This window comes from Phascolarctos cinereus, unplaced genomic scaffold (assembly GCF_003287225.1).
Source record: "Phascolarctos cinereus isolate Bilbo 61053 unplaced genomic scaffold, phaCin_HiC Scaffold_2;HRSCAF=192, whole genome shotgun sequence".
NCBI lineage: Eukaryota > Metazoa > Chordata > Mammalia > Diprotodontia > Phascolarctidae > Phascolarctos > Phascolarctos cinereus.
The window spans coordinates 147,430,218-147,572,228 of NW_027555625.1; the positions used below are offsets into that span (position 1 = coordinate 147,430,218).

Below are 142,011 nucleotides of genomic sequence, written 5' to 3' on the forward strand. Positions count from 1 at the left end.
CAAAAAAGTACTTAATAAACATCTATTAGGTGCCTATTATGTGGCAGGTAATGTATTCAGTGTATGTCATATGCTTGTGATATATGAAGGCTGGTTGAAACAATAGGGAAAATGAAATTTGGAGAAGAGGGGATGGGTATTGGGAGGAAAGACATGATAGTTGTCTTCAAGAATTTGGAGGTCTATTACATGAAAGAGTAATTAGATTTTAGTCTCAGAGAACGATTAGCTGAATAATTACCTGAAGAGGCAAAGAGGTGGCTGTAGGCTTGATTTAAGGGCTGGGGGTGGGTCAGGAAAGCTTTTGTTGTTCAGTCATTTCAGGTATGTCCAATCTTTGTTGACCCCATTTGAGGTTTTCTTTTTTTTTTTTTTGGCGAGGCAATTGAGGTTAAGTGACTTGTCCAGAGTCACACAGCTAGTGAGTGTTATGTGTCTAAGGCCGGATTTGAACTCAGGTCCTCCTGACCCCAGGGCCAGTACTCTATCCACTGTGCCACCTAGCTGCCCCATGTGCCACCTAGCTGCCCCCATTTGAGGTTTTCTTGGCAGAGATACTGGAGTAGTTTGCTATTTCCTTTTCCAACTCATTTTACAGATGAGGAAACTGAGGCAAATAGAGTTAAGTAATTTGTTCAGGGTCACACAACTAGCAAGTGTCTGAGGCCAGATTTTGAAGTCAGGAAGATGAAGAGCTTACAAATGGAAAAACTTTCTAACAATTAGAACTTTCTCAAAGCAGAATGGATTCCTTTGGGAGGAGTTTCTCCCTGGTTTATCAATTATGTTGCTGAAGGGATTGTAGTTCAGGTTTGGGCTGGGCTCCGACCTTTGTCCCTTCTAACTCTGAGATTCTGTGTGCATAGAGTTCATATACAATATCATGAGAGAGTAGAAAAAAAGCATGAGATTTTGAAGTCAGAAATCCTGGATTCTAGCTGTGGTTCTGACATATGCTAGGTGCCTAAATTTAGGTCAGTCCCTTTACCTTTGTAAGACTCAGTTTCCTGATTTGTAAAATGGAGATATTATTTGCTCTACCTATCTTGTGTGTTGTTTTAAAGAAAGTGCTTTATAGTATTAATAATAATAAAGATAGTGATGATGATAAGGATGGGAGCTGCTCTGCCATTACCTAGATGTGTGACATTTCTCTCTCTCTAAGTATGTTTCCTCATCTCTAAATAAAGTCATTGTACTTTTTCTATTCTGTGAGACAGGCGGTGATAGAAAAAGACCTGGGTTTGAATCTAGCCCCAGGCACTTCATAGCTGTGTCAACATGGGTAAGTAATTTAAACTCTTAGATGCTCAGTTTCCACTTCTGAAAACTTGGAGAGAATAATTTTGTATGACCTCTCCCACAGGGTTGTTGTGGGGAAAGCACTTTGTAAACCCTAAAGAACTTATATAAAAGTGAATTATTATGATTATAAATACTGTCATGGGTAGGGGAATGGGGTGGGCAGCTAGGTGGTGCAGTGGATAGAGCACTGGGTCTGGAGTCAGGAAGATCCGAGTTCAAATCCAGCCTCAGACACTTACTAAGTATGTGACCCTGAGCAAGTCACTTAACCCCTATTTCCCTCAGTTCCTCATCTGTAAAATGGGGACACACCATAGGAAGAAATGGCCAGCCACTGTGATGGGGTGTGGCCCAAGCTGACGTCTTGGCCCCTTGCCCCAAAGGGAATCTGATTCCTATTTGTCTACAGGCCCCAGCCCCTTATCTCCCTTTGAAAGCCCTAGCCCCACCTTTTAAATTTCATTATCTATTCCCATTGTCTATTCAATCTCTCAGACCTTCCAATCAGAATTCTCACCCACACCCTTTTCCCAGACCCTCCCCCTGGTCACCCAAAGTCACTTTAGTATATAAGATCTACCCTGGCCCTCATTTGGGGCTGAGAATCTCACACCCAAAAGGCTGAGACTTTCTCATGCCCACTCGTCAAAACTTTCTCTGGCTGAAGAAGATTTGAGTTGAATTCTTTTGGACAGGGTCCAGTACTTCGATCTTGGGGTTCCCAGCACCCCAAAACCTCTATACCTCTTCAACTCCAGTATCTCTGCCAAGAAAACCCTTGGGATCACAAAGAGTCAGACGCTACTGAAATGACAGAACAGAGACAAAAACTGCCACAGAATCAGAGAGCTGGAAAGAAACTCAGAGGTCATGGCATCCTTTCTCTTGCCTGAAGAGGGGTTGGTTTTCATTGCTGGCGAAAAGGAGAAAAGAGCTACACGCTGAAATCAAAACATGCCACTGAGGATTGATTCCTTTTTGCTGGAGAATCAGGATCAAAGACGGAAGATTCTTGGGAGCACCTGCAGGGTAGGGTTCTAGGTGATTGGCTATGGAGTTTTTAAATTCAATTCAAGAAACATCAAGCACCGACTGTATGACAGCTATGGTGCTAAGCTAAGCAAAAAGAGGCAGGAGATAGTCCCTGCCCTCAAAAAGCTTACAATCTAGTGGGGGACATAACATACAAACAAATACAGTATATAGAAAGCAAGCTATAACAGGAGAAACAGGAAGTAATTAATAGTAGCAGTACGGTGTTAACAAAATTGCACTGCCTTTGAAATCAAACAATCCCAGGTCTAGTTGGATTCTGTCACTTATTAGCAATGGAACCTTGGACAAGTCACTGAATTTCTCTGGGCCTCAGTTTCCTCATCTGTAAAATGACAAGTTTGGACCATTGTAATACCCTCTGATTGTTCTTTCCATCTCCATTTTCTATTTCCTTCAATTCATCCTGCACGCCACTTCCAGATTATTCTTTTTGATACCATTTCACTGATTAAAAAAGCTTTTATGATTTCTCATTACCTATTGAACAATGTTTAAATGCCTTAGGTTGGTGTTTAAGGTCCCCTAATATTGGGCTGTTTTCTACTTTTTGAGCCTCTTCACAATACTCAAATACAACTGATGGTCTATCCACACAGGAATACTTGCTATCCCATGAATGTACCCTTCTCTCTTTCCTCTTTCCTCCCCATCTCCCCACAACTATCCCTTGTGCCTGGATACCTTCATCCTCCCCTGCCCATCTCCATCTGTCACTGTATGATTTATCTTTCAAGACCCAGTGTAAATGCCACTGCTTTGTCAAATCCCTCCTCCCCACCCCCAGTGTCCTCAGCTGGAAGAAATCTCTCCTTCATCTGATACTTTTGGGGATTTGGGGAAAGAAGACTTCCAGAACTATGGCTTCATTGGTAGTGAGAAAATTTCCCCTACTAATACAGATCTGAAATTGTTCTGCAATTTATAGCCTTAGAGACTTGCCTAGAGGGTAATGGGCAGGTAAATGAGTTGTCTAGGGCGACATAGCCAGTCCGTTTAAGAGGTGGACCATGATCTCACATCTCTCTTGTTTCAAGTCTGCTTCTTTATCTATTAGCCCATACTATCTCTCCTCTTAACTTTCTACAGATGGCATATGGCATAGATTGTCTGTGACCACATCCAGGTATTCCATTTTAAATTATAAACCACTTAAGGGCATTGCCTTGTGACTCTTGTATATAGCATAATGCCTTGTATGTAGCAGGCATTTAATAAATATTTGTTGACTCAAAAAGAACAGTCATTGAAAGGCCCCTTCTGTTTTAAAAATTCTGTGATTCTAAAGAAGGCAATACCTCAAGTAGAGACAAAATGAGCATAACGAGAACAGAAGTGAGTTGAGTCTTAACTCTATAGAAGATGAAACGTGATGTGATATAGTAAAAGGCAGCTAAACTTGGAATCAAGAAAACTAGGTTAGAATCATTCTGGTGTGGTGACAAAAGAATGTTGGATATGGGGTCAGAGGACCTAGGTTCAAATCCTGGCTCTAAAATACTACTCATGAGACCTTGGGGCACCTAGGTGGTAAAATAGATAGTGTGATGGGCTTGAAATCAGGAAGATTTGAGTTCAAATCTAACTTCACACACATCACAATAAATGATAACCCTGGGTGAGTCACTTAATCTCTGCCTGCCTCAGTTTCCTCAACTATAAAATGGGGATAATGATAGTCCTATCTCCAAGGGTTGTTGTAAGAATCAAATGTAAAATACTTTGCATAGTGCCTGGCACACAGTAGGTGCTTAATAAATGCTTGTTCCCTTCCTTCCCCATTCCCTGACAACTTATCCAGGTCTACAAAGTGTAGGAGTTAGATTAGGTAACTTCTAAGGTCCCTTCCAACTTTAAATGGATGGTCTCATATTATGCACTTACTGTGTGAGTTTAGCTAAGTCACTTCAGTTCTCTGAGTCTGTTTCCTCATCTTAGAGCAAAAAGGTATAAAATGGAGATAATAACATTTATCCAACCTCCCTAACAGGATTATTGTGGGGCAAGGATTTTGTAAACCTTAATCATTATGTAAGTGTGAATTATTAGTATCAACATTTTTAACAGAAATGTGCATTACTGGATTCGGGTCATTGTCCACTTCTTGCATTTTCTACAGCATTAAAAATTTTTTTTTCATTGGTGCCTTTTGTTTTCATATCATGGTCACTTCCGGACATCCTGCCCTTCCCTCCCTTCAAAAAAGTTGATCCTTTCCTGGTAATAATGAAAAAACAATTAAACAAAAAACATCTGACAATGCAAATAGCTTTTTGCCTCTCCATAACATTTTTTAAATGTTATATTTTAAATGTTTAAAATGTAAGAAACATTGCATGTTGGAATGAATTGACAGATGCTTACTACCCATGGTAGAGAAAGAGGAATCTCTTTACTGAATAAACAGAAACTGTGGAACATCTGGATTTCCTAATCCCTCACCTGTTCAGAGCACAGTAATGGACTAGCCCCGGACAACAATTACCAGTTGCAATGACTGACTCCCTGGCATGTAAGTATTGTAGCCTGAAGAACTGAGCTGCCTACAAACCCATGCCAATGTCACTCAACCATGTTTTTGTTTTGCTTTGGCTCACCCAAAGGGCACATGTAGCATTTTGTTTACTTGAAGCTGACCCTCAGGTCATAGGGAATCATAGCATATTAGAAGCACAGAACCACAAAGGGCACTGCCTTGTGACTCTTGCATCTAGCATAATGCCTTGTTTTCTACTTAGATTTAGGTCAAAGCTTTAATCAGGAAGATAGCGAACAGACCTTTCCTTGGATCACACCACTTTGGAAGTGGCAAAAACTTGCAGGCCTTCTAACTGAGCTGTAAAAATGGCAGGACATAAAAAGACAGAAGTTCAGGCCAGACATCCACCCCTAGATTGAGCAGGGCCCAAGATTAGTCCAAAGTCAAGAAATAGGCTACAAGAATGAGTAAACACACAAAAAGAACCTGATTATAAAAAGCTCCCATTGTAACATGGAAGTTCAAGATACAAATAAAAGACAATGACTTGAAAACATCTACAAGCAAAGACTCAAAGAAAAATGAGGATTAATCACAAGCTCAAAAAGAATTCCTAAAGGAGCTAAAGAAAAAGGTTTTAAGAAGAGCAAAAAAGAAAATTTCAAAATCCAAATAAGAACAGTAGAGGGGAAAAAATGGGCAAAGAAATCACAAAAATAAATTGAACTTTCTTTAAAATGATAAATAGCATCTATATCTAAAACCAATAGCAAGCATTATCTATAATGGGGATAACCTAGAAGCTTAAAACTGAGAACTTAAATGAAATCGGTGAATGTTTATAAAAATATAAAATGCTCAGATTAACAGGAAAAGAAATAAATTTAAAGAGACCCAATCTCAGAAAAAGAAACTAAACAAGCCATAAATGAGCTTCCAAAGGTGAGAAGGGGAAACCATAACCAGATGCTTTTACAAGTAAATTCTATCAAACATTTAAAGAACAATTAATTATAATATTACATAAACTATTTGCAAAAAATAGTAAGGAGAATGCCATGGATACAACATAGCTAGATTTTACCAATGCATGTGATGTAGTCTTTATTCTATCCTTGTGGAATAATCAGATTCAAGAATAGTGAATTCCAGTGAATTCCAGTGAATCTCCAGAGAATCTCCAGATGGTTTTGTGCTTGGTTGTATGCTATTCAATTTTTAAAAAAATCATTAACATGGATAAAGTAAAAAATGGCATGTTTAATAAATTTATAGGTGACATAAGCCCATGAAGAATAGCTAATCAATGACAGACAGGACCTTAAGGTATCTTGACATGCTAGAATGATGGCTTGAAACTAATAAGAGGAAATGTATTACAAATAAATGTAACATCTTATACTTGGATTTTAAAAAATTGGCTGTACAAGATGAAGGAGATGTGACTAGTCAACAATTCATGCAAAAAAGATCTGTAGTTTTTAGTAGCCTGCAAGTTCAATATAAATCCATAGTGTCATATTGCAGAAAAGTTAATGCAATCTTAGGTGATATTAGAAGAATCATGTTCCCTAGTAAGGTTGGTTATCATCCTGCTCTCCTTTCCCTCAATTAGATCACATCTGGATTATTGGAATCAGATGTGGACACCATATTTTAGGAAGGACATTGACAAACTGGGTAGGAGGATGGAGAAAGACTGGAGACCATTCCACTCGAGGATCTTTTGATGGAACTAGGGATGATTAGCATAGCAAAGAGAAGACTCAGGAGCTGGGGCACGGGGAGGGACATAGCAGCTGTCTCCAAGTATTTAAAAGTCTGTCATGTGACAATGTCATATGAAATGTTCTGCTTGGCTGCAGAGAACAGAACTGGGAGCAATGGGGGAAGTTACAGAGGATGTAGGTTTCAGATCCACGGAAGGACAACCTCTGAATTCAATTTAACTTAATTCAGCGAAACTATTGAGCCTACTTACGTGTTGGTCGCTATTTTGAAAAACAAAGTAAAGGACCATCTCCTCTTGAGGAGCTCACTAGCAGCATATCAGGTATAAACAGGTAAGCAAATACAAGATAATGTTAGGAGAGGGCTCTAACCATTGGTGGGATCATGGAAGAACTCGCACTGCGCTGAGTCTTGAAGGAAGATGAGGACTCTTAGATGGGGAGACAAGGAGGGGCTATATTCCAGATAAGGGGCACAGTTTATCTGGAACGCAGAGTGAGTGAATGGGATTGAGAAATAAGGCTGAAAGGGTAGGTTGGGGCCAAAGGGGAGAAAGCCTCGAATACCAGCCTAAGTAGCTTGTGTTGCATTCTAGAAGCAATATGGAGCCACTGCAAATTTTTGAGCAGGGGAGTGTGATGGTCAGACTGATGCCTTAGGAAGATTGTTTTGGTAGACCATGGTTATCAGACTATGGTTAGAACCACTTCAGGTGAAAGACAGGTTCTCATAATACCTGAGAGTGGAGGGTGGAGAGGATATAAGAGCATTACAGGCTTAAAGAACCACATTAACAAAGATTTGGTGGTGGGAAAGTACAAGACATCCATGAGAGATGACGAATAGTTAAGTTTGTTCAAAGTGGAGAACACAGAGTGCGAGGACTATGAAATAAGGTCAAATGATATTTGATAAATTTGATCCTATGAAGTATTTGTCAAATGAAACGATGCCTTATTTGGCAGACAAACAGGAAGTCATTGAAAGGTATTAAACAGAAAAGTGGTACAACAAGACCTAGGGATAAAGCTCAGTCTGGTGACCCCACGAAGGATGGATAAACAACAACAATGACAAAAAGAGGCAGTAAGATCAGGAATGCCATAGATATAGCGAACCTGTATTTCATTAAAGCCTCTGACAAAGTCTCTTGTGTTCTTCCTGGGGGCAATGCTAATACTCAGTTGGATTAGGGACTGGACGAATGACCACACTCAAAGACCATATCCAATGGGTCAAGAGTTCTTTAATGGAATGCCTAGGATCTGTCCTTCGTCTTGTGTGGTTCAACATTTTTGTCAATGACTTGGATGAAGGCACAGAAGGCATGCTTGTAAAATTTGCAGGTGACATGGAGCAGGGAAAGATAACATGTTGATTGACAGAGCTGGGAACCAAAAAGACCCTGACAACGTAGAATGATGGGGATGAAACTAATAAGGTGAAGTTTAATAGGAATACATAGGTTAAAAAAAATCCGTTTTGTAAGTCAAGGCTAGGGCAGATGTTGTTAGACAACAATTCCAATAAAAAATATCTGGGTGTCTTTGTGGACTGCAAACTTGACATCAAGTGAATGTGGCAGGCGAAAAGGGAGTGATATTCTAGGTTGCACTGAGAAACAAATTGTCCAGAATGAGGGAAGTGACAGCTCTTTGTGTGGTGCCTTGTCGGACCGTATCTGGAGAATTGTGTCCAGTTTTCGTCACCACGCTTTAAGGAGATAAACACGCTGGAGCATTCCAGAAGAAGGTAACCAGGATGGCAAAAGGACTAGTGACTAGGTCACATGAGGATTAGTTGAATCAACTGGGGATGTTTAGGTTGGAGAACATGATAACTGTCTTCAACTACTGAATGGGTTGTCAGGTAAAAGAAATTGGGGTATTTCCCAATTTTACAAATAAGGCAGCTGAGGCCTAAAAAGGTTAATACCCAAGATCTCTAAGGTCATGTAGCCCATAAGTGGTGAAAGGATACTGAGTAGAATCCAGAAAAGTTCTGCCTTTCCCATTTTTCCAGTTATTTCATACCATATCTGTCTTTTACACAGGTCAAAAATATAGGTAGCTAGGTGGTGCATTAGATTCACTGTTGGACCTGGAGTCAGGAATATCTAAGTTCAAATCTAACCTGAGATTCTTACTAATAATGTGACCCTGGACAAGCCACTATGCCTCAGTTTTCTCAACAGTAAAATGGTGATAATAATAATAGCATCTACTTCCTAGAGCTGTGTGAGGCTCAAAAGAGATAATATTTATAAAATACTCAGTAAATCTTAAAGCTCTATATGAATGCTAATATTATTATTATTATTAGTGCTGCTTCTCCCCAGAGGGCAGATCTAGGAGCTATGGGTGAAAACTGCAAAGAGGCAGATTTTAGCTCCATAGTTGGAAAAATCTTCATAATAATCAGAGCTGCCCCAAAATGGAATGAACTCCCTTGGGGTAAGGATAGGGGATAAAGAGAGAAGCATTTGTGAGCGCCTACTGTATGCCATGCATTTTGCTTAACAGTTTACTGATATTACCTCATTTGATCCTCACAACAACCTGGGAAGTAGGTACTATTATTATCCCTATTTTACAGAAGAGGCAAACCAAGGTTAAGTGGCTTACCCAGGGCTACATATGTAGTAAGTGTCTGAAGCTGAATTTGTGTTGTGCACACCTAGTTTACTTGGCTATAGAGCCTACCTAGGGCCTAGGATTTCCCAATCACCTGATGAATCAAGACCAGCTTGATTTTCTATCTCGAATGTGCATTGATGAGGCGGGAGGCAGGATGGAAGCAACTCCGTTTAATTTTTGCAAAGCATTCACTTAAGTAGTAAAGTAACAGGAACTTCTTATCAAGTTACAATGATGTAGAGCTCATGCTGTGCTAAGGACAGTGTATGCACGTCCTGTACACTTATCTGACTCCAATCCCAGAATAGACTGCTAATGACCATACAATAACTAGGGGAGTTAAAGATTGTTACAGACCCATACAATGGAGACGTAGCATATGAAGCTCAGTCCCAAAGTCCTTTATCTGATTAGCTATGCACCTGAGCAAACACTGTCCAAAACACAGCATGGCCAGCAAAATCAAACATAATGGCAATAAGGAAGACAATAGAGATATAAACCAATGTCCAAGGTCATTAAAAGGATTACGGATTTTATCTATCCAGTCAAGTATATGTTGGGCAGTTTTATCTGGCATCAAATCCTTATCAGCCGCCCTTGCAATATCTTTAGCAATTTCATATAAGTCATCAATATCCACTGCAATAGTAGAATTTCCAAACAGCCCATTTAGATGCCTACGTATTCTTTGCCAATCCCATTGGGATTTATTGTATTTAACATTGGTAAGGCAAATGAATTCATACCTATAATCACATTTCAAATGTGTTCTATATTCTAAAATATCCAATTCATCACCTATTTCAATAATGGTTTCCTTCATTCCCTCAAGTATATGGTAAAATTCATCATCTATCCTCTTTTGTGTTTGAAAACCTTTAGATACATTGCGAGCTAATTGATTCATAAAATCAGCTTGAACCATTTCATTTCTTGCGATAGATATAGATTGAGATAAAGATACAGAAGCAGTTATGATAGCTATAAGTGAAACAATTCCTAATGCTACACATGAAATACATCTCTTTTTCCTAGCAACTGCTAATTGATTACTTTGGTCTATTATTCCAAAAATATGATCAGAACATGACTCATACCAATCTTTGCTTTTCACAGGCACCAAGGCAAACTTTTGTTGTGTAATAACAAAAATAATTTGGTCTCTAATCTTGGTTCCTATACATTCAGACACCTGCAATTAATACAAGTGACATTATATTCCCCTGAATCCACGGCCTTATATTAACATTCTGTGCTCTTCCCCACATAAATGCATGATTACCAGTCAAACAAGCTCATTGTCATATTATCATGGAAGGTCCCTTGCAAATTCGTGATGTTTATGGGCCTAAGGCTGCCCACGCCTTCCACAACTGATTTTCAACCCCTCTGTCATGAAGGGAAACCCACTGAGGAAATGGAAACCGCCAAAAGCCCAAGTATGATTGTTTTTCTCCCTAGTATAATTGTGCCAGGATTGTAACGTAAAATTCTTTTGTAACACAACACAATGACGTTCTGAAGTATGACAAGATAACCAAGGAGGATACCCTAAGCTCTTGCTAATCGGTGTCACATGATAGCATGGCTTTGAATTACTTGGACGTCTGATAGGTATGTCATTAACACACTGTGACCCCCAAGATGCCGTGTAAGTAACCTTATAAAATTGAAAAAAGACAACAGTATAAGGAGGGGGTGCGTGTTATTAAACACATACCCATCAAAACGGGTGGTGACATTAAATAATTGTAAACACGTGGAGTTTTGGTGTCATTGCCTTTTGTAACACAAATAGGCGGCACCAAAGCCACACCAGTAAAGTTCATTTTTACAGTGTGTTGAGACCGGTTCTTAGGTGATATGAAATGAAATTCCTTGCTAAAACCTGTGGAGGCATTTCCTTGCAGAATGACCTCAGGTATTGTCTCTCCCCATGTAACTAGTCTGGGCCATGGTGGTTTTGTCACGAAGGCCCATCGTGTTGTATTTCCTGTCTCTGCTGCTACTGTATTCTGTATCCCTGCTGATGATAATGACAAGAGGCACAGCTTGGTTAAAAGTTCTTGTAGTGCCCTCTTCTTATTCTTTCGGCTCCTTCAATTTCCTGGCCGGCCTGTGTTTTCTCTTCTGCTTGCCTTGTCCCTTCTGAATGGATAATGGACATCCTTTGTTCTGACCCAAAGCTCTCCATCACCTGTGGAAATAAGAACAAACCCTTGTCCCCAGGTTAGCACTTGCCCTGGGCCCTGCCAGACACCATCAACGTCTCTCCACATGACTTTCATATTATGTTTAGGAGAAAGGAATCTGTTTGATTTAGTGGTGTCACTAGTACTGTTGTCATTTCCTGCCAGATATTTCATTGCAGGAGAGAGGTTACAACTATCGAATTTTAAATAATTTATAGTGTAGAGTGCAGTGTTCAATTGATGCCAAGGGGATCCCTTAGCTCCCCCCTTTTTGTTTTTGGAGCACCATTTTCAAGGTACGATTGGCACGTTCAACTATGGCCTGACCACGAGGATTATAGGGAAGGCCAGTAGTGTGACTAATAGAGAACTCAGTACAAAACTTTTTAAAACCTTGCGAAATATATGCAGGACCATTATCAGTCTTTAAGCATTGGGGTGGGCCAGCGAAGGAAAAACAATGAAGCAAATGATTAACAACATTGAACAGCCTCACCGCTTGAGCAGTAGCAAAAATAAAGCCTGAATAAGTATCAATAGAAACATGAACATATTTTTGTCTTCCAAAAGGAGAATAATGAGTAACATCCATTTGCCATAAGGTGTTAGGTGTAAGTCCCTTGGGGTTATGGACATCAACATGGAAAGGGGGTTGAAAAGGCACACAAGTAGCACAGTGCTTAACAATTTCATGTGCTTGTGATTTTGTTATGCCATATAAAGTTCTTAAAGACCTAGCAGATAAATGTAATTTATTATGACTATTCCTTGCTATTTCCACATTCATTGTTAAAGACCTATCAACAATATCATTACCTTCAAAAATTGGTCCTGGGGCAAGAGTGTGGGAACGAACATGCAAAACATAAAATTTTTCTGTCCTATTCTGTATCATAAGTTGTATATCATTAAGCAGTTGACATATATTGTTACCAGTATTTTTTATTACAGTAGTCTCTAGATGTTTTAGAATTTTAGAATTTTAGAATTCATTGGCTCCTCATATTTTTGAAATGCACAATAGACAGCATATAATTCATTCTGTTGTGTAGATATAAAGGGTGTTTCAATCACATGTAACTCCTTTCTTTTAGGGCACCAGATAGAGGACTTATTCATCTTTGTGGCATAGTAAAGACATTAATCCCTGTACGGGTTCACCTGCTGTAAGTGTGGGTTGTATCCAAGGCCAATTCTCAAAGATTGTGTGATATTTAAGGGGTTTTCCATACACAATTTTCAAATTGATATTCACTTGCCAGTTAGGCATTGTTTGTATTGCCATTTCAATTATTTGTTGAGAAAATGGAAGGTGTATGACTTCCGGATGTGTGCCACATAATGTTAAACACCTGTTGTCAATTTTATGTATTAAGTCCCCTATCAAGGCCATATAATTACTTAAAGTATTTTTTGACTGAGATAGTAAATATACCCATTCTAAAAGCCTTTGTTTCTGATGTATCACTGCTGTTGGAGAATTTGGGGTGTTAAATATAGAAGCCTCCACACTTTCATGCCTATCAATCCTGTTTGTGTGTGCTCCAACTACTTGTTCCTGAATATACAACAATGTGTGTTTCACCTCAGGGGTCAGTATTGGGTGAATCTAATTGAGGATCACCTCTAAGGCAATCATAAAGGTATCAATTCATAATTTGGAATGCCTATCTGTGACCGAAGCCACTGTATATCTCCTATAAGTTTCTGAAAATCATTAAGTGTTTTCAACTTTTGTAGGTCTATTTTTGGAGGATGTAGAACTATTTTTTCTTGAAGTATCTGGTGACCTAAATATTGATATGGAGGATGTTTTTGAATTTTTTCTGGGGCTATTTGAAGCCCATGACTTTGCAACAAATTTTGTATTTTTAACAAGATTTCTTCCAACACTTCAGGATTGGGATGAGCACATAAAATGTCATCCATGTAATGTATCATTTTTAGCTTTTTGTAATGGAATAGTAAAAAAGCAATCTTTTAAATCAATAACTATCAAAGGCTAGGAAGTCATAAAGCATCGTTAATTTTCCTGACTTCTTTGCAATAATAAAAACAGGTGAATTTTAAGGAACCCAAACAAGTTCATTAGATTTCATTTTGTATTTTGTCAGTTTTATGGATAGAAAAAGCACAAACAGTGGGCGGGAGAAAATAACAGTAAATGTAAAATATTGCGCCCACAAATTAAGGGGAAATGAATTGAGTTTTAGCTATCTGTTATCCTAGTAGTTTAACTTCATCTTAAAATAATTGATTAGTGGTGATTTATTAGGCAAGCTAAAAGTAATTAATATCCGTAAAAGTCATGTGAAACTTATTAAAAATTATCAAGGAATCTTGATTAATTTGTAACATTTTGGTGGTATACCTGCAGACTGCAGAACAATACACCCAAAGTAAGCAAAGGGTGACACCCTCTGTACCCTTTCAGGGTAATTATAAATCTATGAGACTGAAAGGCTTGTTGACTGAAAAGCTTGTTAAAACTTGGGCATTAATAAGGAAAGTTTGGTAGTAGTAGGACGACTGCAAAGTTTATCATCCGTACAATAAATTATTTTTGTCTGGGAATATTTCTGACTAACAAGTTTAATAGTGTGATGAACAAAATTTGGCACATGGTAAGAAACATTCCTCCTTAAAGGATCATAATAGGGAAAATGGGAAATACAACCATACCCAAATTCAACCTCAAAACAAAGTTAATTATAGTTCTAAGAGTCTTTTACCTCAAGCAGTAAGTTTCACTGATTATGGCTTAAAGCCAGATACAGTTAATTATTTTCATAGAAGTGCAATAATCAATAAAGATTTACTAGGACTCACATATATAAGAAATTTTACTTAACATCCTTTCTTTCCCACATTTAAACTTGTCTTGGTGAAAAAGCCAATTATTAGAAATCATTTATATAAAGTTGCAATTTCTCAGTAAGCTAAATGAATTGTTTAGGAACTCAATAACATAAACAAATTCTTCTCTCAGAGCAGACGACCTTGACACAGTTGGTAGGAGCTTTTGGCAAGCTTACAAAGTTAAGGGAATTGCCTTGTGTCCCTCCTTTTCACTCAGAAGTAATTAAGAATTCTAGGTCTTAGCTTTAAAACAGTAACTTCAAATAACTTAGTTAACAATTTTGGTAATTTTCATGAGTGATAGTTAAATTATTTTAGCTCTAAGCTGTTCTTTTAATCATAGGTAAAGATAGAAATACCTGATTTTCTAAATGATAGTTATAAAACATCATAGAACAAGATTAACTGGACTTGATAAAATAATTTAGCTGGATTTACACAGTTATCTCACTGCCTTTCAGTTTCTTTTAGTTCACATTTTAATAACATTAAATTATTAAAAATTGCTTGATATAACACATAAAAGTGTACCAATTTGTAATGAGACTAGATTTTTAAAACTTGAAACATGCATATTGCTAATGTGAATGAACTAAATTATCTTTAGATTGTGTTCCAATACTTAAAAACTTTTCTTTTTGATTTGAAGAGGAAAACTCCTCCTTATCTCTCCTTTTTCTCCCCCACCCCAACCTGGCCAGGGTTGGAATTCAAGAGAAAGGAAGAGAATATTTTTCAACATAATCTTTCAATCTTACACCCAAAGCTTTGGCCAGAGCTTTAGAATGCAAAAAAGAAAGAGAATTTTTTCTCCAAAAGTTTCCAAATCTTTTACTCTCAAATCATCTATTCCTGCTATTCATGCAAACAGATTATATTATTCTTTCTATCCATACTTTTCTTATTCCTGTATGCTTAAACTTTCTTGCCTTTTATCAAATTATGTAACCTAAATAATGAAGTACTTTTTCTCCCATTCTCTCCCCCATCCACCGCTCCGGGAAATGCGGCTGGTATTAGGGAGGGGAAGGGAGAAAGTCACTAACAGCATTTCAGAATCCAGTTGCAGCCCTTGGCTGCCTGGCAGTAAAAGATTAAACAGATCACAGACATTAATCACAGACCATCATTCACACAGACACAGACAAACATAGAACAAAATGACAGGGAGAATCCAAAAGCGAGAAACTTGTCAGAAATTCCCTACACAAATGAAATAATACTATTTTTATTTTATTTTATCTTTTCTTTTCATGGTATTCTAAAACCAGGCAAAATCTTTCTTAAGGTTTTGGTTTTTATAAAAGGAAACTTTTCACTTTGTAATGCTCCACAATGTCCACAATATAGTGCTGTGACTATACGTTTCTTTTCTACTTCCCCTTGGGGATTTTTGAAATTCCTCATGGCACATGGTGGGAGCTTCCTTTGTTCTCACAGCTCCTACAAGCCCATTTTTATAAGATTATAGATAGTGAAAGTACCCAGAGGAACTGATTTTGGGCCTTTGGTGTTATAAAATTCTGTCGATTGTTCTCCCACTATTTTCCATTGTTTTAAATCTAAGTTCCCTTCTCTGGGGTGCCATGGAGATTTTATATCAATAATATCTAGAAACTCTCTTATTTTCTTAGGAGTTACCGAGCACCCCTGTTCCCTAATCACTTTATATATTACTCTAACATTCTGTTCCTTATCTGAGAGTTTACCTAGATTTTGCCTCATGATAAGACTTTATCTTACCTCTCCATAGTCTTCTGCCACAGGATACGATTCGGAGACCTCTCACAAGGAGGCTGCCTGGCTCCAACAGACCTTGGTGTCTTGATGTGGGTGTCGCGTCTTCTTGGTCCAGACGTTTCCCGACTGTTTCATGCAGCTGTCTTACTCTCGTATCTTCTTCACGGCAGCAGTGCAGCCCCACGTTGGGCGCCAGTTTGTTGTGCACAACTAGTTTACTTGGCTATAGAGCCTACCTAGGGCCTAGGATTTCCCAATCACCTGATGAATAAAGACCAGCTTGATTTTCTGTCTCGAATGCGCATTGATGAGGCGGGAGGCAGGATGGAAGCAACTCCGTTTAATTTTTGCAAAACATTCACTTAAGTAGTAAAGTAACAGGAACTTATCAAGTTACAATGACTTAGCGCTCATGCTGTGCTAAGGACAGTGTATGCACGTCCTGTACACTTATCTGACTCCAATCCCAGAATAGACTGCTAATGACCATACAATAACTAGGGGAGTTAAAGATTATTACAGATCCATACGATGGAGCACCAAACCAGGCGACCTTTGCTCAAAGATCAGCACCAGAGAGGGGCCTTCACCCATCAGTGAGACCTCTTGAACAGCCTGTGGCCCTCTACATCCTACAGATCTCCAACAAATTTGAACTCAGGTCTTCCTGACTCTAGGTGTAGCACTCTATCCACTTTACCGTCTAGCTGCCATACATAGATATGTAGCCCTCAGAAATGAGTCTCTGTGTTCCTTGGGAACTTCTAATAGCAGAGTTATATAATTATATAAAGTTAGAACTAGAAGAGATTGTAGAAATAATTTGGGCCAACCAATTCATTTTAGAGAGGAGAAAACTGGGGCCCAGAGAAATTTTCTAATTTCAGGCCCAGCACTCAACTGACTGTGCCCCTTACCTGCCCCTGGGATAAAATGGGTTCCCTCTCAATGGAAGTCTCTAAGCAGGGACTATTGTTTGTCCTTCATTCTTGAAGAGGACCATGACATCCGGGAAGTGATGCCAAGACGTCCAAGTGAATTAGATTTAAGTGAGGCAGGGCTATGCAAAGTCACCAGCTTCACTCTCTCCTCTGGAACCATCTGGGTCCAGTGGCAAGATATGACTAGAGATGGCCCTGGAAGCAGTGGGAGACCTTGGCCTTTTTACACTAAAGTCCTTCTGGTTCTCATTTTGATTGAGGTAACACCCATGTATTGATTAAGGTTAGGTAAGAAATGAGCCAAGGAATGGCTCTTTTACCCAATGAAAAAAAATCAGTATGGGAGGGGAAGGCTTCTGACCAAAACAGAAACAATTATTATTTATATTCACTCTGAGCCTGGGGGAGGGGATTGGGGGGGGAAGGAGAGGGCAAACAATGACTATTAAGTAAGGCTTGAGCTGGGACCTATTGTTGGCCAATCAATGAGAGCTAGAGTGAATTGGGTTTAAAGAGTGTTCTTTAAGAAAGAAATCTAGCCCATAAACCCCAAGATATCTTGCTAGGTTTCAGCCATCAAAATTTATATTCCTTTGGGCAGAGCACCCACAGGTAAGGGTATGATACCCTATGTGGAGAGAGGGAGAGGAAGGAGGGAAGGGAAGACAGAAGAGAGAAGGGAGAAGGAACCAGAGAAGGGAAGGAGGAGACAGCTGCGTTGCCCAAGTGGAACTGACTGGCTTGGTCTCCAGTGGAAAGCTTGAACTACTCACAGCTTGCTGTTGGTCCTGCATTCTTGAAGAGGATCATGACATCAGAAAGGTGATGCCATGACATGCAAGTGAATTGCATTTAAGTGAAGGAGGGCTGTGCAAGTCACCAGCCTCACTTTCTCCTTGAGCCATCTGGGTCCATCGCCAGACATAGATCAGGATGCCTGGAGATGGCCCCCAAGCAAGGACTAAATGACCACTTGTCATTAGGGACATTTGTCATGTGTATCCAGGCAGCCTTTGTTTGATTCATTGATATAACTCTTGCTGTGGCTCATCTATCCCCCTACCCATGGTTTAGATACCTTCCATAATTACAAAGTTGATAAATCTCCCACTTTCCTATCAAATTCTGATCTCAGGAATGGTAAACTCATTCACAGGGATTGGATAGAGACTGGGCCAGAGGGCCAGGGGCAGCTGAGGCTGAGGTCAAGGCCAAGGGAGAGCCTCCAGGATCTGAAAACTCATTCTCCAGGAAGCTCATTCATACTGAGGTATAAGGGACTGGTAAGGATTAATGGGGGCCTCTCCCAAAGGGAGTGGAATTTTAACATTAAGAAGTGATTGAATGATGGAATTATAGCCACCGTTCAGGGGATTGGGGTGCTAGCTTGGTCTTTCTGTAGTGATTCTGAGATTACCAGATTAAATTGCCTTCTTTACCTGCCTGTGCATGAGACTGACCCTGGTCATGCCATGGAGGTCGTGATGGAGAATCACTGAAGCACTTGGACCGTATTTCTAGCTGCCTCAATGAGTCTCTTATCACTACTTCTCTTGCTGTCACGCTTGGTTTAGAGCATTCAGAACCCACTCTCCTTCTCTTATATGGACCTATCCTGGGCTATACCAGAGTGTGAATTCTTCTACTAGACCAGAGGTGGGAAACCCGTGGCCTTAAGGCTACATGTGGCCTTCTAAATCCTTAAGTGTGACCTTTTGACTGAATCCAAATTTTACAGAACAAATCCTTTTTAATAAAAGGAAGTAGTCCTAGTCTAGTAACTGGATGTGAGCTCCTCAAGGACAGGGAAAGTATCGGCTTCATTTTTGGATCTATAGCAGAACCTCTCTGAAGAACTTTGGAATCTATTGGAAGACATCGGAGACGCTGGCACAGGACTGCCCAACATGGCGTGCCTGCATCAAAGAAGGTGAGGTGCTCTATGAATGAAGCAGAATTGCAGGGGCTCGAAAGAAACATGAGGACGTGCAAATTAGAGACATTTCCACTCCAAATGTTCATAGGGACTGTTTGTGCCCAACCTGTGGTAGGCCTGATCAGCCATGGTAGAACACACTATACCTCAACCCCAACAATAGTGATGTCATTTTGATCTTCTTGAGAATGAAGGACAACTAACCAAGGTTTAATGACTGACTAAATGAAAACGTGTCCCAACTGCTACTCCTGTAAAAGGGAATGAATTATGGCCTAAATGACTACATGATGAGTCTGTCATGAGTTCTGATTATATATACATAATGGGGACAGTAAGAGTATACCTTTGCAAAGGAGATTTCAAGTACATGCTTATATGAAATAGTGTAATTGCTAGCAAGCTTGTCCCACATTCAGAGAGACCTGGGTTTAAATTCCATCTCTGAAAGATTCTGGTTGCATGAGCTTGGCCAAGTCACCTTTGTTTGGCATTCAAAGCTCTTCATCACTTAGCTATTTACCACTTTCCCAGTTTTCTTACATGTTCGTCCCAGCAATGCTGGCCTACACAACACCTCATTTCCCAACCCCACGCCTTTGTACTGGCTCTTCCCCACACCTGAAACACTTTACATCCTTTCCTCAGTTTCCCTGACTTCCTTTAAGACTTGGCTCAAATCTTACCTTTTGCAAGAGACTTTTCCTGGTTCCCCCAGCTGCTAATACCTTCCCCTCTCTTTCCCTTCCACTTACCCTTTATGCATTTTAGGTGTGCCTCCTTATGTGTTTTTCTACTCTATTAGAATGTAAGCTTCTTGAGGGCAAGGACCATGTTTTTGCCTTTGTTTATATTCTTAGTCTTAGCATAATGCATATTTAACTGACAATCTTTTAGTACCCCAAGCCACTCTATAATAATAATAAACTAGAATAGAATAATAAAAAGAACACTAATAATCATAAGCATTTATAGCACTTAAAGGTTTAACCTTAGAGCACTAGAAGATTTTCTTTCAAATGTTAACTTATACATAGGTTATCTCTTTTGGTGGCACAGCAGGTACCAATCTGCATTGGTTGAAGGAATTTCTTCACTGGGAGTTCCCCATGCCAATGAAATCACAGGACCAGTCCAAAATGTACACAAATACTGGTATACTTTGTGATGCTTTTGCTAGCCTCTTAAACCTTTAAATAGCACATACCATGTGAACACTTTTGCTTACCTCTTGTGTTCCTGAATTTTATGAGAAGCCTATTGAGTTATGCATATATCATAAGATAATTGGCCAACTTCAAGAATACTCAAGCAAAGGTTCCCATATTGTGTGCAGGGTATGATGTTTGTAAAGACAGCCACCATCTGGACCAGCCCCTCTTCTTGCCCTTTGAACCAGTTTCCATGCTGAAAGACTCCACTATGCCTGTTTCTTTTGTTTTGGGCAGTTATTTTTGGTATGTAGAGATTTCCAAAGAAGCAGCAAATAGGCCAATGATGTTCAAAGCAACAGGCTTTTATTTGATATATTTTGGTTTTGTTTTTTTTTAAGGCAATTGGGGTTAAGTGACTTGCCCAGGGTCACACAGCTAGCACATGTCAAGTTTTTGGTCTGAGGCCAGATCTGAACTCAGGTCCTCCTGACTTTGGGGCTGGTGCTCTATCCACTGCACCCTCTAGTTGCCCTAAGCTTTTTTTTTTTTTCTTAGGCAACTGGGGTTAAGTGACTTGAGGGGTTACATAGCTAGTAACTGTCTCAATCCAGATTTGAACTCAGGTCCTCCTGACTCCAAGGCTAATGCTCTATCTACCGCACCACCTAGCTGCCCCTATTTGATATGTTTTAACTCAGGCAAATGAAAGGTACTTAATTTGAGGCATATCCTAGGGAAGGGAGGAAGGTGAGATGGCCAGAGGCAACCACTGCTTCTCTTAATTAAGGACTGACCACTGATGTAGCACGGATCCTTGTGTCCTGAATTAAAGTAAACCATGGGCACCTAAGCATGTGTATGCTGCTTTATTCTGTGCTGAAAGGAACACAGCATTTTTTTTTACTGTAGTGTAGACTTTGGAATAGAAGTGACTGATCACCCCATCATCTAGGCAAGAGTTTTCTGTTCACTAAGGTGTAATACCCAACACCCTGCCTCCTTGGTGAGGCATCACTGTGCATGTGATTTTTATCCCAAGAAAGGGCCTATTTAGGAACATGCGTAGGACAAAGTACCCCTGCCTTCTTGATGGAATTTACGCTTATGTTACTTTTAACATACACTCAAAATATTTTGGTCTTATAAAATTGTGGCAAGGTTCTGGAAGCCCACTCATTCCCTTGGGAATGTGCAGTAATGAGCCATCTAAGAGACTAAGGTGGAATCCAAGGAAGTGGTTAAGACCACTTATTATAGGTGACACTTATCTAGTATACGTCTGATTACCCTTATCGAACTGGAAGCACCTGTGGGCAGGAGCTTGGAATTATCTTTGAATTCACAGGTCTTAGTAGATGAGTTGCATTGAGTAGGCACTTAGTTAATAAGCATTTATTAAGTACTACTGTGTTCCAGGGACTTCCTAAGCACTGAATATACATAAGTGCTGTTGAAGGGGTTTCTTGAATCATAGATCTAGGGTCAAAAAGGCCCTCTTATTGTTCAGTCCTTTCTGAGTCTTTGTAATGCCTTTTGGAGTTTTCTTGGCAAAGACACTGGAATGGTTTGCCACTTCCTTCTCCAGGTCATTTTACAGATGAGGAAACTGAGGCGAATAGGGTTAAGTGACTTGCCCAGGGTCACACAGTGTCTGAGGCCAGATTTGAACTCCGGGAGATGAGTCTTCCTGATTCCAGGCCCAGCACTCTATCCACTGCACCATCCCTGAAAAGGGTAAAGGAACCATCAAGAGGCCAAGAAGGTTCAGAATCAGCTGCAGAGTAGAGATGTAGCCTGGGCTACTGTCAGTGGGGCAATCTGGAGCCTACATCCAGATTCAGGTTAGGAGAAGACCCAAGGACAGGTACTGCAAGGGATCATGGGGGTCCATCGGTGCTGGAGATCTGACTTGACTGCTAGTAATGTAGCATATGGAAGGACGTGGGCTTTTCCTGGAGAATCTCTCTGAGCCACATTATTTTTATTCAGAAGAAAAGTCATGAGGAAGTATGATAAAGTAGATAGTTTGGCTTCAGAAAACCTGGGTTTGCGTACAGTATCCACCATTTAATAGCTGTGTGACTTGGGGCGTATCACTTGTTATCTTGGACCCTCAGTTCCCTCATCTGTAAAATGAGGGGGTTGGACATGGAGATCTTTAAGTTTCTTTCAGGTTCCAACATTTGAAATCACCAGAAATGCAGGATGTCAGGAGCATTGCAGCATCACAAGTAGAACTCTCACGAGCAACCAGGGCTTTGTCCAAGGCTTCGTTTAGGAAGACAAGCTGTCTCCCCACCTCCCAACACAGACTCTCAAGGACAGCTCTAGGCAGGCTCATGGAAATCAAGGTGAGGCTTCCTGTGTTCTTTGTCTCCTGTGGGCAAGGGCTTGTCTAACCAGGGTAATTCTTTCTAGGAGTCCTCCATTTGTCTATTAGGCCTTTCCTTTTCCAGGTGTCTCCCATTCATTCAGACCCATTGCTAGGTAACTGGGAAGCTAATGTAAGCCACCTCTCTGTGTAACATGATATATTGGATGGAAGACTGTATTTAGAATCAGAGAACCTGTGTTCGAATCTTGCCTCTGCAACTTATTGCGTATGTGACCTCAAACAAATCACTCCACCTCAGTTTCTTAATCTGTAAAATAAAAGGGTTCTTTTAGATGTTCTATGAGGTCCTCTCCAGACCTAAATCTATAATTCTATGGTCCCTTAAGGCCTTAACCTAAAGAAATAACTTCTTTTGAGAAGTTTGGACTCCGTGGCTGGGGGCGTATGGTATATTTTTGGTCAGAAGAAATTTCAAAAGCATCAAGTCATACTGAGAGTTGTTCCTTTATGTGTAGGGTAGCAATCAGCATGGGAACTAGGAAGAGAAAAGGTCTGCAACTACTTAGGGTATAGCATGAGTGTTTGTGACATCCAGGGAGGGTTAATTTTTAACATTATTTTGAAAAAATGCACATATTTTTAATGCCATAAAATTCTACCCTGCCTAGCATGAGCCCAGACATTAAGCACCTTCTCTGTCTTACCTTTGCCAAGTACTGGGCCTGTGACCATCATTAAGATCAATTAGATAACAGTGGAACAAACTTAACTCCTGACCACTATTAATAGATGCCATGGGAGGACAGCAGGGTGGCTGCCACCTGACTTCCTGGTGCACAGTTTATAGGGTTACAGATTTCTAGCTGGAAGAAACCTCAGATTGTCTTGTCTAATCCCATCATTTCTGAGGAGGAACCTCAGCCTCAGGGAATGAAGTGATTTATGCCAGTTCACCCAAGTAGGAAGCATCAGAGATAAAATTTGAACCCAGATCCTTGGACTAGTGCTTTTTCCACCGTTCCAATATAGCTACAATAAAATTCCATATACATGCTGGTGTTGAAAGGGAAGTCACAAAACACTCCTCTAAGAAATAAAAATACTCTGCTTTATATGAAAGATGGGATAGTGGATAGTATGCTAGGTTTGGTGTGGGGAAGACCTGGGTTCCCATCCCCTCTCAGACCCTTACTATCCTTTGAACTGGAACTAATCAATTAATCAACTGATCTCAGAGCCTCAGTTTCCTCAGCTGTAAAGTGGGAATAACACCTGGCATACCTGCCTCACAAGGCAGTAGCAAGGCTCCAATGAGATGGTATAAAGGACCACACATATTTAAAAATATTATATAAAATTGGTCATTGTCATACATGTCACTGGCAGGGTAGGAAGCAAAACAAGCAGCCTATGTGTTGAGAACCCTGGGCTCCAATAATGGCTCTTTCCCTTATGGAGACCATGGGACAATGGACAAATCCCTTCATCTCTCCCAAGCACTATTTTCTCAAGTGTCAAATGGGTACAGTAATTCCCACCAGGGTTATTATGAGGATCCATGGAGAGGTGGGTGAAAGGGCTTTGGGAACTGTGAAGAGCTGTAAGAACATGAAAGACTAGTAGCACATTTGGGAGTGTGGGTGTCGGGGATAGGACCCAGAAGCCGCTTGGCCAGCTGTATGTGGCAGGCTTCCAATGTGCTTATGAATTTCTGAACAATCTCTTTTCTCTTTTCCATAAAACACCTTATAGCAACATGAAAGGCATATCTGTCACATGGGAAGCAGAACCTTGAAGTCTGAGTCCTTTTATGCTCTGAATGATCCAAGCAAGTTGTTGAAAATAGTTTATTGTTGTCACTGATATTTGAAAATCTACTGAACAAAATACATGGCCCACTCTCTAAAGACAGTATTTGAGTGGATTTTTTTTTACAAGCAATCAAAATAGCCCATCTGGAATAAATTTGTCCTGGTTTAAAGAATACTTTAGTAGGATAGCAAAATTCATTTTGCCTTGTAGTAAAGGAGCTGTCGGGTAGACTCTGCAACCATGTAAGATGACTGCCAACAGTTGACGGGCCTTCAGTGGCCACTCCACAAGTATCTGTTGGTTGACTGATGGGTAGTGGTGGCATTTTGAAAATCACAGAGGAAGTAGAGGAGTGACATTGGCAAATAAAAACAAAATACTTGAAAAGCTCTTACTGGACAAAGGCTAACATCATTCTATGGAGATGCTCAGCTGGAACACCATAAAAAATTACTCAGAATCCTACTCCTCTGAGAGGCACAGGATGATGCCAATATACAGATCTGCTATCTGAACTTTCCTGGGTCGAGGGAGGCACCATTCAATTATAACCAAGGGATTTCATGTAAACCATGGTTGGGAATCTTGGTTGAGGCTGGAGAATTTTATAATAAAATTGGTTTGGAAAATATTTCCTACAGAAAAGAAACTAAAGAATGTAGAGGCTGTATCCCCGGTATATACGTCTTGTGTAGCCACCCAATATCTATGTTGTTTCATGGCTCATCTCCCCTTTCATGGCTGATCCATCATCTTCTGCTGTTGGCTCCAGAAAGAATCTGTTGGGAGGACTCGATCCCTAGCACATGCAAGATCTCCTAAGGATCTAAAACCATGGGGTGGGATAGTGAGTGAGTGAGATCAAAAGTGGCCATGGGGAAATGTCTGTCATAGTTCTCGGGACCCAGCAAAGGGGTCTGAGGAGCCTCATTTTGTCATCTACTTTCTCCCAGAGTTCAGTCCTTCACAAACAGGAAATCATGATGAGAAAAAGCAGTCAATACTTGGAAGTAAACACAGCAAGCCCCTGACTTCTTATATGCAGTTAGTTATGCGAGACAGTAAAGACAAACACCAACAAGAAACAGATAGGTTTCCACCCCAACCCTCCACTTTGTACAAGAGAACAGAGATCCATTTGAGCATCCCTGACTTTTAAAAAGCTACCCCGGGAGGATGGCCAATCAGTTAACACCTTCTGGATTTTTGGGTAAACTTCCACAGGACTTTAGGATGCCTTCCATCTGAATAAAGAAAATACTGCATGGATCACGTATATCAGAGTGGCAACATACGCAAATACCTGTAATCAAAATAAATAAGCAATGATGAGCACATGGTATTAAATGACAAAACAGGAGTCATTCTTTGCTTCACTCTGTGTTTAATAATGTTCAAGCCTATTAACAGCTAACATTATAGATCACAGACCAAATCGCACAGAGGTACAAGCACAGGGGATGCTCAGTGCCCCTAAGGACAGGTCTCCTCCACCATGCATTATAAGCCTCTTCCTCCCAAGAAAGACAAAAGACAATTGTGTCACTGGCCCTGACTTCAGCCAGTATGGGTGTGTGTGTGTGTGTGTGTGTGTGTGTGTGTGTGTGTGTGTCACACACACCTGGTATAAGTAAAGATACAAGTAGAGTTGGAAGGGACCTCAGATCTTATTTAGTACAATCTCCTCACTTTATAGAGGAAGAAACTGAGGTCCAGAAAAGGAAAAGGGACTGGCCTGAGGTCACATAGTCGCTAAGTGGCAGAGAAGGCATTAGAACTCAGGTCTTTTGGCTCCTTAGTCCGGGGCTCTCTGCTCCAAACCATTATACCCATGGATTTATTTCAAAGTGTTGGTATTTTTATAAACTCAACATCTCTCAATAAATACAATCTAAATATGGAATGGATAGAATGGTACAGCAGACAAAGTGCCAGGTCTGGAGTCAGAAAGACTCATCTTCTTGAGTTCAAATCTGGCTTCAGATACTTACTAGCTGTGTGACCCTGGGCAAATCACTTAATCTTGTTTGCCTTAGTTTCCTCATCTGTAAAATGAGCCAGAGAAGGAAATGGCAAACCATTCCAGTATCTTTGCCAAGAAAACCCCAAATGGGATCACAAAGAGCCAAGCATGACTGAAAAAGGACTGAATGATTGAAAAATTATGGAGTAAATAATTAAAACTTGAAAATTCAACTATATCACAGTAAAAGATGTAGAGATTTTAACTGCACTCAATTTTAATTGCATTTTAACTATTTAATTTCATTGGCCCCCTGTCCTCTTCTGAATTTGTCTGGGTACTTGTCAAGTTTCATTGCTGCTGCTGGGGTTTTTCTCCTTCAATGACTGTAATTAATACACACATGGGTTGTGCTGTCATTTCTGTTTAATTATATTTGCATTTGGGCCTCTTCTCCCTCTTTTTATCCCCTCTCAGAACTTTGTAGGGTATCTCTCAGTTTCTCATCGAGGCAAGGAATGAGGAGGGATTCCTTTAGGTCTTGCTTGGATTGGACCTAAGCCTATACGAAAGGTTCTATCTTCAGAGCTTGCTTTTGGGAAGAATCACTCCCCAGTCTTTGTGTAATGGCCATTACCACCAGCTGGAAAACAAGGGACAATTGTATATTCAGTTGGTCGCCCATGACATAGTAGATGTGGGGCCACCTTCTGTACTGGGCCTTCCTGTATCTCCCTGCTCTGTTAGTACCTTCCACTCCTGTTCTATAAACCTAGTATGTACATAATGACTAGCATAATCAGTAATATTTTATTTGCATAGTGCTTTTTTTTCTTCTAAATTACATATGTAAAGTGCTCTAAGGTTTGCAAAGGCTTTAGACTTACACAGTTTGTTTGCCTGTTTTGGACTCCGTGAGGGCAGCAAATATTTTTGCATTTCTTTGCCTCCCCAGGGCTTGGCACAGGGACTGGTACAAAGTAAGTGCTTAATAAATGCTTGTGGGCTAACAGAAGACAAAGGATCCAGCCTTTAACCTCTCTAGCTTTTTTCTGAGGATTTTTTTCTTGCATTCAGCTCAAATGGCCCAAAGGTCCAGAGACTTCAGGAGGAGAAAAGGCTGCTAAGAGCTTGAGAAACTGCCTACCTTTTCCATAACACAGATACACTCTCTGTCTTCAGTAGCTATCACTATCCAGAGGAAGAGGAGAGGCTGTGACTTCTTCCCTTTGGCCACATCTTCCTTTAGGGCTACTTTGGGCAGCTGCCTCTCAGGCATTATTTGAAGGGTAGCTGAAGGCCTGCCTACCTAGAACCCCAAAGTTCTCCCCTCCTCCACCTCTGCCACACATACACTCCAACATGCCCTGTTGAGGTGCATCCTGGAGACCATATACGTTTTTAAAGCGTTAAAACGTGATGCTCCCTGAAGAGAATGACCTGTTAGTGGGATGGCACATTATCAGGAACTTCCAGGTTCTAGTCTCAGTGTGACCTTGACATTGACTTCTCTGGATCTCAGTTTTCTGAACCGTTTGGTCCAGATGATCTATCTGGTCTCTTCCAGCTCTTTTGATGATCATCTGAAATTTTTTTTTTTTTAAGATTCCTAAGGAACACAGAGATACTCTTTTATGAGGGGCACACATCCACGAAAGCCAGCTAGGTGCTGCAGTTAATAGAACACTGGGACTTGAATTCAGGAAGACTTGAGTCTGGCTTCAAGATACTTTAGCTGTAGGACCAGTCATGCAACCTCTGACTTCCTCAATTTTCTCAACTGTGAAGTGGGGATAATAACAGTACCTGCCTTCCAGGTAGGTAGTTGTGAGCTCAAATGAGATAGTATCTGTAAAGTGCTTGGCACACAGTATGCCTTAGTACATGCTTCTTTCACCTTAACGCCCTTCTTCTCATTAGATTTAGCCCATTATTATGAAATAGAGAATAGACAGGAAGAATACGAAGGACAGGCAAATTTTGTTGGGCAAAATGGAAGTGAGGAAAAGTCGACAGTATGGAGTACTTCATGGACACTTATCAGGTCCAAGGAGGGAAGGGGGGGAACAGGTAGGAATAAGAGAGAGGCAAACTGCCCAGTTCACAATTTACCTGGGTGGGACGGCCCACCTTCTCCCACCATCCCTCTCCTGTTTTTTGGCCTCACCAGCTTTATTCTCAGGCACTCGTTTGGAAGCTTACCTGCTTTCTAAATGGAATTTCAAAAACTGGTTTAGTGACTTAAGGACACAGGGGTCAGAAAATTCTAGCCCAGGCAAGTTATTTTTTCCCTCTATGTCCTTTAGTGACTCTCAGACACACCTACAAACCATAATCCGTGCCCTGTCTCTGCCTTTCCCCCCCTCCAGGGATGGAATCACGGCTGTAAAAGTATTCTGGTTTTCACTGAGGGAAAACAATAAGTAATCCAAGTTAGCCAATAACAGTCGTTCAAAATAACTCATCCAGGAACCTTTAAGTGTTCTCCATGAAACCAGTGGGTTTGGGAGAAAACAAATAAGACTTCAGAACAGCTACTCTATCAAAATACGTTTACTAACTTCCTAAATGAGGGGTGGAGACATACGGAGTAGGAAGAGAAATGGGTCCTGTGAATGCTGTAAAAGTCTTCCTGGTGACATTAGAAAAGCTAGCCAGGGTTTCTGTTAATTATAGCTCTATCATTAGAAACCTAGATTTGAATCCTGACTTTACCTGGCTGCCCTTGAACAAATCATTTTCTTTCTGAATTTCAGCTTCTTCATTAAAAAATGTGGGTGTTAATTTGGGTGACTGATTGATAGAGATTCCTTAGTGAACTGAAGGTTCAACATAAATCAATAGGGTAATGTGGCAGCTGGAAAAACCTGCATTAAGAGCAGAGCACCCGGGCCTATGAAAGGCAGAGGCCTATTATATGCTTTGCCCTGGTCAGATTCCATCTGGAATATTGTTTTCAGTTTTGAATACTGTATTTTAGCAGATACATTGATGGGCTGAAGAAAGCTCAGGATAATGAAGGGTCTTGAGTCCATGTCAGATGAGGATAGGCTGAAGGAATGGGTAGCTTGGAGAAGAAAAGACTTAGGTGAATAGGAAAGCAAAGATCAAATATTTGAAGGCTGTTGTATGGAAGGGGCCCCGATTAGACATGTTTTGCTTGTTCTCAGAGGGTGCAATAGGAGCAGCGAATGGGTGGAAATTGTAGGATAGGCTAGTTTGCTTGATATGAGGGAAAACTTCCTAATAATGAGTGCCATCAGAATGTAGAACGGGCTGTCTCAGGAGGCAGTGGGGTTCCTTTCACTCCTTGATTCAGGGGTTCTTCATCTGAGGGGCCTGTGAATTTTGGAAGGGAAAACAACTACATCTTTATTTTCACTAACCTTTGGTTTCCTTTGTACCTCTATGTATCTTATGCATTTATGAGGAGTCCATAGGCTTCAAACTGTTACAGGGGTCCATGACACAAAAAAGATTAAGGCAGAAGAACTCAAACCCAGGATTCTGATTCCAAGTGAAAAATGGTATCCTTATCCCACTCTGCTGTCATATATCCTTGTCTCATTAATTTGGCCTGGGGTACAAAGTCAGGAGTTTGGGGGTTCTACTGCCAGGTTATTTTTTAGATTAGGCCAAGTCACATGGAAGTCAGGTTTGTCAGCCAAAAGAATGGGCCCAGAAAGGCCTACTGGAAAGAACGTTGGATTTTGAATGAGAGCAGCTGAGTTTGAATTTTGGCTCTGGTATTTACTACTACTTGGGCTAACCATTTAATCTCAGGTAGGCCTAAATTGCACCATTTTAAACACAGAGTTAGACAGGGAGTGGGGAACCTGAGACCTTAAGGCCAAGTATGGCCTTCTAGGTCCTAAAGTGCGGCCTTTTGACTGTCAAAAAAAAAAAAAAGAAAGAAAAAGAAATGACTGGCATTAAAACAAAGACGCCGTCAAAAGGCCAAACTTAAAAACCTAGAAGACTACACTTGGCCTTAAGGCCGCAGGTCCCCACCCCTGAGTTAGACCAAGTGATCTCTAAGATCCATTCCAGATCTAGATCCCATGGAGCCATTCACCATCTAGTCGTGCTAGTTCTACCAAATCACTGAAGAGAACTTGGTGCTTTCTATCTATAATAATAGCCAACATTTACATAGAGTTTTAAGATTTATAAAACACTTTCCAAATATTATCTCTTTTAATCCTCACAATAATCTTGGGAGATAGGTGCTATTAGTATCACTATTTTGTAGTTGAGGAAACTGAGGCAGATAGCAGCCAAGTGACTTGAACAGGATCACACAATTAGTAAGTATCTGAGGCAGAATCTGAACCCAGGTTTCTCTTTCTCCAGGTCCAGAGATCTCTAGCCCTTACACCACTCAGCTGTCTATATATTTGAAGCGTCTGGGTAGAAGGCAGAGATGTGGTTGGAATAACAGAAAAGGCAGAACACTTGAGCTCTACTCACACCTTTCACGATTTGCTGACTGTATGGCCTTGGGTACCTTGGGTATTAATCTTCTGGGCCTCATTTGTAAAGATGGGGTATTGTTTTACCTGTCCAAAGGCAGGGACTGGATGAGATTATCTCAAATCTCTCAGTTGCTTTTTAGTCATGTTCGACTCTTTGTGACCCCATTTGGGGTTTTCTTAGCAGAAATACTGGAGTGGTTTGCCATTTCCTTCTCCAGCTCATTTGACAGGTGAGGAAACTGAGATAAACACGGTTAAGTGACTTGCCCAGGGTCACACGGTTAGTGTCTGAGGCCAAATTTGAACCCAGATCTTCCGATTCTCTATGTACTCTATGCACTGTATCACCTAGACACCCCATTCGAATGCCTAGCTTTCTTCAAGGTACAGCTCAAATGCTACCCTCTACACATAAGGCTTCTCTTGAATCCATTAGATGCTAGCCCAGAGGTTCCCAAACTTATTTGGCTCATTTGACAGATGAGGAAACTGAGGCAAACAGGATGAAGTGACTTGCCCAGGGTCACACAGGCCAGTCAGTATCTGAGGTTGGATTTGAACTCAGATGTGTTGCTGTGGAAAGGGCAAGAGACCTGGATTTTTATTCTGCTTTTGATGCTTATTCACTGCGTGAGTGGCTCATATCTCTTGCAGCTACAGTTTCTTCATCTGTAAAATGAGACAATACTTGCTATTCTTACCTCACAGTGTTGTCATGAAGACAGTGACTTCTGAATGATAAAATGCTACCTCCCTCTTCTAATTAGAGAGATTGGGCATGAGGGGTACTGAATGTTGCAAGTGGGTTGGTTTTTGCTTAACTGGTTTTTCTTTGCTACAATATAGGGTTCAATAAGAGGGGGATTATATATCAAGAAATGACTGGCATAAAAACAAAGAGGCATCAATAAAAACAAAAACAAAACCAAAAAAAAATCCGGCCCTAAATTGTAAAGTGTTGTATACACTCGGGCAATTATTATTATTCCAATCCTAAAATCTATGATTCTAGAGGATTTTTGCAGATAATCCATCTCCCAGTGCCAACAGTACACAGAGGCCTTTCTATATATAATGCATGGTAATTTTTTCTGCAGATAGATGTCCTGAACTCTAATCTATTTGCCTCACATACTTTGAGGGATGGAGGGCAGGGTGGGGTTGGGCTACTTGTGATTTTATTGATGTATGAATGAAAAATCATTATCAAGCTCTATGTACATAGATCTCCCAGCAAGTAGCTTCCCTTTCCCAATGCAGATTGGTAACGCCTGCAATTTATAGCTTTTGTGAGTTGACTGGCTTCCTGAATGGTTAAGACTTTTTGAAATGATTGTGTTACAATGATAACAATATTTCACGCTCATAGATTAGTCAACAAAGCATTGTTTTCTCTCTTTTAAGACCCATAAACACAGGGGGTGGGGAAGGTTGGGAAGATATTATTTCCGCCATTTAACAGATGAGGCTGAGGGTCATTATTCTTCTCTATATTTCCTTTTTTTGGGGGGGGTCATAATTTGCTAGGAAAGTTTACACCAGAGATAAGACTTGAACCCACATCTTTCTGACTCTAATCCAATTTACTATACCATTATTACATTACCATACCATGCCTTATTACATACACAGTAATAGCTCAATAACCTGTTGTCAAGTGGGGGCCATGGACTTTCTTAGGGTCTCGTCAAAAGACCCAGTTCCCAGAGAAGTCATTGCCTGGACATTTTAGTCCCTCACTGTGACACTCGTCTTTTTCTATCTAGTTGTTATGAAGGCAATGGAGGGAAGATATGCAGCACAGACCAGGGCTCCAGTATCATTTGTCTTTAATATCTTGACCTTTTCTAAAAGGTCTCCTACTCCAAAAAAAACAGTGAATTTAAAATCAGAGGACTCAAGGTCACATACCTGATGGATCCGAGGTAAGATCTGAACGTAGGCCTCCAGGACACCACACTTAGCACTCTCTCTACTATGCAACACCATCCCTTCTCTTTTCCTACCTTCCTAGTATTGTTGTATACCTAACCTCCTTCCCACGTTCTAAGTTCCAGTCAAATTAGCCTACTTGCTGTTCCCTATATACTGCATTTCACCTCCAGTCTTGTGCTTTTACTTCAGCTGTCCTCCATCTGTGGACTGCATTCTGGCCATCAATACCACCTTGTAGAATCTCTAGCTTCCTCCAGACTCTGTTCAGGTGCCATATTCATTGGGCTTTTCTCGCTCCCCCAGTTGCTAGGATCCTCTACCACCATAAAATTAAATTACTTTGTATTTACTTCCTATGTTCTTGTTTCCCCTAGTAGAATGTAAACTCCTTGAGGGTAGAGTTTTTTATTTTTTTGCGGTGGGGCTGTGTCATTGTATCACCTGGAGCCTAGCATCTTGAACATATTAGGCACTAAAGAAATGCTTGTTGCATGAATGAACTTACCACTGCAGAGATGTTTTCTTGGTAATATCTAAAGGTTTCATTATTTCCGTTAAGTTTTCTCTTTAACTCAATTGTGGCATAGGCTTCGAGGACAGAAGCACTCAGGTAAAATAGAGCAGCAGTTGAGTGATAGGACACATCCTGGAAGGTCGCAGAAAGGAACCAGTCAGTGGGAGGAAGCAAAAAGCACAAAGACCTCATAAAGCAGAGGTTCCCATACTTATTTGGCCACCTTTAAAAAAAAAGTTACTCAGTGCTCTCCTGGAAATCTACTTTCTTTAACCCTTTAACGGTTTTTAAAAATTTGCATAACTTAAAAAAACCCATAAAATATGTATTTTAAAAAATCATGCATCTTAAATTTAACATTTTATTGTAAATTTGTGGGTTTTTCCCTGCATGGAAATTTTGATGATAAATATTGTGTCATGGAAGCATATAGTATCATGCTGTAAATAAGTCATTACATGCACATATTCCTGCCAATGCACGTTGGACTTCCCGATGATGTGTTTGACATGCTTGCCTGCCAACACTTGCTTGTTAAGATCTGTCAGCGGACTTGACCATTACTTGGTTGTAACTTGCATTTTGTGTGTTTATTTGGAAAATATTGTAATCACTATGACTTTAACTCTGTTACACAACAGATGAAACATGTACAAGTGATTTTTCAAAATTTTATCTTCTCTTTTTTCCTTATGTCTCCATTACCCCATTATTTTTATTCAATGCCCCCCAGTTGTACCCGAGGCTGCTACCATGTCCCTCCCCTCCAGGGGGAGCTATCACCCACTTTGGGAACCACTGAAAGCAGCCAAGCCATTCAAAAGAAATTACTTCCATCAAACCTTCAAGGACCTGTGACTTCACTGGCAGGTTACCTCTTTGGAGAGTAATTGCAACTCTTCTAGGCCTTCATAGACTATATTTGTGAATACTGTTGTTGATGACCCAAGTCCACAGTTGGTTTGTTTTTGACAAAGATATTGGAGTGGTTTGCCATTTCCCTCTCCAGTGTGTCCCCATTTTACAGTTGAGAAACTGAGGCAAATAGGGGTTAAATGACTTTCTCAGGGTCACACAACTAGTAGGTGTCTGAGACTGGATTTAAACTCAGATCTTCCTGATTCCTGCTCTATCCACTGTGCCCACCTAGCATACCCTAGCTGAAAGAAAGCCCAATCACATGGGAGCCAGCCTTCTAGTGATGAGTCACCCCCCCCCCCGCCAAACCTCACTCAAAATTCCTCAGTGGGGCAGGAAACAGATTAAAATATAATTGGGAAATATTTAACAAAGTAAATAAAAATGCAATATAACATAGATGAGTATGATATCCATAGGTTCCCAAAGCAGGAGGTACTGCCCCCAAGGTGGGCGCTGAAATGATCCAGGATGGGGTAGTAGTTTGAAATGAAGTAAATTAAAAAAACAAAAAACATTAAAGGGCTAAAGAAAGTAGATTTTTCCAGGGGGCACTGAGCAATTTTTTTAAAAAATGAGGCAGTAAGCCAGATAAGTTAGGGAACCTCTGCATCTAGACGAAGAGTTTTTTGTTTTAATCTGGAAGCTCATGAAATAAGTTTTTTAATATTTTGATAACAAAATAAACAAATCACATTGAAATACAGTTATCTTGTGTATTTTATTTTATTCATTTAAAACAGTATTCTGAGACAGGATCCCATAGGCTTTACCAGACTGCCAGAGGGGGACCACAGAACCAGAAAGGTTAAGAAGAAACCCTGTATCTAGGTCAAGAACTTGGCCTCGGTTTGAAAGGCAGTTAAGTGTGGCTTTCTCTACTGTTGGGAAGAGATAAAATCAAGCCAAATGATACTGGAGTATCTCCCTTTTCCCATCATTTCCCATTGGCCAAATACAGACAACCCTAGAAGACAGAGCTGCCCCTAGAAACTTCTCAGCCTCCCCTCAGGAACCTTCCTCAACCACCGTAAACCCTTGGAGGCAGAGAACCTTTAATGGCATATGCAGTAATGCGACATTCACAGGATCACAATCTCTGTCTGCAAGGGACCTCAGAGACCATTGAGTCCAACTTCCTTATTTTAAAAAATAGACTTTTTATTAATATCTTTTTTTATATAACACATTTATTTCTTCCATATTCTCTCCTCTCTATGAGGAGAGCTATAAGAGTTATGCCTTATACCAAATAATTTTTTTTAAAGAGAAAATGTTTCAGCAAACAATCAACACATCAAAAAAAAAAAACCCAAGCCTGACATTATAAGCAAAGTTCCACACTCTCTTGACCTCCACCTCTGCAAAGGAACAGAGCCTCTTGTCTTTTCTTGGGGCCAAGCATGGCCTTTTCAATTTTGGAACATTCGTCTTCAGCTTTTTTTTGGTGATTCTTTCCATTTATATTGTTGTAGTCATCTCGTACTTTGTTTTTATTTTGCATCAGTTCAGGTAAATCTTTCTAAGTGGGTCTATCCTTATATTTATTGTTTCTTATAGCACAGTAATATTGGTAATAATAATTAATAATAATAGTAATACAGTTCATGCACCACAATTTATTTAGCTATTTTCCACTGATGAGCATTTACTTTGTCTAGGAAGTTTTCTTTTGGTCAAAGACCTCCTTGGGGTCTGTGCCTAGCAGTGGAATCTCTGGTCACTCTCTAGTCACTCCCTTTGCATAATTCCAAATTGCTTATCAGAATGATTACCAATTCATAGCTCCACCAACAATGTATTAGTATGCCTGTCTCTACACAACCCTTCCAATATCAGCTCATTTTTGGTCATCTTTGCAGATTGGCTGGGTGTGAGGTCATCCTCCTCATTTTAAAGAAAGAGTCCCAGAGAAGTTAAGTCACTTGCTCAAGGTCACACAGGTAATAAGTGGCAGAGTCAAGATTAGAACTTGGGTCCTATGACTACCCTGGTGCATTTCTACTGAAGTGTGCTTGCCAGGGTACAAGGTAGAGGCTGTCATCTGCAGCACAGAGAATCTTGTAAGACAAGCATTGGCTTAGTGCCTGGGGTTCAAGATAGCAGGATTAGACACAATGGAAACAACAATACTGTATGCTCATTGCTTTACAGTAGTGGATTCCCCCCCCCCTTTTTAGGCAATTGGGGTTAAGTGACTTGCCCAGGGTCACACAGCTAGTAAGTATCAAATGTTTGGTCTGAGGCCACATTTGAACTCAGGTCCTCCTGACTTTAGGGCAGGTGCTCTATCTACTGAGCCACCTAGTTGCCCCTTTCCCCCTCTCTTTTGAGACTCATGATCACCCAGTGAGGGTAGGGAAGATAATATTATCCCCATCTAAAAGATGAGAAAACTGAGGCTGAGAGGCAATATTCTTTTCCTTATTTTGCTTTAAATTAATCATAATTTGTGTAGTTAGGAAAGCCCTCTAAAAGTATTATCTTAGTTATATGTGGCAGAATCAAAAAGAGGCAAAGTAAGTTAGAAGGAGTCTAAAGAGGTAAATATTAACAGGGCCAGATAGAATCTCTATGGTTTAATGATTCAGAACAACTACATGTGATGTTTCTCCACCCAAGGTTCCCTTGTGATGTTTCATGTTGGTGTTTCTCTGGGTTTTTTGGTGGCTGGCCCAGTGGTACACAAACTGTGATGAGTTCTCACTCAACTGGAAGTGTTTTGAGCATCAGTAATATACTGACAGATCATATATTGACCCATCATGTGAGAACTTACTGAACCAAATTTGGAGGAAATTTTCAGTCACAGCCATGTCTCAAAGACAACGTATGAAGCTGCAAAAAGATTGTCTTCTCAGATAGATGTAAGCACCTTGAGAGCAGGAACTGTCTAACCTTTGTTAGCCTAGTACATAGTAGGCATTTAATAAATACTTCTTGATCGATTTGTGGTATAGGGTAGTAGAAAAGAACACAGGACTTAAAGTCAGATGACTTGGCCTTGAACACTGGCTCTGCTGTTGACATCCTACATAACCATGACCAAGTCACTTCACTTCTCTGGACTGTAAAATAAGGGAATCCAACTCCAAGATCTGGGACTTTTAACCTTTTTGGTGTCACAGTCTCTTTAACAGTCTTGTGAGACCTATGGAACACTTTTCTGAATCATGCTTTTTAAATGCATAAAATAAAATGCATAGGATTACAAAAAGAAACCCACCATATTGAAATATAGTTATAAAAATATTTGCAAACAAATTCGTCATCCTAGATTATGAACCCCTGGACCACATTATCTTCAAGGTCCCTTCCAATGCTCCTATGCTCTAGTATTGGGAGTACTCAGCCTAACAGAGCCATAGATCCTTGAGAAATTTAAGCAGTGGTAGAGTCAGTCAACCAAGTACCCCAGGAAGGCAAGCTTCCCTAAAAGACGATGTCCACTGGCAGCCTCCCTCCAGCAACAATATGAACGTATGTGCAAGTAGAAAAGGAATTTGACTCACCAAGGATATCCAGGAAGCATCTCCACCGTGAGCTCCAATAAAGTAAAGGAAGAACAAGATGGTTGTGGCCACGAAGCAGAACACTGACACAAACATGACCCAGCCCTGAGATTGTGGGTCTGGTACTTTGGAAGAGGCCACGAGGATCCAGACCAACCCTCCAAATATCTGCAAGGGAAACCAGAAGGGGAGAACGGGTCACATTGTAGGCTGTGAAATGGGCAGAAACATTTGAAGGATCTAAGAACTTTGAAAGGAGGTAAAGAAAAGATGGAAATTCTCACTTAAAATGCTGTATCCTGCCCCCCTCCCAATTTCCCCGTGATATAAATTGCTTGTCTTATCTTTGTTCCCTTATTCTCTGCTGTTCTCTGCTTATTTGAACTCCCCTGTCCCCTCTTGCCCAGAGACCAACCCTGTGATTGCATCAGTATAGAGAACTCCTGTGAGGAAACTCTTTCTAGCAGAACATATTGGCACTTACTCTGAGTCTTTTGAGTCCCTGCCCTCAGGAAGGTTGCTGGAATGCCCTTTCCTTCTAACTCTGCCTGTCTAGTTCTCACCCATCTCCCAGGGCTCAGTTCAAATGCTATCTCCTTGCTCTGCTCTCATTGCCCAGCTGGAAGTGAGCATAACACTTTGTACCTCTCTTTCTGGATGACTGTCATCTCTGTTAGCTGTCACTTCCAGCATTCACTCTATTCCTCCCTTTGTCTCTCCTGATAGAATGTAAGCTCCTTGAGGGAAAGGATCATTTTACATTGGAATCAACTGTGTGACCTGGGAGACCCTGGCACAGGACTGCCCAACATGGCAGGTCTGTATCAAAGAAGGTGCTGTGCTCTATGAGCAAAGCAGAAATTGCAGTAGCTCAAAAGAAATGTGAGCTGCACAAATTTAGAGACATCTCCACTCCAAATGCTGATGTGGACTATTTGTACCTTACCTGTGGTACAGCCTTTTCAGCTCATGTTGGTCTGATCAACCACAGTGGGATACACTGCCCCCTGACTCCAACACAGTGATGTCATTTTGTGGGATACACTGCCCCCTGACTCCAACACAGTGATGTCATTTTGGTTCTCTCCAAGCACGAAGGATGACAACCGATGCACACATGCACGCAGAGCTCTTACGTGTCAGAAGTGAGACTTGAATCCTGGTATTCCTGGCTTTGAGGCCAGCTCTCTATCCTCTGTGCAAAACTGCTTTTGCGTGGCTCATGGTAAATATAAATACTTCCAGACTGATTGCTTCATCCAGGCCCCTGATAAAAATATTGAAGAGCACAGGACCAAGGACAGATCCCCTGAAGAGAGCTTCTCTGTCATCGATCCATTGTGAATTACTACTTTTGGGGTCTGATCATTGAGCCTGTTTTAAATCCACCTAACTGTGTTTTTCTATAAGTCTGTGAGGCAAATGGTTTTATTTTTTCATTTGAGAGTATAAAATTTAAAAAAAAAGAGCTACTAGCCAAGAATTAGGAATTTGGTGCAACAAAGTCTACACAAAGGAGATTTCAGTACTAGAGTTGTGTTTTGCCCATAGTAGGCACTTAATAGACAGTTGTTGAATTGAATAGATTATGTGAAACACAGAAAAAAACTAATTCCATCTATTTTGGCATGCTGTGTAATGGAGAAAATTCTTTTGGGGACTGGTGAGAAACTCTAAATTTATATTCCTTTTAGACCAGCAGGCAACTATGGTCAGGGAAGAAATATTAGTTGGATTGAATACCTGCCTGGTTTTTGTATACACACACACACACACACACACATATATACACACACATATACACACACATATATACATATATACACATACATATATATATGTACATATTTTACTTTTTAAAAAGTAGACTTCAGATTGCATTGGTATAAGAAATTTCTAGTGAGGAAATTCTTTTCTCTGCAATTCATCATTTTAGAGAGTTGTCTTAGGGGCACTGGGAGATTAAATGATTTGCCCAGGTTTATACAGCAGTATGTATCAGAGGTGGAACTTCGAGTCTGGTCTTCCAGACACATGGGGTTGCTATGCTAACTTGCTTCTCATTAAGGCACTGCATTTTCAAATGGCATTCTGACTATCGTTGTTGATGTGATTGTTCCATTCTGTCTTTAAGAATAGCCCAACCACTTCTAGCTCAATTCACCACAGCTGATGTGACAAGGTAGCAGTTGCATCCTGCTTGCAAACAGGTCCCTTCTAAAGCAAACATCACTTAGAACAAGAACTCTATGAGAAAAGACCCAAGACAGCATGATTCTAATAGTCCACACAATGAACAATTGAAGTCCCTTGGGTGTAACCACTAGAACTTTACTTAATGAACAAAGCATTCATTTAGGATTAGGTTCCCACCCACCTTTGTGCATCTCACGGCTCATTTAGGTGTGGTGATTTTAGGGTAGAATTATAGGTTCTAGTATTTAAAATTGAAAAGGATCTGGGATATCATAGACCACAAACACATAATTTCACAGGCAGGAAAACTGAGGTCAGCAAAGTTGAGTGACTTTCTCAAGGTCCCACACCTAGAAAGTGATAGAGCCAGCATTTAAACTCAGGTCCCCTGATGCCAAACCCAATGTCCTGTCCCCTATATCAGGCTATCTAGTAAAATCAAGTCAACAAGTATCTGTCAATATCCTCAGATACTTATTAGCTATGACGCTGGGCAAGTCACTTAACCCTGTTTGCCTCAGTTTCCTCATCTGCAAAATGAGTTGGAGAAGGAAATGACAAACCACTCTAATATCCTTTGCCAGGAAAACTCCAAATGGGGTCATGAAGAGTTGGACATGACTGAAACAACTATGGGCCAGGTACTGTGTTAAGTGCTGAGGATAAAGGAGAGACTATTATAAACCATGAATTGCCCACCATGAAGTACTGCTTGTTCTACTGATCTTTGTGTGACTGCCTTTATTCTGTTGCTTTTTGATCCTTTTTGGACCTGCTGTGTGGCTTCAAATTCTTTCCAACTGTCCTTTCTTTTTCTTCTTCTTCTTTTTTTTTTTTGGCGAGGCAATTGGAGTTAAGTGACTTGCCCAGGGTCACACAGCTATTAAGTGTCAAATGTCTGAGGAGGGATTTGAACCCAGGTCCTCCTGACTCCAGGGTTGGTGCTCTATCCATGTGCCACCTAGCTGCCCCTACAATTGTTCTTTGATGTCCACCCACTCTATAGCTCATGAAAAGTGAGAGGTCATCCATGAACTTGACTCCGATTCTAATTTAATTTATTTCCTAGAACTCCTGTTCACCTTCTACTTCCATGGGTTTATTTTCCTGTCACTTAGCATGGTGCTTTGTGCACAGTAAGTACTTCATTCATCCATTCATGGGTTAAGAAATTTGAACTATTTGAAATTACATTGACAGCTACTTGAAGGAAAAGAATGTGTTATTTGAATGAATCAACCTTAATATCTTCTACTCAGAGTTGATATCACTGGGATATTTCCTCTTTTTTAAAGTTATACAGAAATTTTTACATTACACATATGATAATATGTGTGACCATGTGATATTGTATGGCTGCAGCTCATTGATTCTTCTCTAGAATTAAAGCTGCAGGTCACCCCAGGGTGAAAGAGGAGCTATAAAATGGGGGTGAGTAGCAGTAGCACATGTCCAGTAAAAAGTTGTAAAGAAAGACTGCGTGGTATTTTGATTAAAGAACTGGCATGGTAGACAAGAAGACCTGGGTTCAAGACCAGCTGTTGATCCTCATCAAGTTATTTAACCCCTCAACATCCTAGTCAAATCTTTAAATAGCAGAGAAAGCACATTGGGAGAGGGAGGTTCCTTAAGCAAGAGTTCTCTGTAGCAATATCACAGGTCTAGTTAAAAAAAAAAGAATTGTACAAAAGCATAAAGGATATTATCAGGGAAATGTACGACTGGAAAAAGATAGAGTGCTCATGACATACAAGATATGCACAATGGGCAAGAACACAGCACACAGCAAAACAAGATATATACAATGGCCCACCCACATCTGTGTAATATTAAAGAAGTTCTAGAGGAAGGTCCCTAAGTATGGTGAATGGACCTCCAAGTGGAGGATTTCTGGGAGAACCCAGACAAGACACTCACAGAATGGGCAGACAGGGATGGGCGATAATTTGTATTGTTGGAGAGAGTATCTACATCAGTGAGATCAATCAACCAGGCATTTATTAAGCTCCCTCTAGGAACCAGAGGCAGCTAGGTGGCACAGAGGATAGAGCAGCAGGCCTGGAGTCAGGAAGATGAATCTTCCCAAGTTCAGATCTGGCCTCAGACACTTACTAGTTGAATGATCCTGGGCAAGTTACTTAACCATATTTGCCTCCATTTCTTCATCTGTAAAATGAACTGGGGAAGAAAATGGCAAACCACTCCAGTATCTCTGCCAAGAAAACCCCAAATGGGGTCAGGAAGAGTCGGACACGACTGAAAAATGACTGAACAACAATAGGAACCATGCACTATGCTATGCTCTAGGAACAGAAAGACATAAATAAGCCAGTCAGTGTCATCAAGGGGCTTATATTCTACCATGTAGAATGTAGAAACTATATGGAGACATGGTCACAGATAGGTAAATACAAGACCTATACAAACTAGATACACAGTAATAGGGGGCACTAATGGGCAAAATTAGGAAAGGCCTCTTAAAGGAAGTGACCTTTGAGCTAAACCTTTAAGGGAGCCAGCACTTCCAAGAGGTAAGGATAAAGAGGGAGAATATTCCAGGCGTGCAAAGCTGTGATGACTGGATGAGTGACAGTGTCTTTGACAGAAACAAGAAAATGAAAGGAATGATGAGTTTAAGGGGAAAGAGAATGTGTTCTGTTTTGCACATGTTGAATTTGAGATGCCTATGGAATACCCAAGTGGAAATGTTAGGTATGCAGATGAAGAGACAGGATGAGAGAGAGAGACAGAGGCAGACAGACAGAGAGACAGAGAAGGAAAGAGAGAGACAAAGGGGGAAGGAGAGGGGGAAGGAGAGGGGAAGGAGAGGGGAAGGAGGGGGAAGGAGAGGGGGAAGGAGAGGGGGAAGGAGAGGGGGAAGGAGAGGGGGAAGAGAGAGGGGGGAGAGAGAGGGGGAGAGAGAGGGGGAGAGAGAGGGGGAGAGAGAGGGGGAGAGAGAGGGAGAGAGGGGGGGAGAGAGAGGGGAGAGAGAGGGGAGAGAGAGGGGGAGAGAGGGGGGAGAGAGAGGGGGAGAGAGAGGGGGAGAGAGAGGGGAGAGAGAGGGGAGAGAGAGGGGGAGAGAGAGGGGAGAGAGAGGGGAGAGAGAGGGGGAGAGAGAGGGGGAGGAGAGGGGGAGAGGGAGAGAGAGAGGGGGAGAGAGAGAGGGGGAGAGAGAGAGGGGGAGAGAGGGGGGAGAGAGAGGGGGAGAGAGAGGGGGAGAGAGAGAGGGAGAGAGAGAGGGAGAGAGAGAGGGAGAGAGAGAGGAGAGAGAGAGGGAGAGAGAGAGGGAGAGAGAGAGGGAGAGAGAGAGGGAGAGAACGAGGAAGAGGGTGCTGCATGTTTAGATTTTGGAATTACCCACATAGAGATGATAGTCTAATCCATGGGGACCAGTAAGAACAATGAGATAGCATATATAGAGAAGGCAAGAGAGTCTATATGACAGAGAACTGGGGCCCACTGATGAGTCATCAAAGGAGAGAGAGATGTATCAATAAGACAGGAAGGATGATGATAGATTTAGATCTGGAAGGGACACTGGAAGCCATTAAGTTCAACCAGGAGAGAACAGTATCACATTGAGGTGAAAGTATCCAGAAGGGGAGGGTGGTCAATAGTATTAAGTGTTGCAGAGGTCTAGAAGGACAAACACTTGGAACTGATGAAATCACCAAAAGAGTATAAAGAAGGAAGAGGAGGAAAGATTCCTTGGACACATAGATCATAGATACATTAAAGTACAGCCATGAGAGGATTCTAGGAAGATGGTGGAATAGATCAGAAAATTCCAACGTCTTCAGATTTCCTCCACAAACAAGACAAGGAAGTACCTCAGGGCAAATGGACAAGAATTGGGGCAGAACAGTGGTCCTCCTGGGACAGCCAGAGGAGAATGGAAGAAGAATCCTAGGACTGAGGTTTGGTACCAGTGAAGTATAAAACACCTCCAGGCTAGTTCTGCTGAAACAGCAAGTGGTGAGCCCTGGGGCTAGCTGACTTGGGAGTTGGCCTTGGCTCCAGCCACAAGAATTTTCACATCTTTGACAGTGTGGACAGTTGGGCATCTGAGCAAGGGAAGATTGAGGTAACTTCTGCTTATGGGGACACTGGGCAGGAAGGAGTCAGCACCTGCCAGGTGGGTGCAGAAGCAGTGGGTTGAGGATGCCCCTGGCTGTGAACATTTACAGGAGGGTGGAGTTCTTGGTTTTGGTTCCAGGCCAGAGAGGAGAATTAAAGGAGGACCTGAGACCAGTGGCACCATCACCCATACCCCAGGACTAAAGGTGATTATAATAATAAGCTGCTACAAAAAAAAATGAACACATTAAGGAGAAAGTACCCAACTACAGAAAGTTATTAGAATAGAGAAGATGGGGGTTCATCTTCAGAGAAGCATAATGAAGAGAAAAAAAAAGCCTCTCCTACTCCAAAGAGTAATGTCAAATCATCACCTTCCCAAAGAGAATTCATAGAAGAACTTAAAAAAGACTTTAAAAATCAAATGACAGAAATTGAGGAAAAATTTTAAAAAAGAACAACCCAAGAGAAACAAGATTATGAAAAGAAAATTAATCAACTAGAAAAGGAGATCCATAATCTTAAGGAAGAAAATGACTCCTTGAAAATTAGAATTAGGCAAGGGTAAGCCAAAGAAGTTACAAAAGACCAAGAAATAATAAAACAAAATATAAAGAATGAAAAAATAGAAGAGAATATGAAACACATAAGAAAAACAATTGATTTGGAGAACAGGTCAAGAAGAGAAAACATAAGAATAAGCAGACTACCTGACAGCTACAATCAAAAAAAGAATTTTGATAGAATACTACAACAATATAAATTTATTTATTTTTAGTTTTCAATATTTACTTTCACAAGTGAAAGAGATAGGGAAACCTACAGCTAAACTCTAAAGCCCTCAGTTCAAGGAGAAAATATTACAAGAAAAACAAACAAACAAACAAAAAACAATTCAAATATGGCAGAGCCACAGTTAGAATCACACAAGACCTAGCAGCAGCTACATTAAAAGACCACAGGTCTTGGAACACTATATATTGAAGAACAAAAGAACTAGGGTTGCAGCTGAAAATATCATACCCAGCAAAGTCAAGCATTATCCTGAATGAAAAAAAAATAGACATTCAATGAATTGCCAGACTTTCAGGATTTTATTGCAAAAAGACCTGAACTTAATAGAAAATTTTACATACAAGATCCAAGAGAAACATTAGGTAAACATCAAAGACTAATTACAAGGGACTGAATAAGGACAGACTGCTTAGTTGTTGTACAAGGAAATGTAAGCTGTATCTCTAAGATTATAATTAGTAATTGGGTAGTTCAAAAGAAAGACTGGGGTAGAGCCGAGTAAAATGGGATTCTAAAAAGTAATACCATATAGGAAAAGGTAAAAAGAGTAATTTATCTTAAACAAATGAGTGCAAAGGAAGAACTGACACAGAGGAATTAGATGGAGGGAGGTCTGGTAGTTGTGGAACTCTACTCTCATTGAGAATGGGTTAAAGAGGGAACAAACAATACATATATATCTAGAAGGACATAAAAGTCTTCTAAATTCAGGAAGAAATAAAAGGCTAAGGGGATTGAGGGAGAGGGATTTTTTTTTTTAAGGCAATTGGGGTTAAGTCACTTGCCCAGGGTCACATAGCTAGTTAAGTGTCAAGTGTTTGGTCTGAGGCCAGATTGGAACTCAGGTCCTCCTGACTCCAGGGCTGGTGCTCTACCCACTGCAAAGGAGTGGGATTTTTAAAGGGAACCCTACTCACATCAATCTAGGTTAAAGAGAGAACAATACATATATTTAGAAAGGAATAAGTCTTCTAAATTTATAAAGAAATAAGAGGGTGATGGAATAGGATGGGGACGGTATAGAAGGCTGTCTAGATTAATGAGAATGAGATAAAGAGGGACCAACATATGTCTTCTAAATTCAGGTAGAAATGAGAGAACAAGGGGGAAGGGTGGAGGGGAAGAGGATAAGGGAGGGATCTTTGGAGGGGGGTACGTTAAGTAATAGGAGGGGAAGGTAGTGGGTAGAAGTAAAGTAGAGGAGTCAGGAGGGATAGGAAATAAGAGAAACACACAAACATAAAATAAAGATCAAGAGCAGAATTTATTGGGGGAAAAAAGCAGGGGTGGTAATCATGATCTCAGATAAAGGTAAAGCTAAAATAGATTTAATCAAAAGAGAAAAATAAGGAAACTACAACACTACATGTCAGCCATATTAATCAATATTGTTTTAGACTATTTAAAATAACTAGACAGTATATGGCTAAAATATTGCTGTGGTGTTGGAAATTATGAGTTGGTGGATTTAGAAAAATATGGAAAGATTTGGACTAGGAAGGAAGATGTTATCCACCCTCAGAGAAACAGTCTTACATAGTTATATGAACATATATGTGTATATATGTATAGGATTATAGATATCTAGGTATACGTATATTTGTATGTAAGCATATATGTCTATATGTATACATAGACAGGTTTGTGTGTATATGTGAATATATATAGGTGTATGTGTTTATATGCATGAACGTATGCATATATATATACACACATACATTCATATATACATATCTGTGTATACACACACAAATATATAAACATAAATGTATCCACGCTTCATTGTAGCCTTCATGGGGGAGGAGTAGGAGGAAGGAGGGAAAAAAAGAACAAAGTAAAAAGTGCACAGCAGAGAACAAAATAAAACCTACAAGGAAGCAGAGAAAAGATGGACAGCTCTGAATACTATGTGTAGTATTTATTAATAGGCTTTCTTGAAAGTGAAATTTATGGCTTTATATTTTTAATCTGCTCCTCATTATATTCTGAATCCTTTGTCCACCTGGCAATGTTTTTTCTTTTCTTTTCTTATTTTGTATTTAAGTTTGTTTTTTTCCCCTTATTTTGTATTTATGCTTAAAATTTTTAAAAAGTACAAAAAAGTACAGCCACAAAGTTAAGGCTGTGTAGCTTGGATACAGTCCCCTTGGGGATCCCCTAGTTGGAAGTAAAGTTAGATACAACAAAAATGACAAAAATAACCTTTGTGCTTTCAGATTTCTTTGCAATTTATCAGAATGCTTTCATATACATTATCGCATTTGTACGTGAAACACAACAGCTCAGGACTGATACTAAGAATACAGCAACGGGGCGTTTGCTGGTAAGCCTATGCCAGCAATGGAATTAGAATTCAGTTGGCCAACTTTTGGCCAGCTTCTCTGGGAGGGGACATTACAACGTCTACAAATGCTTGGATCACCAAGAAAGCACTCACTAGTGTTTTGGAAGCCATTACTAATAAGGCATTCTCAATTGAACTGGAGAACAGTATCTACAAATGCACGATCAACAAAATCCTATAAACTATAATCAGATTTTCTGCTTTCCAGACACAATAGGTTTCTAGTCAAGAAATGAAAATAGGCATGCATGTGTGTGTGTGTGTGTGTGTGTGTGTGTGTGTGTTCAGATGGGTGGTGTGCCCCGAGCAGGAAGAAGTTAGAAGAAAAATTCTCAATATATGTGTACTGGAGTGTGTATATATTTGTGTAGTTATTTGTTTGAATTAGCATCCATTTAATTCATAAGAGTTTAGCAACTGCACTTAAGAATGACTTATTTCATAAGCAGAGGTAAATTTCAGTCTAATTTTTCCTGGTAGAGATGAAGTCATTTATTATTTTTTCCCTATAGTAACAATTATAGATCAAGGCGTAAGATTTTATTGTAAGCTAATAAACAACTACCCTCCACAACAGAGCTACAAATAATGGGAATTGCTATTTGTTCTACCCTGTTCCAGGACCCAGCTACCTTAAATCTACTTACGTAGGTTTTAAATATATTTGTATCAGATTGATTTACACATGAGAAAGCTATTTTCCCCTCCCTTCTGATCTCTGCAAAATGTCCTTCTACTGAAAGGATGACATATGATATTTCTGCCAAGATATAGACAAGTTTCATCACTAATGCTGATAGCAGAGAGGAAGAATTAGAAGATTCATGAATTGTGCTTCCATTGACAATTCCAAAGTAATCATATAAACTTCTGAAAACTCCTTACCTGTCAAAAGTCTTCCATTTCAGGCCTTAGCCAGTGCCAGCTGCTGCCTCTTAATAAGCCAACTCTGTAGGAGTGTGGCTGCCTTGAAAAGCAGGATGCCCACAGGATGTTCAAAGAATCTCATCTGCAAGCTACTCAGGAAACCCTTTCCCAGCCTGTTGAATGGATTCTTGCTTTTTCTCCGAACAACATACTGCATTTCTCGGCTCTGGGCATTTTCAGTGGTTGTTTTCCATGCCCGGAATCCTCTCCCTCCTTGTCTCTGCCTCCTGGCTTTCCTGGCTTCCTTCAAGTCCCAGCTAAAAGCCCATTTTCTACAGAAAGCCTTTCCCAAAAACTCAATTCTAATGCCTTCCCTCTGTTGATTGTCCCCTATTTATCTTGTATGTAACTTGTTTGTAACTTGTTAGCACATGCTTGTTTGCACATCATCTCCCCCATTAGACTGTGAACTTGAGATTATAGACTGTCTTTTAACTTTTTTTCATCCTCATCAATTGGTACAGTGTCTGGCATACAGTAGGCACTTAATAAATGCTTATCGACTGAGTGATTAGGATTCTACCTGGACAATTGGCAAATGCTTCTTATCTATTTTCATCTTGACACTTTCCCCAGCAAACAATTAAGACCTAGAACTGGGGAATGATTGAATCCTCAAAAAGGCCATACCTAAGAAAGAATAGGCCCAAATATTTGAGCTGGATCAAACCAGTCATTGGCCTGGAGAAGAAAATGAACTACAATACTAATTCACATTTCTAAAGTGCTTTAAAGTTCGTCAAACAAACATTTCTTATAGTTGCCCCATGTGATAGGCATTGAAAGTACAGTTATCCCCAATTTGCAGATGAGAAAACAAAGGCCCAGACAGGTTAGGTTAATTACTCATAATCACATAGCTAGTAAGTGTCTGAGCTCAGGTATCCTTAAACTTAAGCATCTGGACTATAAATCCAATGCTCATTCCCATTACTCTATGATACCTTTTAGTAGGTAGCTGGGTGGCTCAGTAGATAGAACACTGGGCCTATAAGTCAAAAAGACCTGAGTTCAAATCCAGCCTCAGATACTTACTAATTGGCCAGCCCTGGATAAATCACTTAACCTTGTTTGCCTCAGTTTTCTCAACTGTCAAATGGGAATAATAATAGTGTCTACCTCCCAGAGTTGTGTCAAATGAGATATTTTTTTAAAGTGCTCAGCCCAATGTCTGAACACACAGTAGACACTTAATAAATGCTTATTCTCTCTCACGTCTCCCTCTTTTACCACCAAAAAATCCAACAATGAATTTGCTCATTGTTTTTCCCCACTGGAAACACTTGTGATACTGGCCTTAACAAACATACCTCTCTGAATGATAGAATTTTAAAGCACACAATATCAGCCTATCAAAATGTTGTGCCAATCAAATTCTTAGCCCTCTCAGGAAGGGACAGAGGAAACACTAATTGACAAGTTTATGTGTTATTCATTTCATACTTGAATATCCAGTCCACTACAATGGTTTGACTGGTGACTAAAACATTCAAGGCATCAGAGATACAAAGGTAAACAAACAAAAACCCCCATAGCCTGCCCTCAAGGAACTTACATTCTACTAAGGGATAAACATGGAAACCAATCAATATGACCATTATGATTTGAGATGGGAAAGAGCGCTAGGGACTAGGAAGAATCAGAAAATGCTTCCCATAAGAAGCGGCACCTGAGCAGAGCTTTGAACGAAGCAGGTGTTTTAAGACGGGAAGCTAGGTGGCACAGTAGATAGAGTGCCAGGCCTGGACTCAGGAAGACTCATCTTCTTGAGTTCAAATCCAGTCTCAGACATTTACCAGCTGTGGAGAAGGAAATGGCAAACCACTCCAGGATCTCTGCGAAGAAAACTTCCCAAATTGGGGTCATAAAGAGTCAGACACTGAAAAACAGTTTTAAGAGGAGGCAGAAAGGAGGTAATGCTCCCCAGGCATGGGGGACAGTCTGTACGATGGCAGAGTGTCAAAAGATGGAAGTTGGAGTTTGAGGAACAGTGAGCAGTCTGCCTTGACTAGAACATAGGGTACATGAAAGGGAGAAATCTGTAGTAAGTCTAGAGAGGCAAGTTGGAACCAAGTTGTGCAGACTTTAAATGCCAAGCTGAGGTGTGTTTGCCTTTTATGCCTAGAGGCAACAAGGAATCACTGAAGATTGTTGAACAGAAGAGTGACACGTGGAATGTCAGCGTTCTGTTTCCCCAGAGTACTCCTCCTATGCAGAGTGCCTAAAGTGGCCATTAAAAAAATATGATCCTTCCACTCACTGCTGTCAAGTAATTAGAAGAAAAAAGATTTGCAGAAGAGCATTTGATTTGGAGTCAGAAGACCCAGTTCAGGGCTCAGGTCTGCTGCTACCCAAAGTCAATAAGGTCTGGGAAAATTATAGGATTCAACTTTACTTTTATTTTTATTTTTTTAAGCAATTGGGGTTAAGTGACTTGCCCAGGGTCACACAGCTAATAAGTGTTAAGTGTTTGGTCTGAGGCTGGATTTGAACTCAGTCCCTCCTGACTTCAGGGCCAGTGCTCTATTGGTTGCACTACCTAGCTGTCCCTGGATTCAACTTTAAACTCAAGTTTCCTTACTTACAAAAATTATCGTCCCTGTCATATGTATTTTACTGGGTTGTCCTGAGGATCAAAAATGATCATGAAGGCAATGTGGTAGAATGGATAGAGTGCTGGATTTGTATTCAAGAAGACCTAGATTCAAATCTCCCTCTGACACTTACTAGCTATGGGCAAATAACTTTTAATGCCTCTGAACCTCAACTTCCTCATCTGTAACATGGACACAAGAATACTCATAATACCTAATTCAGACTTATTATGAGTTTTAAATGAGATAACAGTGACTACCCTACCTCAAGTCCTCATCATTCTTCCTAATCTGTGTTCCTGCTTTTAGTCTCTCCCATTTCCAATCTTTCCTTCACATAGTTACTCAAATACTCTTAATGCCCACATTTGATCATATCACTTCCCTACTCAAAACCCTTCTGTGGCTCACTATTGTCCGTAGCATAAACTATAAACTCTTTAGCCCTCCCTATTTTTAAGTATTTAAGGCGCTCTCTAATCTGGCTCTCATCTACCTTTTCAGCCGTATTTCATATACTATTTCATGCACTTTATGCCCCAGACAAATTGTACTATGAGCGGTTTCCAAATGCATCACGCCATTCATTTCCCATACATTCAGACAGCCCCATATACTCCTGCCCTCTCTCCTTTTCAGAATTCTTCTCTTCCTTCAAGGCTTAGCAAAGATGCCATATCATTTTGTTGAATCCTTCCCTGATCCATAGGATCATAGACCTTTGACTTAGAGGTTATGTGGTCCGATCCCCTCATTTTATAGATGAGGAGAGACTCAAGGAGGTCTTGTGCCTTGCCCATTATCTTTTTTCTCCTCTTCTGAACTTCCCTATTACTGGTGAGGCTCCCACCAACTATCCTTGTTTGCAATCTCGGTGCCATCTTGAACTTTTTCCTCATCCCATACATCCACCCTTGTTTCTACTTCTACAACCTCATGTCCTTTCCTCTTACTTGCTATCCACCACCCTAGTCCAGGTCCTCATCACCTCTTGCATGGACTATGGCAGTAGCCTCTTGCTTGGCCTCCCTATTTCAAGTATCTCCAAAATCCAATGCATTCTTCAAAGTGATTTTCTTAAAGTCTAGGTCTGATCATATCACTCCCCTGTTCAAAAAACTCCAGTGGCTCCCTATTGCCTCCAGGACCAATGTTCTCATGACCTATCCCCTTGTTTAGTTACCAGTCTTGTTTCCTTTCTTCCCTAATGTGATCCAGTCACATCAGCTGCCTGCTTACTTGTGATCCTGCACATACACCACTCTAACTCTGGTGTTTGGTCCTTTGCACTAGCTCCACGTCTGTAATGATCTCCCTTCTCATCTCTGCTTCTTGGAATCCCTGGTTTCCATCAGCTGGTCGCTGGTCTTTGTGCTCGAAGGGACCAAGATGACATCACCACGTCAGGGTCAAGGTACAACGTGTCTGACTGCGGCTGATCAGATCAATACAAGCTCAGAAGGCTCTGCCGCAGGTCAGCCACAAACAGTCCACGCGAACATTTGGAGTGGAGATGTGTCTAAATTCGCACATCTCATGTTTCTTTTGAGCTCGGCAATTCTGCTTTGCTCACAGAACAAGCACCTTCTTTGATGCAGGCACGGCAAGCTGGGGGTCCTTTGCCAGTGTCCCCCATGCCTCATAAGTGATTCAAAAGTTCTTTAGAGAGACCTTGAAAGTGTCCTTGTATCATTTCTTCTGACCTCTGTGTGAGCACTTGCCTTGTATGAGTTCTCCATAAAATAGTCTTTTAGGCAAACGTACATTTGGCATTTGAACAACATGGCCAAGACTCAATTGAAGTGCTCTCTTCTACATGAAGTCTTTCCTGGTCTTTCTACTTGCTAATGCCTTTTCTTCCCGAAGTATCTTATGTTCGTTTTGTTTATATGATATGTAATCTTTTATATGTGTGCGTGACCTCCCATTAGAACAAAAATGCCATTTGGTTGGGCACCATTTAAAAATGGTCCATACACAGTCACCACATAGTTCACGCCCTCATTATTTCTTTTCTGGACTATAGCCTCCTAATGTGTGGGAATTAACTCAGTGTGAACTGCTGGGACCAAAAGCTTGTTTTAGGGGTGAAGGGAAGGACACCACCCCACTCATATATGTAATGTGAACTGAGAGATAGGACAAATATCTAGCTTACCACGGAGAGATAAGTCACTGGTTTACCCATATGAAGTCAACTTTATCCCAGATCTCAGGATAACCCTAGCCAAATATTTGTTAAAAACAGGGAGGCAGAGAAGATAAGGTTGATTCAGAAGGCTCATTCCTTTCATTCTACACCTAAATGGCACTGGGCAATGGAGAAAAGGCTGGACTTAGAGCCAAAGAAGCACAGAATCTCAGAGATGAAAAGGACCTCAGTCATCATTAAGTCCAATCCGTACGTGAAAGGAATTTCCACTATAGCAGTTGACAAGTGGAGAAGGAAACGGCATACCACTCCAGTATCTTTGCCAAGAAAACTCCATGGACAACACTGGCATGCTCTGGTCCACGAGGTCATGAAGAGTTGGACATGCCTGAACAATAACAGCATTCTTATTATTTGGGCACTGGTTGGACTGCATGGCCTCTGAGGCCCCTTCCAACTCCAAGTTGTTTGTGATTCAATAGCCCAGGTCTTCTCCTGATGCCACCTTTCTTTAGCTACTCCCAGAATCTCTCCCATGATGGGAAGAGAGAACAAGTTTTCTCAGACAAGCAGAAAACACCAAAGTATATCTTTTGACATAAGGAAGCATTTAAATATTTTGTATTGGAAGTGTTTACCTGTTGGACCATGGGCATCCTATAGAACAATGGCAAATAAAACATGAAATCTCAACAAACTGAACCATTAAGCAGAGTCAAAGCTACCTTTCTGAAACATGATAGAATCTCTAGTACAAGGGGCTATCCTCTAATCTAGTCCCCTGTTTTTCCATTAAAGAAATTATACCCAGAGAGAGGAAGTGACGGGAAGGGAAGGGCCAGGCAACTTGATAGGGCTGAAGTCAGGAAGGTCTGAGTTCAAATCTGGCTATAAAATCAAGGTAATGACAGCACCTACCTCACAGGACTGATGTAAGGATCAAGTGAGCTAATACTTGTAAAGTGCTTAGTACATAATAAGTGCCATATAAATACTTACAGATGCTTAGAATCGAATTCTCCTGGATCCTAGCTTTTCTGCTGTGCTGTATTGCTTCTCTGGTAAGTGATTAATAATCACGTCACCAAAATTTTGACTTAATAGGGCACTTTGATTCTGACAATCTCCAGGCATTTAGACATCTATGATCATTTTATTATCCTCACATGTCTGGAAACAGGCAACCAGGGGCATTACTGGCCCAGATTATCGAGGAGGCACGTTGGGCATTCATTAACTTGTTCAATGAGTAATGGCTTAATGAAGTACAGGCTGAACAATATTTTAAAGTTCTAATGTTCCTCCAAACTACTTAAGATCCTATGAAGCTGATAGGTCACAATTCTTGAAGCAACTCCCTATTCTACTGGGTCTCCTCCTGAGTCACTGTAATGTACTCTCAATCATTATAGTTAAAGCTGGAATCTTTTATGTTCAGTCGTCTTTTCAGTCATATCTGACTCTCTGTGACCCCATTTGGGGTTTTCTTGGCAAAGATACTGGAGTAATTTGCCATTTCCTTCTCCAGCTCATTTGACAGATGAGGAAACTGAGGCAAACCCAGGGTCATACAGCTAGTAAGTTTCTGAAGCTAGACTTAAACTAAGGAAGATGAGTCTTCCCGATTCCAGGCCCAGCACTTTATCCCTTATGCCACAGAGCTGGCCCAGCTGGGAATCTAGAGTCCTCTAACCTAATCCCCACCTCTTTTTTTTTTATACACAAGAAAAATGAGGTCCAAAGAGTTTGCCCAACATCACACAGATAGTAAAGGACAGAGCTGGGATTGGAACCCAGGTTCTTTGGCTCTAAATCCAGACTTCTTTCCACTGCTCTACATTGACTTTCTTCCTGTACCACCCTGAGCCCCACAGGCATAGCTTCAGAAGAAGTCAAATGAAAGCCCATGTGTACAGATGCTCAGGACACAGTTTTGCCCAAGGACAGCCCTGTTCAGAATCAGAACCTGGGCCACTAACCATTAGCCATCCGTTCTTCCCACCAGCTTCCCACACTGTTGATTCTAGCTGTGGCCACACCACTAAGCGTGTGCCTTTAGGAATCATTTCACCAGTTTGGGCCTCAGTTTTCTCATCTGTTAAGAGAGGGCTTTGCAAGGAGGTTAAAGACAAAAAGAAAATATGATAGGGAGCTAGGTGGCACAGTGGATTAGAATACTAGGCATGGGGTCAGGAAGACTTCCTGAATTCAAATCTAGCCTCAGACACTTACTAGCTGTAGGACTCTGGACAAGTCATTTAACCCTGCTTGCCTCAGTTTCCTCATCTGTAAAATGAGCTGGAGAAGGGAATGGCAAACTATTCCAGTTTCTGCCAAGGAAGCCCCAAATGGGGTCACCAAGAGTCAGACATGAGTGAAAATAAGTGAACAACAACAAATATGCAAATATTCATACCAACAATACTTTTTTTGTGGTAACAAAAAGCTAACAACAGAGTAGCTAGCAACTGACTGAAAAACACAAAACAAATTGTGGCATGTAGATGCTATAGAATAGTACACCAAAGGCAATGATGAATAAGAACTCCCAGAAGCATGGGAAGACTCAGGTCAAGCACCATCTTCCACATGAAGCACCTTCCCCTGAGTTAGTGAATTCCCTCCCCCAACCACCTTGTATTCATTTTGCATATATGATAACCACATGTGTGTACACACACACATTCATATATATATGTAAATACACACATTCACACCCATATAGCTGCCTTTTACATGAAGCCTTTCTGAGAGTCCCCTGCCCCCCCATGCACTTCCCCAAACTGTTTTGTATACATGATAACCATGTAATGTATGTATATACACATATGCAAGCACGCACACAAATACAGTCTCTCTCTCCCAGTTAGAATGTAAGCTCCTTGAGGGCATGGGCTGTTTCACTTTTGGCTCTTTATCTCCAATGATTAGCATAGTGCCTGGCACATAATAAATGCTTAATGATTGAACAGATACAGTGTAAAATAAGAACAGTCAGGGGATAATTTACATCTTGACTAAAATAATGTAAATTAAAATACCATTTCACTAAAAGGCAGTCAGACTGTGATTAATGGTAATGATTAATTTCTGTTGCAGGGAAAAGATGGTGGTGAAACATACTTCCTTCTTCCTGAGAGACAGGTTGGTAGACCATGGATGCAGAGTGTTTTGGACACCGTCAGATACATTTGATTCTATTGATGGAAGTAGCTAGGTGGTTTAATGGACAGAGTGCTGGGTTTGGAGTCAGGAAGACCTGAATTCAAATCGGGCCTCACACACTTACTAGTTGTGTGACCCTGGGCAAGTCACTTAACCCCTATTTGCCTCAGTTCCTCATCTGTAAAATGAGGACACATTAGAGAAGGAAATGGCAAACTGCTCTAGTATCTTTGCCAAGAAAACCCCAAGGACGATATAGTCCTTGGGGTCATAAAGAGTTGGGGCATTACTGAACAACAGTAAAAAGATTCCGTTGAGTTTTCCTTTGTCACAAGGGAAAATTCAGTGGGAAGGGTTAAAAATTAATAAAATAAAAATAAACTGAAGTTACTGTACTAAAGTTCCTTCTAGTTCTAACACACTAAGATCTAATGACCATAATGAAAAAAAAAAGTTCTGCTATGATGACAAAGAACACTTCCACTAAATTCCCGAATTACTTGTTTTTGGTGTGGTACGGAGGTGAGCCAAGGTCAGTTATTTTGAAAGTTAGTCTTCAGTATTTAAACTCTGGCAGGTCCCTCAAAATTGGAAAGGTTCAATTACTAACCCCAAGACAGACTGTGATAGACCTTTTGCCCAAAGACTAGATCTGCCAAGTTAGTGTCTAGGGAATGAACTTTTGATTTTGGCCACAGAAAATCATGAAACTATCTATGAAGGAAGGCATGGAATGGTGGTAACGTGCACAGGTAAACTGAGAACTCCCCCTGCCCCCACCTCTCCTCCATGAAATTATGATTGTTTGGAAAAAGTTCTTAAGTGGTGCTGTTGTCGAAAGCAAATGCTGTCAGGGCTTTGGCATCAGAAATAGCAACAACAAAGAGCAAGAAAGTTTAGAAAAACCTGTTTGCCTAGGCTAGGGCGGGGAAGAAGGGGAGAACAGGAAAATAGGAAAAATGCTTTCCTTTTAAAAATCCGATTTTTTAAAATTCTCACACTCTTGATATATAGGTGCTTTTTATAGTCAAATGCATGTTCTTCTACAATTACCCAGTTAAGTAAGGGTTTTTTTTTTTAAATTTAAAAAAACATTCTTTTGCTGAGTTAATTGTGTACTATGGCCAATGGTTGTCTCTGCCTTTAATGGGTGCATTCTGGTTTAGCTTCAGGTGCCGATTTGTGTGTGGGGAAAGAGAAGGCTTCTATGACTCAATTCCCTCCATTACTTTTCACACGGCTTTTATATCTTCATTGTTTTTGCTGGTCTGGGTAACAGAGTTTCATAACAGATGGGCTTGGGTCATAATTTGCATAACTGATGACCCCAAACGGCGACACTGAAGCTGGAAAAAGCAGTCAGGAGCTCTGGAGTCAGAGTTCCCAGAGACTTTAAGGGTCTAGTTGTTACATTTGACTAACTGCAGGAAAAGTAGCATTTTAATGGGTTTTTTGCTCAGCTCTATACTTGATTCAGGTTGTGTTTATGCAAGCACAATTCAGATGTGTCAAATAATTTTAACTGAAATATCCAGATAACTGACGACAGTAGAGCCTTGGAATGCGGAAAGATTAAATCACATCATCACCATACTTTATAGATATGTCCTTTATAGAAGGAGCTTTGCACTCTTTTCTTCCATCATGGCTTACTTTTTAATCATAGCTGGCATTTATAGAGTACTTTAAGGTTTGCAAAACACTTTGTGACTGCATTTTGGAATTTTCTCAGCAAAGATACTTGAGTAGTTTGCTATTTCCTTCTCTAACTCATCTTACAAATGAAGAACTGAGGCAAACAGGGTTAAGTGACTTGCCCAGGGTCACACAGCTAGTAAGTGTCTGAAGCTGGATTTGAACTCATCAAGATGACTCTTCCTGATTCTAAGCATAGTGTTCTATCCACTGTGCCACCTAGTTACCCATAGGTGCTATTATTATCCCCTTTTTATAGAGGAGGAAAGAGTCAAAAGAAGAGGTTAAGTGACTGGCCCAAGGTCATACAGTTAAGATTCTGACTTAACTAGAATTAAGGTCTTCCTGACTCCAAATCCAGGACCCTGTCCACTGGCTTTTAGAATATAGCACGTACTGGCCTCAGACCAAACACTTGACACTTACTAGCTATGTGACCCTGGGCAAGTCACTTAACCCCAACTGCCCAAAAGAATAAATAAATAGAATATAGCACACACTGAAGTTAAGATTGATGATCAGAAAGAGAAAAACTGGTTAAGTAGGCTAAGGCAGAAAAAGATTGGTTGAATAGACTTAGGAGTCTAAGCAGAGATTCAAGCAGAGATTGTTGTGCTAGTAGGCACTGTTATTAATAATAACTATGGTATTAACCCCCTCAAAACGGAGTAGAAGGGGACACAGAAAAATTTTTTTAAAAAGTTTAAAAAAATTAAATTATAAATAGTCTAGAATGTGAGGTTTTGTTTTGAATTTTTTCATTTTTACTTACATTGTTGATGTTTGTTGAGATTTTTAAAATCATTTTTAATGATAAATTTAGGATTATGGGGCCTTAGAGCTAGAAGTAGAAGGGATCTCAGAAGCCATGTAGCCCAGCCCCTTCATTTTACAGATATTAACAATAGCTAGCACGTCTATTGGGCACTAAGGTGTGCCAGGCTCTTCATGCTGTCTCATCTGCTCCTCACGACAACCCTGGGAGGTAGATACAGTCTCCATTTTACACATGAGGAAACTGAAGCTCAGAGACATTAAACGACTGGCCTGTGGTCACAGAGCTGGTAAGCATCTGAGGTGCAATTTGAATTCAGGTCTTCCTGACTTTAAGTTCAGTGCTGTGTCCACTATACCACCCAAGGAGATTGAGGTTAAGCGGCTTGTTCAGAGTCATCCTTTAATTACACTAATTTACAACAAACAAAAATCATACTTACAAACAAAACCAAACATGAGGCATTAATTACAATAAATAAGAAGAGCGAGATGGCAGGTGGGGATGGTCATAGGGCCATTTTATAGAAGGAAAGATTTGGACTGGTTCTGAATGATGGATGAGATTAAGACAGGCCAAAAGAAAAGGGAGGTGGATGGAAAGGTGGGAGCAGAGATTCAGAGGCAGAAGAAAACAGGAGTATGTGTGCTTGAGTAGTGAGCAGCCAGGTTTCTGTAGTCACCGTGGCTGAAAAAATTCATCACCTAGTGCTTAGCCTCTGATGATGCTGAGCCTTTGTGGCCTCAACTCAGCTGGCCCTTGGACTTCCCTGCTTGGGGGGGTGTGCCAGAGATCTTGCCCTTCTGGCATAGTCTTTGAGGGTCCAGGGTCACCTCTACATCATACACCTTAGAGGAGGTGCCCAGAGGAGGGATCCCAGTGTTTATATGTTATAGTCTAGGAGACTGAAAACACAGAATATCATCCTTAGCTCAGCTAGTCATTTTTTTTTTTACAGCTTTCCTTTCACATGCTAATTTAGTCCTATGCTGTCCCTGAAGTGGTAAGCCTTGTCCCCCTTTGATGGGAGAAATAATGACTCATACTCTACTACCAGAAGAATTCCTGAATGGTATCTCAGAATGGGTTTCCTCCCAGAAACAACACTGAGGAGTCATTAGATTTTACAGTATGGGAGTTACAGTCTTCTGTTGACTAGCGTAGGAACCCAAGCCCTTGTAACATGACGATACTGTTTCTATGGAGAAAAGCATTCCGAACAACTGACTTGCAAGTGAACACTTCGGAATGCCGACTGAGAGACAGACTCTTACCCTATTAAATTAACCTTGTGGTGAATGAATTAAGATACTTTAGGTTCTGTAAAAGGGGAATGATTTACCTTAGGGGGCTGTGAGGATCAAATGAGATAATATAGATGAAAGTGCAATGTAAATTTCAGCTATTATTATTATTTTTCTCATTACTGAAACAGATGTTGCTAGAGGGTACAACACCAGCTGTTCATAGTCCTTAGCACATGTGAGTACATTGCACACACAAACACACAGCAACATGAAACAAAGAAAAAGCAGAAAGCAGAAAGATGGTGGCCTTGGCTAAATTTTATATAGGAATAAATGGCTGCATTATTAGCATAGAAAATGACTCCACTTTTTTGGGGAAGGCAGGGGTCATGACTTGTTTAAAGTACCTTTGGCTAACTGTCCAGGTGGAAATTTAAAGTACTTTTATTATCAAAGTGGCTGATCACCATACTCTTGGGAAAAGTCCTGCTCCTGAGACTTTACGGAGAACCAATATATTCTTCCTCCCCTTGCTTTTTCTTTGGAACACAAGCTTTCTGGAACATTCTGAAGTTATCTGGCAAAGTTGGAACTAGGGCAGGTAAATAGAGCCATGCCCCAGGGTGTTGACATCCAAACATGTCACTCCTCTACCCCACTCAGTCACTGTCCCTGCATCTTGCCCTGTTCCTCCTGCCATGGGGGCACTTTCTCTCCAATTTTGGTAGGGATAGAGGAAAAGCCAAGCTTTCAAGCGGGCTTAGTTTGCCCTGTTCTCCTTTTTTTTTTTTTAAAGCTAGGCAGTGGGATTAAGTGACTTGCCCAGGGTCACACAGTTAGTAAGTGTTCAGGTCCTCCTGAATCCAGGGCCAGTGCTCCATCCACTGTGCCACCTAGCTGCCCTGCCCTGTTCTCCTTAGCACAACTCTACCAATGATCAAAGTTTCTGTCTCTGAACTGTCACCTTCCCCTTCTCCCAACTCCTCCTGTCCTGAGTGAAATAATTTCTATTCATAGCTTTGAGAGTTGTTATTTGTAGACTCAGAAATAAAGGTGTTACCACATCAGAATCTTGGGAGCAGAAAACAGTAAAACATACATTTACCCATGTTTCCAACTCCCAAATCAGGTCACACAGTCTTACAAAGCATAGCTCTTCTTTACAATCCCATTAGAAGCACATGGTATTAGGATTGCTCTGAAGCTTTGGCAGGTATGGTTAACAAATCAATATTTTATTATCACTTCCAAAGGTCAGGAATATATACTTGAACTGGAGGTCCAGTCTAGTCCAGAATGGCCTTAGATCATCTGGGCTAGCACCAGGTCTTCCTTGTTCCAAGCAACTCTCCCCAGACTGTCCCTCAGCATCTCAGGAAGGAGGAAAGGAAGAATGCCAAGAAGACTCCACCACCACTCTTTTTCAACCTCCACTTCTTTGGATGCTTAGCTTCCTTCATTCCTTCACTAATCTTTCTAAATGGTGACGCCTTCTCCCTCCCCAAATGACTCTGCACCTTCTTATCTGCATTACATATTAGATCCCCCTATCCCCCATCTAAGTTCTTTGGGGACAAGCATTGTTCTGTTCTATCTTTGTATCTCTAGTGGTCTGCCAATAATAAGCCCTTGATAGGAATTTATTGAGAGGGACCTAGAATTTTAAAATCATGCCTAGCATGATTAAATGTTAATATTAAGTGTTAATAAATGCTTATTGAATGAAGGATGTTCAAAGTGACTGAAGAGCTGAATTGGAAGACTGGATTGACTCCTAATTGAACCCTACACGAGCCTCCTTGCACTGGAGTTCAGAAACCAAAGGCATTAATCATCCCTCAGGCACCTCTGAATACAAGATGATTTGGGGCCCCACCAAGACAAAGCCCCAAAGTCTTCTAAGTGTGGCCCACCTTCCTAGGATCTAGGAAGAATTAACTCTGGTTGGAGTAGGGGGAGGGAGTTGGGGAAGACTGTCTTCCTGCATTCCAGCATACTAGGACCTTCAGGCACAATAAGCTCTTAGATATGTTCAGCCTGAGTGACCCAGGATTGTATCTGGGTGAGTAACACAGACAGTCTCTGTAACTAGTCTGATTTAGGGAATAGCAGTTATCTTTACTGTTCCCTGTCGTTTTACTTTTTTGGAAAGCCTTTCTAGCAAGCTCCTTGACAGGGTCATGGGGGCTTCATTTGGAATGGCCAGCATAACTCTACCAAGCACAAAAATTCAGCCCATGGAGGAGTAAAGATGAGAGACAGCATATGTACACGTGTCAGAGGAAAGAGAATTTAAATGGTAATTTCGACATCAGATGTTCAGATCACATCAGATTTTTGGGAGAAGAGGAGGTGTGCTGCTTCCCAGTTGCCTGTCCCCAAGAACTGCTAAAAGTCACCATCATGTGATTCATTCAATAAGATTTCTGATTTGTACAAGAAACTTGCTGGTTCAAATACAAAGCTTCTTAAAGTGAAAAAAAAATCCAGCAACGTCTTAAAAGACAAGGATGCTGCTTGTGAAACCAAGCTTCTGCCTCTAGTTTTGCTATGGACTAGCTGTGTGGCCTCAGTTTCTTTATCTTTACAATTTTACAATTAGGGGATGGCCTAAATGACCTCTAAGTCCTTCCAGTTCTAACATTCTATGATCTGTCTTTGTCGCAGGATCTCGTTTCCAATGGAAAGTTTCCCTGACAAAGAAATGTGGACATATTCTAAATTCAGCTTGGAGTTACAGTAGTTGATTTAGTGACTTATGCACAAAGATCATCCAGTAGCATATAACCTACACTGGAGATAAATGGTTATTATGATGGCATTTGAAAGCAAAGAACTCCCAGACATAGTCAGATTCTCCTTCTCCCTTTACTCTTCCCAACTCTAGACTGTCATTAGCATAAATATGAACACACACCATATAAACAAACAAATCCTTTGCACTTGCATTCCATTTTTAATGTTTTAGAGCACTCTGAGATCTAATGCCTTAGTCTTAATTTTTTTTCCATAAACAAAAATCTTTCCTTTGTACCTTCTCCTCTACATTGAGAAAGACAGAAAAACTAATTCCTATTACATGCAGGGAAAAAAAACCAAGCAAAATCAAATTTCTGTGTTGGCCATATCCAAATTTTATATATGTCCATCTGTACTTTGAGTCATCCACTTGCTGACAATAGGTGGGCAGCATCATGAGTTGTCTGGAATTGTGGCTTGTCATCGCATTGATCAGAATTCTTCTGTCTTTTGTAGCTGTTTGTCTTTACAATATTGCTGTCTTTGTATAAATTGTTCTCCTGGTTCTGCCCAATTCACTCTGCATCATTTCGTACAAGTCTCCCCAGACTTCCCTGAAATCATTCCCTTCATCACTTCTTATAACACAATAGATTTCTATCACATTCATATGCCATAATTTATTCAGCCACTTCCTAGCTTATTTGGTCTTCACAATAACTTACAGAGCTTGGCAAGTCAGCTGTGATCATCATTCACATTTTGCAGATGGGGGAACCTAAGGCATATCACATTTAAGTGACTGCTCAAGATTACATATCTGGCCGATTGCTGAGTAGGGATAAGATCCCAAGCTACTTGACTTTCAATTCAATTTATAGCCACAGGACATGGCTATATATATCTATAGCCAAGTCCCCCTTTTTAAAATTGGGAAACTGAGGCACAGAGAGGTGAAATGAGTAGACCAAAACTGCACAAACACTAAGAATTTGAACACATCATGCTAAATGGTCTGCTCTTTCTACTCTACCTCTCACCAATAAAGCAAAACAATATGGTGGTCAGGTGCCCCACCCCATCCAGCCAGCCCACAAAAGCTTTTCAAGTTCAGGAAATACAACAACACTGACTTTGGAATTCTCGAGAGGCCCTGGGTTCAGATTCTGCCTCTGATTTTTTATCATCTATGACCTTGAGCAAATTATTTAACCTGTAAAATGAGGAAGTTGGACTAGGCAGCCTCCAGCTCCAGATCTATTAGCATACTAATCATTTCATCTCTGCATTTAGAGTTCAAGGAACTAGGTTTCAGTCTCAGCTTTACTATTTAGAATTACAGAATTGGAGAGCTGAAAGGAAGGACCTCTAAAGTCCAATCTCTAATCCAATCTACCTAAATCATGAATCATATTTACAATACCCTGCATTCCTTGAGTGCTTACCCAGTCTCAGCTGAAAGGCCTACTGTGACAGGCAATTTGTTACTCACTCAGGGGCAGCCCTTTTCGTTTGGGACATTTCTAACTGTTAGGTATTTGGTCCTGATGATGGCTAGGCAAAGAGGAATTGGGGATTTTTGTTGAAAGGAATACCCACATTAACGAGGTCACAGACTTCACTACAGCACAGGAATATTGATTTCAAAGTCTGCCTCCTCGTAACTTCTACCTATTACTACCAATTCTCACTTCTTGGTCCAAGAAAAACAAATCTAATCCCTCTTCTTACAGGATAGCTGTTCAGGAGCGATGTTCCTCCTAAGCCTTCACTACTCCAGGTTCTACATCCTGTCCATTACTCATACTTTTCCAGTCTTCTTGTGTACTTTACCTGATCAGGGCAGCTAGGAGGCTCAGCAGATAGAGCACTGAACCTGGAATTAGGAAGACCTGGGTACAAATCTGGCCTTAGACACCTACTAGCTGTTTGACCCTGGGCAAGTCACTTAACTCTGTTTGCCTTAGTTTCCTCATCAGTCAAATAAGCTGGAGAAGAAAATGGCAAGCCACTCCAGTATCTTTGCCAAGAAAACCCCAAATGAGATCACAAAGAGTCAGGCAGGACTGAAAAACAACTGAACAACAACAAAGATGTGAGTGAAAAAGTCCTCCAGCTAACATACAAGCACACAATGGGGAAAATGCATCTTATGGGGTATAGAACAACTTTATTTCACCCCACTGAAAATGGATAAATTTCAAAGTACTTATAGGAGCTCATAAAGAAAACCCACAAAGGACTCACAATAGTCAGGAAGAAACCAATATGATTCTCTTACTCTGGTGAGGACCCCATCTTTTCACAAAGTCCTATGTGGTCATCTGGGAATGTCAGCCAGTCAGTCAAGTATTTATTAAGCCCCTGTGGTATGCCAGGCACTGTGCTAAGTTCTGGGGATACAAAAAGAGGTGAAAGATAGTTCTTTCCCTCAAGGAGCACGCAATCCAATGGGGCAGGAAATCAAGCAAACATAGGTGCAAACAAGCTATATATGTACAGGATAAATGGGAAATAATTAAAAGAGAGAAAGACCTTTTTAATTAAAAGAGAACAGTTTCAGTCACTAAAACTTAATAAGGAGATACCTTTTGTCCTCTGAATAAAGTACCTGTGGGCATATCTACCTTTCGTAGGGAAATTATTTCAAAAGTCCCAAACTATGGCTCACCCTTTAAACCCACTGAAATGATCAAGAAACTTTTGTCATCAACTCCTTTATGTCTAGTAAATGATTCAGCCCATTGTTTGAATCTGTCAAGACTAAATCCTGAGGATACTGGCTTTTTGATTCAATATATTAACTATCCCTCCCAGCTTTATATTATATATAGATTTGATAAGCATACCAATTTTGCCTTCATTCAAATCATTGATAAAAATGTTAAACAGAACAAGGTCAAAAACAGAGTCCCATGGCACACCACTATATACCTCTACTAGGTTGGTATTGATCCATTAATCACTACTATTTGGGCACTGTCATTTTCAGGAACTTCTGAACCCATATAGTTACATCCAGTCCAAACCTACCCATCTTATCCCCAAGGATACTGTGAGACACAGTCTAATTCTTTACTGAAACACAGATATATGTCATTCACTTGCTTTACCAGTCTGGTAGTCTCATTAAAAGAAAAATGAGGTTAGTCTGGTGAGACTTGTTTTTAATACAACTAAGCTGGATTGTAGTGATCACTGCTTCCCTTTCTAATTGCTCACAAAACATCCCTTTAATAATGTATTATGTACTCTATGTCAACCTTACCAGCCTATAGCTTGAATTATATACTGTCTCCTCCTTTTCTTTCTTTTTTTTTTGTAAAATGGAGACAATGGTTGTTTACCTCCAGGCTAGCAACAATACTCACATTGTCCATGATTTCTCAAAGATTACAGAAAACAGTTCAGTCATAATTTCTTTCAGCACCCTTGGCTGATATTCATATAGACCACAAGACTCAAATTCATTGAAGTCAGTTAAGTGCTTTCTGAACAGCCCTTCACTTACTCTTATTTGAAATTGCTTATTAGCTCTGTGATCTTAGAGATTGCATTTCACTTCTCTTGATCTCATTTTCTTTTCTTTTTTTAAAAATTTTTAAAAAAAGCTTATTGTTCAGCTCTACTGGTTTCCTGTGGAGACCACAGTTATCAACATGTGCCCTGCCCTTCCTCAAACCCAAGCCCACTGTAACGGCAAGTACATTGGAACTACTCTCTGGTCCTGTTGATATCATTTCTGAGGAGAAATGAGAAGCATGCTGGATTTGCCCCTTTACCTTTCAGGACCTCGGTTTCCTCATCTATAAAAATAGGTGGTTGGTTCAGGTGACCCCTAGAATCCCTTTTAGCTCTAAAATTCTATTAATTTCAAACCTAAACCCTGTTTGCCTCAGTTTCCTCATCGGTAAAATGCAGAATGTTTCTAAGGGAACATTAATTCATGCAACAAATATTTACTGAGATTGTACAGCACGTAGATAACCGTGCTAGGCTCTTGAGATATAAAATTTGGATAAAACAGCATTCCTGTTATCATGGAACTTAGTGTCTTCTAGGGAGATAAGACACAGAAATAATTTTAATACATATTATTATACGCTCAGTGGACTAATCAGAGTTGCAAAACAAAGTGCTGCCTGAGGTCTGGGGGAAGGATTCAAGGAGGCTACCCCTTCTGAGCTGGGCTTTAAAGGATGGGTATGAATTCAAGAGGTAACTATGGAGAAGGAAGACAGTCCAGGCCTAGGCAGCAGCAAAGGCGCCAAGATGGTGTGTGGGAGAGAAGGGGAAAAAGGGCATCAATGCCCTTCCTCCAGCCCCACTGGTGAGATAGGGACCGGCACGGGCGCCCACTTAAATGCTTGCTGACTTATTGACTCCCTCTGCCCTTTCCTCCTCTGTCCACACCTACCAGGAAGTGGGACACTGTAGTCTTCCAGCTCTATGCCTCTAGACAGACCTGAGACACAGAGGTAGGAGGCAAGACATGGGGGAACAAGGGCTCTGGGGCCTGATACAGAGCATTTGGGGCACTCTCCCATCTGGCAGGCTCTCAGGTCCCCCCATATCAGTCCACCTGCTCCCCTTCCCAAGGCCACCACCTATTGCTTCTGGTCAGAATTCCTCTTCTTTCTCCACTCATTTTGGAACAGAATTGAATATATCTTGGCACTCAGCTCATAAGATTTTTAAAGAATTTTTTTAAATGCTTATAAACAAAGATGAAATAGTCAAGGAGTATTTTTTAAAAGGCTTCACCTTATGTCAAACCTCTTCTTTCCCCTTAGGCCTTTTGTAGAAGGACTGAAATGAGATTGAGTTACATCTCAAAGAAAAGGAGGTTATCCAGGGCCAGGACTTAGGGGCTGGACACTGGCTGAGCAGAGGCTAAAAAGCAAAGGGCCTCCAGGTAGGGGTGAGGAGACTGGCTGCAGGCTGGGCACACTGCCGGCAAGATGGTGCTGAAAGGGTGGGGAAGTCAAGCAAAAGAAAGTGCCAGAGTTTGTTCTTCCCTCTGGCCTTCTCTTCATCTTCAACATAGATCCCTGAGCTTCCTCGACCAGCTCTGGGGGCAGTGGCGGGGGGAAGAAGCCAAACTTGGGGGGTGGCTGGGAATCCCCTTTCCAGGTAGGAGTCAGCAGAAGGGGACTCCCATGACTAGCAGTTTTATCTCTCTCCCTTGGGAGGGAGGTGTTCATCGCAGAGTGTGGCCTGGGGAAAGAGTTCACTGGGGCAAGAGCCATGTGGTAGTTCATTTTTAAGACTGCTTTTTATTGCTAACTAGGTCCTAAAGCTATTAAAGGGTAGAAAGTATTGTTGGAACACCCTAAATTCTGAAGCCTCAGGGCAAGGCCCCATTAGTCTTGACTTAACTATCGACTTCTTTGCTCCCATGCCCATTTTGTATAAGTTGGAGACTAACAGAATTCTACTTTCCAAGCAAAGGAGAATCTCTGCCCACACACAGCCCTAGAGTCTGCCTAGCTACACTATTCTTTCTCCTTAACTACATTCCTATCAAGATCATTTCATAATAGGACCCACTGGACAACAGAAGTAAGAACACTGGACCAAGAGTCAGGAGACCTGGTCCTCAGTTTCCTGACCTGTAAAACGTGGATAACAATACTTGTTCTACCAATCTCAAGAGACTGCTGTGTCCTGTGATGAAGCCCTTTGGACAAATACAAAAGCCCTAGACAAACCTGTTGGGCATCCAAGTTGTTAGCTGCTAGGGCAACTAGATGGCTCAATGGATAGAGCTCTGGGCTTGGAGTCAAGAAGACCAGAGTCCAAATCTAGCCTCAATAAACATTTATTAAGCACCTACTATGTGCTGGGCACTGTGCTAAGCACTGGGGATACAAAAAGAAGCAAAAGACAGTCCCTGCTTACAATGTAATGAGGGAGACTATGTAAACAAATCTATACAAAGTAAGCTATATACTGGATAAACAGCAAAGAATTAACAGATACTAGCTGTGTGACCTTGGGTAAGTCACTTAACTTTTATTTGTTTCAGTTTACTCAATTGTAAAATGGGAATTATAATAGCACCTACCTCACAGGGCTTTGGTGAGGATCCAACGAGGTAACATTTACAAAGCACTTATCACAGTGCTTGGCACATAGTGGATGCTTTAGTAGTGCTGACTATTATTATTAACTATTATTATGAATTTATCTGCATAGGCAAAATAAGCAATTATCTAAGTGGTCAGTGTGATTGGAGGAACTCGAGCCTCTTGGGGAGTCTTCAGCCTCCTAGCAGCTAGGTGGCTCAGTGCATACAGCACTGTGCCTGGAGTCAGGAACACCTGAGTTCAAATCCGACCTCAGCTGTGGGACCCTGGCCAAGTCACTTAATCTCCATTTGCCTAAATCTACTGCCGAAAGAAATGGCAAACCACTCCAGCATCTTTGCCAAGAAAACCCCAGGGATAGTATTGGCTAGCTATGATCCATGAGGTAAAAAAAGTCAGATAACAACAATTCAATTTCTGATCTGAAAGTGGGACTGCCATATGATTAAGCAAACAATAATGAGTCCAAAACCACAGGAGATCCTTTTCTTCTCCCCATTTCTACACTGCTGTTAATGACACCACTCTTTTCCCACTTGCTTTTGAGTCATATTGCCTTTCTAATTCTGTCTCTATGATGTTTCTGTCTCCCAGTCTCTCCTTTCCATTTCTACAGCTACCGCCTCTGTTTAGTGTTCAGACCCTTATTTACCTATCTTTAGTTTTCTTAGTCCAAATCATATCGAACATGCTGCTCATATTGATCTTCCTAAAACAAAACTTGGATTTTATCAGTCTCATTTAAAAAAAAAAGTTTCTTGTTTACCTATGGATTAAGTCCTCACACGTCAGCCTGGCATTCAAGGCCTTGCATGGTCCAGCCCCAACCAATTTTTTCCGTCCTTATCTCCTTCTACACATACTCCACCTTCTAGTTAAATTGGACTATTCACCACCCATCCCTGAACACACCCTGTGGCTCCCAGTCTTCCGGTCTTTGTTCATGCTATTCTGCTTTGCTTGGAATGTTCTTCCCACCCTGACATCTCTATCAGTAGAAATCCTGCCCATCCTTTGAGACCCAGATCAAAGGCTACTTCCTTCCTGAAGCTTTCCACAATCTCCCTCTTTCACTGGAAGTGACCACTCTTGCCTTTGGACCCCCAGAGCACTTTACATGGCTCTTATTGCCTTAACTAGTCATTGTACAAGTGGCACAAAATGTGTTCTCATTTCAGTTTGTGTGGGGTGGTAGAGACCCCCAAACATCTCCACTCTCCTTCCTCTAACCACTGTCAGAATGCAAAGTCTTTTAAAGGCAAGAACTGTGTCTTAGACTTGTTCGGAACACTTGAATTGCCTGGCACAGTACTTACATCCAGTTAAGTACTCTTCAAATTTTTATTGAATTGAACAAGGTTACATGATACCTAATTAGGAAAATTCTAAGGAGTCCCTAGAGACAGTTATTTTAAAAATCCCTAAAATATCCTGAAAGCCACTTTCAGCACCACATTTCAGGTTTTGATCTGGATAACAGGAAGTTACTTATTAAGTAGTCAGTAAGCATTTATTAAGCCCCTGCTGTGTACCAGCCCCAACTAGTACCTATTAGGTATGTTAGGTACTGGATATACAAACACAAAAGAGAGACGGTTAATCCCTGAAGGAGTTCATATTCTACTATATCTCCTCAACATGGTACCGGACTATCTCCCCCACTCCCTACCCCTTTCTAATTAGTTCCCCACACGAAAACTTTACAGAATCTGAGCACATGGCTTAGAATTTAAAAGAACAACTGTGTTTGATTTGGGGTTGCCTAAGAGTAACAGAAAAGCAAATGAACAATTCTTGGCAGTTGATAACACAAGCACACAGCAAAATCCAACAGGTGGTGGCTGGTGTCCAAGTGTTGAAACTGGGTGATCATTAGTTATTTTCTAACATGTATCTAAAAGAAAATTCCGTAAGAATTTCCACTGAGTTTTTCAACTAGTATAGTCTTTATGAACTTCCTTTGAACAAGGTCACTGAGGACATGATGAGCCTGGAAATGGAGGAGAAGTCTAGAGATTTGCCCAAGGTCACACAACTTTCACTAAACTATGGTGGGAGGAGAATCTTAAGCCTCCAACTATTCAAGCACCAACCTTGGAGTGAGACTGCACTATTATTATGCAAACAGCTGCCTCTATTGTAACCTTTTCAAATCACAGCTACCCAAATCTACAGAGATAGGTACATATCAACAAGCCCCACGGTTTCTGAATCAGGGATTAAAAACAAACCAAACCAAAACAAAAAGCAACAGACCCAAATCCTCATAGCATGTTTAATTCTGCCCTAAAAATCACTCAGCTTCTTTGGCTTGCTGTTCCTCCCACAAGATTCTGGGAATTTTCACTGACTGTCCCCTAAGCCTAGAATGCTCTTCTTTCTCATCTCCTACCCCTGGTCTCCCAAGCTTAGTTCAGGTTCCAACTAAAATTTCACCTTCTATAAGAAGCCTTTTCCAATTCTGCTTTCATTCTCATGCCTTCCCTCTGAGACTCCCCTCAATATATCTTCCCCTGTATATATTTTGTTTGTACACAGTTGGTTACTTCTCATTAGCTTGTGAGCTCCTGGAGAGCAGGGACTTGGTTTACTTTTTACTTTTTATTTTTATTTCCTTTTCCTTTCTTTGTATCCTCAGCACTTAGCACAGTGCCTGGAATATGGTAGGTACTTAGTAATTTTTGCTAAAGGACTGATTAAAAAAAACTTTAAAAAACCCCCTCAGTATTCCGAGGTACCCCCCTCCCCTCCAGGAATCAGAATAGCTGGAAGAGGCATTAGAGGTCATCTACTCCACCCCCCTTCATAAGTTAATGCCATAATAAACCAAATCAAATGTTTATTTCCAAGTTTCACAATTGACAGTGATTCAAATTACATTTCTCTCCTCAAGGAACCTTACAAAAGTTTAAAAAAATTCCTAAAAAGTTTAGGAATCAGGACAAGGATCAAGAGATGTATGCAGTGTTACAAAACAAATAATTGGAGGTTCAACTGAAAATATAACAATGTTTCCATTTGGTCATTATAAGTTCAAAAACAAACCTTAAAAAATTCAAACTAGTCACACTCAGAATCTTTTAGGTAATGTGATTCATTTAACACCATATTAACAAGGTTTTTTTTTTTAAACTGCATTTGGATCTTAGGTAGTACTCTAAAACAATATTTTGTGATATCCCCAAATTGTTTATGTTATAGCATTTAACAAAGTCTAAGAAAGAAAAAAAATTGATCAGCTGCCTGTAATTACAGATGAGGAATTGAGGCACAGAGAGGCCATAGGATCATTAGAAGCAGTGACTTGCCTAAAGTCATGCCAGTAGTAAGTGGCAGAGGCAAAATTTGAATCCAAATCCTTTAACTCTAAATCCAGACCTCCTTACACTATACTCTGAATAAATATAGTTTTAAGGCAGTTTTGCTTTTAAAGGCAAAAAGGACCTTGGGACCAATACATGAACTTGCTAAGCAGATAAATCTCTAGTTTTAAGAATGACAGCTTTATAGGAGTCTTTTGATTCTACCTATACTATCAATTTGGCCAATTTGAGTTGCTGGAGGAAATGTTTGAAATCTCCAAACACTAGAATGCCTACAGCCCTAAATGACTTTGAGGAGGCTCTAACAGGTTTGTGAAGGAGCTCACGGGCTGGAAGACTCTTACCAGCTTGTGCAAGACTCGACCAGGCGACCGGGAAATTAAATCCTAGCTCTCACAGCTTACTAGCTCTATATAGCTACAGCAAATCACTTCAATTTTCTGAGCCTTCGCTTCTGCATCAGTAAAAGGAGGACAATACTTGAACTGGGTGCCTCACGGGGTTGCTGAGAGGAAAGTGCCTGGGAAATGGGAAAGTGCTTAAAACAAAGCCGGTATTAGCACGATTCTTGTGCCTCCTCACTTGTCTACGGAGTAGGGAGAGTCCTGACACTCACAGAAGGGCTAGCAGCAGCATCACAGCCTGTCAAGTCTGCAGGTGTTATTTCTTTCCTCATCCCCCTACCCCATGGCCAGGAAAGAACAGGTATTTTTAAAGGCCAACTCACAAATTCAAAAATGAAAAGCAGGTCCGGGAAGGAAGCAAAAACAGAGAAGCCGCTGGGCAGGGAGCCGCCTCCCGAAGTTGCTGCAGGGGCCATCCTCACTTCTTTCAAGGTTGTAACTGCAGCTGCACCTGGTGTTGCTTATTCTGGGGCACAAAGAAGGTCCTTTCTCTGCCCGGCTCCACCCGTTCTCTCCGCTTCTCCTGAAGAATTCCGAACTGGCCCAATGGCCAAGGGCGCCCAGGATTAAGAGGGGGGGAAGGAAGGAGAAGGAGGAGACTGGTGCCTCCAGTGGGAGGTGTGGCCCATCAATCAATCAATAACGCAACAGGTGTCTCCTCCCTGAAGGTGTAGAGTAGACGAAGACCCAAAAAGACTCTGCCAAATCCTCATGTGGGGGCGCTGGGCTCAAGTGACGGGGCCAGCGGAGACCCCCGGGGATGCTGAGATGTCTGTCCTCTAGCAGTGAGCCCCCGGCCCAGCCCCAGAGGGGCGCACCCCCGACTTTGCGGCTGGTCTCTGTGCCTTCCCACCTCAACCCCCTCTGTCTAGTCTCTAGGGAAGGGGGACCGGCTCTCTCAGGGGTCAGAGTGTTTCCAGTGTTGGATTTTGAAGGTTTGGGTTGAATTGTGCTCCCTTGAGACGTGTGCGTGGGTGTGGCAGAGAGGTGCAGGGATGAGAAGGGGAATAACATTCACTGGATTTTAGGAACTGGAGTTAGAAAAGAGTGACGGAACCTGTGATTTCATCGGTTTAGGGAACTCCTATCTAACATCTCCTCGGCAATTTACAGAGTTAGAGTTGCCTGGGGGCACCGAGAAGGTATGACTTGACCACTGACAGTTGGTAAAGACCTTTGAAATCGTCTATTCCAACCCCCTCATTTTACACACGGAAACCTCAAGGTCCAGTGAAGTGAATTGATTTGTCTAAGGTCATGAAGCTACTAAGACTGGGTAACTTCTCAGGTCCCTTTCAGGATTAAATTCTGTGAGCCTCTAAGAAATAGGTAGGTATTCGAACCCAGTTCTTCTGACTCCTAAATCCACGATCTTTCCACTAGACCTCCGTGTACAGGTCTCCCCCTCCCTCTGGCCCCTGCAGTATCCACCTGCAGGCTTCCACTAGGTACCAGAATTAAACAGCTCTTTCTTTTCCGAAAGCCACACCCACACCTGCAGCAGTGTGGCAGGGCTGTCGCTTAGCTATTTTCCCTTACTTAGCCTCAACGCCCATCCCTTGTAGTCAAGATGGTGAATGTCATGGGTTTTCTTGGTCACTTTTCAACATTGCGGCCACTTAAGTTTCAAGGCTTTGCATTTTAAAAAAGCCCTCTCTCTTACTCTGCAGAATGTTGGCTGTTCAGTCTTCAGGTTTCTGCTTTTACATTCGGACCTTTCTCCTCCCGCCCGGCTCCTCAGTGAGTTACAAAACCAGGCTAAGAAACTGGATTAAAACTGGATTGGGGGGGGCGGGGGGGGCGAGAGTTTGAAGCTCAGCTCCTAGTCTATGCCTACCTGGAATTTTGGAAAAGTCATTTAAGGGGCAGCTAGGTGGTGACGTAGACAGAACACCAATCCTGGAGTCAGGAGGACCTGAGTTCAAATTCAACCTCAGACACTTGACACTTACTAGCTGTGTGACCCTAGGTAAGTCACTTAACCTCAATTGCCTCACCAAAAAGAAAAAAGGAAAAAAAGTCATTTAAGTTACCATGGAATAGTCTATCTGACACGTGGAGACATAACACAGAGTGAGAAAAATCTGAATTTGAATCTTGCCTCAGCTGTGTGTCCCAGAGCAAGTCACCTGATCTCTTTCAGTTTGATTTCCTTAGCTGTAAAATGGGAGGAGGGGGTAAGAAAAGCAGGAACCTCACAGGACTGTGGTGCTGCTCAGTCAAGATGTAATGTGTAAAGTGCTTTGTGAAAACAAAAGATAGCAACAAATTTAAATTTGTAAAAAGTTATGATGGGAACCCCTCCTTGGTAGAGGATTTAATTTCCTTTTTTTGAAGATCATAGGGTCAGATTTTGATGGAGCTGTGATTCACCCATGTCAATGTTCTTTGCAGCATGCATGGTGGACCTGTGTAAGGCAGGATGGGGATGGGAGTCACCCAGGATGAGCAGATGTGGATTGGCTTTGGTCTGTATCACTGAAAGGATGTCCAGGAGTGAGGAATCTTCAGCCTCCAGGCCATGTAGTGGCCCTCTAGGTCCTCAAGTTCAGCCCTTTGACTGAATCCAAACTTTATAGAAGGAATCCCCTTAATGAAAGGATTTGTTCTGTGAAGTTTGGATTCAGTCAAAGGGCTGCACTTGAGGATGCAGAACGCCACATGTGGCCTAGAGGCCGAAGGTTCCCCCCCACCCCCATTGCCTAATCCTTATCTGTGTGGAATTTCAATCTCTTCCCAACCCAGCCCCATCCCACTTTTCCAGCTATCCAGCTTTCTTAAACAGCTCTCCCCTCCACATGTACTCAGCCAAACTGGCTTACTTGCTGTTTCTTGCATAGGACCTCCCATCACCCATCTCTGATCCTTTCTACCACCTCTCATTCCCAGAATAGTCACCTCTGGCACTTTGAACCTTTAGGATTCAGCTCGAGTCTTTACAGGACTTTTATGGTTTCCTTGTACCTGTTTTATTTGTGTTTTATATATACCTGTATAAATACGTATCTCCTCAATTACACAGTAAATCTTTTCATTTTTGGTTTTGTATTATTCCCAGCATGGAGCACAGAGTAAGGGCATAGTGAAGGCTTGCTTTATGTGACCATCCCATCTCCCCCCCCCCCATTATAGACCTCTTTGATTACATCCTTTGCGTAATTTCTCCTACAGAATTTCTCATTTGTAATATGTTGCAGCTTACTCACACCCAGCTGATTGCGCCTCCCCCTCACCTTGTGGGTCACCTTTAACTTCAGTTCTTTGGAAGGAATGGTATTTATGACCCAGTTATAAAATGGGCCTTTATTTCAGTAGGAAGTATGGCATCTTTAAGAGATCTCTGCAATTTCCCAGAGGCAACCTAGCCTGATTTCCTATTATTCAACTCTGGGCTCCGATCACTGTGCATTGGTAGTGTCTGTCCAAGATATATATATTGATGGGCCAGGTCTACGGGTGACCCATCCAATTGTAAATCATAGGCTGGATGATGGGAATTCTTCATCCACTTGGTTTTAGCTGTGTGGATTTTTAGGATCATCATTTTAGAAACGAAAGGGACCTTAGAGGCCTTCTAGCCTGATCCCCTCATTTTGAAAGTGACCATTTATTTGACAAGCATTTATTGAACATCTAGAATTTGAAAAGCCCTGTGTTAGGCCCTAGGGATACAAAGACAAAAATGAAACAATTCCTGCCCTCAAGCAGCATGCATTCTACCAAATGGAAGCATTTACACAGGTAAGTCAATATAGAATACATACAAAGCAAATACAAGGTAAATTCAGGGGCAAGGCCATGAACATCTGGTGGGGATTTGGGGGAGGTGAGTCAAGACAGGCCTCTTAAAGGAGTTGACACTTGAGCTATCCCTTGAAGGAAGCCAGCTATTATAAGAGGCAAAGGTGAAAAGTAGGCACCTTCTATCCATGGGATACACAGTGAGCGAATGGTTCCAGAGCTGGAGTTGCAAGAAGAAAGAAGAGGGTCTGTACATGGAAGTGGTGCTGGAGCAGAATTCTAAAGGAAGAGAGGGATTCTGGTGACTTGAGGTGAGGAGGGAGTACACTCTAGGAATGGGGAATAGCTTACACCAAGGCATTGTAGATGGAAGATGGAATGTCATGGAGGAAGAATAGAAGGAAGCTGACTGAATTGCAAAGTGTAAAGGGAAGTCATGCCTTCGAAAGTAGGTTGGGTCTAAGTTGTGAAGGGCTTTTAAATGACAAATGGTACAGTCTGTATTTGGTCCTAGAGGAAATAGGGAGCTACTGCAGGTTATTGAGTGCAGGAGTGACATGATCAGAGTACAATCAGGGGTGGGGAACCTGTGGCCTCGAGGCTGCAGGTCTCCTACCCCTGTGCCACTGTACACTCTAGTTAAATCACTTTAGCAGCTATATGGATAATGGATTGGGGTGGAAAGAGGCTTGAGATAGGGAGGCCAATTAGGAGGCTTCTGCAATAGTGTAGGAGAGAAGGGATCAGAGTTTCAGGTGTTACCCATATGAATAGAGAGAAGGGGGTAGATGTTAAAGATGCTGTGAAGGTCAAATCAGCAGCAGCTGGACATGTGAGGCAGAGGGGAGGGAGTTGAGGATGGCTCTGCGACCAACTTGCGAATGGTATGACTTTGTCTTTTGAATGTTTCTCATGTCATTACATTGCCTGTTTCTTTTTCATTGGACCCCTCAATATTGACACCCTGCCCAAGGCCTGAGTGCCTAAATATGTGGTAGAAAATGTGAGAAGAAAAGGTACAGGGCTTCCTTGGCCCTTGTGGCCATATTTCTGACATCAGAATCCAGAAAGCCTGCCTGGGCTGGGAGTTTGAAGTCTCAGCAGAAATGTGGATATGTTTCACGTATCACTCACTTGTCCTCCATCTTTTGCCCTTTGCAATCAAGGACTAGGACTCTTACTGACCTTGAAGGTGTCTCCTCAAAGTTTCTGAGACCCTGCTGCATGACACAGAATCCCTTTGACCAACCTATGTGTTTGTTCTGTCATTTTTCAGTACTGTCCTGACTCTTTGTGGCCCTATTTGGGGTTTTCTTGGCAGAGATACTACAGTGCTTTGACATTTCCTTCTCCAGCTCATTTTATAGATGAGGAAACTGAGGCAAACAGGGAGGGGTAAGTGACTTGCTCAGGGTCACACAGCTAGTAAGAGTCTGAGGCCAGATTTAAACTCAGGAAAAGGAGTCTTCCTGACTCCATGCCTGGCACTCTGTCCATTGAGCTGTCCCAGTACCTATGTGTTTACCCCTAGATAAGATCTATGAAGACAGTGGGACCATCACATTTAGATGCTAATACTTCAAGCTCCAGTATGTTCTATGAAGAAGTGTGTGTGGTATTGAAAAGAGCAAGCTGGGAATAATGGCTGGACCTGATGAAATGCTATGCTGGGGATGATTTAGCATTAAAAGCATTGAGGGACCATTTTTCAAGGTTGAGCAATGAGGGGAAGATACTGACAGATTGGGGTGGGGGGAATTATTATTGATTGATTTGATATTATCACCAAAATAGACAGCATGGTACATTGGGAAGAACACTATTTCTGGAGTCAGGATCTGGGATCAGATCTTGCCTCTGAAATTTGCTACCTGTGTGATCTTGGGCATTGAACTTCCCAGTGTCTCACTTTTCTCCCTTTTTAGAATGTAAGCTCTTGGAAGGCAAGACCAGAAATATGCTACAGCTGGCTCTGCAGGTTTCCAAAAGCCAGTCGTTCAGTTTGCAGTGTGAGCATTTATACTTCAGAAATCAGCAAACTACAGATCAGGGCTTGATTTATTGTTTTGCTGATAGTTTAGATCTAAGAAGGCAATGGAGAAAATGTTAGCGATGTAGATTAATTTTAAAAGTATTTTGTGAACACATTTTTTTTCCCCAGAGAGCCAGATGTTAAATATTTGCCAGCACACGCCTGAAAACAGGACTGTCTTGCTTGCATATAGAGCTTAACATGGTGGTTGACACATAGTAAGCAGTTAATACATGTTGTTTTGTGGTTTTTTATTTCAAAGTCTCAACCGAGAGGACAACACCCTTTTCCACATACTAATTTTTTCATTTCTATAAAGATCCAGGGACAAGAATCCACATTATTGGGAGGAGCGGATAGGTTTTGTTGTACACTATTGGAGGTGGTGTACATGAATGAAATGAGACCTCCTGGAATAATTGTAAGACCTGTCCATTCCATCTCTGCCTCCCCTCCCCCCACCTTTCCCATCTGTGACTTGGATAGAAAGCTTAATAAGGAAAATATGGCTTTTTTTTTTAGCACTTGGCACTGTACTAACTGCTTTGTATATATTATCTCATTTGAGACTTAAACAACCCTGTGAGATAGAGGCTGGTATTTGCATTTTACTGTTGAGGAAACTGAGGCAAACAAAAGTTAAATGACTTGCCCAGGGTCACACAGAAAGTAAGTATCTGAGGCCAAATTTGAACTCAAGTCTTCCTACTACAGGCCCAGTGCTCTAACTGCTGTGCCATCTAGCTGCCTAAAGTACCATGAGATGAAGTGTTTTGTTAACCATTATTTATTGGATAGATTGGTCAATAATAAAAGGAGAGTATTTTGCTCCCAGGAATCTAGTTGCTGCAGCTAGTTGAAGACCTGAGTTCAGAACTTATCTCAGACAAGTTGTGTGATCCTGGGCAAGTCATTTATCCTCTGTATGCCTTATTTTCCTCAACTGTAAAATACTGATAATAATCACATCTGCCTCCCAGGGTTGCTGTGAGGATCAAATGAGTTAATAATTGTAAAATGCTAAGCACAGGGTCCTGGCACATAGTAGGTATGTAATAAATGCTTGTTCCCTCCCAGACTCTAGGCTCTTAAACTCTAATTCTTCTCTGCTCCAGAGGAAAAGTTGTAGATAACAATAACTAAGGGAATTACAAAAATGGCAGCTTGGTGGTGCAGTGGATACAGTGCTGGGCCTGGAGTCAGGAAGACACATTTCCCTGAGTTCAAATCTGGCCTTAGATAATAGCTGTGTGGCCCTGGGCAAGTCACTTAACCTTGTTTGCCTCAGTTTCCCTATCTGTAAAATGAGCTGGAGCAGGAAATGGCAAACCACTCCAGTATCTTTGCCAAAAATATCCCAAATGGGGTCATGAAGAGTTGGACAAAACGGAAATGACCGAAAAACAACAAATGTCATGAAAACCCAACAAGGGAAGAGTATCCAGGAGAGAGGGGCCAACAGCATCAAATTCAGCAGGTCACGAGGGATTTAAGACTGAACAACATAACAGAGAATAGCACTGGAATGGAGGAGTAAGAGGGGCTCAACCTAGCTAAAGGCATGCAACATTGTATTCATAGGATGCTAGGATTTAGGGCTGAGCAGAACCTTAGCGATCATCCAATCCATGCACCTCATTTTACAAATCAGGAAATTGAGGCCAACAGAGGGAAAAGACTAAAAAATACACAGAGAAGCAGCCTGCAAAAGCTGTCCTTTTGGTATGTGACTCTCTCTAATGAGTACAATAAAATTAAGAAAAACCCCATAAACTCTGCAAAAATGTTTATAGCTCAAAATTACCTTTCTAGGACCGCAAATCACAGAACAGTATCTGATCTACACTGATAGAGAGTTTCCTCACTGGGCATTCACTACCGAAATCATCAGTTCTGAATCAAAAACATCCCACTTTTTTGGTGTCTGTTTGGGTTGTATCAGTGCCCTGGGCTATTTGTGAGCTGGTTTTAGATTTTTTTGGGGGGAGGGGTCAGTGGGACCTAGGGGGTACAGCTTTGATTTTTCTGGGCCTGAGTTAATCTTTGTGATTGGAACACATAGAATGTAACTTTTTAAGTGTCTTAATAATGTATGTGTTGCTACTTGGCCTGTATCTGAGAGACAGAGAGAAAAAGAGACAGAGAGAGAGAGAGAATGTCCCTTGTGTAAAAAAAAATTATGGCATCTCTTTTTGTGGTATCTAAGAATGGGAAATCAAAGGGTTGCCTATCAGTTGGGTAGTGGCTGAACAAGCTGTGGTATGTGATTGTGATGGAAAATTATTGTGCAGGATGATTTCAGAAAAACCTTGAAGGATTTACATGAACTGATACAAAGTGAAATGAACAGAACCAGGAGAACACAGTAACAGTAGCATTTTATGATGAATTGTGAATGGCTTAACTATTCTCAGCAATAAATGTTTCAAGAAAATCCCAAAGGACTCATGATGAAACATGCTATCTGCCTCCAGAGAAAGAACTGATATTGTCTGAATATAAACTGAAGCATACTACTTTTCTCTCTTTCTCTTTCTCTTTCTTTCTTCCTTCCTTTTCTCTCTCTCTCTCTCTCTCTCTCTCTCTCTCTCTCTCTCTCTCTCTCTCTCTCTCTCTCTCCCCCTTCTTCCTCTCTTTCATTCATTCTTTTTTTTTTGTTCAAGTAAGTCTTCTTGTACAAAATGATTAATATGGAAATGTTTTACGTGACTGCACATGTATAATCTGTATCTGATTGCTTACCACCTCAGGGAAGGGGGGGTGGGAAGGAGGGAGGGATAGAATTTGGAACTCAAAACTTAAAAACAAACAAATATAAAAAATACTTTTAACATGTAATTAGAGGAAAAAATAAAATATTTTTTAAATGTGTATATGAAAAACAGAGAAAGTAGGAGGTAAAAAACTAACAACAAATAGCATGAAAGAAATTTTAAAAATAATGTCTGTGTTGTATGTATAAAACATTGTACAACTCACACAATCTGCATGTCGATCTGTTTTGGAACAAAGTTGTTTGTATCCTGACCCTTCTCAAATTTTCCTAGAGTTCTTTGTCTGACCTTTCCCTCGCTCTCTTCACTCCCTACCTTGGGTTATATTTACCTGTGTACATACAGAATCTCCCAAGAAGACCACAAACTGTTGCTTTTTATCTCCAGACCCTAACACAAAGCTTGGCACATAGCAGGTGTTTAATAAATGCTTGTTGTATTGAATTGAGTTCCCGGAGGGCACAGTCTGTACACTGCTAGGAATTCTCAGGAATACATTTGCATACTGTGAACACTCATTTCTTGCTAATGATTTTATTTTGAACCTCTGCTGTTATGAATAGGAAGAAAGATTACAGAATTATCAGTTTAGAGCTAGCCAGGGTCTTAGCAGTCAGGCAGAGGCAATTAGATAAAACACTGGATCTGGAATTGGAAAAACCTGAGTTCAAATCCATCCTCAGACACTTACTAGCTGTATGACATTAGTTAGGCAAATCATTTAACCCTTATCTGTTTCCAGTTTCCTCATTCATAAAATAGGAATAATAATAGAACCTACCTTCCAGGGTTGTGGTGAGGATAAAATGAATATTTGTAAAGGGCTTTGCAAACGTTAAAACTCTATGTAAATGCTAGCTATGATGATGGTGACTCTCATTCTGTGCCTTGAATCTGCCACCTCTCTGTCAGGACGCTTCATTGTTGGTCTTCTAGAATTGTGGTTGCTCGTTGCATTGATCAAAATTCTTAAGTCTTTCAGAGTTGTTTGTCTTTACAATGTTGTTGTTACTGCGTAAATTGTTCTAGTTTTGTTCAATTTATTCTGCATGGCTGTTTGTTGTTATTGTTCAGTGGTTTGAATTGTGTCTGACTCTTGTAACTCTGTTTAGGATTTTCTTGGCAAAGATACCGGAGTGGTTTGCCATTTCCTTCTCCAGCTTATTTTACAGATAAGGAAACTGAGGCAAATGGGGTTAAGTGACTTGCCTAGGGTCAAACAGCTAGTAAGTGTCTGAAGTGACTCTAAGCCTATCTCCACTGCATCACCTACCTGACCTCATTTTACATTACTTTATATAAATCTTCCCAGCTTTCTCTGAAACCATCACCTTCATTTCTAACAGCATAATTGTATTCCAACAATTCATATGCCACAGTATGTTCAGCCATTCTGTGATTGATGGACTTTTCCTTAGTTTGAAATTTTCTGCCTGACTGATAAAATCTTGACCTGCCTTGATAATATCTTTCTCAAAGAGGTAAGAAGCAAGAAGGAACATTACTATTCTGGACTTGACTTTGCTCAGTAAGTAGAACTGAAGAAGAAATGATGAGAACTCTCCATATTAGAATCCACAGTCAAGAAACATTGGGCAAGGTCTGACATGCATCCTAGACTTTTGGGAAAATAGATTTTGAAGAATTCTTTTTTTTTTTGGTAGGCAATGGGGTTAAGTGACTTGCCCAAGGTCACACAGTTAGTAAGTGTTATATGTCTGAGGCTGGATTTGAACTCAGGTCATCCTGACTCCAGGGCAGGTGCACCACCTAGCTGCCCCAAAGAATTCAAAGAAACAATTGGTAGGACTTTAGAGTCTAAAATCCTGCAGGGAAAATTGGCCCAGCAGGGATGGGAAACTTTTAAGAATGAAACACTGATAATATAAACACAGTTCAGTATAATGACCACTGGCTTGAGAGTCAGAAGCCCTGGGTTCAAATCTTGCTTCTTTCTACTTACTACTTTTTAATGACCTGGGGCAACACTTACCTTACTTACAGATGAGGAAGTTGAAACTAGAGATAACACCGAGTGAGAAGATGGTAAGCAAGCAGCTAAATGTCTTTGATTAATTCAAGTCATCTGCTCTGAGCTAATGACATCCCAGGATATGGAAAAGACTAGAAGGTTGATTGCTGAGCTGCTCTCAGTAATCACTGAAAAACTGGAGCAAAGAGAAGAGTAGATGTCGCAGTTTTCAATAAGAGAAAAGTAGACTCTGAAAACTATAGGTCAATGAGCTTGATTTTAATTCCTGGCAAAATTTTCAAATGGATGATCAAAGGGATGCCTTAAAAAATTATTTTTTGAAAGGGAAGCTGCGATTACTAAGAGCCAGAATGGATCTTTTTTTTTTTAATTTTTTTAAACAATATATTTAGTACTTTATTTTTCCCCAGTTACTTGTAAAAAAACAAATTTTCACATTCTTTAAAAAAAAAATTTAAGGTCCAAATTCTCTCCCTTTCTTCCCTCATTGAGAAGGCAAGTAATTCGATATAGGTTATACATGTGTAGTCATGCGAAACATTTCCATATTAGTCATGTTGTGAAAGAAAACCTAGACCAAAAAAAACCAAACCCCAAAGAAAATAAAGTTTAAAAAAAGTATGCTTCAATCTGTATTCAGACACCATCAGTTCCTTCTCTGGGGATGGACAGCATTTTTCATCATAAGTCCTTCAGAGTTGTCTTGGATCATTGCATTGCTGAGAACAGTTAAGTCATTCAGAACTGATCACCTTACAATATTGATGTTACTTTGTACACGACATTTCACTTTGCATCAGCTCATGTAAGTTTTTCTAGGTTTTTCTGAGGGCATCCTGCTCATCATTTCTTATAGCACAATAGTATTCCATCATAATCACATACTACAACTTGTTTAGCCATTTCCCAATTTTTAATTCTTTGCCACCAGAAAAGAGCTGCTGTAAATATTTTTGTACATATATGTCCTTTTCCTTCTTGTTTTTTGTCTCTTTTGGGATACAGACCTAGGAGTGGTATTGCTAGGTCAAAGGGTATGCATGGTTTTATAGCCCTTTGGATATAGTTCCAGATTGCTCTACAGAATGGTTGAATCAGTTTACAACTCTACCAAAAGTACAATAATGTCTCATTTTCCCCACATCCCCTTCAACATTTGTCATTTTCCTTTTCTGTCCTATGAGCCAATCTAATAGGTATGATAGTACCTCAGAATTGTTTTAATTTGCATTTCTCCAATCAATAGTGACTTAGAGCATTTTTTCATATGGCTATGGATAGCTTTGATTACTTCATCTGAAAACTGTTCATATCTTTTGATCATTTATCAATTGGGGAATGGCTCTTATTTTTATAAATTTGACTCAGTTCTCTATATGTTTGAGAAATGAGGCCTTTATTAGAGAAACTTGCTTCAACTTTTTTTCACAGTTACTATTACTAACTGTATTTCTCTCCATTCTATTCCCCCCCATTTATTCTCTTCTCTCTCTTTCCTTTCACCCTGTCCCTCCTCAAAAGTGTTTTGCTTCTGACTACCCCTCCCCCATCTGCCCTCCCTTCTATTACCCTCTCCCTCTCTTATCCCTTTTCCCTCCTACTTTCCTGTAGGGTAAGATTGATTTCTATACCCAATTGAGTGTGTATGTTATTCTTCTTTGAGCCTATTTTGATAAGAGTAAGGTTTACTCCTCCCCCCTTGCCTCCCCCTCCTTTCCCTCCATTGTTAAAGCTTTTTCTTGCCTCTTGTATGTAAGATAATTTACCCCATATAGAAATCTATTGGAGGCAGCTAGGTGCTGTAGTGAATAGAGCACTGGCCCTGAAGTCAGGAGGACCTGAGTTCAAATCCGGTCTCAGACTAGACACTTGACCCTTACTAGCTGTGTGTGACTCTGGGCAAGTCACTTAACCCCAACTGCCTTAAGGGAAAAAAAAAAGAAATCTACCCTGCCCTATAGGAAAATAGAAGGGGAAGGCTATAAGAGAAATGGGGATGACAGAAAGGAGGACAGATTGGGGGAAGAGGTATTCAGAATACATACCATCTTGGGGTGAGGTGGAGGGGAGAGATGGGGAGAAAATTTGGCACTCAAAATCTTGTGGAAGTGAATGTTGAAAACTAAAAATTAATTAATTAATTAATAAGACATTCCATTAAAAAAAACCAAACAAATAATTTACCCCATTCTGCCTCTCCCTTTCTCTTTCTCCCAGTACATTCCTCTCTCAGCCCTAAATTTAATTTTTTTACGTATCATCCCTTCATATTCAACTCATACCTGTGCCCTCTGTCTATATATACACAGTTCTTATGAGTTACAAGTATCATCTTCCCATGTAGGAATGTGAACGGTTTAACATTATTAAGTTCCTTATGATTTCCCTTTCCTTTTTACTTTTTATGCTTCTCTCAAGTCTTGTATTTGAAAGTCAAATATTCTGTTTAGCTCTGGTCTTTTCATCAAGGATGCTTAGAAATCCTCTAGGTCATTGAATGTCCTTTTTCCCTTGGAATATTATACTTAGTTTTGCTGGGTAGGTGATTCTTGGTTGTAATCCTTGCTCCTTTGCCATCTGAAATATATTCCAAGCCCTCTGATCCTTTAATATAGAAGCTGCTAAATCTTGTGTTATGCTGACTGTGGCTGCACAATACTTGAATTGTTTCTTTCTGGCTGCTTGCACTATTTTCTCCTTGACCTGGGAACTCTGGAATTTGGCTATAATATTCCTGGGAGTTTTCATTTTGGGATCTCTTTCAGGAGGTGATTGGTGGATTCTTTCCATTTCTATTTTACCCTCTGGTTCTAGAATATCAGGGCAGTTTTCCTTGATAATTTCTTGAAAGATGATGTCTAGGCTCTTTTTTTTGATCATGGCTTTTAGGTAGTCCCAATAATTTTTAAATTCTCTCTCCTGGATCTATTTTCCAGGTCAGTTATTTTTTTTAATGAAATATTTCATATTGTCTTCTATTTTTTCATTTGTTTGGTTCTGTTTTATCACTTCTTGATTTCTCATTAAATCATTAGCTTCTATTTGCTCAGTTCTAATTTTTAAGGAATTATTTTCTTCAGTGAGCTTTTGTACCTCCTTTTCCATTTGGTCAATTCTACTTTTTAAGGAGTTTTTTTTTTCTTCAGTGAATTTTTGTGCCTCTTTTTCCATTTGGCCAATTTTGCTTTTTAAGGCATTCTTCATTGGCTTTTTGTACCTTTTTTTTTAATCATTTTGCCTAGTCTGTTTTTTAAGGTGTTATTATTTTTTTGTGTCTCGTTTACTAAGCTATTGACTTATTTTTCATTATTTTCTGGCATCACTCTCATTTCTCTTTCCAGTTTTTCCTCTACCTGTCTTACTTGATTTTCAAAATTCTTTTTGAGCTCTTTCATGGCCTGAGACCAATTCATATTTTTCTTGTAGACTTTGGGATGTGGGAGCTTTGACTTTATTATCTTTTTCTGAGTGTGTGTTTTGATCTTCCTTGTCACCATAGTAACTTTCTATAGTCAGAATTTTTTTTCTGTTGTTCATTTTTCCAATTTATTTCTTGACTTTTAACTCTTTGCTAAAATGGGGCTCTGCTTCCAGGGTGGAGGACACATTGTCCCAAGCTTCATGGGTTTTGTGCAGCTGTTTTCAGAGATACTTCTAGGGACCTGTAAGTTTTCAGTTTTTCCAAGGTGGTGTGATCTAAGGAGAGGTGTGTTTATTACTCTCCTAAGCTGTGCTCTGGTCTGTGAGTGACCACAAGCACTCTTTTCTGCACTGGAACTGTGACAATGGTCGCTTCTCCACTGTGGTCACAAACTCTTGTGTGCTAGTGCTTTTCCTTGCCTTAGAACTGTCACCCAAGACTGTGACCAGGATTTGAGTATGGGCAAAGCAACAGAGTCCTGCCTCTGTGCTAACAAAGAGACCCGCATAATCTTCTTCTGACCAGTTGTTTGACCTCCTGGGCTGAGAGTTCTGGAAACAGCTGCTGCTGATTCAGTGGCTCCTAAGGCATGCTCCTGGTTTGCTGAGGCTGGTTTGTGCTGGCATGGCCTGCGCTGGACTGTGCTCTATACTCACCCAGGTGTGACAGACCTTTCCTGCCTACCTTCTAAGTTGTCTTTGGCTGGAAAATTATTTCACCCTGTCCTTTTATGGGTTCGGCTGCTCCAGGAATTATTTTATGGCATTATTTAAAGGTGTTTAGAGGGGTTTTAGAGAGAGCTCTGGCAAGTTGCTGCCTTTTCTCTACCATCTTGGCTCCCATGGATCTTTCTTTATCAAGAAATATAAGGCCACCAGGTATGGTGGCTCACATCCATAGTTTTTGCTATTGGGGATACTGACATTGGTGTATTGCTTGAGTTTGGGAGTTCTGGGTTGCAGCAAGGCTAAAGTCAACTGGTTCTCTAAACTAAATCCACCACCAATATGGTGAATCCCTGGAGTAGGAGTGGGGTGGAAGGGAAGGCATCAGGCTGCCTAGGGAGGGGTGAACGGGGCCCAGGTCAGAAACAGAACAGGTCAAAGCTTCCATGCTGTTTAGTGATGGGGTTGAGCCAGTGAGTGAGCACTGCACTTCTAGTCTGGGTGAGATAGGAAGACTCAGTTTCAAAATGAAATAAAATAAAATAAAAGGTTAAACTATGTCAAAGTAACCTTATTTCTTTTTTGATAGAGTCACCTAACTGTATCAGGAGAATCTCATAGACCCAGTACCCTTGGATTCCAGCAAAGCATTTGATAAAGTTTCTCATGCTACCCTTCTGGATAAATTGAGCTAGATACAGTTAGGTGGGTATAGAATGGTTTGAGTAGACCCAAATAGAAGCCATAGAATCACAGCATTTGACGATTAATGGGAAGGTACCTTAAGAAGTGCATCCCCCAACAGTAGCTATCCTGCTCGTGTGTGAAGATCTCTGGTGAGGGCTTCTTAGTATAGTCCATTTTACTTTTGGAGACCTCTCATTCTTATGAAATTTTCCCTTACATTCATCTTCAATTTGCCTCTCTGAAATTCCTACTCATTGCTCCCAGATCCTGCCTTTAGGACTGAGCAGAACAAGGTTCATCTCTTCTACGTGACAGCTTTTCAGACTCTTTTTTTTTTTTTGGCTAGGCAATGGGGTTAAGTGACTTGCCCAGGAATTATACAGCTAGTACGTGTTATGTGTCTGAGATCGGATTTGAACTCAGGTCCTCCTGACTCCAGGGCCAGTGCTCTATCCACTGTGCCACCTAGCTGCCCCAGCTTTTCAGACTCTTGAAAACAGCCACCGTGTCTGCCCTAAATATTTTTTTTCCCCTGCAGGTTAAATATCCCTGTTTCTTTCAGCTGATTCTTGATATGGGATCTTGATTGTTCTTCTTTGTACCAGCTTCCAGTTTTAAATGTCCTTCTTAAAATGTGGCACTCACAACATCTTCCATATGTGTTTTGATGGGGTAGCATTATCTCTCTATCTGTCACTCCCATGGGGGAGTGGGGACCATCAACTCCCATGTTCCGGACACCATACTTTATTTAATGTGAGGTAGAAACACATTCGCCTTTTAGGCCATGACGTAACACATTTGGCATGTATTGAACTTGCCATCCACTAAGACTGGCATATTTTTTTTCTTCAGAAAAACCAAAGTCCACCTAGATCCCTCCCATCTTTCTGTGTGTGAAACTAATTCTTCAACCCAAGTACAAGATTTTACATTTATATCTATTAAATTGTATCTTTTTAGATGGGCAGGTGGAGGTGACCCACAGCTTCCCTGTGGCTTTTCCTGGTAACTTTTGGGAACCAAATCTGTTTAACGGTTCAAGGACTCCTCCCACAGAGCCTGGCTTCAATGGGGTTTGAGGAAGGAGGGCCAGAGGCCCACCCTGCATCCCTGCCTCCCACTGCTTCCCTCCCCTATCCAGGGAAGTGGGGAGTTCATCCTGCACCCCTGATTGATTCCAGTTTAAAAGTCCTTAGTCTCTCTCAAGAATAAAAGGAAGGTCCTTATTACTGCCTTCCCACCAGGACTGTGGATCTAGGGAGTAGTTTTTGTTTTCTCCACCAAACACTGGTTGCTGGACTTACCTGTATTCTTAACTATATTGTTTGTGCTGCATTACTCAGACTTATCTACCTATGAGCAAAGAAAAGTTTAAAATAAAAAAAAATCATCAGTTCCATACACCATAAAATATATAAAGCTACATTACACCTAAAAGCTCTAAATTCAGGTCCCAGTGGCCGTTATGGAGAAATTAATTAAAGCTCTGCCCATTTTTATTTAAGAGAAGTGCCTTGGTATGTGTTGCAGCCACTGTGTGCATCTCAATAAAGAGTACCTCATGTTGCAGATTGTCAAAAAAAGAAAAAAAAGAAAAAGAAATCTGCGTGGATCCTGATAGAAGCAGCTAAGTGGTAAAGTGGGTAGAGTGCTGGGCCTAGAGTCAGGAAGGCCTGAGTTGAAATGCTGCTTCAAATAATAGCAGTGTGGCCTTGGACAAGTCACTTAAACCAGTCTGCCTCAGTTTCCTCAATTGTAAAATGGGGATGATGATGATAATGATAGCACCAACTCCCAGGGTGGTTGTGACAATCAAGTGAGATATTTGTGAAATGCTTATTAGCGCAGTACCTGGCACATTGTAAGCATTTAATAAATGCTTCTTTCCTTCCTTTTTTCCTTCTTTCTTTCCTTGCTTCCTTCCTACTTCCATCATCCTACCTATGTCAGCAAGGCATCCTGAAATTTCATCGTGAAATTTTATAAGCATTTCATATGTGTTTTCAGTCAAGTGACTTACAACAGCATCAAACAATATAAAGCCATGAGCAGAAGCCTAGGATTCCCTTCAAGTTAGTGTTAATGATTACTCTAGGTTTGGTCATTCAAGTTTCGAATCCACTTCGCTAAACCTCTGTCTTTCCATATCATCCACAAAGATAGATTATGAGGCTTTGTCAAATGCATCTACTCTACAGCATTCCACTGATCTCTCATTCTAGTTACCCTTTCAAAAAAGAAAATCATATTAATTTGGATTAACTGTTTTTAACGATACCATATTAAGTCTTCATGATTATTCTTTATCACAGTATGTGGCCCATAGTAAATGCTTATTTACTGCTTACTGACATGACCACTTCCCTTTCTGGATATTCACAAACTATCGCTTTTAGTAATGCCTTCTAGAAATTCACCATATGTTGAAATCAAGCTAATTGGCTACCCTTTTCATGGTGCAATGGAAAAAGTGCTAGGTTTGGAGTCAGAAGACCTTCCTTCAAATCCCAGCTCTGCCACTTATTACTTGCCTGACCTTGGGTAAAGCTTTCTTTCCGCAATTCAATTTTTTCATTTATACGACAAGGAGAGTAGACTAGGTGATCTCTGTGTCTCCCTTTCAGCACTAAATCTATCATCCTATCCCCCCCCCTTTTTTGAAAATCAGAGCAATATTTGCGCTTTGACAGCCCTATGTGCTTCTCTTGTCTTCTGTGACCAAAGATCTTGAACTGTGGCCCATAATCATATCTTTTGTTGTTGTTGTTTTTGAGTTGTGTCTGACTCTTGGTGACCCCATTTGGGGTTTTCTTGGCACAGATACTGGAGTGGTTTGCCATTTCCTTCTCCTGTTCATTTGCAGAGGAGGAAACTGAGGCAAACAGGGTTTAGTGACTTGTGCAGGATCTCACAGCTGGAAAGTGTCTGAGGCCAGATTTGAACTCAGGAAGAGGAGTCTTCCTGATGCTATCCACTGCTCTACCTAGCTGCCCATAATTACACCTACCAGTTCCTTTAGATGACTGGGATGCAGTTGGTTTAGGCCTTAGTGACTGAAACTCATCAAGGACATCTACATTCTCTCTTACTGCAATATCTCCCTTCTTACCCTGAGCAACAACTGTTTAGTCCCCATTTTTGTTGTCATTTCAAGTCCAAGGATTATTCTCCTTGGAAGAGAAAACAAAAGCAAAATCAGAGTTGAATAGATCTATTTTCTCACCATCATCTATTATCGCTGGGCATTTGACCTGAGCAGTACACCTATTTCCTTCTTCATACTTTATTTAAGGTCTATAAATATACTGGCTCTCGCCACCAAAGCCCCATCCTTTTTGTGATCCTTCTTTTCATTACCAACTTCCATTTATTTTGAGTTCTAGCATCCCTGAAACTATTTTAATAGGATGTTGTGTTTATTTTCTGTTCCCTGCCCCAGTTACCATCTTCTGTACATAGGACCATTGGGTAGCTAGATGGCGCAGTGGACAGAGTGCTAAGCATGGAGTCAGGAAGACTCTTTTTCCTGAGTTAAATCTGACCTCAGACACTTACTAGTTGGGCAAGTCATTTAACCCTGTTTGCCTCAGTTTCCTGATCTGCAAAATGGGCTGGAGAAGGAAATGGCAAACTACTCTAGTAGCTTTGCTAAGAAAACCCCAAGTGGGGTCACAAAGAATCAGACACAACTGAACAACAAATATATTGGATCATGAATTTAGAGAGAGGAAAGGAACCTTTGGCAAGTCTTTTAAAGATCTAAGTTGGTTGATAAGTTCCTTGTGTATATACACAACTTCTTCTTTAGATATCTTCCTCTATTCTTCATCATTGGAATTCTTTCTTTTTGTGACTGTAGAGTACCATTCTTGAGAGTCTCTCTTGGGTTAACTTAGCTTTCAGAGTTTTAGGCCATGGGATTTCAACTTAACTTTTTTCTTAACTCTTTGGATTCTGCTATGTTAAAATCAGAGTGTATACCAAACCATACCTGGGTTTCCTTTTTTGCCCCTATTTAGAATTCTAAGATAGCTTGGTGACTTCATCCCAAAGTTCCTATTGTTTCTATTATATTCCAGTCAATAATCTCTAGTACCTAGCAACAGGTGTCTTCAATGTAGTAGGAACTTAAGAAATTCTTGTTGGTGATGAATGCAAACAACTTAATGTGATCAATGTAGATTTAGAGGGAAGTCTTGGATGGAGTGCCCCAGGCATCTTTCCATGGCTCCTGTGATGTTCAAAATTTTAATCAGAGGGTCTGTATTTCAGGCATGGAGTGACAGCCAATGCAAAGGGATAAAGATGGGAGATGGTATAGTAAGAAGGCCAGTTTGGCTCAGCCGTAGAGTTTGTGGAATGGGATAATGTGTGAGAAGGCTTGGGAAAGTAGGTTGGGAATAAATTGTTTGTGAAATGATTTAAATACCAAACAAATTTGGTTATATTTATTCCTAGCAGTAATAAAGGGACAGCTGGTGGAAGATAGAAGGGCCTGGTGTTTCTGTGGTCTATGGGGTCACAAAGAGTTGGACAAAACTGAACAATAACAATACAAAGAGGTAATAAATTAGAGTTTATTGAGCAGAGTAGCAACATGGTCAGACCCATGCTTTGGGAAAATCACTCTGGCAGATGGACTGGAGTGGGCTGAGACTTGAAGCAGGGAGACCATTTTGGAGGTTGTTCAGGTAAAAGGGCCAGAACTAAGGTGGTGGCTGTGTGGGTGGGGAAAAGGAGATAGAGGCCAGAGATGTTGGGGAGGTAGAAACCACAATATGTGGGGTGAATGACAGCTAGGAATTGAGGAACTTGGGTGAATGGAAGGATGGTATTAATTTTGACAGAAATAGGGAAGTTCAGAAAGGGGGTGGATGGGTGGGGGAAAACAATGAGTTCTGTATTAGGTATGTTGGGTTTGAAATGCCTGTGGGACATTCAGGTTAAAATGTCTAATAGTTAATTGGTAATATAGTACTGGAACCCAAACCTTGTCTAGAGAGAGAGAGAGAGAGAGTGTTCTCCTACTCATATACATAGAGATGATAATTAAATCCATGTGAGCTTATAAAGTCACTAATAATAACAACAACAACAATAATAATAACTAATGTTTATAAAGCACATTCAAGTTTACAAAATGCTTTGGAAATTATATTCTCAAAGGAATCCTGTGAGGTAGGTATTGTTATTTAATCCCGTTTTACAGCTGAGGAAACTGAAACTGAGAAAGATTCAGTAGCTTGCTCAGCATCACATAACTAAGAAGTATTTGAAGTAGGATTTGAACTTGGATCTTCCCGACTCCACGTCCAGGTCTCTTTCCACGATGCCCCCACATGAGAGAATAAAGAAAAGGAAGAGAAAGGGATCCAAGGGGAGCCTCAGGGCACTCCCATAGCTAGGGAGCATGAGAAGAATGAAGCTCACTGTTGGTGGGCTAACCAGTCCATCCATATGTATCTTGTGTGATGTTAAAGGGTAGTAGATTAACTAAAAGAAAAAGAACATGACTCACTCTCACAGTGTTTTCCTGTTACTGCTCCTCCACAGCCAGCAATAAACCTGCCCTCTTTCTTTGGAAGGAGAGAAAATATGGGGTCAAATACCTGCTTTGAGGACTCATGCTACTTGCCTGAGAAAGGTAAGTAACCCCACGTGTGTAGATATTTTTTTCTCCAAAGGAGAAAATAAATACCTGCCTAGTTACACATCAAATCCAGTGAGAAGAGCTTAAAAGCAGAACAGTACAGGGCAGGGCTGGGCAAGCCAGGCCTAGGAATGTGGTATTGGCAGGTTTCTGCCTCTCCTTCACTGGCCCACAGATGCAATGGAGCATCCATCTGGAGCCAGCCACATCTTCATTCAGAGTTTCGTTTACAACACCTTTCTGAAAGCCTTTCCTATATGATATATCCCTGGGTTGACTAAGATAATCCTCCAATAAACCAAAGGAGGAGAGAGTATCTGACTAATTCCTTACCCTGGGGAGTCAAACAAATTCAAACTAGAGTGACCTTTTAGCATCACAGGCTATGTGTCACTGCTCACTTTTATGTGCCACTTAGCCCCGTACAAAGGTCACCTCAAGGAAACTGGTCCCGCAAGTGTTATCAAGGGTTTCAAACTTCAGGAAAGGGGGGCAGCTAGGTGGCGCAGTGAATAGAGCACAAGCTCTAAAGTCAGGAGGACCTAAGTTCAAAGCTGGCCTCAGACTAAACACTTGACACTAGACGTGTGACCCTGGGCAAGTCACTTAACCCCAATTGCCTTAAAAAAAAAAAAAGGAAAGCAAACTTCAGAAAAGGAAAGCTAGAGCTTCAGAATGGGAGCAGGTCTATACCTCAGGAATATAAGAGGGGGAGAAGTCTTCAGTCTAAGAAATGAGAGATGGTAGAGGGAGAGAAGCAGAGGGCTAATAAAATGAGGAGGGAAGGAGAGAGAACGAGTGGAAGGAAGAGAAAGGATGGAAAGGAGGGAGGGAAAGAATTTGAGAGAGAGGATGGGAGGGAGAGAGAATTGAAGGGAGAGATAGAAGGAGAGAGAGGGAAGGAAAGAGAAGAGGAGAGGAGAGTGTGAAGAGGAAGGCAAGAGGGAAGGGAGGAAGAAAGAAAGGGACATAAGGGAACTTTGTAGCTAATTCTGCATTCACAGTTGGTGAGTGAGTCTTGAATTGTATGAGTATGTGAGAAGAGGTTCTAGGACCAGGCATAGGTAGATGCATACTGCCTGTGCAGCTGTCCAGAAAGGATGAACAGTCCTGGATCTTAATGACAGACATAGCTGAGAATCACAGAATTTCAGAATTGGAAGGGACTTTAGTGGCCAGCAAGTTGAACCATACCTGGAATATAATTCACTTTACAACATAACCAATGAGGAATCATTCAACAATTTATTTGAAGACTTCCAATAAGGGGAAAACTCATCATCTGCAAAGGCAGTCCATTTCCCTTTTGGACAGCTCTCATTTTTCAGAAGTCTTCCCTTAACCTTAAGCCTAAACTTGCTTTTGCAGTTTCTACCCATTGCCCACAGTGCTACTGTCTGAGCCCAAGCAGAAAGACAATCCTTCTTCCACGTGACAATCCTTTGATTACTTGAAGACAGTTATGAATGTCTCTTATCTAAATTTATGATCCTATGATCCCTGTTAAATTTCATCGTATTAGATTTTACCATCATTCTAGTCTGCCAATACCTTTTTGGATTCTTGCTCTACCACTTGATAACCATGCCATATATGCCTTGATCCAAGCCATCAATAAAACTTTAAATAACAGGGCTAAGCACAAATCCCTGAAGTCCTCCTTTGGAGACCTCCTTCAAAGTTGACATTGAACCATTAATAACTCCTCTTTCTTAGCCTTCTCTATGCTCTAGCTGACTCATAATTAGGAATTCTGGAGCCTGGAACAAATTCAATTAGAAATAGGGAAACACAAAAGACAATTTACCATGGCTGGGTACAGTTGTGAAGAGGAGATAAAGATCTGCGAGGTGGCAGGCAGAGGTGGGCAGGAACCTCATGGCAGAAGGCAGGCCAAGGAGAGGTGTATCAGTCTCGTGACACTTCAGAAAGGTGGGAGGGCTGTTCTGTTCTCTGTCATAAAGCCAGCCCTAGTTAGCACCTTGGCTTCCTCTGGCAAAGGGAGGTACTTTGGAAATAACCAAAAACACTAGAGTTGAAATGTGAATATAATTAATAGCAAGCAGTATTATGAATTAGGAATGAGTCTCTGCCACTTAGATATTATTGGAAATTTGCATTGACAGGTAAGTGACCAGTTAATTCCACCCCTGTGCTAATATTTATTCTTTATGGTCTAGCTCTTTTGATTCCAGCAGAGATAGAGGGAGACAAATGCCACACCTTTTCCCTCACTGTTTCTCCTTGTGGGGAGGGGTGGGACCCAAGCCAGATTCCTTGGGGAAAATGGGCCACCACACCTCCATTGTGACTGTGCCCCATTGTGACTAGTAGGTCACAGAAAAACCACTGAGGGCACAATGAAGGTGAAGGCTGTTGGAATGAGAGTTTGGGTCCTGAGGCCTTCTCATATCCCAAGTGAGTTCTTCTTAGACACTGTTCCCTTCTTCACTTGGCCCAGTGATCTCTCCCTGGTACTGTCCCTGCTGCCCTGCCCCTTCCCTATCTCAATCACCCTTCCCCAAGGTGCAGGAATTCCTACATATGGCTCTAGACATTACTCTTCAGCTTGAGATAGCCTTTGATGGCCTTGCATGTAAAGTTCAGATTTACCTGCTTGCATTCAAAACCTACAAGCTGTAGCCTTATCACCCCTAAGGGCAGAGCATCGAGCTCTGTCCCCAAACATGTACTGTGCTTTTATAACTCCATGCCTTTGTTCATCCACTTCTTTATACTTGGAATACCCTCTCTATCCTTCACCTGTAAAATTCCTATCTGTCTTTTTAAGTCCATATCAAATGCTATCTCCTGCAGGATGCCTTCCTCACTTCCATACCCAGTTACCTCTACCTGCCTGCTAAGACTAGAACTTTGTTTTGAAACTCCAGGGACATTGTCTACAGCCATTACTGTCTTTCCATCCACTACTCAATTACCCTGATAGATCATATCACAGTAGTCAGGATTTTAGGATCAGTCCAGATGGGAAGTACCTAAGAACTGTCCACTGGCTTTTACTGTCTCTGCCCTAGCACTATTCCTGCTGGACCCCCAAGCATTGCCATCTGATCTACCATCACACCCTAAAGGCTCTAGGGCTTTGTCATCCACCCAGCTGCAGCATGTAGTGTTCCTTTCTATCCACTAGGCAGCTGGACCCTCCCCTAATTTAGAATGTCAGCTCCTTGAGGGCAGAGACTCTACTGCTTATCTACCTGTATCCACAGAGCTTACCATAGTGCTTGGAGTATGGAATATAGCAAGCTTTTTAATGTTTTCCTATTCCTTTCCAAATTTGCTAATATACTTATTTTAATAATATATTCATATAGTAATATATATGTTATAAATATTATATAATATACTTAAAATACAGTGTGCTTAATCATATACTGAAATATAATGTAATGTACTTAATATTATACAGTGTAATTTCCTGTGTTTTATCACCTTTCTAAATGTAAGGTTTTTCAGGGCAGGCATTATATTTTATCTGAATTTTTTTTCTCCCATCAAGTTTAGCACACTGATGCTTAATAAATGTTTTCTGTTTTGGAAATATGTTTTGCATGACTGCACATGTATAACCTATATCAAATTGCTTGCCTTCTCAGTGTGGAGGGGAAGGAAGGTGAGAGAGAATTTGGAACTCAAAATATTAAAGAACAGATGTTAAAAATTGTTTTTACATGGAATTGGAAAAAAATAAAAGATTAAATTAAAAAGTCTTATAATTTGTCTTTTGATAAGTTCAGTTGATCCTATCTCAATTGTGTCTTTTGAATCTACCTTTTCTATTCCATTGACATCAACTTAGTTCAGGATCTCTTTATATGAGTTATATATATATATATATATATATATATATATATATATATATATAGAGCATTCTAACTCATTTTTCTACTTCCTATTAATACCATTCCATTTATCTGCCAAGTTTTATGCTCCTGCCATACATATTATAGGTGTCTTCCACTTGATGGTATCACCTCTCAGTTTTCATTAACCATCAACAATTCCCTATTGCCTATGGAATTAAGTTCAATTTCCTTTGCTTGGCATCCAAAACCTTCCATGATTTGGTCCCAACTCCCCTTCATACACCCTTTGCTCTAACCAAATCAAGGGCAACCTGATATCTAGTTGAAAGAGCACTAATCTAGGGCCCAAGGACCTGATTGAATCATGGCTTTGACACTTACCACCTGTAAGAGTTTGGTGAAGTCATGTCACCTGGATGGATCTCAGCTTCCCCATCTATAAAATGAACTGGTTGGATTGAATGATGATCCATGAGATCCACAGATCTCCAGTGGGTCTGATCAGAACTCCAATCCTTAAGGGATCCATGGATACATTTCAAGGGGGTATGTATATTTAGATGGGAAAAAAATGGCATGTTTATTTTCACCAACTATTCACTGAAATTTAGTGTTTCCTTCAGTGCTAGATTTAAGTGACAAAGATGATTCTGAGAAGGGGTCCATGGAATTCACCTGACTGCCAGTGGATCCATGACACACAAAAAGTTAAGAAGTCCTAGATTAGATGATCCCTGGTTCCTCCCATGATCCTCTGAAAGGGTTGTGGAGAGGGTTCCAACATGAAATACTTCCCTCTTTTTCTTATGTTTTCAGAGCACTTTTCTCACTCATAATCATATAACTCTATAATTTTCATTATAGAGAACATGAACAATGAGGATTCAGGAACCTCAGAGTGTAACCTCTTCCAGAGGTATTTGCATTTTAAGGTCCTCTTCCCAAACAAAGGATGGATGAACAAAAACAACGACATTTTAATGAGAAAAAAGTCTTAAAGCCAAGGCAGTCTATTAGAAGAGAAAAGAGAACAGAACAGATAATAACCTCATTTAAGAAATGAAACAACTCAGGTAGAACAAATCAAATCCCAATACTTCGCACATCCAAATACTTAAATTCTTGCTGGATTATATTATATTGGATTGAATAGGGGGAAAAGTTCAAGGCTCCTGAATCCCATTCTGCTTCCTTGGTCTATATTTCCTCTTTGTACAGGATAAATTCCAGTGATAATGAAGCCCAAAACACAACCACGAAGTTGGGCCACAGTGGAAATTCATTGCAATGAACCTGTTACTAGAAATCATGTTCCTTATGTACATGAGCAGGAGACAAACAGTTCATTCTCATGTTCTCTATAGTGAAATAATGAGTAGGAAGAGTGCTCGGAAGACATGGGAAGCTTACTCTTAGAACAATCCAATATAATAGAATCCGGCAGGAATTCAAGTATCTAGGATGTACAAAGTCTAAATGAGGTCATTAACGGTTCTGTTCTCTTTTCTTCTAACAGGCTGCCTTTGCTTTAAGGCTTTTTTCCCCTTGTTAAAATGCTGCTGTAGTCGTTTATCCTTGGTTCTGGAAGAGAACCTTAAAATACAAATACCTCTGGGAGAGGTAACACTTGGAGGCTCATCAATTATACTTTAGTGTGAATGAGTTTATGAGATCTTTTTCTGAGAGTATAAGCTTCCATAGGGGAAGAAGAGCAGAAGCATATATGGAGAACTGAGTTGGACAGGTAGGGGTGGAAGGAGAAAAATACCCCCTAAAAGGAAGCTGGCAAAGACAAACTTCACCTACTTCTCTGTTTGATGGGGTGATCTGACACTATGCCCAGAAAAGAAGACCAAGCAGACAAAGAAAGGAATACTTTGCTTCCATGGAGGGCAACTAGACTATTAACTGTCTTTTCCACCACTGTATAAGAAACGTCCATGAACCAGATGCTAGTGAAGAATAATATTGGCAATGCCAAGCAAATTCCTTAGCTAATCCCCTGTGGATGGAAAGCATTGGTTTTGAAAGGAAGGAAACAGGAGATTATTAAGCACCTACTCTGTGCCAGGCTCTGTCCGTGCTAAGCACTTTACAAATATTATCTCATTTGATCCTCACAACCTGTGAAGATGGTGATGTTATTATCCTTATTTTTAAGTAGGAGGAAATCGAGACAGATAGGTGACTTGCTCAGGTCATCCAGCTAGTAAGTGTCTGAGGCTGGTTTTGAACTCAGGTCTTCCTGACTCCAGACTCAGTGTTCTCTCTCCACTTCGCTGCCTCATTGTCCCCAGAATTTGGGAGACCTAATGTAGCTTGATTCTGCCACTTACTAGCTGGATGACCTTGGGCAAATTGCCAAGCCCTTGTTTCCCAAGTCTCTAAAGTGGAAATAATGAAACTACCTTTTCTATGGGATTGTCAGGAGGTAGTCAGCTCTGGAAGAGTGGAAACAGCATAGGATTTAGGGGCACAGTAAATCAGTCAGTCAATAAGTATGATTCATTATAAGCACCTACTATGTGCTAGTCACTGTGAAAGTTTTGTATTAGAGAACTTGTAAGAGCCCTTTTTGGGGCATTGAGGTGGTGCAATGGATAGAGCACTGGGTCTGGAATCAGAAAGATTCATCTTTGTGTGTTCAAATCTAGCCTCAGACACTTACCTAGCTGTGTGACCCTGGGCAAATCACTTAACCCTGTCTGCCTCAGTTTCCTCTTTTGTAAAATGAGCTGGAGAAGGAAATTGCAAACCACACCAGTATCTGTGACAAGAAAACCCCAAAGGGGGTCATGAAGAATTGAACATGACTGAAACACACAACAACAGCTTTAATAACATATCTAAAGCACTAAGAGACATCATGGTACAGTAGAGAAAGGACTGGTCCAGGGTCAAGAAGAAGTAGATTCGTCAGGCCTATGATGCATACTAGTTGGGTAACTATGTACAAATCACTTAATCTCTTAATGCCCCAAGAAACCAACTCTCTAAGTTACAGGTGAGATACTGATCTGCATTGGTGGAGGGAGTTTCTACACTGGGAATTCCTCATGACTTCTTTCTCTCTCTCTCTCTCTCTCTCTCTCACACACACACACACACACACACACACACACACACACACACACACACACACACACCATATAAATGTGAATTATTGTTATTATTTTGCCATTTTTCTCAAAACCTGAGAAATTCCCAACCCTGTTTTATAATTATTAAGTCGATATTTCAGAGGATAAGCTGATATTCTTAAAACTGAAGAGAAAAACAACTGTTAAAATGCTTCTGGTTGCTGTCAGAGGTGACTGCTCTTAATGGTAGGTGCTCAGTAGGCCAGTCCTGGGGTGGAGCCAAATGGTCTATGGGAGGGGTTGGGTGGCTGGTCTAGGCACAAAAGGATACAGGCTTCATTAACTCTCTGATAAAAATCAAATCAACCTTGAAAACTTTTTTTTTCCTGGCATTCATTTGACCTGAAGCCTTGGGATCTGACATGGCCATAAGCTGGCAAGGTGTCAGCTCAGATTTAAGTAACAAAGCTAGAACAAAGGATATTTCTAACCTTTCTGGTGGAAACACAACCCCACCCCTGTTCATTGCACTTGAGTTAATATAGGGGCTTGAGGAAAGGATTAAGGAGTCCCAGTCCTCATTTGAAGTTAAAGTGGTCTGGTGGATGGAGTTCTGGGCCAGAAGTCAGGAAGATCTGAGTTCAAATCCTACCTCAGACTTAGCTGTGTGGCCCTGGCCAAATTGCATCTAACTTCTCAAGTTCAATTTCCTCATATGTAGCCGTAGACTGCTCTTGGCTAATGTGACTGTAGGCATCAGAGTTCTCATTCATTAATCTCCAGCACCCTTCAGATTTCCCAGATGCTACCTTGGCTTCTCAAACTAACAGATTAGGCTTCTCTACCTTTTTCTTGGTACATGGCTTTCTGGCAAGTGACCCATCTTGCCTCCTGTGTTTAAAAGACCTGGTGATCCTAACGAGTAACCTTGAGATCCTGTCCTTTTCTGTCAACATGGCTGACCAGCTAGCAACCAGACCAGATACAACCCAGCGGGAAGAGAGAAGAAACATGTGGAGTGACAATTCTTTGATGATTTCACGATCAATTAACAAATCACATTGAACACCTGTGCTATCTAGAAATCATATTGAATTCCCAGAGTAGGTGGTACAGGGGATGGAGTGTTGGGATAGCAGTCAGGAAGACCTGAGTTCAAAACCAGCCTCAGATATCACTAGCTGTGTCACTCTGGGCAAGTCATTTTTACCTCTCTCAGCTTCATCTGTAAAATGAGGATGAGCAGCACCTACATCATAGGACTGTTGTAAGGATCAAATGAGATAATGTTTGTAAAGTGCTCTGTAAACCTTGAGGTGCTATGTAGGGTGTCCCAAAAGTCTTAGTGTGGTTTTAAGCTATTAAAGTTTTTGGGACAAAGACTATATAAATGCTGGCTATTTTTATTATTGACTATTATGTTCAACAATGTCCTAGGTCATCTAGGGGATGTAGAAGTATAAGAAACAAAACCCACAGTCCAGTTGGAGAGACAGGAGACAAATGAAAGAGCAGTGAATAATACATGTGTGAAATTGTGGACAAGAATTATGTAAGTGCCCTAGGAGTTGAGAGAATGAAGCAGATTAAAGAGGGCCTGGAGTCCAGGAGGCCATTACTGCCCTGGGAACATTCTCCCCAGCTGCAGGTGATGTGGAAGATTCCATTCGAGCCAAGTTAGTTTCAACAGTATCCAATCACTGAAACAACCTTGCCGCCTCAGGGAACACTTAGGGACCATAGCTACCCTTTCTGTTGAACGCTGAGATCCACAGAATCAATGAACTTTATGGAATGTTAGAGAGGCAAGAGACTTTCAGTTACAAGTCATCTGGTCCCACCCCACACCCCTCATTTTGTAAAAGCAACTGGGTCCTAGAGGTGACATTACTGACTTCACAGGCACAGAGTGCCCTGTTTTAGCAGTTAGATTTTTCACAGTGGTTTCCTGTGTTAAGATGGACAGTGATATACTAACATCTTTACTGGATTTGCAGAGACTATTTTTTAAAAAGAAAAAAAATTCCTCTTTTTCCTTGAGTTTTGGGACTTTCTCCTTCCATCTCTCCCACTCTTCCTTCACTCCTTCTTTCTCCCTCCTTTCCTTTTTCCATTCCTCACTTCCTGTCTTCCTCCTTACTTCTTTTCCTTCTTCCTCTCTCCTCTCTTCCTTCCTTCTTTCTTTCCTTCCTTCCTTCCTCATTTCCTATTTTCTTCCTTCCCTCTTTTTCTTCTTCCTCCTTCCCTCCCTCTCTCTTTCCTTCCTTCCTTCCTCTCCTTGAGAGCAAGGAAGTTGTTTTTGCTTTTGTTTGTATCCTCTTACTTAGGGCAGTGGCTGCTATGTAGTAATTGCTTAACATTGCTCGTCAACTAAGTAGTGTCTTCAACTATCAACTATTAAGTAGTGACATCAACTATTCATTCTAAGTGGGCTTAAAACAACATAGGTAGCAGCCTGCTCAGAGGCAAAGGTCAAGTGTTGTTAAGTCGTTTTCAGTTGTGTCCAACTCTGTGACCCCAGTTGGCAAAGATACTGGAATCTTTGGAGTAGAGTGGATCTACTGGAATCAACTGGAATCACTGGAGTGATTTGTCATTTCCTTCTCCAGCTCATTTTACAGAGGAAGAAACTGAGGCCAGTAAGGTTAAGTGACTTGTCCAGGGTCACATGGCTATTAAGTGTCTGAGGCCAGATTTGGACTGAGGAAGATGATTCCAGGCTCGATGGATACTCTATCCACTGTGTCACCTAGCTTCTCCAAAGGGCTAGTAAAAATGCAACTATGTAGCTAGTCACCTACTAGGGGTTCAAATTTTTGTCTCGTGATTAAAATTTAAGTACCTTGGAAAATATACTTTCCTTCCCCCATACATGTATAACTCATTTAAAATAAATCCAATAAATGAACCTCTGGATTTGCTTATCTTTCAGCCTTCCCGCAAAAAAGATAATTTTAGAGAAATTAAGTGAGGCAGCACTGCATAATAGAAAGGCCTTGGGAGTCTGGAAAGATATGGGTTCAAATCCCAGCTCTAATACTTTCTAGCCAAATGACCACAGACATTTGACTTATCATTTTCTCATCTGTCAAATGGCAGTGATAACTCTCTACCTCATTCCTCAGTGAGGAAAGCACTTTGTAAAACCTTTTAAGTGCTATGGTAATCTATACTGTAACTATTCTTCACTTTGCTAAAAAGCTTTATCTGGTTGGATTCTTTCAAACAAATTCTTTTAGTGGTTTGAAGGATCACAATTCTATATGCTTGCAAATATTTCTCAGGTCCTTCTCTGCTAATTCAGAGAAAACAAAATCCCTGCTATGCTCTCCTGGAATAACTTGTATCTTCATTATGAGATCTCGGGGGAACCAGCTAAGGCTAAAGCCCCCCATGAGGTAGGAATTCAAGGTGCTTGTCTGCCTGAGAGTAGAATTTTCTTGAAGGCCTCAGCGCAGGAAAGGGGCAAGGCCAAGTCCAAGCTTATCGTGGGCCCTTGCTTCTTTCTGTATTTGAATGGCTGACTTGAGCTGACTACTTGTACACAAGCCAAGAGAAACAGGACTAGGGGGACTGGCTTCTCAGTGGGCAGCTGAGCCCCATGGCTTTTGATTTGGTGGAGCAGAGCAGAACTCCAAAAGATTTTGGAGAAGCGGCACAACCCAGGTGAGAGGCAAGTTATCAGAACCGAACACAAAACCCTGGGGAGGGTGAGGGAAGGGGGTGGGTCTCTGCTTGAAGAAGAAGAAAGAGGGGTTAGCAGGGGGTCTAACAAACAAGGGAGGGTCTGCTCCTTTAAAAGTTCAGTCTGTTGATTTAAGCTTCCCAGAGACAATGGTGGGAGGGTCTTTGGGTCAAGATGTGAAAAACAACAGTCTTTGAGGCCATTCTAGTTCAGGGGTTCTTAACCCCTTACAGGGGTGTGTTGGTAAATGTTTAACAACCGTCCTGGGGTATGTGTAGCAAAAATATATGCATGACACACTTTTCAGCTTAATTTGCAAAATTAACATTTTTCTCCATCACTTTCTTAAGTCTAGACAATTAACGAAATGATAACTCAAGCTCTGATTTGTATGTAGGTTTGTCCATTTCAGAAGGGTAAAATGCTCATGCTCAAGACTGAACAGCTGGTGAGCTTGTACTGATCCTAGCACACCCCTGCTGAGGCCTTGGGGTTCGCAGATAGATTTCAGGGGGGTCTGTGAATTCAAATGGGAAAAATATATATAATTGGCTTCCTTTGATATCCTGTGTATTATGTGAATACAAGAACACCTGCCTGCTCACTTCATCCTCCTAGCATTCCTGATAAGTGGTTATCCAATCTTTGCTTGAAGATAACTAGTGAAGGGAAATGCAGCATCCTTGGGCAGCCCAGAAAGTTACCAGCCGAGATATCTTCCCACTTCATTATTGTGTCGTGTCTGACTCTCCACGACCCCATTTTGGGGTTTTCTTGGCAAAGATACTGGAGTGATTGGCCATTTCTTTCTCCAGTTCACTTGACAGATGAGGAAATGGAGGCAAATAGTGACTTGCTCAGGGTCACACAGGTAGTGAGTGTTGAGGCCAGATTTGAGCTCATGATGATGAAGCTTCCTGATTCTAGGCTTTTTATCCACTGCATCACCTAGCTGCCCAGCAACAGCAGAGTGTTAGAGCACTGGATGAAGAGACAGGAAACCCAGGCCTAGTTCCAGTGCTTCCATTCACTCGCTGGAGCAGGTCACTTCAGCTCAGTGGGCCTCAGTTGCTGGGTTGGGCTAAGTGCTCTCCTTAATCTGGGCAGCTAAAAGTATCTTTTCCAATCTCAAGTAGTCCTCAAGCATTTTTACCTGTATTTCTCTTCCCCCCCTGTCATATTCTGCCTTGTATTATGTTTATTTGGGAAGATATCAGATTGGGTATTACAGATTTTGAGTTGGAAGGAACCTAAAATCCTTTTATTTTACAGATGAGGGAACTGATATCCAAGAGTTTAAGCTCCTTGAGGGCAGGGATGATTTTTCATTTTGTTTTTGTATCCCTAGTGTCTGACACATAGTAACTGCTTAACAAAGGATTGTTAGACTGGATCAGATTGGCCAAAATTACACAGGTATATTAAGGTCCATTGCTAGGAGTCAAAGGCATTTCAAAGCAGAATTGGAAGACCAATCAATGCTCAATAAACTCCCATGGTTGTCTATTACTTTCAGAGTCAAATATAAAACCCCCCAGACTTAAATTGTTTTAAATTAAATTTTATTTTATTTTTCTATAATCAGGCATTTATTTTCCTCCCTCCCCCCCCAACCTTGGGGAAAGCAATAAGAACAACAACAAATTTGTCACAAATAAGTACAGTCAAGCAAAACAAATTGGCCCTGTCCAAGAAAGCATGCCTCATTATGAATATTCAGCCCATTGCCTCTGGCAGACCAGTACCGTCACCGGGGCTCTAGAATCATGACTGATCACTATGTTGATCAGGGCTCCTAAGCTTATCAAAACTGCTTGTTTTTACAATGTTGATTTTCAAGTAGAAATTTTTCTCCTGGTTCTGCTGATTGTATTCTGTATCGGTCCATACAGTTCTCCAGAAGTTTCTCTGAACCTGTCTCTTAATTTCTTGCAGCTCTAGCAGGCTTTTATAGCTGTTCACACTTGGGCCTTTTCTGCTTCCCCAATCTTTGTACAATTTATTCCTTTCTGTGAATGATCTGGGACAGCTGGGTGGCACAACGGATAGAGTGCCATGCCTGGAGTCAGGAAGATCTGAGTTCAAATCTGGCCTCAGACACTTACTGTGTGACCCTGGTCAAGTCACTTAACCCTGTTTGCCTCAGTTTCTTCATCTGTAAAATGAGCTGGAGAAGGCAATGGCAAACTACTCTAGTATCTTTGCCGAGAAAACTCCAAATGGAGTCACAAAGAGTTGGGCACTGAAATGACTGAATAACAATAATAGCATGTAAGATCTAGTGATCTTGGCCTTTGTACTCCTCCTTGCACAAGAATACTCCATCTTTTACTTCAATGCATTTTCACTGGCTCTTCCCCAAACCTGCAATGCTGTCCCTCCTCTTCTCTGGCTTCGTTCTATACTCAGCTCAAACCTCACCTTTTAAAAAAAAATTAATTTATTTTGAATTATCAACAATCACTTCCATAAGCTTTTGAGTTTTAAATTTTTCTTCCCTCTCTCCCCACCTCCCTCCCCAAGACGGCTCGCAATCTGATATAGGCTCTACATATATATTCCTGTTAAACATATTTTCACATTAGTGATGTTGTAAGTAAGTTAGAACCAATAGGAGGAACCACCAGAAAGAGGAAACAAAAAGCAACAGAAGAAAAAAATAGCAAATACTATGCTTCACTTTGCATTCAAACTCCATAGTTCTTTCTTTGGATATGGAAAATCTCACCTTCTTTAAGAGGCTCATCCACCTCACCACTCCTCCAATCCTCACCAGTATCTTCCCTAAGAGGTTACCTCCAATTTACCATATATATATATATATATACACACACACACACACACATATATATATATAAATATATTATATATAATATATATGTGTATATATGTATATATATGTATATGTATGTATACACACACACTATATTGTAGGTACATGTTTTTTTGCATGTTGTCTCCCCTATTAAAATGAGAACTTCTGGAGCGCTGAGACTGTTTTTACCTTTCTTTTAAGTATTTAATAAATGTTTGTTGACTGACTGACTGACTGGCTGAAAGCAATAGGCTCATTTACTTTTCCTGTTAAAGGGAAGGCCATGTAACTGAACCAGATATATTCAGAAGAACACAGAATAGGAAGGAGGAGCAACGAGGCAATTGTTCCACAGCGGCCACCCTGCCCAATTGGGAGGTGGCTAACCACTCCAAATCCAAGCCTTTTATCTAACCATCTATACTAGAGCTAGAACTGAGCCTTCCAAAAAGTGACTGGGAGGAGAAGGGAAGGGAGATAATCAGGGATGTTTTGAGGGAGCCTCAGGCATGCCATTCTTCAGCTGAGGAGGGATTTCACAATGGTCTTGCAAGAGACTGCTCCGAGAACCTGGCCTATTGTCATACCAGTTTCTCAGATGCTGGGATCCATCTTCACTCTGTGCTTCAGGGCAGCGCAACATCAAGGCTTCTCAGGCATTTTATAGAGAGATGTGGGGTCCCACTCAGGTGGGGTGGACTAGTTTCTGACCTCTGAGGTCGCAAGCAAGGAAGGAAGAGCCAATTAACTTTTTTTATTGTTGTTTGGTTGTTTTTTGTTTGTTGTTTTGTTTTTCAGTCTTGTCCAACTTTTTGCAACCTCATTTTTTTTTGTTTTGGCAAACATACTGCTGTGGCTTGTCGTTTTCTTCTCCAGCTCATTTAATAAATGAGAAAACTGAGGCAAACAGGGTTAAGTGACTTGTCTGGGATCACACAGCTAGGAAGTGTCTGAGGCCGGATTTGAACTCACAAAGATGAGTCTTCCTGACTCCAAGCCTGGCACTCTATCCACTGCACCACCTAGCTGACCATCAACTAGGACAATAGAAATTTCTGTCTCTGAAGACTTAGGGAAGACACTGGCTGTAAGGAAAACACTGTGATAACTCACTAAGGAAAGCAGCATGTCAAGAAGTGCAAGTTGGAAATCAACTTATTCCTTCCAATGCACGAGTGAAGAAAGCCACTGTCTTTTTTAACTGCAGTTTGCAAAGGAAAAGCCAGAAATGCTTTTGAAAAGAATGCTGTCCCAATTGTACACCGATGTGACTGTAGTCAAGATAGATTATGAAGGAGAAGCCAAGAAACTGCTAGAGTGAATGGAAAACCCTTGGAAGGGTTTGGGCATGGAATATTCCTCATTTAGGGGTTCCAGGAAAGGGACAGGGCAGGGCAGGGCAGGAGGAAGTGGGTATCAGGCAGGAGCAGATGGTGTGATGAGGACACAGATAGCCTCTAAACAGGAAAAGGCCAATTCTAATGACAAGACAGGGAGCAGAAAAGCCAGGATTCCATTCCAGGACCTCGGATTCCAGATTGAGCACTCCACTCCATTATACAACACCACCTTGTCTCCATATTAGACGGGAAACTGTTTGAGGGCTGGAACTGTGTCCCTTTTCATTTTTGTAACCCTAGACCAGGGGTGGGGAACCTGCAGCCTCAAAACCACAAGCGGCCCTCTAGGTCCTCAAGTGCAGCCCTTTGACTGAATCCAAACTTCATAGAACAAATCCCCTTAATAAGAGGATTTGTTCTGTAAAACTTAAGACTCAGTCAAAAGGCCAAACCCAAGGACCTAGAAGGCCACACGTGGTCTTGAGGCCACAGGTTCCCCGCCCCAGCCCTGGACCTTGGCACACTGACCCACACATAGTAAGCATTTGGTAAACATTTGTTAAATTGATGGGACTGCTAAGGTCCCTCTGCAATGGGGACATTCTTTGAGTATGTATTTTAGAATCTTGGGTAAAATTTGAATAAGTAACCTATTAGTTTTTGCCAGGCAGAAGAAGGGAATGAGGAAGGAGGGAAGGAAAGAAGAGTCAGAGCAGTGAAAAAAATTTAGTCTGTTAATTCTTTACATGATCCAAGTCACCCAGAGGAGGACAGAGCACTGTCCAGAAGCCACTGGAAGCTTCCTTTCTGCAGCTGACTCAGCTGTTTCCTGGTGAATCTGCAAAACATCACAGAAGATTGGGTAAAAAACCTGTGGTTCCATCTGTAATAATAGAAGAGACTTGGGCTGTACCTGCTACCGGAGCTGGGATCCCATAATTTGCTCCAGATAAGGAGCTAGTTGATAAAAGTAGGCAATGACCTTGGGCCAGAGCCAGGCCCTTTTATGACCAGTCAGTCTGGTTTGAAAGGGCAGCGCTGGTTTTGGTGAATTTATTGACACCTGTTTGTCAGTTTCAGACACAGTTTTCCCCAAGGACTAGGCTGCAGAATCCAGCTTCTTGTGGCCCCTGCTGACCACTAGTAATAATAGCTTGCATCTGTAGAATACTTTAAGGCTTGCAAAATCCTATATATAGGGGCAGCTAGGTGGTGCAATGGACAGAGCACTGGCCCTGGAGTCAGGAGGACCTGAGTTCAAATCCAGCCTCAGATACATAACACTAGCTGTGTGACTATGAACAAGTCACAACCCCAATTGCCTCATCAAAAAAAAAATCCTATATATAGTCTTACTTTAGCCTCAAAATAACCTGATGAGATAGGCACTATTTAAAAACCCCATTTTATAGATGGGGAAGCTGAGGCTAAAAGAGTGACTTGCTGGTATCACACGGCTAGTAAGAGTCTGAGGATTTGAATCTGCACCTATCCTGACTCTAAGGCTAGCATCCTGCCATCTCTACTCCTCTACCTTCTCAAAGTAGGGGGATTCTATACACCACTTAACACAAGGCTCCTCAAACATGGGAGTGCCTTCAAATGAGGGACTTATTTATTTCATTCCTTCATCATTCAAGCCACATGTGCCCTTTAACTCCAAAAAAGGTTATATCATGGGATATAAGGTTCCCATCACTGGAGACCTTCAACCACATACTCAATGACCAATTGAGGATGATATAGCTTCTGGAAGCTGGACTCTACAAATACTTCCAACTTAATGAGTCTATGAAGTAATTTTAGTGGAACATCATTTCTCCTTTCCCCCATATCTATCTATCTCTATCTATCTATCTATCTATTATCTATCTATCTATCTATCTATCTATCTATCTGTCTATGTCACTCTCTGTCTCTCTGTTTCTCTCTCATCTATCTATATTTCTGAGTTGGAATCAGGAACATGGGTTCAAATTCCACAAATCTGGCCACAAACATTTGCTAAATTTAGACCATAATCAAATCATAAGGTCTCTGAGCCTCAGGCAACAATGCTAAGACAGTTATGGATGGGTTGCAATCTACCTGAGGAAAGAGTTTCCACACCAGTTAGACCACACATTTTTATGTATTTAAAAATATATGGAGATAGCATGCATATTATAACATATGGTATATGTATGTATATCTAAAAAACTAACAACCCTTCTCTTCAAAAAATTTATAGTAAATTAAACTCTAACTTTACAACTCTTTAACTTGTCTTCCAACCTTTGTTCATGCTCATACCTGGATTTTTATATGCAAGCATATCTGGAACAAGTTGCCTCAACTAATGTATTTTGACAATATTATCATTCACACATACTAACTACACTCTGGAGATGACTGAGTTGAAAGGTAGAAAAGTAGCTGTGCTCCTGAGGTTGTTTCAGCATCCAGGTGGTCAAAGTTTTGTGGGCATATTTAGGAACATCTATATCTCTACATATACACATACATATGTATATGTATATATGTATAATATACATATATTATAATGACATAGTTTGTTGAACATAAAAATTGAAGGAAATAAGTTACGTATTTCTACATAGAACCATCTGCCTCCCAATCGCCTCCTTAACTTCTTCCCACTTGCCTCCTAATCTTCAGGTGTAGGGGGTATGGTTATTCTTGAGGGACGTGTACCCACAGCTCATGAAAAAGACATAAGGGGAGAGGACCAGGAGTCCAATTTCATACTACAATGGAAAAAAGAGCAGTGGGAGAAATCAGTCTTCCCAGACTTGGTCATCAACCAAAGCACTTCTCAACAGCACTCATTTCTGGGGCTTGGGATCCCACCTTTTCATGTTCCAGGATCTGGGTCACTTCTGCATTCTCATCTCCATAAATCTTGCTCACTATCTAATTAAGTCCCAGGACATAGTCGCACAGCTGTAGCCATAGTCACATAGACTTTGGTCTACCTCTTGGAAGCCCAGCACTTCAAAATGAAGGATGGCCATTGCTTGTGATTGGCTAGTCTGGCACCAGTGGCATCCAACAACCATTCTGGTCATTTGTGTGGCAGTCGGGAACTTCAAGGCCATCAGAAGAGAGAAGAAGCAGTCAATCCTGCTTGCAAGTGGACATACATATCTCATGGCCCCTTATTTCATTAAATGGCTTCCTTGTAGGGAAAGACTGTTAGCTTTTTCCTCTATGAGCCATCTGAACTAATGTACACATGCAACAAGACTCCCCATGACAGTAGAGCGACAATTGGTCTCTTATGTGTGTCAGTATAATCAGACACCTCTTGGCCAGGCTTTCCCCACCACTCCTGTGCCATAATAACTCTGGGTCTATAGGAGAATGATAATGCAGAGGGGTAAGAGGGCAAGCTATGGGATGGGCTACACTATTGTACGCATTCTTTTGCTGCAGTCAATTGAGTCATTCGCTCCCTTTGCCCTCATTGATTGGGCAGGGCCTACTACCAATGATGCAGTTTCATGACTGACTGATATTATCATAATAAGAGTATTCATTCCATAAGAGTGAATTGTATCTGCCAATGAGTAAGCCATAATGTTTAAAACCACCATGGAAAACTCAATTGTACATTGAAGAGTGATCCTCAATTCCTTAGCTCTCTCTGACCTCCACCCCTCTATCCAGTCTGTTGCCAAGGCCTGCCAAATTCACCTTTGCCATATCTCTCATGTATGCCCCCTTCTGTCCTTTGACAATGCAACCACTCTAGTGCAGAGGCCCTTATGACCTCACATTTGAATGCTTTGCCATTTCCTTCTCCAGCTCATTTTACAGATGAGGAAACTGAGGCAAACAGGGTTAAGTGACTTGCCCAGTGTCACACAGTTAGTGTCTGAGGCTAGATTTGAACTCAGGTCTTCCTGACTCTAGGCCCAATATGTATGTGAATGTGTATGTATTTACATGTACATAGATGCATATTTACATAACACACAGATATACATATATGTATGTATACCTGCTAAGTATTTCAATATAATTGGTTTCCTTTGTAGTCCTATATATTTTATTTATTTAAAATATTTATTTACTGTTAAAATTTTTTAAATATTATTTCTAGGCTCTGGTATAGCTCCTCTCATAATGAACACTTAATAAACATTTGTTTGTGTATTATCACGCAAAGTTGTGTGTTATAGTTACCCATTTTTGTATTAGTTCTTTACAACCCTGTTATTTCTATGATGGCAGGGATTCTATCTTGCCTAAATTTTTTTATTTCATGACCAGCATAGTACTTTGCTTGCAGTAAACATGTAAATGTTTATTGAATTAAATTGGCTTTCATAACATTCTTTTCTTATATTTGTATAGTCATAATAGAACTTATTTAATGATTTTCATGTATTTTGAGCCTATGTGTCTCATAGATGTGAGATCTTTTAAAATGGGGTCAATGATAGTTCTCGTTGTAGGGAAATTTAGCCCATTCATGTTTAATATTCTAAGTGATATAGTTGTATGATCCTCTACCACTCTGTCATTTTACTTTTATTATAGTTTTTTTTTGCTTTCTCTTTCCAGTTATGTGTATTCTGTGGAAAAGCAAAGATCTTCATTTCCTTTCAACTAGATAGAACATCAACTTTATCTAGACTGCCTATTTATGTAACATTTCAAACATCAATATATTGCTATACATTTGTTCTAGCTATTTCATCCTTTTAAATGTAAATCTTGGCTCAGTGCTGCCTCCTTTATCTGGACAAAAACTGATTGTGGCTCTGATCCTTGATACTTACATTGGCCAGAACGCTCTAGTTCAACACTCAAACCACTGCCTTCTGCTTCAACTTCTAGTGCTTACATCTGTCTCTTTAGCTTATACAGGTTGAGAAGACAAGGAAGGAAAAAAATGGAGATGAAAAAGAGAAGATGTAAAGGGCAGATAATCTTTTGTATCTATCATACTGGGCTTTGCTCATGTTGCATAAAAGAAGATCATCACAATCTCAGAAGGGGAGGAGAAGTCCTTTTCAGTGCCAGAATCTCAGAACTGCATTGCAAATCTCATTTCTATGAATCACTTCCTCAACCTCAAGGGAAATAATAATTCAAAGAATATAAAAGGGCAAGACAAATTCTCTTGGGCTGCATAAATAAATAAACTTTGAACTCTCATTTGGTGGTGACATGGAGTCTAGCTTATGTTAGCCCTCCCCTTCCCCATTCCTGCCTACTCTTCCTTGGGAATCTGAATCTTCAATTCAACAAACGTATTTGTTACGTGTCTATTATGTGCAAGGCTCTGGGATACAAATATAGCACCTAGAATAGCTACCTCAGGTTCAAGGTACTCTATAGGTCTATAGCTGCTAAAAACCAGATGTGACACATGAGCTCCCATTGATATGTTTACTTTTTCCTCCTGTAAGCTGAAGCATACAATTAGTTCAAGATAAAGGCATGTAATAAAATAGCATAGTAAGAAAAGTCAAAATAAAACATTTTCACCATAAACCTGGGGCACAGGTATATCTCAAAAATACATACACCACATGTGGTGAGGATAGGTTTGTTTAGAGATAACGTACAATGCTCACACATATAGAGAATATATGTGGCAGAACACATACATGGGGATAGGAAGAGAATAAGCATTTATAGAGAGCCTACTATGTGTCAGGCACTATAGTAAATGCTTTACAAATATTATCTCAATTTGATCCTTACAACAGCCCTGAGAGGCAGGTGCTGTTACTATCCCCATCTTACAGTTGAGAAAACTGAGGCAAATGGGTTAAGTGATTTGCCCAGGGTCACACAGCTAGGAAGTGTCTGAGGTTGGATTTGAATTCAATTCTTCCTGACTCCAGGCCTAGCGCTCTACCCACTGAGCCACCGACTGCATCAATGGAGGAATAAGTCACAGCTCTAATGCTATAGGACTATCACTGTTTTCTGGTGAGGCCTTCATCCTACTCTCTTCAGCTCTGTGACCTGCTGGGTGTAGCTTCTCTTCTGAGTGCTGTTCTCCACTGGTCTCATGGTGGCATTGCTCCATGGGTGGATGCTAGCCGCGGTATTCTTTGCTGGCCACTGCTCTGCTAGTCTCATTAGATTTTGTAGTGGGTTTTGCTCACATTGTTTTTTGGTGCAGTAGGAAGAATACTGGCTTTGGAGTCAGAAGACCTGGGTTCATTTGTTGCCTCTGATGCATGCTACCTTGTGACCCCCGACAAGGCAGTGAATCCCCATGAGTCTCAGTTTCTTCATCTGTAAAATGAAGGGGTTGGGCTCAATGGCCACTCAGTCCTCTTTCAGCACAAGACCCTATGACCTTGCTCTTTGCTGACACACTAATCAACTTTTCCCTTTGCATCTCCTTCATCTATTCTCTGGACTCCATCGATTCCTGTGGGATTTTTGAGGATCTTAGATTTCAAGTCGTCCAGGTCTTGAAATCATAGAAAAAGTCAGCTTGGGCAGGCTCGGTACATGCAAGAAGAGTGCCGTTTCTCCTCGCTTTGTTTCAGGCCTTGCTCTCCTCCAAAGTCAGCATGTAGCATAGTGTTTGACACTTAATAAACGCTCTTTGACCTGGCTTGGCCCTAAGTCATTCTTGGTTAGGCCGCTGTGCTTTTATCTTTGGATCTTCGGCATTTACCATAGCAACTGGCATCCAGTAGGCACTTAATAAATGTTAAGTTGAATCAAACTGAATCTCCATTTTACAGAATAAGGAAATGAGAGTTCCCAGAATTGCTCTAGGACACCTTTCTTGTGTTATGGACCCCTTTGGCAGACTGGCGCCCAGGATTACTTCTGAGAAGAATATTTTAAAATTTAAGAATAACATCAAAAAGTTTAAATATAAATAAATATTTTAAATAAATAAAATATATAAGATTACAAAGGAAACCAATTATATAAAACATTATGATCATATATATATGTAAATATATGTACATGTACACATGTATGCGTGCACATGCATATATACATGTATATATACACACATGTATGCATATATAAATATCTACACATACACATATACATTGGGCAGGAAGTCAGGAAGACCTGAGTTCAAATCTGGCTTTAGATACTCACTGTTCAACCCATGACAAGTCACTTGACACTATTTGCCTAAGCTTCCGCATCTGTAAAATGAGGTGGAGAAGGAAATGGCAAACTACTCCAGCGTCTCTACCAAGAAACCCCCAAATGAGGTAATGAAGAATTGGACATGACTGAAAAACAACTGAACAGCATAAAACACTTGTGATATATACACATACACCACACGTATGTATATACATATATGTACACATACACACATAATCATAACTATTTCACTATAATTGGTGATGTAATATAAAGTGATTTTATGTGTGACACGCTTAATGTGTGTAAATGTAAAAAAATACTGTGTCACACACATAATGTGCAGACGCCAGGTTAAGAACCTTTGCTATGCTCCACCTCTTGAAAGTTTATGGTTTATACCGGGGGTAGGGAACCTGTGGCCTTCTAGGTCCTCAAGTGCGGCCCTTTGACTTCACATAATAAAGCCCCTTCATAAAAAGATTTGTTCTGTAAAACTTGGACTCAGTCCAAAGGCCACACCCAAGGACCTAGAGGGCCAATGTGGCCTTGAGGCCGCAGGCTCCCCACCGCTGGACACCATTCTCTTCTTCTCACTTTCTCAATCAGCCTTACATCACCACATTACTACACATTTTGACTTTCTCTGCATTAGTTTTATCATTTGACTTTTTGGCTGATCTAAATGTTAATTTTCCTCTTGCTTTTATGTGATGTAATGGAAAGAGCCCCAAATTTAGACCCAGAGAGCCTGGGTTGGAATCCTAGCTCTGTCACCTGCTAGCTCTGTAATCTTAATTGTGACTTTATTTCCCTGAGCCTCAGTTTCCCCATCTGTAAAATGGGAGCAGGAACACTTGTACTACATACTTTTTTTTTTTTGGTGAGGCAATTGGGGTTTTAAGTGACTTGCCCAGAGTCACACAGCTAGTGGGTGATACGTGTCTGAGGCTGGATTTGAACTTGGGTCTCCCAGACTTCAGGGCTGGTGCTCTGTCCACTGTGCCACCTAGCTGCCCCTTATTACATACCTCACAAAGCACTTATGAGGCTTGAATGAAATAATGTGTGTAAAATGCTTTGGAAATAATAAATATATAAATGTGAACTGTGCTGAAATGGAATAATCTTATGAGACAATTTATTTATGCCAGAGACTACCTTTTCTTGCTTTCTTTTTTCTTTTGTTGAATATGTTTTTGGAAGGGTGGTAGATTTTAAAATATCATTTGGATCCTAAGCATGCTGGATCCTGATGCAGAAACTCAGGAGAACTTTTTCAATGCACACTTACCATTGCTGGCTTTCCTTCTTAAATATTTGAAACACAAGTTTAAGTTGTGGGGAAAAAAAATACCCTGAAAGAATGGAATGTATTCATTGAGGGTGGAGCCTCTGGGTCTAAATTTGGGGCTCTTTCCATTACAGATTTAGAGCTGAAAAGGGTCAGAGACTATCTAATCCAACTCCCTAACCTCCCCATTTGCAAAATAAGGAAATGGATTTCCCAGGATCACTCAGGTCCAGAGAGCTTAAGTATCTTATGCCAGGGCAAACACAGAACTGAGAGAATCAGATTAGAACCTAGGTCTTCTTATTCCAAATTCAACACTCTTTTCACTCATATTCTTTTTCTTTTTTTGAGGCAATAAGGTTAAGCGACTTGCCCACGGTCACACAGCTAGTGAGTGTTATGTATCTGAAATCAGAATTGAACTCAGGGCCTGACTCCAAGGCCGGAGCTCTATCTACTGCGCCACCTACCTGCCCCTACCTTTTCTCACTCTCACCATCCTCACTACAACCAGTATTTGACATAAATAGATTGTAAACTCCGTGAGGGCAGGGACTATCTTTTGCCTCTTTTCGTATCCTCAGCACTTGGCAAAATGTCTGGCATCTAGAAGGTGCTTAATCAATATTTATTGATTAAATATAAAATGTTTATAAAAGTCAGCCAAGAGATGTTTGTGAAATGACTAGAGGTGTTTGGAGTTTTCTACTCGGAAACAATACAGACATATACCATTAGAATGCAGTCCTACATTCATGGGCACCCTCATCTCTACCTGCATTTCCTGAAAGGTCACAATCCCAAAGCTGTCTCTGTCCCTTCATTTTCATGTAGTAAGAAGTCACTGCCCTGTGACTACATTAGGAAATCCATTTCTATACAAAGGGCTCAAGCAATGCCTATGAGTCAGCTTCCAAGCCCCATCCCATTTGAAATAGAAAGACCAGGTTAACGTCAGCAATTCTCAGGTTCAAATTCAAGAGGAGTAATATGTCCAGACCACCTGGAAGGGAAATTAATTCAAAAGAGATATAACAGTTTTGTAAGCAAAAAAAAAAAATCTATCCTCAGTTCTACCTAGAAACAGACAAAAGCAGTAAGACACATATTCAAATAATAATACATCATGAATTTCTCATCCTCTCTACACAAGTCCTTGGTGACTTAGAGACTTGCTCAGATGATGTCTCACAAGGTTGAAAAGAATTCTGGGAGGAGGAGGGTGCTGAAAAGTCCTATGACTCCTCCTGCTTGGTCTTCTTAACCATCTGGTTTAACTGCCGTGGTAGATTTCCTTTCCCAAAAGCCTTTGTCTGTAGAGGCTTGTTTGTTTTAGGCCTAAGTATGAGGGGTCAAAGACCTGCAAAACCCCGGAATATCTCCATCTTTCACCAAGACCATAACAAATGTGATTTACTGTGGTGTTGTCAGTTGTTCATGTCCAACTCTTCATGACCCCATTTGGGTTTTCTTGGCAAAGAGATTGGAATGGTTTGCCACTGCCTTCTCCAGCTCATTTGACATATGGGAAAACTGAGGCAAACAGGGTTAGGTGACTTGCCCAGGGTCCCACAGCTAGTAAATGTCTGAGGCCAGATTTGAACTCAGGAAGTTGAGTCTTCCTGACTCCAGGCCTGGCCCTCTATACATCGTGCCTCCTAGTGCCACCAGATAAATTCATCCTTAAATTGGAAAGACAAGGTCTAGACCATATCACTATCTGGTATGATAGATGAACTAATCATCCCTGGAGGAGCGCTAGGTACCTTGGCTAAAGTAGAGGAAAGAAAGTCAGGGTGACTTACAAGAGAGAGATCTGTGTTCCAATTCTACTTGACATGTAATAGCTGGGTGGTGGTACATATGTCTTTGATGCCCTCAAGTACCCCCAGACAATTCTTAGATTATAAATTACTGAAGAGTACATGTGTTTTGCTTGACTATATATATTTATTACAAGGGTTGCAATGGGTGGGTGGGGGGAATGGTTATTGAATAGTGATAAATATGCAAAAAAAGGGGGCAGCTAGGTGGCACAGTTGATAGAGCACCGGCCCTGGATTCAGGAGGACCTGATAGAGCACCGGCCCTGGATTCAGGAGAACCTGAGTTCAAATCCGGCCTCAGACACATAACACTTACTAGCTGTGTTACCCTGGGCAAGTCACTTTAACCCCCGTGGCCCAACCAAAAACAAACAAACAGACAAAAATATCCAAAAAAAGATAACCAATAAAACATTTTTAATGCATAGAAGAAAACAAAATGAAGTGTAGAAGGGGATGTAGCAATTTTATTATCTTAACTTTAGCAAGTATAGATGTCTTTTAAAAGCAAACTATAAAACAGAAGATAGCTGAATCTTTTACAGTTTTTTCTTTGTATATTGAAATATTTATGCTTACTGACAATTAAATTTATGATAAAAAGAGAAAAAGGAAAATTTAAGAAGAAAATTTAAAAAATTTTTTTAAAGTTAGAAACAAATTTAGTACCACCTGTTCCCCTCCAAAGATTAGTTGACTTGTGCTGGTAGAGGGCAATTCCACACTGGAAATTCCTTATACTGATGAACTCACAGGTAAGAACAAAAACAAAATAGAAAAGTAAATACGGTATTTAAGTTCTCAGATGACACCAGGGTTAGGGTCAGGTTGCTGCTATTCAGTAATACATTCCACTATGTTAGTCTCTACTTATTGTCAGGAAATTCTTACTTTTTCCTTATATCAACCTGGGGCTCTCCTTTTCATGAAAAAGGGCCCCTCACTCTTATAAGTAGAAGGCAAGAAATCAGGAGAACACAACTGGAGCCTTGCACTCCAGAATCTCTTTCCTGGGCCAGACAGAACCTCAGAGTCAAAAGGGGCCTTGGGTGATATCAATAATGATGATAACAACAACAAAAATAATATTTATATAGTGCTTTAAGTTTGTAAAGCACTTTGTGTTACCTCATTTGATCTACACAGTAATCCTGTGAAGAAGGTGCTATTATTATCCCAATTTTACAGATGAGGAAACTGAGGCTGAGAAGTTAAGTGAATAGCCCAGGGTCACACAGCTACTAAAAGTCTGAGGCAGGATTTGGACTCAAGTCTTCCTGATTCTAGTCCTGAAGACCTGGCTATCTAGGACTATTTAATCTATAAATGACCAAGAGTACCTAAATCTATAATATTCCTGAACAAGGGGTCATTTACCCACCACTTGAAGGCACTGGGAAATTTAATTTTAGGGAAACAATTCATTTCTTCCTAAACTTCAGAATGGCCCTAACTGTTGGAGAAAGTACTTAAGCAACTGTGACAACTGATATGCCTGTTTATTCTTCTGTCAGGGCCATCTTTTGTCAGGTTTATGATGCAGCAATGGGAGAGAGGCCCAGAGACTTTGTGTCTAGAGAGACCTTGGAGCGGTCCACAGGTGAAACCTTGCTGTTCCTTTCCATCACTCTGTTTAGGGGAGCCCCACTACTTACAACCAGAAGTTTGTGTGTTGTATTTCTCTTACCCTGTGTGTGTGTGTACTGCTTCAGGGCCTGGATACAAGGTCTATTAGATTGGAGATCTGAGTGATCCTAACATTTCCTAAAGATTCAAGCCTCTCTGACTCTCAGTGACTGGTCAGTCACTTGCCCTTAGAACAAATGCCCAGGGTTGGGCCTAATAATATGACATTAGGCTTCTAAGGGGCAGCTAGGTGATGCAGTGAATGAATGCCCAGGCTGTAATCAGGAAGACTCATCTTCCCGAGTTCAAATCTGGCCTCTAACGCTTACTAGCTATGTGACCCTGGGCAAGTTACTTAATCTTTTTTTTGTCTCAGTTTTCTCATCTGTAAAATGAGAAGGAAATGGCAAACCACTCCAGTATCTTTGCCAAGAAAACCCCCAATGGAATCACGAAGAGTTGGACTCGACTGAACAAGAAGCCTTCTAAGATGAAACTTGGCAAGTAGACAAGTTAGAACCTAGGGATGAGGGTGGACTTAAATAATACCAGCTAAGAGTTGGTCTTTAGGATGCATTTCCACCTATAGTGGATAGAAATCAGGATTTCTAGCTCTCACTTTTCAGCTTTATCTGCTACACCAGGGTTTCCCACCCTAAAATGTACTATGGGTGTATTTGTGGTGAAATAGCCAAATTACACCAGGTGAAAGGTTCAGTCTTCTGTAACTTCACTGAGGAGGGCAGGAGCTCAAAGCAGAGAGAAGAGGACGTGGCGGAGGAGCAGAACGCAGGCAGAAGAGTCAGTTTAAGTTTGTAGGTGTGAGGCAGTGGGCGTCAGTGGTGGTAACCAGTATGGATCTGCCAACACATAGCAGTTGGGCAACACTTACTCTGTTAGCTCTTGCATCCTGTGACACAAGGATCTGGTTCTTTTATTGATGCAAACTCCAGCTTATGGAATTAAGGTTGTAGGAAGAGATGAGTATAGTTTTGAATGAATCTGTGCATTATCATCATCATCTTCCTCCTGTCTTCATCATTAACCTCATCACTAGACTTATCTTCTTCTTCCATCAATAACTCTTGGGCCTCACTGAAGAACTATTGTCAGAAGTTCAACTCATATAAGAGAAAGTCTCTGACTTCTAGAAGCTAGCAACCAAAAGAAAATGTCAGTGCAGGGGACAGGCGTCCTAGAGGGGGGAAAGGGAGTAGAAACCTTGATTGTTTTCTATTTCTTTTTTATAATTTTTTCACATAATTTATTGAAAATTCAATTCACTAAATCTTTCTGAGGTTTTACTATCTTTAATAGCTAATATTTATTTGGGGGGGGTTTGCTATTGTTTTTTGGAGGCACTTGGGTTAAGTGACTTGCTCAGGGTCACACAGCTAGTAAGTGTTTCAGGCCATATTTGAACTCAGATCCTCTTGACTCCAGGCATGGCATTCTATCTACTATGCTACCTAGCTGCCCCCTGATACTTCATTAATGGGGTAGTTAGATGGTGCAATGGATAGAGTGCTGGGCCTGAAGTTAGAAAGATTCGTGAGTTCAAATTCAGACTCAAACACTTCCTAGCTGTGTGACCCTGGGCAAGTCACTTAACCCTATTTGCCTCTGTTCTTCATCTAGGAAATGGCAAAGCACTCCAGTATCTTTGCCAAGAAAACTCCCAAAGGGGTCACGAAGAATTGGATATGACTGAAACGACTCAACAACAACTAGAATAGAGAATAGGGGACAGCTAGGTGGCTCAGTGGATAGAGCACTGGCCCTGGAATCAGGAGGATCTGAGTTCAAATCCAGCCTCAGACACTTAATGTTTACTAGCTGTGTGACCCTGGGCAAGTCACTTAACCCCAATTGCCTCACCAAAAAAAAAAAAGAATAGAGAATAGAAAACTTAGGGGGTGCAATTGTGATAACTATATTCGAGTATTTGAAGGGCTGCTATGTATTCTCCATGAATTAAAGTCTTCCTCATTTTTAAGTATTTATCTGTCTCTGTGTTTGTGTCTGTCTGACTCTGTCTATCTCTCCTCTATCTCCCCAGTCCAGTTCCCTGCTCCATTCCTAACCTGAGCCAGCTTCCACTTCCTTGGGCAACCTAGTGACCCCCCCTCCCCAGTCCCTCCTCTACCCAACCCCCCCACCCCTGGCCATTCCCCTCCCCCATCCCTCCTGCCCTGCCCACTCCCAGGGGCTCACCATATTGGTGCTGAACTCAGTGTTGACACCTGATCAGCTTAGGCCCCTGCAGTTCAGAATTCTTGAGCTCAAACAATACATCATCCTCAGCTTTCCCAGTAATGAGGATTATATGTGTGCACCACGATGACCAGCACACTGAAACTTCTTCATTGCACTCAGTTATTCTTTCAGTTGTTCTCATTTTTCAAGAGGGAGTGATTTCATTGTGTTTTTTTTTTTAATTTCTGAAGAGTCTGTTTTCTGTTTAATACACTGCTTAGGATTTTTTTTTCTGTTGTATTGACCCTTCCTTTTCTGACTCCATAGAATATTTTGTATCGTATCAAAGCTATTTTTCAATTTGTTCATCATATTTTATTCGTTTTTTTTTCTTGTGAGAATTTCTAGCCATTTTGTAGCACCACCAGACCAGCACCACCACTACCACCAGCAGCACCAGATTCATCAGCAGAACCACCTCCACCACCACCAGCAATTACTATGAGCTATGCACTGTGCTAAGCTCTGGGGATACAAATCCAAGCAAAAAGGGAAAATATTCCTTACCCTCAAGGAGCTTGCCTTCCAATGATGGAAGAGAGCAAGGGAAAGGAGCTGAAAAGGGAGGAGGAAGGGAGAGAGATACCCAAAGTCAGGATATGGTGGCAGAGTCTAGAAAATCAGAAACAGGTAGGAGGGGAATGACATATGGATAGTTTGGGCCTGTCCCCAGAATGGAGTCCTCCAATGGAACTCACCAATGATAACCCCTGAGGGGCATTTCTGCTCCAGTTCCATGCTCTTATCCTTTCCTTTCAAGGCAATCATGAGGATTCAGGAAACATATCAGTCTACATTCTTGGAATTCTGCCTTAATTTTTGTTTTCTTGACGAAGTTTTGTGGGGAAAAAAAAGGAAAAGTAGATAATGTCAAGAATAGGAGAAAAAAGTGATAAGAAAGAAGGGACAAGTGATAGAAGGAAAGTAAAAGCCGTATAATTAGGAGGAATAGCTCCAAATTCTATCTCCTTGTCCTGTAAGAACCAATGTCCCACCCCACCCCCAGTCACCTGCCTAAGCATTTCCACAGTTTACTATGGGTTCTTGTTATGTGATCTTGCTAAAACCATTCCAAGTGACCCTCACTTTCCTTAGATGTGAAGTGATCATTTAGGCCTTAATGAGTTCTGAGAGCATCTCTACCCCACCCACCACCACACCCAGAGAAGAAACCATTCATTTCTGTACTGACACTTATTAATTGCTTTATTGTGTAGTAAATCATTTTCATTGATTTATTCATTCAACAGATATTTATTAAGCGCTAATTATGTGCAAACCACCATGTTGGGTGCTAGTGATTCAAGGGAAAAAATGAAATAGCCTCTACCTCTAAGGACTATATTCCACTGAGGGAATAAATTATTTCAGCAAAGATCCTGACCTGGGATTAATTACAGGTCCAGTTTTTCATTTTGTCTTTTCCGTAAAGCATGATGACTCTCCTTTCAAATGTCCTCATAGTGTGACATTAGAATTTCAAGCTACTCCATTAGACTGGAAGCTCCTTGAGGGCAGGGATTTTTGTCTCTTTGTGTGTCTTCAGTGCTTAGCACAGTGCCTGACATATAATTGGTGCTTAATAAATATTTATTGATTGATTAATTTATGTTAAATGCTCCAGGCAGTTCACTTTATACTTCCTGCTTTTCTCTTGCCTAGATATGGCAGGAAAATACAGACAAAAAGAAGAACTCAGCAAAGCAGAGGTTATAGTTATATCTCAGAGTTTCTCAAATCCCTTTACACATATTATCATCTCAATTAATCCTCCTAACAACCCTGTGGAATAGATATTGTAGGCCTTATTAACTTCATTTTATAACTGAGGAAATTAGGGCAAGTAGAGACTTGCCTATGGTCCTATAGCTAGTAAATGTCAAAGATAGATTCTAATGCAGGACTTCCCTGTCTTCAAATGCAATACCACTTCCCCTATACCTCATATTCCCTCGTTCCCCTTTTCTAGTCTGCCTATGGGGCTCCCTGTGAAATGAAGGGAATAAGTATTATTTAAAGTGGGTTTCACAAGCAGTTCTTTTTTCTCTAATTTCAGCCCATTTATGCTTGGGTCTATTCTTGAATCACTAGAAATAACCCCAGGATTAACTCTAAGAGAAGAGGCCTAGAGAACAGTATGGTAGAATAAGAACAGATTGCAGAGTCAGGAGATATGAGTTCCAGTCCCAGCTTTGTTACTAATTGTGTAACGCTGGACAAGTCACTTCACTCTTTTGTCTCAAAACCCCCCTTCCCCCATTTTCAAATTCAGGCAATAGCAACCACTCCTACCTCATTGAGCGAAGTGCATCAAATGACATAGAACTGTGGGATGTTTCGTGGAACCATCTCTAAGGTACCATAGAGAACATCTAGTCTAGTACCATAATGTCACAAGTCTAGAAAAGGGAAGCAACTCTTCCAAAAGGTATACAGCTTCATGGCGGCTGAGCTAAGAATAGAACCTAGGTCTCTTGATTTCCTAGTTTCTGCATTGTGCTGCTCTGCGAAAATGTTGTGACAGAGTGGAGAGAGAGCTGGTCTCAGGGCCAGGAAGACCTAAGGTCTAGTTCCTTCTTTAACACTTACTGGTTATGTGAAGAAATCATGTAACTTCCCAAGTCACTTTCTAAGATTTGTAAGTTGCAGAGAAGATACTGATTTTCATTGGTGAAGGAAGTTCCTCACTAGAATCTCCCTATGTTGACCTTGGTCTATGATCTATTTCTGGATAGAAATAATGGTTCAAGTTAAAAGTTTTTTTTTTGAAAATCATGAAGTGTTATGACTGTGGTTTCTAGACTACGAGGCATGGAAGGGGTCCATCTCATGAAGTTACTCGGTATAATAAATAAGCACACATTTTTTTATTTACAAGATATATACATTTATAAGAACAACAGCCATTCTCCAATAGATAAATGGTATAAGAATATGAACAGACAGTTTTCTGTACTCTTTTTTTTTTTGTGAGTCAGTTGGGGTTAAGTGACTTGCCCAGAGTCACACTGCTAGTGAGTGTTGTGTTTGAGGGCCAGATTTGAACTGAGGCCCTCTTGATTCCAGGGCTGGTATTCTATACACTGCGCCACCTAGCTGCTCCAGGCAATTTTCAAAGGAAGAAATCTAAGCTCTTAATAATTACAAAAAAATGCTTCAAATCATTAATTACCAGAGAAATTGAAAATTAAGGCAACTCTGAGGTCCTACCTCATAGCCATCAGATTGACAAAGTTGTCAAAAAAGGAAAATGACAGTTGTTGGAGGGGCTACAGAAAAACAGGAGAACAAATGCATTGTTGGTGGATTGGTCCAGTAATTCTGAAAAGCCATTTGCAACTATGTTAAAAATGTTACTTAACTATTTTGACCACTTCACCCTTTTACAACTACATGGTTTATGCTCTAAAGATCCCATATGTACAAAAATATGTAACGCAGCTCTTTTTGTAGTAGGGAAAAGAAAGGAAATTAAAAGGGTGTGCATCTAGTGTGGAAAGACTAAACAAATTATGTTATGTGAATGTAATAGTATGTTATTGAGCCTCAAGGAATGATGAAATGATCAGTTTTAGGGAAAAGTGGGAATATCTTTAAGAACTAATGTAGAGGAAAAAAAGAGCTAACACAGAGAGAAGTGAGCAGAATGAAGAAACAATTTATATAATAACAACATCAAAAAGAGAGACAATTTTGAAATACTTGAGAAATCTGAGCACATGATTATTCTAAAAAATCTTAAGATGAAAAATGCTATGCACTTCCTGAAAGAGAAGTAATGGGTTCAAGGAATAAGACATATATTTTTGGACATGGCCAATGTTGGAATTTGCTTGGTTAGACTATGCAGATTTCTTTACAGGAATTTTCTTTTTCTCTTTCTTTTTTATTCATTTTGGGGGGGAAGAGGTAGTAGTGAAAAAAAATGCTTATTAATTGAAAAATAAAATAAAAAAATAAAATTATAAAGTTATTGGTACTTAATTTTGGAATTTCATTTTGTAATCTGGTGTCAGCTTATTCTAACAAAGGCCTCCATTGACCAAGGATATAGCATTATTAAATTTCTGTGAAATAAAAGATCATAATGACAGTAATAGCTCACATGTCCTTAGTGTTTCTAGGCTTATCAAGCCTTTATTTCCTCAGGACAATCCTATGAGGTAAAATATAGCATGAGTATTATTATTCTCATTTTATAGATAGAGAATTTGAAGACAGAAAGGCTGTCATTTGCATGAGGTCACACAGTTAATAAATATTGCACCTGGGAACTGAGCTCATGCCTTCTAACTCTAAATCCAGTCCTCTTTTCACTATCCCATGTTATCCAACTCATAGACATGAAATCATCTCAGTTTCTGAAATAATTTTCCACTTTCATCCTAACTCCCCACAGAAAGAAAACTAAAATAACCTTAATACCTAAAGAAAGACACACACGACCTCATTTAACATAACCCTGAAACCTTATACCCACCCATTCAGTAGGTTAGCATGATAAGGTGGAAAGACCACTGGCCTGGGAATCAGGAGATCTGGACTTTAGTCCTCTTTCTCCACTAATTTCTTACAGGTTCTTGGGCAGATTCTTCTTCTTTGGGCTTCAATTTCCCCATATATGAAAGGACAGAGTTGGATTAGATGATTGTTAGAGTTCTTTCTAGTGCTAACATTTTGTGTTTTCATGTTCCTCTCTTGTTTTAATAAAAGTTTTAATAAAAGGGCTTTGTGAGAAGAGTTTTCTTGAGTTAAGATATGAACCAGGGAAAGGCAAGTAACATCCATTTTCATGGAAGATTGCCTAGGAGTATGAATTGCAAGACCTCGCCTACTTCTACATTGTTCAGGGCATTAAAGGGGCCATATGGCTAAAAGCTTCAGAGATTTCATCACATAACTGCTATGTGCAGGTCTGTAGTGGCTAGTGTGAGTCTGTGCTCTACTGATGAAGATCAGCAAATCTTTGAGGAGGAAAGGACCTCAGGTCAAGGCTGAGCAAGAACTCTACATATAACACAGTGGATGAATGGGCATCCACACCTCCGCTTTGAGACAGCTTTACAGTTGCTGGAAAGTTTTAATTCTCTGAGGCTAGCTGTGCTTTTTAGCAGCTTTCATCCACTGACCCTTGCTCTGCCCTCTGGAGCCAATCACTCTTCATAGCAGAGGCCTTCAACTTCTTGAAAATAGCCTTGATGTCCCTCCACACACGATAGTCTTTGCAGAATCTCCAGATCTCCTATCAAAGCTTCCAGTTCTTTTAACCAATCCTCGTAAAATATTAACTTGACTCCCATCATCCTCTCAGTCTTCCTCTAGTTGTGGTATTCGGTTCTTTTAATGTTGCACCTCCTTTCCAAAGGTTCTGATGATGAAACTTATAAAGGGCCAAAATAAATTTTAATAATTTGCTTATCATTTTCGTTGCCATATTGACATTTTCTTGACTGGCATGGGAAAACATACAATTCTGTCTAAACCTCTCAAGATTTCTTTTAGGTAACGAAATATTCCTGAGTCAGTCAAGGGTTGGGGAAAAATTTATCCAAGTAAGGAGGAGGTTCTAGGCCTTCTTCATCAGAGGCTATGTCTTCACATAGCCAAAGTACTAGGAACCTTCCAAACTGGATTAGAGCTATTCACATGTAGAATGGGCTGCTGCAGAACAGAGTGGATTGTCCCTGAGAAGAGTCACAGAAAAATTGACCTAGAGCTGTGAAGAACCTTAGAGGTTCTCAAGTCTATCTTCTTCATTTTAGAGATGAGAAAGTTAAGCTCTAGAGACTTGCTGAGGGTCACACAGGCAGGAAGGGTCAGAGGCAAGATTTGAACCCATATCTCCTTGACTTCAAGTCAGCACTCTCTATTCAAGGAGCTATGCTGCCTCTCTATGTCTTCGTGCCATTTTAAGTTATTAGAGCTTAAAACTATGCTAAATCTTTGGGACACCTGGTAATTTAAAAATGAACAATTTTGAAGACTTTTATTAACTGATAAAGAATGAAATGAGAAGTAGAAGAACAATTTATGCAGTAAGAACATTGAAAAACAACAACTTTGAAAGCTGTAAGAACTGTGATCAACTCAATGACTACGCGTGATCCTAGAGGGCCAATGATGAAGGATCTACTTCCTGACAGAGAAGTGATGGATTCGGGTGCAGAATAAGACATATATTTTTTGAACATGATCATTGAGGGAATTTGTTTTACTTTACTTTGCACATTTATCACAAGGAATTTGTTTTTCTTTTCTATTTCCCAGTGGTGTGGGGGTAGGATCGGAGGGAGAGAAAATAGATTTCTGCTAATTAAAAAGCTTGAATAAAAAAGTGAGTGGGTGATAGGGCAATAGAGACTGTTCTTTCTAGAAGTTTAACAGAGAAAGGAAGGAGAGATAGGATGATAGATTGAGGGGGACAAGATGGTAGGGTCAAAGGAAATTTTTTTTTTATGAATGTGGGCAATATGAGCATGTTTGTAAGCAGCCATTACCTAGGGAGAAATCAGAGAGAGAGAGAAAAAAGAGAGAAACAGAGACAGAGAGAGATAGACACAAAGAAGAGATACTTAGTAAAAGATGCAGGTAGTCAGTGAAGGGGGAAGAAAAGGAAGGGAAGAGGGGAGGGAGGGAGGGAGAGGGAGAGGGAGGGAGGGAAGGAGAGGGAGAGAAGGGAGGGAGAGGGAGAGGAAGAGAGAGAGAGAGAGAGAGATGAATAATCAATAGAGCAAGCTCTAGGAGGGGAGGGGATCAAGCAGACAATAGAAGGGTTGGCTTTGGCAAGGAGGAGAGAAGAGCTGCATCATTCTCTGAGCCTAGGGCAAAGGAGGAGAAGACAGTGGAAGCCAGAGAGAGGTTTTGATGTGTGGAATGGAGGGAGCTCATGACAGATGTTTTAATCATCTTAGGGTATCGGGTACTTTTCCTCCTCTTTCCTCCTTCAGCATGCACAATTACCATTCTGGTTAGCTCCAAATGAACTTTGTGTGCTGGCTTTTGTCAGCATATTACTCTTATTCTGAGCATCTTCTGATTAGTTGCTAAGCTAGAATAGTTGTTTTCTGACTGTTGGCTTCTTGGATTCAGGCCTCCAGCTGATGAGATGTGATCTTACTCAGGTGTGGAGGATGGAAAGTCCTTCCCTACAGTTAACAAAATGGTAGTGGGGCTCTCAATCAGCCGGGCTTGTACTAAGGCCAATGGCTGTCTTTGCCTTTCTTATGTCTTTCCTTTCTTTAGTATTGGCCTTGTGAACAATGTAAAGTTGGAAGAAATAGCAGTATTGACATCTGATACTGGCAAAGTGGCAGCAATGGCATTCCTTAGAGCTACAGTGGCTAATGGCAGGGGAAATCACCAGCATTAGATAGCTCCACAATGGCCAGAAGAGAAGTCACTTGAAAGAAAATCAAGATCAACTATATTACTGGACAGTGTCCAATTACAGAGGTAAACTGTGAAACAGCTAATGAGCAGAACTCGAAAATTGTGGCAAATTGTGCTATGCCTTGATGAGGCCCATCTAACAACCTTTTAGTAGATTGCAATGATAACTATAAAGGAAGCCATTCAATTCTGTTCTAATCATCCTGTAATACAGACTATGCTTCTTTTATACTTACTATTCCCTTTGCTGTATGTGGATAAATAATTTATATCATACATGATTTATGTTTGTACATTGAGTACCTTTTTAATTTCCCCCCTTTCTGGAAAATTCTTTAGATTTTGAACCCCATTATATTTATTATATAATTAGCAAACTTGTCCTGAATTTTTAGGCTGCAGTGATGAGCCAATCAGTGTAAGAACTGAGGATCCTACTTCCCTCTTGAAGAGACTGAGTTTCTCTGGCAACAGATCTGATACACAACTACATAACAGGGTTACAGAACAGAGACTGCAGGTCACCAGCCTTCTGAGAACCATGCGACCAGTTGCTTCTAGATGCTGTTATATTAATAAATCAAGAAGCGAGATAATCAGCGGAGAGAGGGATTTGAAGATGGGGTTGGGGTTTGAGCAGAGAGGAGAATGTTTGGAAAAGCCACAGAGTGGGTGATGAAGAAGCAATCAGGGGAGAGTGAAAAGACTGCCATGCAGTGATAAGAGCCCAATTAAGATTTTCAGTCATGTCCAACTCTTCGTGACCCCATTTGGGGTTTTCTTGGCAAAGTTACTGGAGTGATTTGCCATTTCCTTCTCTAGCTCTTTTTATAGATGAGGAAACTGAGACAAACAGGGTTAAGTGGCTTGCCCAGGGTCACATAGCTACCAAGTGTCTGAGGCTGGGTTTGAATTCATGAAGAGGAGTCTTCCTGACTCCAGGGCCACCTAGCTCTTCCCCCCTTCCCCCCCATTAAGATTTAAAATTAAAGAACATGAACTTGTAGAGGGCCTAGGTAAGTGGTTTCATGAATTCCTACATCAGCAGTCAGGAATTCAGGAAGGGGAGTAGCAAAGACAGTGGTGATGACTTAGGATTGAGGATGGGCAGGGTATAACAGAAGGACAAGAAGACCAAGGACTCAAGGGTGGAGGACTTTACATAGATGAACTGGTTAACCATAGGAATGAGGCAATGAAGAGAGGAAAGTGAGGCTAGGGATGGTTGGAGAGAATGGAAATCATGGTGAAGAAAAGCAGGTTTAGGAGGAGTGAGGCAGGAACTCAGGAGATTGTGATCAGAGAGAGGAATTTTAGATTTCAAAATCTTAATGGTATAACGGTTTAAGATGGTATAAAAAGATCTATATTTTTAAAAGATCATTCTTGAGACTCTGAAGGGGTATTGATAGTCAATTAATTGTGCATTATACATTACTGAGAATGTTCAAGGATTGATTACAGACCGAGCATATTAATCTGAGTCCAGAACTTATTTTTCTAAAATATTTTCCCAACTTTATTTCAAAATAAGTGGTTTCCTTCATAGTCTTACATTTTGTTTTAGGTAGTTAAAAACATTGTCCTGCTAAGGAGTCCATAGCCTTTAATGGACTCCCAGAGACAAACAAGGTTAAGAAGCTTTGTTAGGGACCAATGCAAAACCAACTTTTTGGTCACAGGAATCAATTTGGTCATTTTTCCATGGATTTTACCATTGACTGAGCTCATACCTTGTATACGGTCAACACAGACAGCATAGAGGGAAGGTTTAGTATGTGTGTTTGCCAGTGCAAATTTTTCTCTCAGAACCCCTTGGACAGTCTGTCATGGAACTTCAAGAATTCCATGGCTCTCTTTGGGAAACACCGCTTGAATCCAACTCTGATGAGGATGACCTTTCAGGCAAATCATCAACACCACTAAATTTGTCTAGCTGTAACTGAATGCATAGACTTACAAATGTCAAACTCACTAGGACATTTTTAGATGAGGCTACTTAGATCCCAGGATCTTAGCTTTCAAGTTAGAAGGGACCTTAGAGCTTGAATCTAAGATTTATATTGATGTTTATTGATGTAGGCACTCTCTCTAGCTTCTCAGATTGCAACCTGCCCATCTTGTGAGATTCTTATCTGTGTCCCTCAAAAGCTCACCTCAGGGGATCCACCCACTGTACTTTGGGTGTTTTCCTCGATTTCTGTTAACATTGTATAGATGCCAGGGGAGTACAGGGACATTGCATCAGCCATCTTTCACTCTTGCTAAGGAACAAGCCCGATCTTATTTCCAGTCACATATCATTCTGATGACATTTTTCCCATCACTTTTCCTGTATAATTCTTCATTAGGGGTTGCTGTCCTGCTCATACCCACTTAATGCTCCTCCACTGCCCTTCAGGTGATGCTCCAGTTTAGGTCTTTGGAAACTGTGGTAGTCCATGCCATTCAACATCCCAAGATTCTGGAAGGAGAAGCATAGTTCTTAGATAAAAATGATCAAAATCAATTTTGGAATCTAGATAGATTAGACAAGGGATAGGGAGCCTGAGACCTTGAGGCCACATGTGGCCTTCTAGATCCTTAAGTGTGGCCTTTTGACTGAATCCAAATTTTACAGAACAAACCGTATTTGTTTTGTTCCCCACCCCTGGATTAGACTAATTCACTAGAGAATCTGGGTTTTAATCCAGCAGTCATGAGCATTGCATTCAAAGAAGTGGATTCTCAACTTCTTACCTACTTACCTAGTGGGCCTGTCCTGTCCCTGCCCATATAGGAGTAGAAAGGATCTTGTAGGGTTGGTGATGATTAAGGTCAGGGACAGTTAATAAAGTCAAGCCAGGTACCTGAGGGAGGGCATGGTGGGGGTGTTGTGTGGTCGGAGGAGCACCGTGCCTACTGCAGGAATCAAAGGGAGCAGCCAGCAGCCAGATCAAAGGCAGGATCCACAAGGAAGCAGACCACGGAAAAAGGGCTGGCTTTGGGGAACAACCGAGGGTGAGGGCACATCAGCACCGCGTTGCTAGGCAAACAAGAGGGCGGATGGAAGAGAGCTTCAGATCCTAACAACGGGCTTCACACGGAGAACCAGCTGCGGGCAGGGCAGTAATTTGTCATTCCACCATTCCCCCTTTCAAGACTACACGATTGTGTGAAAGGGTGCCACCAGCTATTACATTTGTGCCTCTGAATAGTCCTCCCTATAATACCAGGCACCCCAAAACGAGACTATGGATATCATTAGGAACAGGGAGCCCCAAATTATCGTGGACATATTTACCTTAGCAATATGGAAGGGCAAGCGCGTTCTTTCCCTTGTTTGTGTCACGGAGCCCCTTCGGCAGTTTGGTGGTGCATATGGAGCCCTTCTTACAATAAGGCTTTTAAATGCATAAAATAAAATGCATAGGATTACAAAGGAAACCAATTTTACTGAAATACATCATTTATCAAGATATTTTTAAAAAACAAGTTCACAGACCCCAAGTCAAGACTCCCATGTGTAGGGTCTCCAGATAGTAAAGAACTCTTCTTCTGGCTATGGGGTAAGGACATGGGGGTTAGTATGAGAACACTAGAAACTGGAAATACAAAGCACCTCCCTCCCTTTCCTGCTTTCTTTGAAATCTGGCCCCAGCCAGTGTTTCAACTTGCAAGCCACTGCCCTCAATACAAACTCTCCATTCTAGTTTGACTGGTCTGCTTACCATCCCCTGAACACATATCCCATATGCATTCTTGCCATGGGCAATGCCCAAAAGATGGAGGGCAGGGCAGAGCCTGAGTTATGGAGCCAGGAAAAGAGTTCAAGATCAGGGCTACTGCTGTAGGTGAGAGGCACGCAAAGGGTCACAGTCATTCAGAGGCCAGGGACCAGGAAATGCCCAGGAACCAGAAGCAGTTTTAATTTTAAAGGGCCCAAGCCCTTCCCTGCCTCTAAAATTTTTAAAACACATTCAAACAAGATAGAATTAAAAAAAAATGGATAGTACCATATAGTGTATCCTCTTTGCAAAGATGTATAAACACTGGTGACATACAATGTCTCGTATTAAATGACCCCAGTAAAAAAAAAGATCACATTTTTGAAGGGATAAGGGGGACTGTGAGTGGGCTAGAGACAGATCCAGCAGAGACTTAGGTCTGACTAGGGCACTGAAGCTAGCCTGCCTTGAAAACATTAATCCTTTATGTTAGATACATGAGTAATCATTGCCAAAATAATGTTTCCATTCTAACCTATAGCTTAGAAGTACATGTGTTTTGGGAGTCTTCTCTTCACTTTACTTTTGAAAGAAAAGCTCCTGACTTCTAGTATGTTAAGGATGGGGATGGAGAGAGTTGGGAGAAAAGACAGAATCAACATTAAAGTACAAATTTTATGTTTTCTGCTTGGATTTTTGAAAGGAATTGGGTGTGGTCCAGTTAACTAATAGAATCTTTTTGGAGCACAATCTGATAGAAAAGTTGGCAATATATCCTGTTACAAACAAACAAACAAACAAAAAACCCTCAACCAAACAAAAGAGCTATCTATTCAAAGCAATATTTGGAATTGCAACAAACAAAATTAGAAGTAACTTGAATGTTCAACCTGAGCCACAACTAGGGTGTGGCAGTTGGGACCTTTCCCTAGGGCACCAAATTTAGGGGGTGTTGATGGTGGGTTGGGGAGAGTTTCTCTCCTACCCCATCCTGTTGCTCTCATTTTCTCCCGTACAACTTGGCCTTCCAAGCAGCAGCCTCATACAAGTGTCCCAGGGTCTGTCTCCATAATGAGGAGTAGGGTTTTGACCCCACCTTCATGCTGTTTGCTTCATGGCGTGGATTGTCCTGCCTGCCCTGGGCATAAGGATTTCCAGTTACTGTTGTTAGCTCATGAAATTGCATGAGGTATAGGCATTGACTCATGTCTATTATCTCCCCAAAGGGAGTAGGGAGGGGAAGAGAAAGGTCTATGGTCACACTGAATATACCTGATGCCATCTGATCTCAGAAACTAAGCAGGGTTGGGCCTGGTTAGTCTTTGGATAGCAGGCCAGCGTGCTAGGTCTATGCTTCGCTAGCTACGTGGCAGAGTGGAGAGAGGGCTGGAGCTGGAGTGAGGAGGACCTGAATTCAAAAGTTACTTCAAATACTTAGCTGTCTGGACCTGGGCAAGTCATTTAACCTCTCTGTGTCTCAGTTTCCTCATCCGTTAGATGAGGGTGTTGGACTTAAAGGACCGTTCCAGCTTTAAATCTGTGATCTTCTGAGGTACTTGATGTTCGATATGAATCAGGTATGGGACAGGTATTTATTTCCTCCATACAAAGGAAATACTAAACATGAGACTTTCAGAAGTGCACATTTGACAGAAAAATTAAGCAAAGCAGCAGTCTAACAATTGTTATACTTTGTCTAGAGATTAATATTTATAACCATCAAAATGAAGTAGTTTGCAGGACTGTTGACTAGGCATTTTATATTTCACCTCAGTTTTACATCCTTTCCCTCAAAGTCCATGGCTTACTCAACTCAGGGACTGAATGAACTTCTTTCCCTATTGGTGGCATCTTCTTCAATAGAGGAACTTCTACTTCCAATCAGTTCCACATACTGGACTCAGGAACTCACAAGGTCATGGACATGCAGATCTGGAAAACAGTGTTTGATTACCTACTCAGGCAAGGAAACACAAAACAAAAATGTCAGCCAAGGGCCTAACACAATATCACCTAGTTAAGTCCCTCTATTGGAGATGCCATGTGGGAGTAGCAGCAATAATTCCTTCACGTTTCACCAGAAATGTCCCAAGCAACCTACTGTGTCCTTATGGACCCATTCCACTCATGGTCCATGGAAATGTTGTCCAATCCAATCCCTTCCATATATACATGGTTTATGTTTCTTTTCTATCAACTCTCTGGGTTTCAGTTTTTATAAATTGAAGGCATTGGACTAGATCTTCTAAAACAGGGACAGGCTTCTAAGAAAGCTCCACGTGGTCGGGATTCCTGTGGGATGGAGGTTGCCCCTACAAGGGTTGCTTCATCCTATTAATCATCTCTAAGCTTTAATGACATTACTAATCTAACTCATTAGGTGCTAAATGCCTCTTGTCCTCTCAGCACCTTTCCTGCTGTAGTACAGGCTTTGCTCTGTCAGACTACAAGGGTGAACATAGCTTGTGGAGTCCTATTCAAAGCAGAGGGAGCATGTCTTCCACAGTCTCCACAAGGTAGAGAGCATCCTAAAGGCTCCAAATAGTGAGGAAGGAGGACAAGACCTGGTAGGCATCTCTTTCCTAAATGAGCATTTTTAAACAGCACCTATTTAGTCCACAAAAGCCAAGTCTTTTTTTTTTTTAAGTGAGGCAATTGGGGTTAAGTGACTTGCCCAGAGTCACACAGCTAGGAGGTATTATGTGTCTGAGTCTGGATTTGAACTCAGGTCCTCTTAACTCCAGGGCTGGTGCTCTATCCACTGTGCCACCTCGCTTCCCCAAAAGCCAAGTCTTTAGTAAAAATGTAGTAGCTTGTATTCCCTTGTCCAAGATCCTTGGTTCTCTAATACAGAACTTCTCCTATTACCACCAGGACCCAACTGCTCTAACATAATTCAGTTTCTGAAAACTGTAGCCTGACAGGGATCCTTGATGAAGTTCTATCATTCTACATGACTGAGGGACCACTCAAACACATACCAAAGCACGAGGCTCTCAAAGTGTAGCTTAGATGGAATATCAAGCTGCCACACCTGGAGGAGTCTGGGCTTTGCCATCCTGGCAGTTCTGCATTAGGAGCCAGTACCAAGGAGATACACAAAGCAGGGAAGACCACCAGAGAGGGAATAATTCAGGGGGCTTCCAGAGAGCAGCAAATACGGAGACCAGTTGCAACATCAGACACTGGAGTGTCACAACAGTTTTAGAATGTGGACCTGGACATCCAAGGTGATGGTCATTTGTAGAGTCAGTCTCTAGGCAGCAAGGTGGCAATAGTGCATAGAGACCTGGGTCTAGGGTCAGAGACACCTGAGTTCAAATCCAGCTTCTGATACTTACTTGCTACATGACCATTGGCGAGTTATTTAAACCTGTTTGCCTCAGTTTCCTCACCTGTAAAATAGGGATAATAATAGAACCTACCTTGCAAAGTTATTGTGAGGATCAAATGAGATAATATTTGTAAAAAGCACTTAATACAGTGCCTGGCATGAGCATTATTCCTGGTCATCAGAACCTACACAGACTGTATACAGCACCCACTTTGCAGTGAACCTCAAACACCAGCTCTCCTATGTATCATGTAAGTCATGGTCCTGTTTCATAGATTCATAGATTGTTAGAGATGGAATAGATGTTGGCCATCCCTTAATCTAAGTCCTTCATTTTACAGATGAGGAAACCAAGGCACCAAACACTCAAGGGACCTACCCAAGGTCACAAAGTGAGTATGTATTATAGGCAGTGCTATAACTAAAGAGAAGGTGTGGCATAGGGGCTGGTTCTCTGGTCAAGAGATTTACTTTGAAATTTGCCTGACATTTATTGACTCTGTGACCTTGAGCAAATAACCTAAACTCTCAAAGTATTAGTTGTTTTTTTTAAAGTATTAGTTTTGTCATCAATAAAATGACTATGGTAATACCTCTACTACCGACCTCATGGTGTTATTTTAGGGAAAGCATTTTGCAAACTTCAAAGCACTAAATAAATGCAAGTCATTATTTGAATCCAGATCTCCTGAAATCTAACTCAGTGCTTTTTATATTTATCTCCAAAGTCAAGGAAATATGATGACAGGAATGTATTATAATGGAAAGAGCATGGAGTTTGGCATTTCAGGTCTGGGTTTCAATCCCTACTCTGTTCTTTGCTAGCTCTGAGTCTCAGTCTCCTTATCTGTATAAAAAAAGGGATAATAATGTTTACATTTTCTACCTCTCAGGGTTGTTGTGAGCAATGGTGTCAAATTCAAAAAGAAACTGGTAATCCCTCCCTATAGCCTGCATATTGACTTAGAAAGCCACATATTAACATTACCTATATTCTATTGTATTTTTATCTGTTTTGTCAAATGTTTCCAAATCACATTTTAATGTGATTCAGGGGCACTTGCCCCCATGTTTTATACCTCTGGTTGTGAGGAATTGAGGAAAGCACCTTAAGAGCTGTTATCTCTGTGTCCAGTTTTCCCGTTGGATGATGACATTCCTTGGAAGTGTTACTTCTTGTTTGTATCAATGTTTCTTCTAGGGTCTTGAATAGAGCAGACTATTGATGTCTTCTCCAATTTTCATCAACATCATCACTATCAACAAGCATTCACTGAGGACCTACTATGTGAAAAACCCAACAAGAGGGAGGACACTCCAGAGTGGAGAGTCCTGAGGTTGGGTTTCTGGGAGGAGATCACCCCTATTGATAGGATAAACCGAGGTAGAGACAAAGGAAAAAGAGAGAAAGGCTGATAAATCCCACTCAAGTACAGCTGAGACTCTGTAAGAAGTTCAGGAAGAACAAGAGTGTTGTATTCAGGAAGGGAGTTTAGGGAAGGCTTGGACTAGAAGACCTCTGAACTCCTTTCCTACTCTCTGCTGTTATGGGCGTGGTAACAGAAAACATGGCAGTTTTTCTTATTCTCTTGCTGAGCACCCTCAAAGTGCTTTAAAGATGTGAAGACCTTAGCAGTCTCCTTGCCTCAAATCTCTTTCCCTGCCAGCCCATCCTCAGCTGCCAAAGTGATCTTTTTTTTCCCTTTTAATATAAATTTATTTATTTTTAGTTTTCAACATTTACTTCCACAAGATTATATGAATTCCAAATTTTCACCCCATCTTGCCCTTCCCCCGCCCCAAGATGGCATGCATTCTGAATACCCCTTCCCCTAGTCTGCCTTTCCTTCTATCTCCTCCCCCCCATCCCCTTCCCCTTCTATTTTCCTGTAGGGCAGGACATATTTCTATACCTCATTTCCTGTATTTCTTATTTCCCAGTTGCATGTGAAAACATTTTTTTTAAAACATGTGTTTTTAAAACTTTGGATTCCAAATTTTCTCCCTTCCTCCTACCCCACCACACACCCTCATTGAAAAGGCAAGCAGCTCAATACAGGCCATACATGTGCAGTTATGTAAAACACTTCCATAGTAGACATGTTGTGAAAAACTAACTCTATTTCCCTTAATCCTATCCTGCCCGCCCATTTATTCTATTCTTTCCTTTGACCCTGTCCCTCCTCAGAAGTACTTCTTCTGATTACCCTTTCCCAATCTGCCCCCTCTCTATCATCCCCTGCTCTCTTGTCCCCTTCTCCCCTATTTTCCTGTAGGGTAAGACAGATTTCCATACCCAATTGAGTTGTATGTTATTCCTCCTTAAGCCAAATCCTATGAGAATAAGATTCCTCATTTCCTCTCACCTTCCCCTGTTTCCCTCCACTGTAAGAACCTTTTCTTGTCTGTTTTGTGTGAGATAATGTACCCCATTCTACCTCTCCCTTTCTCCTTCTAGTATAATCCTCTCTCACCCCTTAATTTTATTCTCCAGATATCACCCCTTTATCTTCAACTCACCCTGTGCCCTCTATCTATCTATCTATCTATCTATCTATCTATTATCTATATCTATCTATCTATCTATCTATCTATCTATCATACAAACATATAATTTTTCCCCCTCCTAATACTGACAAAGGTCTCATGAGTTATAAATATCATCTTTCCATGCAGGAATGTAAACAGTTCAACCTTAATAAGTCTCTTTCCTGTTTATCTCTTCATGTTCCACTTGAGTCTTGTATTTGAAAGTCAAATTTTCTATTCAGCTCTGGTCTTTTCATCAAGAATGCTTGAAAGTCCTCTATTTCTCTGAATGACCATTTTTTCCCCTGAAGGATTATGCTCAGTTTTGCTGGGTAGGTATTTCTTGGTTGAAACCCTTTCTCCTTTGCCTCCAGAATATTATATTCCATGCCCTGCGTCCTTTAATGTAGAAGCTGCTAAATCTTGTGTTATCCTGATTGTGTTTCCACATACTTGAATTGTTTCTTTCTGGCATCTTTTAATATTTTCTCCTTGACCTGGGAACTCTGGAATTTGGCTACAATATTCCTAGGAGTTTTCCTTTGGGGATCTCTTTCAGGGGAGATCGGTGGATTCTTTCAATTTCTATTTTGCCCTCTGGTTCTAAATATCAGGGCAGTTTTCCTTGATAATTTCTTGAAAGATGATGTCTAGGCTCTTTTTTTGATCATGGCTTTCAGATAGTCCAATAATTTTTAAATTCTCTCTCCTGGATCTATTTTCCAGGTCAGTTGTTTTTCCAATGAGATATTTCACATTGTTTCTAATTTTTCATTCTTTTGGATTTGTTTTACAGTGTCTTGATTTCTCATAAAGTCACTAGCTTCCAATTGCTCTATTCTAATTTTTAAGGAAGTATTTTCTTCAGTAATCTTTTGGACTTCCTTTTCCATTTGGCCAATTTTTCTTTTTAGGGCATTCTTCTCCTCATTGGCTTTTTGGACCTCTTTTGCCATTTGGGTTAGGCTATTTTTTAAGGTGTTATTTTCTTCAGTATTTTTTTGGGTCTCCTTTAGCAAGCTGTTGACTTGTTTTTCATGATTTTCTTGCATCACTCTCATTTCTCTTCCTAGTTTTTCCTCTACTTCCCTTACTTGCTTCTCAAAATCCCTTTTGAGCTCTTCCAAGGCCTGGGACTGATTCATATTTTTCTTGGAGGCTTTGGATGTAGGAGCTTTGACTTTGTTGTCTTCTTCTGGTTGTATATTTTGATCTTCTTTGTCACCAAAGTAAGATAATATAGTCTGACTCTTTTTTGCGCTGCTTGCTCATGATCCCAGCCAATTACTTGAGTTTTAAACTCTTTGTTAAGGTGAGAGTCTGCTTCCAATGTGGAGCATGTACTGTCCCAAGCTTTGGGGGTTTGTACAGCTGTTTTCAGAGATACTTGTAGGGACCTGTAAATTTTCAGTTCTTCCAAGGTGGTATGATAAGGGGCGAGGTGTTTACTCCTTTCCTGGCCTGTGCTCTGATCTATCAGTGACTGACCACAAGCAGTCTTTTCTCTCTTGGAACTGTGAGGAGGGTTTTCTCTCCACAGCCAGTACAAGCTCTACCAAGCCAGTGCTCCTCCTTACCCCAGGACCGCTGCCCAGAACTGTGACCCAGATCCAAGCACGGGCAAAGCAAGAGATTCCTGCCTCAGTGCTGGCAAAGAGATCCCTGCAAGCCCCTCTGATCAGCCACACGATTCCCACTCAGTCTGTGGGCCTGAAACTCAGGAGGCAGCCCCCTCCCTGGGGCCGATTTCCTCTGGGAATGGAGCTGAGACCCCCAGGCGCCTCTCTCAGCACTGCAGAAACAGACTTTTCCCACTGACCTTCTCAGTTGTCTTTGGCATTCGTGGATAGAGGAGTCTGGGAACCTCCACAGCTGCCCACGATTCAGTCCTCTGAGGCCTGCTCCGGGTTTGCTGAGACCTGCGCTCTCATGCTGCACTACTCTCCGCTCCCAGCCCAGCGCGATAGACCTTTCTGATCAACCATCCAGGTTTTCTTGGGCTGGAAATTTGTTTTACTCTGTCCTTTTGTGGGTTCTGCTGCTTTAGAATTTGTTTAGAGACATATTTTTTCGGGTATTGGAGGGGTTTGGGGGAGAGCTCAAGCAAGTCACTGCTTATACTCCACCATCTTGGCTCCGACCCCCCCCCCCCCCCCGCAGTGATCTTCTTATAGCACAGGTCTGACCATGTCACTCCTCTATTCAACACACTTCAGTGGTTCCCTATTCTCTCCAACAATAATATCGGCTCACATTTATATAGCACCTTTAGACCTGCAAACTCTCTACGTGCGTTATCTCAAATGATCTTCACAACAACCCTGTGAGGTGGGTTCTGCTGTTATCCCCATTTTACAGGTGAGGAAACTGCGTCTGAAGGAAGTTAAGTGGCCTTCCCATAGTCACAGGTGGGATTTGAATTCGTGTCTTCCTATCTCCAAGTTCAGCTTTTTATCCACTGTGTCAACTAGCTACTCTAGGATAACATGTAAATGCTTCTGTTGACTTTTAAAGCTCTTCACAATCTTGCTTTCCATTCTCATTACATGTTAATCTTCTTCCTGCATGATTTGGTCTGGTAAAACCGGTCTTCTTGCTGTTCTTCATGCTTGCTACTCCGTCTCTAATCTCCTGATGCCTTTATACTGGCTGTGGATTACCTCCTCCTCAGCCTCGGTGTCATAGAATCCCCTCACTTCCTTCCAGACACAGATCATTGGGGCAGCTAGATAGAGCTCTGGGTCTGGACTCAGGAAGATTTCAGTTCCAATTTTGCCTTTGACATTTACTAGCTGTGTGATCCTGCTGAAGTCACTTTACTGCTGCCTGCCTCAGTTTCCTCAACTGCAAAATGGGGATCACAATGGCACCTACCTCCCAGTATTGTTGTGAGGCTCAAATGAGATAATAATTATAAAGCGCTTAGCCTGGTGCTTAGGTAAGAGCTGCATAAATGTAGAAATCTGCCACATGAAGCTTTTCTTGATTCTGCCTGTTAATGCCCTCTCTCCCTAATCTAACTCGCATATTATTTTGCATTTATTCTGCAATGTATCCCCATTGCCTGGCACAGTACTTGGCACAAAGTGGTCACTTAATAAATGCTTGGATGCTGATATGCATACATACATGTAAATATACATATTCATGTACACACATACATGTTTTCATCCTTACCCAATTAATGTAATTGTAGAAGGTCCAGATATTTCTACTGAATCAAAGTGTCAAGT

The 142,011-nt window shown here is 40.9% G+C and overlaps 1 protein-coding gene across 1 annotated transcript; it reads right to left on the minus strand.

Annotated features, from left to right (window-relative positions):
* Positions 1 to 24,197: 24,197 nt before the first annotated feature.
* On the minus strand, positions 24,198 to 72,608 carry MAL (mal, T cell differentiation protein (MAL blood group)). Its single transcript, XM_020988012.2, has 4 exons — positions 72,339 to 72,608; positions 37,494 to 37,661; positions 33,055 to 33,195; positions 24,198 to 25,479 (listed from the first exon to the last, which is right to left on the minus strand). Exons 1-4 carry the CDS (start codon positions 72,429 to 72,431, stop codon positions 25,405 to 25,407), a joined length of 477 nt encoding a protein of 158 aa, XP_020843671.1. The 5' UTR covers positions 72,432 to 72,608; the 3' UTR covers positions 24,198 to 25,404.
* Between the last annotated feature and the right edge of the window lie 69,403 nt (positions 72,609 to 142,011).

Coding starts and splice junctions, on each gene's coding strand:
- MAL (XM_020988012.2), bottom strand. CDS start 72,431: ATGGCCCCTGCAGCAACTTCGGGAGGCGGCTCCCTGCCCAGCGGCTTC. Junction 37,662..72,338: donor TGCTTTTCATTTTTGAATTT/GTGAGTTGGCCT, acceptor TTTCCCTTGCAG/ATATTTGGAGGGTTGGTCTG. Junction 25,480..33,054: donor AAGAAAACATCTCTGCAGTG/GTAAGTTCATTC, acceptor TTTTGATTACAG/GTATTTGCGTATGTTGCCAC.